Genomic DNA, 144179 nt, shown 5'->3' on the forward strand with positions numbered 1-144179 from the left:
ACGAATTTATGAACACACTTCTGAACACAGTCTTCTAAGTTTAGAATTTGACTTAGTTTGTGAAAGGCTATTAAACAGGGGTTATTCTGAAGCTTCTCTCAGAAAAAATCGTGCAAAATTTGATTCTGCTCAGAAGCATCATGTTAGTAAGACATCTTATATTAATGTTACTCATAAGGAGATTGATAAGGATGATAGGATATTTTTTGTCACAAAATTTTCTTTGTTTTCGGATATTCTGTTTGACATTGTTAATTTTTTGTGGCCTTTAGTTTGTAATAATGAAGAGATTGGGCATCTTTTTCCTAAACATGTCTCTTTTTCATATGGTAGATATCCTAATTTAAAGGAAATATTGAAACCTAGATATCTCTTGAGTGATATAATAATGTCAAATTCTGAAAAACAAGTAGGCATGTTTCAATGTGGAAAATGCAAGATATGTAAGAGGGTTAAGAACCTATCAGGTAGTGTTATAAATGGGGTTAAATATTATGCTGAAAACAAATTCAACTGCAGCTCTTGTGGTGTAGTTTACATTATTGGTTGTGACTGTGTAGTGCCCAAATATTATATAGGTCAGACAAAACGACAACTGAAAAAACGTATATTAGAACATATTGGTGATGTACGTAATCTTAGAACTAGTAGTCCAATATTTGAACATTTTCAAGTTGTCCATAAAGGGTCTGTGGATTCACTATTTTTTAGTGCCTTGGCAAAACCTAATGCTTCTTTTGGAGGTAACTATCTAAAAAGTTTATTGAATCTAGAAAGCAGATTTATCTTAAAATATGGTACATTGAAACCTTGAGGTTTGAACTTAGAGATAAATTTAAATATTTAAAAGTTATTTCAACAGTAACTTATTGTTGTTTAGTTCACAGAGATCTCAAAAATTGTGTATGTCTATTTAATTATGTGATTTGTCCTAATTTCCTTCAATTGTATTTAATTGTGTTTAATTGATTGTTGGTAGCACCAGTGTGTATATATACTGCACCTGGAGGTATGTATTTTATTCCTTTGAAGGCTGTTGGGCCGAGGTACCGGAATAAATTTTATCCTGCATCCTGCTTTATTTGGTTTGTTCTTATTCCTGCTTGCTGCTGTTGGTTGCAGTTTTGTTTCTTTGCTTTGATAATTATGAAAACTGGAGCATGAATAACTAGGCTTAAAAAGGTTCTTTGACCATTAGCTAAGTAACTTCTTATGATCCTATGAGTTTTTTTTTTCTTATAGTGAGTTACAACTACAGGAAATTGCTTTCCACAGAAAGCAGTGAAACAAAAACATGTTGAAGTCCAGAAATAAATATAATAACCAAAATCAGTTGTGGTGGAAGATAGGCAAATGTAGGACACTGATTAGCAATGAGCTTCTCTTTAATTAAAATACACTTTAATGGGCAGATAAGTTGGGCTAAGACATGCTTTTGTGATTGAATTCTACTTGTCTGTATGACATGTGCATCTACAGGAAATATATTCAATGCCATGTTATTTAATTTTGAGGTCATGGACATTTTCCTGACGTGATTTTGCCAGTCTGTTTCTATCCTGTATACAGATGCTGCATTAATCTTTTAACTGGATTTCCCCTCAGAGCTCAACTATGTTTTAGGCAGTCTGGAAGCACAAGCACCCTACATGACAAGCTTATGGTCACAAATTTGAAAATGACAGTAGCTGGGAGCAGATTAAACTGCTTGAATGAGACTGAAATAAGACAAAATTAAATTGCCGTCAGTGGTGAGATTCCTAGACATTGTGCATACTGCATAGGGGCAGTACTCATGGAGTAGCCATTAAAACAATATACTTACCCATCTATAAATATAGCAACATTATAATTTAAATTCATAACTATATTAATACATTATCTATATTTACAGTGAAAAAAGAACTCCTTTAAGATAAAATGGCAAATGCATTTTCTATAAGTAGCAAAGGAAGCTCGCAGGTAATTCTCACCTCTGTACTGTTAGGGAATCAGTGGTACACTACATTACAAATCACATGACATACAGATCTAGAAAGATATTCAGCTATAGCTTTGAAACACCCACATTTAAGACACTACTATACTAGGCATTGAGAGAAACCACCATTATATCATATCCTCATGAAGAAGTAGATGAGCACAATGAAAAACAGTCACTCCATGGGCCCAAATAACATCCCAGTAAGTTGTACTAGTGCTGAAAAAATTCTCTTCTAATAAAGGGTTTTTTCATAAGCTATGGCCGAAAAACTGCACTGGCAGGTATATGCCCTGTTCCCCATTGTAATGTGACCCTGGAGTGAGAATATAAAGTTGGGGAGGTGTGTGTGGGGGGGCACAGCCCTCCACATTTTGCAACCAGTTTTTACTGATGTTGTATATTTTGATGCATTTTTAATGGATACACATGTATATAATAGTACATAAACTGCAATTATGTGAGGGGCTATGCCACCCCCCCACCAACAATATATTCTCACTCCAGGGTCGCACTACAGTGGGGAACAGGGCATATACCTGCCAGTGCTGTTTTTCAGTCAAATGAGTTTTCGGTCATATGAGTTTTCAGTCAAATGAACTTTCGGTCATTTGGTCTCAGTCAAATGGGCTTCGTTCATATGAACTTTTGGTCATATGTAGTGAACCCATATATATATATATATATATATATATATATATATATATATATATATATATATATATACACACGCACACACACACACGCACACACACACACACACACAAACATACGTGCATATGCATATACATACAACACATACACATATATAAGCAAAAGCTTACATAATCTGTATAGCAATTAATCAATTAATCAGTGCAAAACAAATTGCATGTGTGAGAAACAACTAGCACACTTTCATATACTCATGCTACAAACAGAGAACTGAAGAAAAAATAATTTGAGCTGGAAAAATATCCAGAATGAGTAATAGATCCAACTCAAACCACATGAAAAGTCTGAAAACTGGTGAACTGATGAATAGATTAATACTATTATAAATGATTCTGAGAATAGAAAGCAATATAAAATGTAAGCATTCCATAGCAGTAAATAGTTACACAAAACATGAGGCCTACTTATTTTGTGCTTAACATCTACACAATACATGAGCAGAAGTCAGTAATTCATTACAGACTAGCAGTCTATCAAAACAAACAACATACTCACTGTATTCACCATGTATTTGATATGAACATTTCCATTGAGGTGTTCTGAAGATATCATCTTCTGCATAGATGGTTTATTTATCAAATGTACCCCTCCCCCAAAAAAATAAATAAATAAATCAGTCCTGGTGCAGTACTGTAAAACATGATCATTATCAGTAACACATGTTTCGAGGCATAAACTGAGAACACTCCTTTTCCAAAACTCACAAAGGCTAAAATGCAAGCTGGACTGTCTCAAAGCACAAAAAGTATACAAAGAAAGCATTATTAAAAACTAAGTATTAAAAAAATAACTAAACTTACCTCCAGCCATTCCGAAGTGTCTGACTTCTAATCTGAGACAAAATTCTGTAGACAGTGGAAAACCCTCTTCACTCATCCACTCACAACTTTTGCACTATTACCTTTGACGCTCATATTAAATCTCTTACAGGTAAACCATTTATAGGGAAATCTGTCAGGCATATGGAACAATCCTCTAGCCGCTGCCTCAATGAGGACATTCTCACTTCATTTCATACCTGCTGTGTGAATCCCTTTATTACTGAACAGTTTGTTTTAACTGAAGCTACAAGACATTAATGCATTGTAACACGCAGCCAAGAATGATGAAACCATGATTATAGTAAATCTCTTGAAAATTGCCTTATTGTGGAATTCTCTACACCATACCATTTGTGCTGGATAGTGTTTTTTTCATTCCATCATACCATTATTTTAAATTTCAGTAAATGTGTGTCTAATTATTAAATGTTAGTCAACATGTAGATAATGACATAAATTACAGGAATTGCAAATTTTGTCTAAAGAATTAAATGAAAAATGGCAAATTAATTTTACAGTGGCCCTTAATCAGTTGAAGCAGTAAATTCATCTATTAATTTGCAAACTGTTAAGCGTCTTTCATGCAGGCCAATCAATTATTGCTGTCTTTGATTGGCAGATGGCCTAATCAATAGCAACAAGAGTATAACTATTCAGCTGTAGTAAGTAACGCACTGTGTAACAAAGCATTAATACAAATGCCGTTATTGACATGACTGGTCTGCATTATAGAATCACCCACAAAGTTGAAATAAATTCATTCCCAACAAAAAAGGTAAATGTCAGTCAGTGGCATATCCAGGTTTCATTCCTTGTTGGGGTACAGCAACTTGATGGCAGGTGATACCATGCATGCTAACCTGCTCATATCATTTAGAAAGCCTAATATTTGATTGATATTTACCATGCTAATCTAAAAAGACATGTATATGTCAGTTTGCAGTCTAATCAGTTAGTCTCCTTTGTAGTACACTTGGCTACTTTACACTGGCTCTGTGAATCTAAGTCAGAGGTTCATATCTGAGCCAAGGTCTTGGAGGTGAAGAATTCAGGTGAAAAAGGAAAGGGGAGACAGTGAATGACAAACACAACCTGGCTGACTGTATATATGTAAGAAGTCTGTTCTGCTACAGTTCAGACACACAGAGGAAGCTAGCTGTTGCAACAAGGCAGCATGAAGGGATGTGGAAAAGCCCCCAACAAGCATCAGTTTTCAGTGATGTAGTCGGGGATTGCATACACAGCCTATGTAGGATTCTATTGCTTGGACTGGGAATGTCCCATTTCCCCAAGCCATCACAAGATAGCTCACAGGCTAAGGGCAATCACAACGCCTTCTTCAGCTATGCCCACAACCTTAAAGGTAATACAAGGCAGTGTGCTGAAATGGTGGTATATGGAACCAGCTTCACAAATCAGGTTGCCAGACCAAATCAGAATGGTAAATTCAGCTCAAACTTCACCCCCCCCCATGCCCAGTTCCCACCAGATGAAATCCCCTCGAGTGTGCTTCCCACAACTGTAAGCAAAGGCCAGATGCTAGCAGTACTCATTAAAGCTAACACCATCACCTTTGTGAATCCCAACAACATCCCCAGTTGACTCTTTAACAGCCTAAAATACAACATGTGAGGACCACATGAGCCAGCCTTAAACTACACCCTTGGAAAAGGTTATATTGCAAGTGAATGGAGGACTGCAACAGTCAGTCTCCACCACGAGGTCAGACCATCACCTGACCCAGGGAACTAATTACCCATAGTTTAACAAGCCTAATATGCAAAGTCATAACATTAATTATCATGGAAATGATAAACAAGGACATTGACAACCTTCATACAGTGGACCCATCGCAATTTCACTTTGTTAAGGGAAGGTTCATAGGTTCATAGGTTCATACTAGGCTATCTGCCCTGGGGCATTTATAAGCCTAGCCTGATTGTGTTTGGCTTATGCCACCCCTTGATTTGAGTATACTGTGCCCTTTTTAAAGTTTAGTTTACTGTGCCTCTGTCTAATAGTGACACAGAAGTAATCCCCGGGACAAACCTACGATCCCCCATCCACTCATCAAGATTCTTCTTGAAGAGACTCAGTGAGGTGCTCTGCCTAACATGAATTGGAATTCTATTCCAGAGCGAAGGGAGCCTCTGGGTTATGAATCTGTCCCTCCAGCATGTTCTATTTATTTCTGTGCTGAGGTTAAAGTCCCTCGAGCGTGTGGCTCTAAGGGATTTAGGTTTACTGAGGTGGAGCATGTCCATTAATTCTGGGTTGGACATAGCTTCATATGTCAGGCATAGATCGCCTCGAAGTAGGCGGTATGCAACTGAGTAGAGCTGGAGTTTTTTTTAACCGAGCAGCATATGGCATCTGTTTGAGTCCCTTGATCCTCCTGGTGAGGTACTTTTGGGGTCTTTTTATTTGCTGCAGGTGTCAGGTAAGGTACATCCCAAAGGGGGCATTGTATTCTATGATGGGCCTGATGAGGGATGAATAAAGGGGCACGATTACCTCTCTTGATCTAGATGTGAATCCTTTCATGATGAGGTGGGCAATGTAGAAGGTCTTTCTAACCACTTTAGCAATGTGGTTATCAACTTGGGTCCCCAGATCCCTAATTACTTTCTCTGTACTTAATGGGTTACCACCTATGTGGTAATTTGTGGGCACATTGTTTTTGCCAAAGGGTATGACTATACACTTTTTGGCATTTAGCTTTAGACCATGGCTTTGGCACCAGTTATCCGTCTCTGCGAGACCTTTTTGAAGGATGTTTGTGTCAGCTGGGGAGTCAATTATGGCGCCCAGTTTGCAGTCATCTGCGAACTTGGTGAGCCATAGTCTTCCCACATTGGCCTGTAACTCAGAAAAGTAAATACCGAACAAGAGAGGTCCCAAGACAGAACCTTGTGGGACGCCACTTGTGACCGGTTTCGAGTCTGACATGGCCCCAGCAACTCTGAATCTGTGGGTTCTGTCTTTGGGCCAGTTTGTGACTCATCTTGTGACATAGGGGCTTATATTTAGGCTGGATAGCTTATCTATGATGCCTGAGTGGGGTATTGTGTCAAATGCCTTTGCGAGGTCGAGATAGGCTGTGTGGACTACCTTCCCTTCATCTATGGCCTTGGTGACTGTTTCGAAGAAGTTGACCAGGTTCAAAAGGCAGGATCTGCCCTTGACGAAGCCAAATTGGGTAGGATCTAGTGTCTGTAGGTCCCCAATGTCTTTGTTTATGAGTTCCATGATGATCCTCTCGATAGCATTGCAGACTAGGCTAGTCAGGCTTATGGGGCGATAGTTTCCAGGGTCTGCAGAGGCACCACCTTTGTGTAGTGGGCCCACTGTTGCTGTACACCATTCTTTGGGCACATATCCTGTAGTGAGGCTGAGATTGTACAGCAGTTTTACTTGAGGGATTAGTTCTTCTTGGAGTTCATGTAGGACACAACCTGGGATGCCATCTGGTCCCATGGAAGCAGTGTTTTTTGCTTTGGAGAGGGCAGCCTTCACCTGAGCATCAGAGATGTTTGGGAGGCTGCACTCTGCTGGGATAGATACTTGCTCTTTTGGGGGGGAGGGGGTGGAGAAGTTTGCACTGAACCTGTCTGCCAGGATATTGGCGATGTCTGTGGGTTCAGTGTATTTTTTGTCATTTAGAATCAACTCAGAACAAGTCTTGGAGTTGCATCCCAGGTTCCTAACATAACTGAAAAAAGCCTTATGATTGTCTTTAATGTCTTGTGCAATTTTTCTCTCGAAGCTGGCCTTGGATGATTTTATGAGGGATCGTAATTTTTTGCTAGTACTGATCAGAGATGCCTTCCCTTTTAGGGATTTTGCTCTATCATGTAGTAGCTTCCTCCTTCTGTCGTACAGCTTATTTATGGCTGGGGTCCACCAGGCTGGATGCCTGCCTTTGGATGATTGGGTCTTAATATTGTTTGGGGTAGCATGATCCATGCATTCCTGGAGATGTCCATATAATGCGTTTATATAGGATTCTGCAGTTTGGGCCGTAGTTTCCACTGGCTCTGGGGCCTTGAAGGATTCCACTTCGGTTTTGAGAAGTGTAAAGTTCGCTTTTGAGAAGCTTTTCAATGTGGTTTTCTGGGCTGGGGGTGGGGTCGGGATGTGGATATCCGATGAAATTAATTTATGGTCTGATCTTACCAATGAGGGATATACTTCTGGTATGGAGCATAGAGTCCCCATGTTGGTAATTATCAGGTCTAGTATGTTTTTCCCTCTTGTGGGAGTGGTGACTAGTTGTTCCATAGCATTTGAGTTTATAAATTCCAGGAACCTTTGGGCTAAGGTGCTGGGGCTTGAGTAATGCTCCCAGTCTATGTTTGGGTAGTTGAAGTCGCCCAATATAATGGTGTTCGGAGGGATCTTCATGTTCTCCAATGTTTTCAGGAAAGCCGAGTGGGATTCCTGACTTTGAGAGGGTGGTCTGTAGGATGCTATAAACTGAAAAGCAGTCTTGCCCACTGTCAGTTGCACATGGATGGTCTCCGATAATTTGTGCAATGCAACTAACCTGGAGGTGTGGATATCCTTGATAAATATGGAAACTCCCCCTCCTTTTGTGGTTCGGTCCGGGTTTTGGGGTCGAAAAGCATGATATGAGGTATAACCTGGTAGTGCTGGGGTACTCTCTGGAGCCTTGAACCAGGTTTCTGTCACTGCACAGATATCAATGTTCTCCATACTGAGGAGAGCTTCAAGTGCATGCATCTTGAGGTTAAGACTTCTGGCATTTAGCAGCATTACCCTTAGTTTCTTGTTCCTTGTGCTGTCTATGGAGGTGGGTTTGACTTTTGAGCCTTGCCTAAAAAAGGCACTATGGGGGTGGCAAGAGCCTTTGCCAATATCCGAAAGCCCAGGGGTGACAGGTGCAAGCTGTCCCTAGCGAAGCAGCGTGGCTTGTCGAGCATGTCATCCCAGGCTGACAGACACTGGATCCCCTTTGAATGACACCAAAATTTTAGCCAATTGTTAAAATTGATCATTTTGTCTTTATACTGTGGCATCATTCTAGGTGAGGGTAAGATGCTGCTCAAGGTCAGGGTCATACCAGCCTGGGCTACATGATCAGAGAGCTCCTCTATGTCTCTTCATGTAGTCGAGGGAGGTACGTCTCAGGTCATTCACGCCAGCATGTACAATGACTAAGTCATATTTGTATTTGCTTTGGCGTGACCTGAGTGCTTGGGCTCTAGGATCTGCCAAATAACACAACAGGCAGCTCACTGTGACCTTCTCTTTATTCAGCCTGGTGAGAGGGACGTCAGTGTATCTGACAATAGAGTCACCTATTACAAGAGTATCAGGTGTGTTTTTCAGCCTTAAGGGCTGTGACTGCTTGGCACACTGACTTTGTGTGCTATGTGTTGTACGTGTTTTGTTTTGGGGTAGCGTTTGCTTGGATGTCTGCTTTGGAGGTCTCTGTTGCTTATGTAGATTTATATTTAGAGCCTCCAAGTATGTTTTTGTGTTTTTATGTGTTTGGTTTGCTGTTGTGGTGGGACTATGTGATACTGGAATTGGGTTGTGTGAGGTTACCTTCTCCTCCTGACTGGTTACATCAGTTTTGAGATGAGAGAGCTCAGCCTCCAGTTTGGCAATATGGTTGCATCTCTCACATATATTCGAACCTGTTTGGAGGAGGAGAGGGTTGTCCGTGTACATGAGACAGTTGTAACATTGCCTCAAAATTCCCAGATTCACCAGCTGGACTCGAGAGGAAACCACTGACTGACCTTTGGACATGCTAGAGTAATATAGGGAACTGAATTAAAATGGACCGATAGGGGACAAGGTAATCGTAGAGAGTATAAGAGTAAGTAGTGCTTATGGTTTACTAGTGCTAATTTGTAAAATTACTTATTTGGACCAGTGAGGGCCTTAGAATGAGAATATGGCGTTTACTTTTTCCCTTAGAACTGCTCTATCTCTCAAAGTGAAGAGCAGACTTTGTGGAGCCAGGAATAGTTTAAATCCAATTAGGCGGCGCTGCCCGATGTTGCGCTATGTGCAAAAACGTGCAAAAACGCGCAAAAGAGGGTTTTAAAAGAGGGAGATCAAGGAGTTAGGAATTGACCCAAAATAGCCAATAAAACTACAGTTTCAAGGCAGTAACCTCTCCCACAGGGGCAGGCAGGCTGCTCAATGTTTATCACTGCCACTGATGAACACAGAGACTTCCCTTTAGCCCAAGCAAACAATGGCCTCCAAGAAACTTACAAGCAGTTCAGAACAGCAAATCTGTAACTGAACTTTTTTAAATCTCAGAAAAGTGGGGAAAAAAGCAAGATTTTTTTAGTTTTTTTGTTTTTTTAAGGAAAGCAGAGGTTCACAGATATCAACAAGTTAGAACAGTGCAGTAAATGACCCCACACTTGAGTGCTAGGCCAGAGACAGATAAAATGCAAGTTTTAAGAAAAAAAAAAACGATTTTAAAAATAAGTGCAGGCAGGAAATTCAATAATCAGCTCTAGGTTGTGTTCTAAATACAGTTACCAACACAGAAATCAAGTTTTACAAGCCAGAAAATGCTCAAAAGTAGGCGGCAATGCAGAAAAACTTAACAAATAATCTGAAGCAAAATACTTAAAATCTCAAAAGTGACTCCTTTCTTCTCTCAGAGTTTTCTCCTCTTGGTGGGTGCTTCACCAACAGCCAACAAGTCTGAAAAGACGCCAAAACCACGAGGCAATCGGGTTTTAAGAGAGGGAGATCAGGGAGTTAGGAATTGACCCAAAATGGCCAATAAAACTACAGTTTCAATGCAGTAACCACTCCCACAGGGGCAGGCAGGCTGCTCAATGTTTATCACTGCCACTGATGAACACAGAGACTTCCCTTTAGCCCAAGCAAACAATGGCCTCCAAGAAACTTACAAACAGTTCAGAACAGCAAATCTGTAACTGAACTTTTTTAAATCTCAGAAAAGTGGGAAAAAAGCAAGATTTTTTTAGTTTTTTTGTTTTTTTAAGGAAAGCAGAGGTTCACAGATATCAACAAGTTAGAACAGTGCAGTAAATGACCCCACACTTAAGTGCTAGGCCAGAGACAGATAAAATGCAAGTTTTAAGAAAAAAAAAATGATTTTAAAAATAAGTGCAGGCAGGAAATTCAATAATCAGCTCTAGGTTGTGTTCTAAATACAGTTACCAACACAGAAATCAAGTTTTACAAGCCAGAAAATGCTCAAATGTAGGCGGCAATGCAGAAAAACTTAACAAATAATCTGAAGCAAAATACTTAAAATCTCAAAAGTGGCTCCTTTCTTCTCTCAGCCTTTTCTCCTCTTGATGGGTGCTTCACCAACAGCCAAGTCTGAAAAGATGCCAAAACCACGAGGCAATCGGGTTTTAAGAGAGGGAGATCAAGGAGTTAGGAATTGACCCAAAATGGCCAATAAAACTACAGTTTCAATGCAGTAACCACTCCCACAGGGGCAGGCAGGCTGCTCAATGTTTATCACTGCCACTGATGAACACAGAGACTTCCCTTTAGCCCAAGCAAACAATGGCCTCCAAGAAACTTACAAACAGTTCAGAACAGCAAATCTGTAACTGAACCTTTTTTAAATCTCAGAAAAGTGGGAAAAAAAGCAAGATTTTTTTGCTTTTTTGTTTTTTTTTTTAAGGAAAGCAGAGGTTCACAGGTATCAGCAAGTTAGAACAGTGCAGTAAATGACCCCACACTTGAGTGCTAGGCCAGAGACAGATAAAATGCAAGTTTTAAGAAATAAAACGATCTTAAAAATAAGTGCAGGCAAGAAATTCAATAATCAGCTCTAGGTTGTGTTCTAAATACAGTTACCAACACAGAAATCAAGTTTAACAAGCCAGAAAATGCTCAAAAGTAGGCGGCAATGCATAAAAACGTAACAAATAATCTGAAGCAAAATACTTAAAATCTCAAAAGTGGCTCCTTTCTTCTCTCGGCGTTTTCTCCTCTTGGTGGGTGCTTCACCAACAGCCACAAGTCTGCTTACTTAACCTGACAGGTTTCTTTGAAAGGGTCACCAAGGCAGTTGACACAAGTGAAACATTGCATACTGTGTATCTTGACCTGACCAAGGCATTCAGTACAATACCTCACTCAAGCATTGTTGACAAGCTTTCTTGGCTAGACATAATTCCTTACATAACTCAGTGAATTGATAGCTGGCTCACAGACGAGACCCAAAAAATCAGGACAGGTGAGAGTATCTCTACCAAGAGACTGGTCACCAGGGGAGTACCCCGAGGGTTCTCTACTGGGTTTGCTCCTGTTTGGCATCAACTTCTCAGAAGAGAAGGCTAACAATCAAGGCATCTGTCTCACCAGCTTTGCAGATGAGTGTAAACTGAGAAATCACAGACAAATGACTGGTGCCAAAGTCATGGACTAGAACTCATGCAAATAAATGCATCATAATACCCTTTTGGAATCTGTCAGCCCAGATGAATTACTTCATCAATAAAACACCCCTAATAGTCACACCAGTACTAAGGCATGTGGGAACATACTCAGACAGTTATGTGTTTGGTGAAAGGCCAGAGTGCTAAGATAATTAGGAAAATCATTGTATGTCATCAAATTTATATGTAAGGGTGTGCCATACATATTCAAGAAGTTATAGTTCCACTCTTTTCAGCCCTTATCATGGCCATCATGGAGAACAATGCCCACTTATACATGTATCTGAGCAGACATTTGCAACCATTGGAATGCCCACAAATGTTTCTCACCAGGAGAGTTTAGAACATGAATACTCTTTCCTACACTGATTGCCTAAAGGCTCTGTCACTGTATTCAGTCCCCTGCAGACTGCTGATAGGGAATGTTTGCCTGACTTACAGGGCTTCTTCAGACTCATCCTTGAAGGATCTGTTGCACATGGCAAAACAGACAGCACCAAGGCACTAAATCCAGGAATCAGAATTTCACTTGTAACATAAACAGAACAAGCTGGAAAGATGGATATGTGTCCCAAGGGATCCTCGCCCTATAGAATAGGCTTCTCATCCATGTAAAACTGACCCTTTTGAAATGAAATCTTGACAATTGGATGGGAAATCATAAATTTATCCCCCATTCTAGCCAGCATGTTCCTTATGGACAGAGATTGTAAATAAGAAAAGTATTATCCTATCACCCACCCCACAAATCCTCAGTTAACTCCATACTAACATGCCCCCCCAGTATAGATGCTCATGACATTTGGGACCAATTGTTTAGGGGTGAGTAGCTAGGCTTGTAAGGGTCCTAGTGGTTGTTAACCTAGTAACAACCTATGAACCTCAGTAACTTGATAGAAAGTAAATTGACTTACAATTACAACCCAGGAATTTCAGGTGAGTGGTTATATCTCCTCTAAATGTTCTGACACGAGCCTCCACTGAAAAGGGGTTATGTAACCCTGTCAGAGTATCCCAGTTATCACGACAATAAATAAATGAATAAATAAACCTGGTTAGTTCAATCTGAAACACTATCTTCCAAAGTGACTTTAGAAAACAATGCACACGGATACGTTTTTCAATCTACTTTCGCAAGCCCTGCTCTTGCCATTTTAAGCGTCCTTTCTAATTCTTAGGTTTTGCTTTTCCCCATTTTCTCTCCTGCTTTGCTGTCATGTTGCTTATATCCTTCACTTATTCTTATGCCCTTCTCTGCATGTTCCTTCCACAGCATCTTCTTCATATCACATTAACTGATGGAGGGTTACTCGGGCTTACTTTTGCCATGTCATACTTTTTGAAGCAATGGGTTGCATATCTGCATCTGACTACATTTAACAAACAGAATACCAGGTAAACTGGTTTTGCTGTACTGACAACAGTGACAAACAGTTCACTGGCAAGTATCCCTCAAATTGTACTTCGGCCTCCAAAAAAACCCTTGTTAAAAATATATTCCTGAGGTTTGTTGAAGTTCATTTTTACCATTACTACCATGCAATGTGAAGAGATGCTATGTACTGTGAGGGGTGTAATGTAAGTTTACTGAATACTGGACTATCAGAATTGTATGTGACTGCGGTGGTGGTGCAAAGGTAGCGTTGTTGCCTCACAGCAAAAGGTTCTCCTATTCGATTCTCGGCTGGAGTGCGGGAAGTGTCTTTTGTGTGGGGTCTGCGTGTTCTCCCCACAGTTGGGTGGCATTTGAAAGACATGCGTAAATGGCATGCTTTCATTGAAGATTGGACATCGAGCTGGCACCTCGGCATTCATGAAAATCTACTGCCAATCATTAGCAGACTGGAGTTCCGCTGTCGCGACCCCTAACCTGGAAAAGCCGAAAGACAAACAACAAGAATTGTATCATAAGACATTAAATATTGTAACTCAAATACAGACAGGATAACAAGTAGTAAAACTGGTAAAACCTAAAAACACCCACATTAATATTAGTAAAACTGGTAAAAACTAAAAACACCCAAGCTAATATCTGCATCTATATGTACATGTTCATAGGTACTTACTAAGCTAATGACCCTCAAGGATTTTCAGAAGCCTAGCCATGTATTTTCAATTTGTTTTAGTCCTGCTATTTTTAACATGATTAACTGTATTTATTCATGATTGTATTATGAGTATAAATACCGAAAAGCAGGCAGACATTTACATGTTACTCCAGTCCATGAGGGAAAAGGGTTCCAATCCACAAGTTGAACTTATTGTTTCCCACCCACTCATCTAGATTACGCATGAAGAAACTTACTTCTCTGGATTTGTCTTCCTGTCCATGTAAAGCGAAGTATTTTCTGTGAGACCTATCTAACCTTCTATCATGTGCTATTTAATTGGGCAATTCCAGAGAAGTGGTACTTTCTCACAGAGCTGTCTAACTTTCTCTCATGTTCTATTTAATTTTCAGAAGGGACTGGGAGTTTCTTTCACTAATGTACTTGTCGATGGGTAGTATGTCTGAAAGGAACAGGGCAATACAGACTGTCAGCAAGGCACAGATTGTCCCTCAATAGCCTGTAAAAAAACAAAAAAAGAGGGACAGTGCTTTGAAACTATCAGCTTTTAAGATTAAGGCCCTTGATTTTCTTGGGGATAGTGTGTTGTGGTAGTTCAAGTTATGTCAAGTTTGGAAAGATACATACCAAAGGGGGCACTACACTAATGACCAGTTCGATGAGTGAAAAATATAGTGCTTGCTACAAATGTCGTAAAGAGCTTATACCCTGCCTGCATGAGCCCTACAGTGCTTAGGTTTGACCACCAATGCAACATTGGCTTTTAAAAGCCGGTACTGCATTAAAGAGATCAAGATCTGCTGATGGTTGACAAGTGTCTATGTTACAACATTGAAGCTTTAGTTAATCGAATAACTAAAACTTGATCTTGTAATATCAACAGCTAAAAATGTCGAATGTCCGATTCAACCAAGGGAAACACTTCCCTTGGCCACATCAAAAAAAAAAAAAAAAACTTTACATCCGAAATCAAAGGGAGGGCTTCACCCCCACACCCTCCAATTTGAGGGGCTGTGCCACCTACACCCCCCACCTATATACACCAACTCCGAGATCGCTCCAAATTGGAAAATGGGCATACTCCACATAACAGCCAAAGGAAGTGTTTACCTGGGTTAAATCGGCTGTTCAACATTTTACGTTTTTGATATTACAAGATTGAGCTTTACTTATTCGATTAAGTACAGCTTCAATCCTGTAATATAGACCCGCTGACCCCACCAACACTTTGCATCCATGGACTTTGCCCATCTCACCCCGCCCTAGCTATGGTACTGTACAGAAACTTGTGCCTTTGAGGAGAGCAGTTGAGGAACAACAGGTGATGAGGTTTGAAGTGCCTTAGACAGGAAATAGGATGCATAAGGTGGGACAGATGAAGAAATGAGGACATCCGAGTAGAAAGTAAAACAGCTCCAGTTCCAAAGGTAAGAAAGATTATAGAAAAGGAGATGGTGATTTGTTGAAGTAGATTTGGGAGACGCAAAAAGAAGATAATGGGAAATGAGGATGTCCAGCAAAGAGATGGATAGATGAATTGTGAATGAAGTACTTTGACAGCAGGACAGTGGCAATCAGCTGAGAGAAAGATGGCAACAGTTGACATGACACCTTTAGTTCAAGATGAAAACGGGTTTTGATGAAGAAAATGCCACTACATTTGTTTAATGATAAAAAATGTAAAACAAATGCAAACATTTTATCAATGAGATTTGATCATAAAACAAATACACAAAAAAAATGATTTGCAATTATAGGAATCTTTTAAAAATACAGATGTGCATGTTAAGTAATTGTTCCAGTCTTCAAAATAAGGGTTAATATACTCTCAGTAAACACTGTTTTCTGCAGAGGAGCGTGTAATATCAAACTTGGAAATCAGACTGCTAAGAGGTCCTCTAGCAGAAATTTTGCTTTATAATGATAGATAGTTTCATATTTTGCAAGATGTTGCTTGGTAGTAAAAATAAAGTATATTTGGTGTTTGGCAAATTGGTCACAGTACAATGATCTGGAAAGCTACAAAATATGAAGGTTTCCAGTATGAAGCAGTGTCACTTTGTTGAAATGTTTAATGACAACTTACTCTGGGTGTACTGATTACATTTCAGTAGTGTTTATATATCCTACAGTGATGACAGATCTAAGGATTTGCACTTTCATCTTACAGTGCTGGCTCAGGTAAAACAAACTGCCCAGCCTGCAATGTACATAATTACACATGAGGATTTAATTGTGAAGCTGCCTATTTAAAGCTCTTGTGGCACAAATTAGTACAGAATATCTGCATTCAGCTTTAGAAGACCTACTCACAAGAGAGCTTCAGGTAAGGACTTCTCCATCAATAACTGAATCTGTTTCCATTAATCAAGCAGTAGCAGCTAAACTGAAATGCATTTTAAACAATCCTGTTTTAGCAAATTAAACATTTTCAATCTTTTATTGGTGGGATAATATTCAGCAGAGAAACTGGTCTGCATATGGTTATTCAAAAGTCCTGGTCAGCAGACTAAGTAAGAATAAGTCTGTAGAAATAAAATTTGTCACAGTTATGAAAATTGTGCTCATTTGTGCACTTTAATGTAAGTTATAGGCTACATTATTACATATACGTCACATTGTTTTCCCTCCCCTAACTAAATTAGCTAAGCAGACAGACGCATGGATTCATACACAGTGTGTGACATATAAAGAGCTACACAGAAGCACATAGTTTTTTTGCAGATATCTATTATATAGACATAGACAGATATGTACAGAGTGAGATATACACACACACAAACAACTGCCTCACATTTTTTTTGGTGCCAGAATGGCTGTATTATGTTATATACATTATGAAGCTAATGCAACAATAGCGCAATAAAACAAGTGTATATTCACTATTAATTAAAACTACATAAAGATAAAAAAATCTATGTATTGTTTACAAATATGCACATGGATTTTACTCCATACTTAAACATACACACACACAGACACACACACACACACACACACACATATATAGATATATAGCTATATATGGCTCTATGTTTCTTGATTGAAATTTCACTATCTCAAACAAGAAACATCAAGACCCATTAAAGTGAAACTACACTACACTGAAAGTGTACTTTCGCAAAAGCTGGTTCTCCGAACCGGAAAAAAACAAAAAAAAAACCCTACTTTAAACAGTATTTTGCAGGGGGAGTAAGCCCCCCTGCACCCCCCAGACCCCTTCTTAAATATACTAACTCCAAGATTGCACTACAGTGGGAAAAAGGATATATTTCCTTATCCCCACAGTAATGTGCTTCGGAGAACCAGCTTTAACGAAAGTGCACTTTAGATTTAGAGCACTTTTGCTTAAATGGGTTCGATCTCCTGGTTGTCGAGAAGGTGCGTTTTTGACCATTAGAAGTAGACCCATATATATATATATATATATATATATATATATATATATATATATAAATATATGTGAGTGTGTGTGTATTTATATATATTACTGTGGGACTATAAAGTGTGACACATTTATTATCATGTGCTGTGAGATTTAGAGATGACATTTCATAAGAAATAGAGCCAAAAATTACAAAATCAGGCTGCCTAATCTTATTTATCCTTTGTTGACTGTGTTACTCCCACTTGGCTATTAGCATCTTTTCTACTAGGTGAATTTTGATTGGGACATTAGGGAACTTCTAATCTTTTTTATAAGTGAGATGGGATTTTTTGCATCCACCTAAGCTACTACCAACCTGGTTTAATGTCTCATCTGAAAGACAGCACACTCAGGAGTGCAGCACCCCAAGGTGCAGTGTCAGAAACACCTGGTGTGGAAATAGAATGCACAGCCATCTGCATCAAAGGCAGGTGCACTACCTGCCACTGACACTGCAGAGTCATTATATCAATTATATACTTTGATACATTTCATGTATCACAAAGTAGACCCCAGCATATTCTTTTCATCCTTTTTATACCATTTTTGGACAATTTCATTCTAGTCTAGTTCTGAGGTGATTTTTTTTTAACTTCTTTGTTTAATAAGTTACGTTTTAACATTATTTTAGTATAAAGTGTGAGTTATGGTTAAAACATGCCAGTATAATTGTTCAGTCATATTTTTAGTTAGTACAATGGTATTGAGTTTAGTTTAATTGGATCAGATTCATTTTGATGGGCATGCCATTTTCTGACTCTCTGGCTTTGATCCTATTTTTGCTATTTCTAGTTTGTTTCTGACTAGTTGTAGTTCATTTTTAAAATCTAACATCAGGTGTGTGTTCCATGGATTTAAATTAGGTGTGGTTAATTGTTTCAGGAGATTTTGTGTTGATGTTTTACTGCTATGAGTGCATGCATTTTTAAAATGCTATCACATCTGTGATTGGGTTTCAAAGAAGGGTTTCCAATTGGCTAGATATTTTATGATGTATATAAGATGTGGCTAAAAGTACAGATGATGTGTGCAGGAGCAACATATAAACTCTGTAAATCTTGTCCCAGGAAAATGTTTTTATCGCATTACACAGTGATCTATGTATGTAATATAAAGTACTCTCTAAACTACAAATATGTAATGAATGAATCCATGTGCAGCCAATGGGGTTTTAGCTTCTCCAAAACATAGTTAATTAACAGTTACATCAGAATAAAAATAGTTAATGAAATAAGTATTCCCTTCTTTTAAGCTGTGTATAAGTTATCATATACAGTAATATGTGAAATATTAGCATGTATTTAAGGGAGACCACACTAGTATTGGCTGTCATATAACTATCTATACAGTTAGTCAACATTATCAGTGTTAATATCAGTGTCTCACCCTCTTTACTTGTCAAGCTATATGTACGTATGTTGCATGTGTGTGTGTATATACATATATATATATATATATATATATATATATATATATATATATATATATACCACATAGGATAGTATGCCAAAGTAAGATTCACACACACTGCTTTGCTAACAAGCTAAGGCAGTCTTTTCAAAAGAAGAATTTTAGTATCCAGCTAAAATTAAGTTTCTATGTGAATAGAACATGCCTATACCCCTCAGGTTGGTGGACTGTTCAGATGTTACTTCCATGTTAATATAATCAACTCAGAGATTATTGCACTTTATGTAGAGGGACAGCTCCACCATTGCAGTGATCTATGAAAGAACAGTTGTTTATGAACTTTCCATAAAAGTAGATGTCCTATCAATCACTGTTCTTGCAAAGTTAACTCAGTCATCTATTACACCTGCAATCAGTTCTTCATTAAAATTTTGGACTTGGAAGACCGTTCTGTTGATGACACTGACATATGACAAGAGGGTTTCTGGCTTGCATGATGCTATGGTAGTTCCTCTTAGGATTAATCCTTCCTTTAGGTCTAAGGCAGTTAATAACTTATCTATCTTCCATCCTTCTCCTCTCTCAACTCAAAATAAGGGTGAAAGGATTCTTCATTCTTCTTTGAATTTACATATATAACTCAGGTTTAACCTTGACAAGAGTAAAGGAGTTAGAAAATCTGAGCAACTTTTTATTTCTTTTCATGATAACAAGCTTGGTTTGACTGTCTCCAAGAAAACCTTTTTTTTGGATATCTGAGGTAATTTCCTTTTGTTATTCTTATTATGGGAAACAGCTTAATTTCTTTATTAGAGCTCATTCTCCTAGGATAGTAGCCTCCTCTGGAATGTTCTTCAAGGTCTTAGATATCAAGTCCATTGTAAAAACTGCCACTTCATCTTTTTACCTCCCTTTTTCTAAACATTATACGTTGGATGCATTTTCTAAGGCTAGAGCAGGTTGGGCCAGGTCCATTCTTCAAGGCATATTGGACTGCTGCTCAGTTCCTTCTTCCTCTGCCCCCTCTCTTCAGTAACTTTAGTACTCTCCATCAACTGCAATGGTAACCTTTGAAGGACATGGTACAGTTTTGTAAGAACTTACCATAACAATGAATGCCCAACTGATCACTGTTGCAGTACTTTGTCACTCCCTTCTTCCCTTTTTTAATCTGACTAAGGGGTGCATCTTTTCATTTCTTCTTTTCTTTTTTTTACTCAAACAAGTTTTATTATTTTTCAGGAATAACAAAAATTATTATGATTACATTTATCTGAGTGAATAAATAAAATAGCATTCTATATACAATATTTACAATTGGCCTAAATAAGAAAGGAACATCAGTCAGTGGAAATATTGCAGTTACACAATTCAAGTGGTTCTTTAACTTATTATTCTCTTATAGAAGAGACTGGGACCATATTTAATGTCTCGATAAGAGAGAGAAGTTTGTTCCAGGGGTTGTTAGTCCATGTTTTAGGAGAGATTCTCAGTTCCTTGACTTTTATTTCCATAAGTGCTGTTTCTTTCATTAAGTTCAAGAAATCTTTAATGGTGGGTTCAGAGGAGGATTTCCATTTTCTTGTGATGCACTTTCTAGCTACTGCTAGTATAGTCCATAGGAGATAAAGATCACTTTTGTTCATTTCTGTTATTTCATTAACATTTAAAAGGTTTGGTGACTTTGTTAGTGCAAATGAGTCTGTATAAATAGCTTGGAGAAATGTATTTATCTCTTCCCAAATATTTTTAGTTATTCCAATGATATAGGATATATGACCAATCTGCATCGCAACTTAGTGAACAGCTCCAACAAGTAACATTGTTGGTTGAATTGATTTTAGCTATCTTATTTGTGTATAAAAAGCTCTATGCAGAAATTTCCATGTAAAGATCTTCCAAATGTGTAAATTTGATGTTAATTTAATGGAGTATAATAGATTAGTTTTACTTTCAATTGATAAATGTATCGAATGCCCTTCTGTTATGAAGTTACAATAATTTTGATTGGGTTTGGAAAAGCAAAAAGGCATGTTGGTCACACACAGCAGGCAACTTTAATCCAAAAATAGTAAGCGCTTTCAAGGAATCCTTCCGCTTCATCAGACTAACAGTGACTGCAAGGAACATCACATTTAAAAAGATTCACTATATCAAAATAACTAATGAACAGTTATGCTAGTAATTAGAGCCCTATTAACACTAAAAAGGCCATCGTTACAATACCTAATATAAAATATAAAATAACTACATTTATATCAAGTAGGCGGACTTATATAACATTTAAATACATTATATGCCAGATGCTTTTTAAATAAAAACAAAAACAATAGCATCAATATAAAAATGTATATAAAATATTAATGTAAAATCAATCAGTTAAATCACAGTACAAACATTTATAAAATGACTTTCAATGCTTAACTACTAGCTTTAAGAAAGGGTTTAAGGGATTCTTTATTGTTAAGGCCTGGTGGCCTATCAGCTTGAAATTTCAGTATCCATTCCTGTTCTGAGGCTTCAGTATTATTGCTCAGATTACCCCCCCCCTTATTAACAGGGACCACCTCAAGCACTAAAAACTTGAACCTATGAGTAAGTCCCTCTTTATGTACATGTACAGCTAACGCATTGCTCTCTTTCACATTCTTAATGTCACGCATATGCTCTAGGATCCTGTCTTTTAAATGTTGGTTAGTCTTACCTATATAAAAGGCAAAACACTGTACACAATAGCTAAAATAGACCACATTCTTGGTATAACAATCAGCATAAAAATTAGCTTCTATTGTAATCCCCTTCTGAGGGTGTATAAATTGTCTCCCAACATGTATACTAGAGCATGCTGTGCACCTTCTACATGTATAGGTGCCAAGTCTGTCTGACTGAATATATTTATGGGTGCTTACAGCTATATAACAAAATTGTCTGTTAAGAGATCTATTATTCTTGAAAGTAAAAGATGGTTGCTCTCCCACTAGTCCATTTAATTCATTTATACTAGAAAGAATGTCCCAGTTATTCTTAACAATGTCACACACCACATGTATATTGCTTGCATAACTCAGCGGCAATTGTAGTACTTCACTATCTGACTCACCTCTCTCCATAGTACCATTAGCCCTAGCACTACAAGATCCTATCCCTTCACTACATTCCTTGTTATAGTACAGTTTACACCTACCATCCCTTTCTCTCCAGGCTACATCAGTTTGTCTATCTATCTCATTCTCTCTATATCCTTTTTCCATAAACTCATGTTTAAGGGACAAAAGTGCTCTATGTAGTGTATAATCATCATTATATAAATGCATACAGCGAAAAAAATTGACCTTTCAAAACATTCAATTTAGTATGCCTTGGATGCGTACTGCCATTGTGTAAGACATTATTTTTCCTAACAGTTTTTCTAAAAAGTGTAGTCAAATCCAGACTGGGGCAACTCTAGTAATCTCCACATCAAGAAAGTCAATCACTCTATCAGAGTATTTGTAGGTAAAGTTCAGAAATGGAGTGATACTATTAATATATACCAGAAACTCATTAAGGCGTTCCTCGGTATCGTGCCATAACAAAAAAATATCATCCACGATTCGTTTACACCATACAATAGATTCAGCAAATGCATTATTAGCCAAAACATAGGTAGTTTCCCATTGCACAAGAGATAGGTTGGCATAGCTATTGGCACAGGCAATACCAATAGCTACACCAACCTTCTGTATAAAGTGTTCATCACCAAACATAAAAACATTGTTCTCTAAAATAGTTTCTAACAATGCACAAATTAATCTAACCTTACTTGCTTGAACATTCCTTGCATGTAGTAGCTCTCTAATATTCTCTATGCATCAGGCATTGTGAATCACTGTAAATAAGGACTCCATGTCTAAAGTTACCAACCAACAGGGATTCTCTAATATTTCCAAGTATGTCCCTAAATCATTAAGGAAATCCTTAGAATCCTTCAGGACAGTAGTACATTCACAAAGCACACGATGTAAATTCCTTTCAACGTATATCGAAAGAGGCTCAGTAGCCCACCCCTTGCTAGACACAGTAGGATGCATAGGGGCTAACAAGGTTCCTGTGAACCTTGGGTAGGCTGTGCATTATAGGAACCATTGGAAATTCTACAGTGAAATATTCAAAGAGTGGCTATTGAATCATTCCTGTCACAAATAAATCAAACAGTAAAAACTGTATCTTGTCAATAACTGCCTTAAGAGCAGCATTAGATATCTAACAATATGTATTTGTATCATTAAGAAGGTCATTCATATTGTGTACATACATCTCCTTATCTAATATGATAATACCTCCCCCTTTGTCAGCAGGGTGTACCTCAGTACATGTCAGACATTTCAGTTCAATCAATGCTTGCTGTTCAGATGGTGGCAAATTACAAAATGCATTATTGTCACTGCTGGTAAACCTCTCCCTGAATTGCTTCTCACATAGTTCTATAAACAAATCAATTACAGAATTACTGGAACAAACATGCTCGTTTTTTTAAAAATACATTGCTCATTAGTGGTCCCTTGAAATAAACTTTTTGGAAGAAGTCTTACCTTGAAGACTATAAGTTCTTTGATAGAATTCACTATGTCACAAAACTTAGGCTCCTATTCAACAGAGTTAACTGGGAATCAGTCAGAGCATGAGAAGAAATATTAATCATAGACCTGTCTAGTCTTCTTCCAGGTCCTGCCCTGCTCGTCGACGCTATGTGGGTGTCTTGTTTTCCCATTCACAACTTGACTCTTGTATTTCCCTCGTATTGGGAATGGGCTGTGTAGTAAAAAATCCCCTTGTGCTTTATGAGTAGCATCTACTTAAGCTTGTCCAACATTCTCACTGCTAGTAGAATGCGTATCACGTATAGCAGCCGTATGTTTTGATTGGGTTTGCCTTAATAAATAATTAGGATTTTATATAGTTTGGATATTGAATTTATACAATTATAATTATTATAAATTACTTCTTGCATGTAATTTATGAATTTAGGCTTAGTTTTGAGGGATGAATTATTAATTATTCTGCATAAATCTTGAGCATAAGATAGCATGCTTTGAATTATTAGCCAGTCTATAATTGATATGTCATATGTATTTATTATTTGTTGACTGTCTAGTACTTTCTGATCCTTTATACAGTGCTGCCAGCGAGTACATTTTTTTGTTTCCCAATTAGTAAGAATACTCGTGTTTTATTAAAGAAATTTTTGTAGAGCTAACGGGCATTAACAGCTCAAGCCATAGTTTTATTTCTATGTCGGTATTAAATGACATTTCTAAATAAATTGTAAATATACTTTGTATAGTTTAGATTAGTGGGTTTTATTGTATTGTATTGGAAATTAATACATAGTATATGCCAACGTTTATTATTTTGTTCATTTAGTAGTAGATTTTTTGCTATTTTATTTTCATTTAAAAAGATAATAATATGCATCATCTTCATTTCTTCTTTACTTGATGGTCATATACATATGTATTTAATTACCTCTGCTTCTCTTCCTTTTGTTCTCTTCAGGCAAGTAAGTTTTTTGGTCTTTGCATGCATAAATCCCTTATATATTTCCCACCATTGGGCTTAGAACATATGTCAGATGCAAGACTCATGAAATGGCTCAGGCTTCAGTATAGTGGCTGGACATTCAGCTACCCTTGGCATGATACTCCTCATGTGAGGAATATTGCGAAAGTGATTTTAGAAGGACATCAAAGACAGTTACTTCCAAACATTATCATACAGTTCACCATGTTTCAAATTGAAAATATGTTTTGTGTACAAATGGAAGTCAGCAAGAAGTCAAAGAGATTGTTTTCTATAAGCAGAGCCTAAAAAATGAGACTTAGTAAATTTCCCTTTTATGTACCGACCATCCACTTAACATGATAAGTCAAATATTAGGGAAAGTCATAGAAGACGTAGAGCTAATGAGTTCAAGATTGGTAAAGACAGACATAAATTTTCTTGTTTTTAAGATATATTTTATTTAAAGAACAGTACAGATGTAGACTTTAATCTCAACACCATTCCTGCCACAGGACAGATGTAGGACCTTGGATGAGAAGGCAATTTATCTACTACTCAGAGATTTTGAATTTATTTGGACTGAGAGATCTCATCATCAATACAAAACTGTCATACACAGTGGTCATGATGTTGCAGAAGAGGTTTAGATCTCTATACAGAGTATTTCTGTTTTGCTGTTTAACTTGCTGATTTGCAGTAAATACATCAACAATGGGTTGGAGGATGCTTTGCATGCCAGCCACAGATCACCTCTTACCAGCATAGGATATCAAGTATAATAACAGGGCTTTAGACCAGTCCATGTAGGACATGTTTAGGCCTTGTTTCCTTGTAAGTGCATGTAGGACATGTTTAAGCCTTGTTTCGTTGTAGTATGGTATCTCTGTGTGTATTCCAGTTCTTGCATGTGTCTGGGCAGATACATGCCTAAGGGCCATTATTTTCAATGATTGGCTTAGTGAGGGCTGATTAAAGCCCTTTGTTTCTTGCTGGTCTCGATAACACAAATGACCTCTAGTTATGATTACTGCAATTGCCACTCCTAACCCCACCGAGGAACATGCTCTGCATACAGAGCTTATTTTTATTGGCTGTCTTCATCTGTGTCATTTTCAGGATCCATCCTTCCTATCCAGATAAACAGTGAAGTATAAGATCATATCTTTCCCATGAGCATTTGCAGAATTAGAGATGCCAGTTACCCAGTCATAACAAATGGCTTCGAATCCCAAAAGAAGTATAAGAATCACACCTAGACAACGGCACTGTCATTATCACTTATATCAAGGCTGTATATTCCTCAAGTGATCATGTAATACTGATGCCAAGATTACCAAATAGTGTTACTTCAGGAAAATGTATGCTCTCGTTTCTAAGTTTCATATGGAGTATGTAAAATAACTGAATGGCAATATCTTCTTGGGCAGAATAAGGCAGACTGAATTCTGAGTTCATTAATACTGAACACTGCTGGAGTATTAACTCTGATGTTAGTATGCTCCAGGGTTATGGAGCTATTATATTAAACTGTGAGACTGATCAGCCTTGGTGTTGCGTGTCTAAAGGCTTGAATGTATGCAGGTGCAACACCCTTAAATATATATGTACTTTTCTTGTGTTGTCCATGATATAGCCTTTCTCCCAGGGACCCTGCTGGCAAAATGGCTGTGTGCCCAGCTGGACTTTCCTGGTCAACAAATACAGTAAATAAATAAATGCTGATACTCTACTCCCCTACTCTTCTGATGTAAATGAGTGCATTCATTTTGTATCTGGCATCCTAAATTGTTCTGGTAAGCAAAAATAAAAATGAAAAAAAAAAAAAAAATATATATATATATATATATATAGAGAGAGAGAGAGAGAGAGAGATGCCACTCATTCATTCTAGGTTTTACAGCTTTCATCTTTGGTTAAGTCTGAGCCTTCTGCCAAGGAGTTGACTGATGACCTACAGTTATTCTTCCCAGGTATGTCAGCCACCCCATATCTTCATCATATCATGTCACACTGAAGCTTTTGTAATTAGTATCAACCATGTTCTTTTATACACCTTCATTTTCTCTTACGACAAATTACTGACCAAGCAGTTAAGTGTCTATATTTTAACACTGCCAGAAAAGGACACAATCTTCATGGAACCTTCCATACTATATTTCTTAAAACATTTGCCTTTTTTCTGGTCAGCTGTATCTTCCTCATTTATCTTCCTTCTTTACAGAGACACACACACTCAAAGAACTTCTCCCTTTTTCCCTTCTGAGGGTTTCCAACTTTCAGGGACCTGACATTTTCTGGCTCATCATCAGACTTCAATTTTGACATGCATTCTAGAAACTACATTGATCAAAATGAAGCCAAACCATACCATTCTGCATGATTTCAGCAAGGGACATAGTTGGATGTTTTTTGTATGGTTACTCAGCTTTTAACAAAATCAGATATGACTCCTTAACAGATGCTCTGTTTTTTGACAAGTTAGCAATAAACTCTCTGTACCACTCATTGCAAATTCTTCAACTTAAGGAACTGCCTTTTGGGAAGGGACACTTTCTTGGTTTGTTCATTCATTCCTTCATTCTATAAGTTGGTAGCTGCACCGTACCAAAGACTTTTTTCAGCAACAAGTGTGTGTGTGTGTGTGTGTGTGTGTGTGTGTGTGTGTGTGTGTGTGTGTGTGTGTGTGTGTGTGTGTGTGTGTGTGTGTGTGTGTCTGTGTGTGTATATAGGTTCCCTCCTAAAGATTGTGCATGTGTTTGGAAGATGACTACTTATGATTGACTAAGCAGCTGGTCAGCTGGTTTCCATGATCATATAATTCCTAGAATAGGGCATTTGCTCTTACTCTATATGTTTGTACAATCTTAGAGTTAGTATAAATAATTAGAAGGGTTTGTGGAGGGTGCAGGAAGACTTGCCCCCTGCAAAACATGTTTTTTATTTCATTAAGCTTTGTATGCACTGAAGTACTGATTCTTGGCACATATGTAGTTGCTTGTCAATGTAGGGATTTTCAACATAGCATCAATGTTTTGCATGTCGGCATTGGGTGTATTCAGGTTTTCTTACTAAATTCATACATGTATACATTTCTGTGCATGTTTGCATGTATACACACGGGTCTACCTGATAACATCAACGTGCTAAAATACCGACAACGAAATCACTAACACCACAAAACCAAAAGTTCAGAAGCACAAAACGTCACATACCTGACACTCAACAAACAAAACAAATCCCCTGTCCAAAAAGCACACACACAACACAACACAAGCACACCAAAAACCTTACAAACCTATACTGAACCTTACATACACAACTATCGATGTACAAACCTTAACCCAAATCCTAATCCTAAGGTCCATCACTATCACACACTCACCTAACCCACGCCCTAACCCTACCTCACTTAACCCGCCCCTATCCCTAACGTTTGTCACTATCGCACACTCACCTGACCCGCACCCTAACCCTAACTCAATTAACCTGCCCCTAACCCTACAGACCGTCGCTATCGCACACTTACCTTACCGGCACCCTAAACCTGACGTCTGTCACTACCGCATACTTACCCACTAGCGCTCATTTGACATGTCGGTGTTCTCATCGTCGGGATTTTCAACTGTCGGTCATCTTCATTGTCGATCTTCCGGTATCGGTCTTCTCATCGTCTGCGTTTCAAGCTTTCAGCGTTATCAGGTAGACCCATACACACACATAGGCACACACAATACTATTGCATTTGGAAGCCGTGAATATAAATTTACCTGATATAGGGACAGAATGCAGAAAGCTTCCTATAGTGAGATATATTAGTTTCAGAAAGGTTTAGTAAAGAACAGCACATTGAATAGATATGGGAAAATGGAATCAAGTCTCAGACATCAGAGTTAATACTCCAGCAGTGTTCAGTATTAATGAACTCAGAATTCAGTCTGCCTTATTCTGCCCAAGAAGATATTGCCATTCAGTTATTTTACATACTCCATATGAAACTTAGAAATGAGAGCATACATTTTCCTGAAGTAACACTATTTGGTAATCTTGGCATCAGTATTACATGATCACTTGAGGAATATACAGCCTTGATATAAGTGATAATGACAGTGCCATTGTCTAGGTGTGATTCTTATACTTCTTTTGGGATTTGAAGCCATTTGTTATGACTGGGTAACTGGCATCTCTAATTCTGCAAATGCTCATGGGAAAGATATGATCTTATACTTCACTGTTTATCTGGATAGGAAGGATGGATCCTGAAAATGACACAGATGAAGACAGCCAATAAAAATAAGCTGTGTATGCAGAGCATGTTCCTTGGTGGGGTTAGGAGTGGCGATTGCAGTAATCATAACTGGAGGTCATTTGTGTTATCGAGACCAGCAAGAAACAAAGGGCTTTAATCAGCCCTCACTAAGCCAATCATTGAAAATAATGGCCCTTAGGCATGTATCTGCCCAGACACATGCAAGAACTGGAATACACACAGAGATACCATACTACAAGGAAACAAGGCCTAAACATGTCCTACATGCACTTACAAGGAAACAAGGCCTAAACATGTCCTACATGCACTTACAAGGAAACAAGGCCTAAACATGTCCTACATGGACTGGTCTAAAGCCCTGTTATTATACTTGATATCCTATGCTGGTAAGAGGTGATCTGTGGCTGGCATGCAAAGAATCCTCCAACCCATTGTTGATGTATATAAAACAGAAACCTGGAGTGAAATCAGAAATAAGAAGCAAAAGTTAGCTTACAATGACTTGTATGTATATATGTGATGGTGGTGAAGGAAATTCACCCTGTGCCTTGACTCCTTAATACATTAAATACTCAATCTTCAGTGTGTGAGTGGAGCTATGGTGGGGGCAGCCTCTCTGAAAATAAAAGCTGTACTTTTTTTATTATTTTACTATTTTACTTATAATTTCAGTGATCTCAACATTCATTTTTTCTTGCCTAGTAGAAATTTAGATTTTAGATTTTTTGTCCAGTTCATTAGTATTTGGTGTTTTGTGTTTCAGGGCTAATATGCAGCATATGGATTAAGGAATGCTAGTAAAATCAGTAGAAGTGTAACTGACTAGCCATATAGGAGTATATTTAAAGTCTGCTTTTATGGCAAATATTCTAGATTATGCTTTTTCAGTTCTGATGTTCATTAGTGCTCTGCTTTGAGCACAGCTTTGTTCTCACTGTACATAAATGACATTTACTTGGGCATACTTGGACTCTGTGCTCTGCAGATGGCCTTGTATTAACAGATCAGTTCTAATGTTCTTGTTTAAACAACTCTAGAAAGAACTTGCAATAAATTTTCGAACCTGAATTGTGTTAAACAACTCTAGAAAGAACTTCCAATAAATTTTCGAACCTGAATTGTGTTAAACAACTCTAGAAAGAACTTCCAATAAATTTTCAAACCTGAATTGTGTTAAACAACAATCTATTAACACTAAAAAGGCTAAACATTTTCTGATTTGATAGTTTTAAAAATAAATTAACTTGCTGTGCTGGCTTTTAAATTATCGATATATTTCAGTGTCACTCTTGCTGTGCTGGCTAACTTCAAATGCTTGAGGATATGTTTTGACCCTTATGATATCAGTCAGTTACAACAACTGTATTTAACAGCAGGGCCGTGGCTCAATAAAAAAGAGCTCACAAGACAACTTAGTTACTTACTATATGTTGAGGCAAAGCTTGGCATAGGCAAATTCATCCTCATCCAAAAATCTGAACATGCCTTGACACTACTGGTATGTTTTCAAACTAGCAACTCACACTTGGGATGTGTCTTAAAATCTGTAGGTTTATATTCCCGTTCAGTAAAAGGGAGTACATGTTCTTCCCTTTTGATCTAGATTTATATTTTTGCTAGTGAGACCAACATGTTTGGCTCCCTTCTGCTGCTGCCTTCTTTTAACAAGAAAATTAACCTTCAAGCACTGAGTGCTTCTCCATATGTCTGCTTGGCAATGCAACCATTATGCTGACCAGAACTAAATACTTGACAAAAGCTAATAAAATCACCTTTTCAAAAATTGGTTCTACCTTTTGTAATTCACTTTGTGTATTTAAAACTTGAAAGACGTCTCCTCCTTTAAAGAGAAACTCTTTCCTATCAGAAATCTCATGCTGTCTGCACTTGATCCAGGGCAAAGGTTATGATTTTTCCTTCTGAGTTCACTTTCAGATCAATTAACATCTTACTGATGTCATTGAAGAATGAATAACTGTCTCTTTCTGTGTTGTTAAAAAAAGTTAAAGAAGGTAATTAGGAAGATTCTATTTCTAGCATAAACTCTAAATGTTCCAATCAGCTAGATAACAAAGAAAAAAAGCATCACATGACTTGAACCATCATCTTTAGTTACTCTGAGTTCTAGGATTCACTCTGTCTTAATGAGTATGCATTCATAATTACACAGACAAGACATTATTGTCTTAAAATGCAATAATGAGTTATATAGTTACAGGCATCCTGTACTTAATCCCAACTATTTTTGATTATCCTATAGTTTTACTGCATTGCTTAGGAACTGGCCTACCACATACTGCATTGGTCCTTAGAAAAGTGAGAATACAGGTGCAAAGAATTAAAAAATGAGTTCTATTATATGTAATTAAGAGGAAATTGGCTATAACTTCATCTAGATGAAATAACCACTGAAAACTTCAATTGAGCAATATAAAAGAAACAATGTATTTTTTCAGGTGGGGCAAGCAATACTGTACCCTCACCCCCACACACAGTCTTGCTTACATATCCACAAATACACAAATGGGAAGAAAATCTTTAGTGATTTCCATTGAAAACAGCAACGAAGTTTCAGATCAGATTAAATCAGGGAAGTGAGCTTGATGATGTTAAACCTCATCTAGCTTACACCTTACTAACTTTATTGTTATTTGTGTCAAAAAGTAATTACTAGAAAATGGAATTCAAAATATATTACCAATGTAAAGGATGTTCTGGATATGTTCTGGATATTGTAAAGGAGATAAAAGAATTGCAGTTTGGATTTTAAAAAAAAAAAGGAAGATGCAAATGTCAGAAATAAATGCAATCTGTGGGAACAATAAAAACAGAGTAATATAGAGGAGTAAGAATGATGTTTACGTCAAGGGAGGATTTGAGCAATTTATGTGAAGAAAAAGTGAATTAAAATTGTTAAAAAGAAAATGTATTCTATATAACATTTACAATAGAATATGATATTATGATTAGTTTTCATTTTGATTAATATATGCACACCCATATTGCATTTTAAAAATAATTTTAAGTACTGGCTTTTCTAAGACATGCAGCCCTCTCTAACATAATATATGCAAGTATCTGCAATGCACGGGCAGGTATAGCAGCTCTTTGCGAAAAGTTGTAACACCGAGCTTCAGAATTTGCTGTCATTTTATATGGTTTGTGGTTTAGTTTTTGAAATGTGAGAATTGTACTTTTATGTCTCATGCTATTGATAGAGAGCTCACATAAAGATATGATATCAAAAATCCAAAATATCTGTGGACACTGATGTTGGAGTAATGGAGGAGTGGATCTAACTATTTTGATCCAGCAGTTGATTAACAGGATGGATCGACTAGAGCAGTCAACAAGGTCACAATTTACTATTTATTCTACGCCAGGTGTGTCTACTGATGTCAACATGATTCTGGATGGTTCTTCTGACGGTAATGTTGTACCAAGCACTTTGCAGCAGTTTAATGGAGCAACGATATCTACCACTGGCAATAGTAACATGGGAGGACAACCATTTTTGCCAGGTGTAACTACACCATCTCTTTGTCCTGATCAAGTACAATATGAGGTAAACAATACAAATAGAGCTACACTTTTAACTAATAGCACTGGTTCTAATGTGCCTTTGTTAGTAGACTGGTTGAAAAATGATGACTCATTATTCAACAGGGGAAGAAATGTCAATATGTGTCTTCAAGACAAGTTGAATGAATTAGATTGTAACTTACTAAAAATTAAGAAACTGCAAATGGATAATATGTTTTTCAACGAATGTCTGAAACAAAGAACCATGCCAAAAGGGCTTTGTTTGTGGTGCTACACTACTGGGTTGGTTGCAGGGTCGGATTTTCATTTGGAATTAATTGAACTGTTCGATAAATTTGGTTTCAAATATATGCAAAAGGTTATCATCAACAATAACAAAATAATTGAAAGTTTGAACAAAGAAGTGACAGTACTGGATAGAGCAATTATACAAAACCCAGCATTTTCCAGTAATAGGTTTGAATAGTGTAGGATTTTTCGTACAATAGACAAACAAATGTCACTAATAAAAGCAAAAAAATTGAAGAAATTGGTTAGGGACGAGAAAGACTACACTAGTCAAATTGCATACCCTCGTCCCCCTCCATCGCAGGAGTGGCAGTTTAATTGAGATAGGTATGTTCAGAGTAATGGTAACAACAATAATGATGAAACCAATAATTCGGGCTTGTCCAAGGAGGATTTTTAGATGAGGAAGAACATCCAGCTCTGAGACGCTCGGAGCGGATTATGAATCAACAGCGGAACCAACATTACCAGAACAGGGGTCAGCCACAGGATTACCAAACAGGGAGAGGAAGAGGTTAGAACCGAGGGATGAACAAGAATTGATGGAGGGGGAAAAAGAGATACCGATAGGTGATACAAATTGTTAGATATTATGAATATAAGGCTGAAATTAATTCTGCTGTAAATATGCTGAAATAAAAAGCTTGCTTAAATGCAGAAACAGTGTTTAGTAATATGTGATCAGCAACCATACTAAATGACTGTGGCTTAAAAAAATAAGGAACTTGCTTATGAGTGTATTACACACACATCAAGAAAACTGACTTCTTACAGACATGACAAGAATGTAATCTGCTTTCACTGGACAACAGGACATGTTTTTCTAATCCACAAGGCGTTTCCTTGAAGACAGTTTACTTATCAGCATTTGCACAAGAACAGATGTGTCAGCATTTGCGTCATCAAGGCAGTATCTTTCCAAAACCAAGAGGGTGTGTGTTTAACTAAAAAATATATAAAGTCTGTATTAAATCTAGTTATGTTAGGGGTATGGTAGGGACACATTTTGTCCTGAGGTAAATGTTATATCTCTCACATCATCTGTACTATATGAGAAGTAAAGTGGAACATTTTCTGAAGCTGTAACAGAAGTACATGTGGTTTATTATAAAAGTTATTGGTTACTGCTCTTAAAGTTGATGCTGCAAAGTATATTCTCTCATCAGTGTATATTCTGCAAGTTTCTGTATGCAACAGACTGTGAATGCAACTATAACCAGACTTTGATTCCAGCCAGCAAGACTGAGTGTCTTAAGAACACTTCAAATCCCACAGCAAGCAAGCAGTAAGAAGCACCATGTAATTTTTCACAAATCATGGCGGTAGATACCTCCTCCCACCTCTAAAACTATGCTACAATTCCGAGAATGACTTTAAGGTGTATCATTTCTCAGAAATAAAATTAAATGAGACAATGTGTGACATTTTTGCAAAAGGCTTTACTTTTGTTCCTCGTCATTCACTTAACTTGGTTCACACATTAATGGACTTAAAACAGTATACTAGGAAACTTAATTTAAATGTTATGTTCAACAAAGATGAATCAGTCAAAGATCCTTTTAAGATCTCGAGTACGTATAATCCACCACTGCACCCCACCCTAATTGTTTATGAGAGAATTTGTGAACTTGACTTGCGTGATCTATATAAAAATACCAATAGGGATGTTAGAAATTTTAACGCATATGCTAATTTAAATTTGAATGAAAACTTTGAACTCAAGTTTCTTCTCCATAACAAAGGTATAAGAATTATGAAACCAGATAAGGGTGGGGGAACAGTCATCATGAATGTAGTAGATCATAACAACAAAATGTTTGAAATTTTGAATTCAGAAACATACACTATGAGTTCCCTGAATGAAATGAATGGGACCTATAACAGAATCAAAGGCTTCATTCAGGATATGTTTATTGATGGTTTAATATCTATCATAGAGCTGCATTATCTCTCAATGGAATATCCTGTTACTCCTAGTATTTTTGGAGTTCCAAAAATACATAAGGACATGCATCAACCACCAATGAGACCAATTGTTGATGCAAGGGGCTCTATTACATATCCTTTAGCGAAATATTTAGATAAGGAGTTAAGTAAATATGTATGGGAGGAAACTAGTGTTTGTATAGACTCTTGGGATATTTTAAGAAAAATCAATGGTATCAGATATAAGAAAGATTATTTGTTAGTCACTATAGATGTAGTCAATTTTTAGAGCATTATACCACATGATATAGGATTACAGTGGTTTTGTGAATATTTACATTCAAAAGGTACAGGACAGAACAGAATCAATTTATTTGAGCAGATGTTAGATACAATTTTAAGAAACAATTTTATTTTTTGCAAAGGAGAGTATTTTCTTCAAAAGGAAGGTGTAGCAATGGGCTCCACATGTGGGGGCCTACATGCTAATATTGTTATGTTGGTGTGGGAGAAGCAATATCTTAAATCCTCTATTTCGAATATTGTAAGACATATATGCGTTATTTGGATGACATGTTTATACTGTGGGAAGGGCCGAGAGACATTTTGGATAACTTTCTTGCATTTATAAATCAAACTACCAGTTTCCTGAGATTCATGTACACAGTCAATAACACTAGTATAGCATACTTGGATGTCCATTTAGTAAAAGATGAAGCTGAGAGTAGATTTCTTGCAAGAATATTTCGAAAAGAAACTTATTCAAATAGTTTTTTACATTTCAGCAGTTGTCATCCCTTTAAACAAAAACAGGCGGTATTGAAAGGGCAATTTGTCCCCGCCACCCAGATGACGACACTTTGGGACAACTATGTTGAGAAATGCAACTTACTGAAATGTATGTTTCTCAAAAGGGGTTATCCTAGCAGTTTAATTGACCAGATTATGCAGGAAGTTAATAATAAAAGAAAATCTGGGCACGTTACCCCTATTTTAAATGATAGAAGTCAGAATGTTGAACATCAGATAAATAACATACACCAAGCAATGCTTGGTGGGGATAGAAACATGACTGAAACCCACATGAACACAATCACAGTTACATCATCAGTGAATGGGAAGAGCTATGAAAATAGTTTCCTGACCACTTATAATAATGACGTACAGAATATTAAAAATATTCTAACAAAAAATTGGGAAATTATTAGGAGTGATAAAGAGACGGGAGACATTCTAGGTGAAGCCCCTATCTGTGTGTATAAGAAAGGTCAGTGTCTCAAAAATTTGCTTGAAAGAGGACAGGGTGAGTATTCTCAAGGATATATGCATAAATGTGGAAGATGTAAATTCTGTCCGAACATCATGGAAACTAATAATTGCGTGGCAATTAATGAAATTAAAATCTGGTTAAGAGGTAGGTTTTCATAGTCAACCGAGAGGGTTGCTTATTGCGCTATTAGTAATTTTTGCCTGTGTTTTTACATGGGCAAAACTGAGCGCAAATTTAAAAATAGAATAGGTGAAATATACATGACTCATGGGAAGGGAATGTCTTAGCAAAACATGTTATGGCTTGCCCAGACCATGTTTTTAAATTTATTATACTGGATGCTGTTACACTAAGTGCAAGAGGTGGAGCATGGTCTTACCAGCTTGACAAAATGGAATTAGATGGCAGCTTAGATTGAATGCCATGTATTGGCCAGGGCTGAATGACAATTTGTCTGTTAGTAGTCTTTTAAAAATCAAAGCCCTGAATAGACATTAAAGCACATCCTTACAGCCATTTAAGTACAACATTATCTATCTATTTATTTATTTATTTATTTATTGTGTGAATGGCTATTTAGTAACACACATATACATTCATACATTTTAGCTATTTTTATATTTATCTGAATATGTTGAGCCTTCCTTGTGATATTATACTCTGACATATAGGTCATTTCTCCTGTTGAATTGTGTCTTTACTATAATTATACTTTTTCTTTTCTCATCTGATATGCTAGATTGTACTCTTATATAAATCACATATGTCTGTATATATGGAGCTTTTCTCCCCGGGCCTCCGCTGAAAATGGGCATATACCCAGTTGAACTTTCCCGGTCAACAAATGTAAAATAAATAAATAAAATAAATAAATAAATATATACATCTATTTACTTATATTTCATTGCTATGGTATTATAAATTTATATTATATTGATATTTTATGACCATAAATTTATGAAGTATTTCAAAAGGTTTCAACATGTCCATAATGTTGTTGAAATAATAGTCTTTTAGTGTATTATGGCTTTAAATGTGTGTGCCTCGATTGCTCTAGGATATGATGTCACTCCAACTTCCTTTTCCTTTCCTTTTCTTTTAAATTTGGTTACTTAGGGTGACCATAATAGTAGATGCTTGAATAAATCACTGTTCCAGCCTAAGCTGTATAGGATACAACCTGTCACATGATTTAAAATTCATGTTTGACATAAACTTATAAAAGACTAATAATTCAAACATAGCAAATTACATATATATATATATATATATATATATATATATATATAGAGAGAGAGAGAGAGAGAGAGAGATTTATTCCATATTAAAACTGCACCTCCCTTATCTGCATTTTTATTGCAATATCTTGATTCTCACTTAAATTTCATAATGCTTCCTGTTCAATATCAGTAACATTTTTAAATTTTTAAAATAGGATGGCATCATATAAAGCACTGATTTCCTCCTCCCATGCTTTCTCAAAGGCTATAATAACAGGATGACCAACAGATGTAAAAACTTCTAGGCTTCTTCAAAGTATTCATACTGTCCTTATCAGAAATAATAAATGCAGCTTTAAATTCCTTATGAGTATCCACAAATCTGTTAAACTATCAGTTAATTTGCCATATTTAGCAGTTATATGTCATACCCTTGATAAGATTATCATTTTCTGCAGAACATTAAAGAGTTTAAGATACTGTGCACCACAGTCAAGTTAATAGAGACCTGCTGTTGTGTGCCATGGTCAGGTTAACGGTTAACTGTTCTTGATGTAACAATAACTGCAGGTTGTGAGTCCTGATAGATTCCTTTTCTGTACCTTTCATTTGAGTTTTGTCTGTCTTTTCTCCCACACTGTAGTTTTGATTGAAATGGTTGTGGGAACTGCAAAGCACTTTATTGCACTGGAAAATCCTCCTGATTTTAGAAATTAACTTCACAGTCAGAAGGCTTCTGTTTAGGAACAGAAGATTTCAAAGTGAACTGTTATGGTGAAGCAGTAGATGTGGAAAGTTTTGCTAAATCATGTTGCTTATCTGCCTTCTATTTGCCTTGTACAGAGCCCACAATAAATTCAAGTGTGGTACAGGAATCTTACAATACATCATTATTTGACTTCTCATTTACTATCAGTGTAACACTAACATGTTTCTGGGATCTAAACTGAGTTGCATTTATATTATTTTGATATTGAAAAATATGACCATTATAAAAATCAGTAATGCCGTGTTGTAATTTGTGTTTCATGGTAGCTATAAGATGTGATTCAAAGCTTTTCATTTATTCTAAAGTGGTATCAAACACACATTTAATTCTCATATAATGGAGATATGGGAATTTCCATAGTCAAAGTATTTGCTTCCATAATTAGTACACTTTAGCTTGGCTCAAAGTAAGCGTTCATCAATTTGATATTGTTAATACTTAGTTTCAAATTAAATTTTTGCCATTGTTGTAGAATGTTAGGGTCCTTGTTACAATCTAGACATTTTAAGATATGCTTGCCTCTTGGTACTACCCCCATTTTAATATAGGCATCGAAAATGAGTAGCTGACACAAAAGGTTTTAATACTTATATAGTTTACTTTCCAATATACAAAGAGATCAAATCAATCCATCATTCTGCTACATCTGGTCTGAGGCCTTTTTCTTCATTATACAATGGATTATTTTGAACTTCTAGTATATTATTTAGCTGGTGCTGAGTATTAGAATTTTGAAATATCATCTCATATGATTTTAAAGAGGCACCACTCACTCCTTCATATTCTCCATCCATATCTGTGTTACTTGATCCCAAAAAACAAAAGCAGAAGGTACCTCAAACATGGTAAATTCTGGCCCAGAGTTGAAAATAAGATGTGAAGGAAACAAACAAACAAAAAACAAAAATGTGCATGTCAATGGTACTGTTTGAAAATGTGAGGACAGACTGCATGACAATTCATTAAGACAACAAACACTGGTAAACCTTAACACAATCAGCTTGGGTCACCTAGATGACTTGTCCAAAAACTATAGGTTTCCAGGCACTGCCACGCCACATGACAATGCCCTAATTCATAGGAGACTTCACTGTGAGGCATACTGTCGTACAAGAATGAGCAAGGATAGAGTGTAACTTAGCTAAGAGACAGAATTTGTTATGTCACTAAGGCACTCAAGTCCTTTTAAACAAGTATCCTGAAGACCTGCATCATACCTCAATACAACATGTTAAGAAGAAAAATACATTTAAATGACTGAAGTACTGAAAGACTGATCTGCAATACACTGAGCAGAGCACATTTAAAACACAGATTTTATTAGAGTGAATAAGGCACAGACTGTCATCATCTGTTCCAGTAACCCTACCATTCCAGCCATACTTAACTGGAGTACTGGGCGTGATACAGTTAGGGTTGTTCTAAGGATGGGTATAGGGTTGGGGTTACAGTAGGGGCAAGGTGATACCTGCTAACTTTAACCCTGCAGTGAATATGTTCTTTATTTTATTTGCAATCAACTGCCTTGTTAATGAACCTATAAGACATTTTATATATATAGATGGGCAAGTTTTTTCCCCTTACATGGGGCTTGGTGATCAATTTCATGTCCTGATACATCAACCAATAAAAAGCAGGAGAATGGGAGTTGCCACCCTGCAGGACCCATAGTAACACTCTTTCCAGTGATTAGAAGGATTGTGATTCACTGCAACTGGATTGCTATTAAGTGAGTTGACTACATGCATGTCAATGTCTTAGAATAGTTAATATATACTGAAACACAACATAGTGGTTCTTAGTAAGCAGAAAAGTACAGGTTACTCAAATATTATGTCTGTATATATATATATATATATATTGGTATAAACCAAGTCTACAGCTGAATCTATACGTGTAAGTGATGGCATATATAGTGGGGTTAACAGTGACATAAAAATCAAATATAAATGTAGGGATATTTCTTGCAATACAATAAGTTACAGGACAATGCCCCTCAGTTCTGCACTAGATTCACTTGTTACAAACTACTAGTAAACCTTAAGGAAAACCAATGCCATGCTTTTTGCCTCAGCCAGGAAATTACCCTCTCTCTTCTCCATCCTATTCTCTTAACAGATCATAATGGGAATACGTAATGTCACTGAACAGTAGTACTAGGCCTAACACTTGACCTTACCCTATCCATTTCCACACATACAGATTTTGTAACTAATGTAGTCCTTGTTCAGTTAAACCTATGTTACAAGAGCACTCACATCCTTTTACCTACTGCTTGCAGGTCAAATTGCTAAATATATTTTAATAACTAGAATACAGCCTTTTTCTTTTTTCTCATTATTCACTCAGTCCACAATACTCATAGAATGCAGACCGCTATGAACAAAACCTGCAGGTTCACTCTATTAGTGAATAGGTTTGGCTTGTAGGTTGTTACATGCATTTCATTGCATCAGCCTGTCCGGCTATATTACATCTGCTTATCATTGTACATGTAAATTTCATTAAGGGCATGAGGTGTAATGAATGTCCAGAATATATAAGGAATGTACAAGAATTACATAAGACACAAAAAAGAACAAAAAACACATTTCTCCATAATATGTTTGCATTGTTAATTTATCTTTTTCAGGCTTTTAAGGAGAATATCTGCTACCATGAAATCCAGTGTCATCTTGTTTGCTTTACTTCTTATCGTCTGTGTTTGTGATGTTATGGCGAAGAATTCTGACCAACCTAGCAAATATGGAGTTGCTGGTGATGCCTTAGGTATGTAAGACTTTTGTACACTACCTTTGAGCTGTCTATATATGCACAAAACTAGGAAATATCTGCTTCCCTTCACTTTTGCAAATTCATCTTTTAATGTCATTTCTTTTAAAAAGTATACTTTTAAAGTTTCCTTACTCTTCTGGTTATGTGCTTACATTTTGCCCCTGCTTTCCATAAACAGTGCACCAAGGTACGTGCTAAGAGGCTGACTCACTTTTGTCAGATCGCTCAATCTGTCTTGATCAAAACTGTGCACATACTAACCAGTACCGTTTCCTCCTTATTTGCTGACATCACCTCCCTCACCACTTTCTTGGCAGTTCTTAGATACACTGGATTCTTAGAGTAGATACCTAGTCCACTGTCTGGCTGCTGTTTGATTGCGCTCATGGTATCAGTGAGTTTTCTAAGCATATACAGCTCATTGGTGACGTATTAATACAGAATGGATAATGTACAATGCTCCATGCATACTGCACCAAGTATGAACACTGAAACTAGGCTGCACTACTGACTGGCTAGTTTTCAAATCACCAGATCTGCAAAGTTTAGAGAAACATACACAAATCCCAGGATGAGTTGCAGAGTAATTTCTCCTGCCAAATGAATACCATGGGAGTGAAAGAATGATATAAGTTTATGCACATAGAAATGCTGTCTTCTTTTTTCAAATACTGTACAACTCAAAGATAAATGCTACTCCCAGATTATTATCTTTTTATAAACCTTATCCGAGCTTCAGAGCTACTTCTTTGTATTCCTAGCCTTCCACAACTGAGTCTTACTAGACAGTTGTCATTACCTCCAAATCTGACTAGAAAACGTACCCAGCATTCATCTTGCTATATCCTATGTAAGCCAGACATTTAACCCAGTCTTTATAATCAGCCATATCTAGAACCACTTATAATATTGACACAATTTAAAATAAAAAGCAAACATAGCCTTGCGAGCAGCACATTTCTATACTCATCGCCCTGTAATTCTTTCAAAATATATTATTTTACATCTCTGTAATGGGATTTATCTCCACTTATACTGTCTAAAGTGATGTATAACCAGTTAATACTATATTAATCAACATAGTTATAAAACCTATCTGAAGCATATGTTTATTTGTCTTTTGGCTTTTTCCCGGTAAGAGGTCGCCACAGCAGAACTCCGGTCCGCTAATGATTGGCAATAGATTTTTTTACAAAACGCCGAGGTGCCAACTCGATGCCCAACCTTCAACAAAGGCACGCCCATTTATGCATGCATGTCTTTTGAATGCTACCCAACTGTAGGGCGGACATGCAGACTCCACACAGAAGGCACTCCCAAGCCAAGCCGAGAATCGAACGGGAGAACCTCTTGCTGTGAAGTAACAATGCTACCGCTGTACCACCATGGAATACCCAAAACCTATCTGAAGCATATAAACTTCCATAAAAGACACACACACACACACACACACACACACACACACACACACACACACACACACACACACACACACACACACACATACACATACAAAAATGATTTGCAATCAGCCCAAAATTAGAAGGTATCAGTTATTATTTTTATTTATCCTTTTGTTGATCAGGCTAGACCCAACTGGCTAGTAGCCTCTTTCAGGGAGTAGACCCAAGATGGTATTTATACTATTAGGGCAAATTTGGCCAAGGCATCAGGGAACTTCCCCTACTCATCACTGTTGCCATCATGACCCATTTTGCAGGAGAATTTCCTGTTTCCATTCCAGGCATAGAGGGGTCATGGAGAAAAAGGGAGGCTGATGGAGAGAGAAAGAGATGATGGACAGGTGAGAGAAGGGGGGATAAAGCAAATTTTGAGACTAGAGAATGTGTGCAGAGATTCTAAACAGAGGTTTCAAATAAATCTGTTTGATGGAGATGAGTCAGCAAATGATGGATGTATATAATTACAGCCCTCCAGTCAGGCATAGTGAAGCAGAATGAGCCAGGAAATGTTTCCTGGGGAGACATTATGGAAAACATACAAAAGGATGATACAGAGACAATCCTGAAGAATAGTGCTGAGATGGAAAAGAAAACATATGCAGAGGAAGTAAAAGAAGGCAGTAGGGGAGTAGCAGAAAAAAGGCAGAAGAAAATGGAAACAGATGTATGTGGTTAGGATTCAAAGTAAAGAAGAGAATGAAATGGACAGATATAAAATGACAGACAATAATAATAGCGCCTTTGGGTGTAAAAACACATGAGATAAGAGCATTTATTCTTATTAAGAAAGAGACATTTTCCAACATTATATTTCAGACTTTTTCATTGGAACATTTTTTGGAGAATATGAAAAAAGAAAGATTGTACTGCATGGACTGTTTATGTGATAAAACGCATTTAACAGGGAAACATGAAAGAAAATGTGTGTATAATTTAGAACATAGGTATAAAAAGAGACTTTGAAGGACATTTGAAAATGTCACGTAAAGAAGTACTGTACAGTGCAAATGTTTATGACAAAAGGGGTTCATTGCCTGGTGGCTGGGATTGCAATATTGTGTTAAAAATAGAAAGAGAAAGTGTTATACATATACCAAGCATGATAAATGCAGAAGGGAAGAGAGGTATAAAATACAGGGGACAACCCATAACAATTTTTTGTGGAAAAGGACATTTGATAAACAACTTTGACAAAAGAAAATGCTATATTTGTGGGGAAATGGAACATGATGCAAAAATGCAAACTTAAATGTTATAAATGTAACTAAAATGGACATTTACGTATGGATTGCAAAAATGAAAATAAGTGGAAGGAAAAGGAAAAAGAGAGAAGAAAATAAACACAGGAAAAAATTTGAAGTATTAGAAGAAAAATTAAATGAGAAAAATAATAAAGAGGACATAGAAAAAGGTTCTAAAATAAGCAATGAAGAAGATGGTGGGAGGTTGGTATAATGAGGTGCAGGGTTTGATTCTCACATGGAGTAATTAGCTACACATAAAATAGCTCACAAGGTCAGTTAGACTAGTACTAATCTAGGAACCTATGAACAAACTGGGAAGTAGTAAAAAAATAATTGTTAAAAGGTAAAAAAAAAACAGAAAAACAAAATTTAAATGAATGAGCACAATAGAAACAAAGAAAGGAAATGGTTGAAAAAGAATATACACATCTAATGACTGGTTGGTACAAGGGTTATGGTATCTGACTCAGATACAAGACACAGTGTTTGATTCTCGCCTTTGGGAAGGAAATTAGCTAGGCTGAGAATGGCCTATTAAGAAAGCTAGCCTAGTAATTAGCTATGAACTTATGAAACCATGAATATAAGGAAAAGGGAAAAATTAAAAAAAAATAGTGTTTCCTGCAAATGGAAATACTATTAAGCATACAGTAAAAAGAATAAGGATTTTGAAATTGTGTAATAAATGTGATGTAGATGTAATTATATTAGAATATACAATATTTTTAACAAATGAACAAAAATAACCAACAGAAATACAATGGGAAGGAAAGAATCTAGAATTTGAGAAATGAAAGATGTTCTGAAATAGCCATATTCTGTAGAAATATGGTAAACAAATATAACTTTATTAAAAATTGGAAAATTAACCATTGTAGATTTAAAATGTAAAGAACATGTTTATAGAATCATAACAGTATATGCTTATACTAATTGTAAAAAGGGAAAGCTTATTTCATCAGATTTTGGACTATGAAGTGATAACTACAAATATTATAATAACAGGAAACTTTAACTGTGATTTAAAAGGCAAGCATAAAAATAAAGGAATGATGTGAGGAAAAATGGTAGAAGTTATAAAATGTGGCAAGTTAAAACTTTGGGATAAAAGTTCATGGACTAAAAAGGTGCATGTATACAACTGAAATAGAAGGATAGGTAGTTGAAACAGGATTTTCTGATCATCTTGCAATATGGCTAGAGATAAAGGAAATCAAGAAATATATAAAAATAGGCAAATAAATAAAAAGGATAAATGAGAAAGCAAGGAATGAAGAAGGAAAGAGATTAGTAATATGGTTAATTGAAAAATCATAATACTATGAGAAAATTTTATAAAAATTGTTCTGAATGGTAGATATTTAAGGAATAACATAAAACATGTTTTTATGGTGGCTGTGATGCCCATGCCCTGGCTCAGCAATCAAGGAGCCTCAATTCTTACCAATAACCCCAGAGAGGACATCTCATATATGAGGAAAGGATAACAGATACACACAGTAAAGTGCAACTACCCTTAAGAGCACACAGAGATCACATTCAGTCTGGGGCTGGTCACTCCCTTGCTCCCCAGGTCACCAAAAAGACTCCCCACTGGCAGAGCTTTATGGTCCAGATCTCAGCCTAGCTGGGCAAACTAAAATCTCTGGCACCCTCTCTGTCCAACCAGTGCTTCGTGTCCCTGCCCAAGTAGCTGACACACACACACTTTGAGATAAGAGTTTACACAACCACGCATACACTTCTGGGGAAGGCTGGCACAGGTTCTCCAGCTGTGCCCCCTTTTACCCAGACTATACTGTAGTAATTATTGCCACCACCCAGCTAATATTTACCTGCTACTCAAAGGCCCATAAAAGGGTGTCCAGTTATTACTGTGCAATATTATTATCCAATTGGTAGTATAGCCCAGGGCTAAAGCTATAGGAGTGGCTTTGTATAATTTTACAAAATGCATACAAGTACTCTAAAGAGCTTAAATTATCTATACACAAACCAGCCACAGTTGAAAGGTTTTAAAATATTTAATAATAAATAATTAAAACCACAAGATAATACTTTCTACTACATAGTGCTAGACAAGAAATCAAAGATCACACATAAATACTTAAAATAATTGTACAGTTCTGACATCACAGAAAAACACAGTCTAATATTTCTAGCTTCTAACTATCTACAACAAAACATACTTCTAAAATAATGTACTTACATAGAGAATAAGGCAGTGCTGAGTTGGATGTTCAGACAAAAATGCTTAATCTTTGGTTCTCATTGTTTAAATTGAAACTGCAGTTCTGATAAAACATTACATCCTCTTTTACACTTTCTTGGTGTTCCCAGTCGACAGAAACTGCATTTACATTCTTTTACACTTAGAGCAATAAAAGACATTCCATATGTAAATTTTGGTCATTAACTTTAGCATTAAAACATTTGGCAGGAAGTCTTCATCTAGCTGGACTGGAGTCGACTTATAAACATCAAAGGCACTCATGAAATAATTTTAATTTCAAAGGACAAACAAGAAATGCTTGACTTAGCTTTCTTTACAGCAGAGGGCAATGTTGCCACATTGTTTTAAGTTCAACATTTCGCAGTATTTACAAATGACAGAATTATGTACCAAATTCTATTTGACTAGGCTGGCAGCCTTCACCCATCTCTACCAGTCTTCACAGTGGCAATATGATGTGAGAAAGTAGAGAAATAAAAATATAAATGAACTTTGTAATGCATTAGAAGATTTAGAACATAATGCACATTGGCAAAGACAAAGAATTATATCAAAAAAAAAAAAAAGAAAAAATACAAGAATTGTTATATAACCAAAGATATTTTTACAAGGAAAAAGAGAAGTAGTGGCAAATTACTTAAGCAGACCAGTAAAGGAAGATGGTAGAGTAATGAGAGAAATAAAAATATAAAAGGAGAAATAGAAGGAATTCAGGAAAAGATTATGAATAATGTAGTGCAATATGTACAAGAAATGTTTAATGAAAAAATAAGTTAATTAAAAATGTGCACAGTAAAAAAAGTTAAGAGAAAAAAGAATGAAGAGTTGGAAAATGAGATTTTCTCAAGTGAGGTAGATAAAGTATTAGGACAAGTAAATATAGATTTGGCTGCAGGACCAGATTGAATAGGGTATGAAATATATTAAAATTTAAGGGATTAGCAAAAAAAATCTTTATTAAAGATTTTGAATGAATGGTTAAATGAAGGCTTTATGTATAAAGATTTATGTAGTGGAATACTTAAATTCATTTGGAAGACAGAAGATAGAAGATAATTAAAAAACATGGAGATTGACAGTATTTTATAATAAGATCTTTATGAAAATAATACCAATAGAGATTTGAAACTACAATGGAAAATATTATGGATGATAGCATATATAGTACAGAGACTAAGGGGTGTCAAGAATTATTAATGATAAAGAAACTGTTGATGGTATTATGATTAGAACAGAAGGGAAAATCAAGATAAGAGATATAAATAAAGCATTTGATATAATTGGAGATGAAATATTATGGGTAATAATGAAAGAATACAATATAACTGAGAAGGTTAGGAAATGATGTATGTCAGCATATAGTAATAATAAAGTTAAATACTTATAAATGGCTGGTTAAGACAAGAGGTATATATAAAGAATGTTGTAATACAGGGCTTCTTTGCATTAGTTATAAATATGGTAGTATGTGAAATAAATCACAAAATGAGGTAGGTGGGGTATACAACACCTGAAGGATTAAGACTTCCAATTCTGTTAAGCAGATGACATTATAATAATTGCAAAAACAAAATTTGAATAAAAGATATAATAAATTGCACAAATGAATATCTAGAGGTGATAGGGTTGGCTATAAATAAACAGAAAATGATAAGTTTATGTGATGTGGTAAAGACAAGAGGTATATATTTTACAATGAATGAAATGTCTATGTTAGGTATAAATATGGGAATAAAGATATAAGTAGTTTATCTACTATGTTTGTCTTGGATTTAGGTTGTGTATACTCCTAGAATTCAATGAGGGAAAAACAACAGAAGAAATAACAAAAACCTGTCTTTTCTGAAGAACATATAAATTATCATTCAGAAAAGTGTATTTGATAAATTCAGTACTGACTAGAAAAGTAACATACTTAGTAAGTATATTTATGTTGCCAACAGTATTTGAAAAAGGAATTAATGCAGATGATTTTTCACTTATATTGGGTTCTAGATTAAACTCAGTAAAAAGAAGAGTTTTGTATGTAAAGAAAAGAGGAGGAGGTTTAGGGTTAATTAACCCAGTAGTATTTGCTGTTTCGTTAAATTTCTGTTAAAGTGGATAAATGAAATACATGAGACATCAGTAGTAAAACTGTACAAATATAAGTGTTATAATTTTGGGGTATGGTAGAGAAAATAATAAAATATAACAAGTGTGTGAATGAAGAAATAAAATGTTACCAAGAAAAATATTTTTGTTGAAAATAAAAATTGATACTACAGATAAAGATATATAAGTATGGTAGATGAATATAATGCTAAAACATTACTATGTAGAACTATGGGAAAATCTAACAAATAAAACAATTATAGCTATAAAATAAGTAGTAAAAGGTATAATCAGAAAGCAGAATGTCAAGATTTTTGTGGAGACTGGTAACAGATAAATTAACAGTAAAAGGAAATATGTCATATGAAAAGAAAAGTAATATAATCCCCTGGATTCTGCATGCCTTGCATGGCATGCAGGATTAGTGCAGGAGCCCTAGCAGGCAATATGTCTGCCATACGATCCAGGAACAGCCTGCAGGGGCATGCACTACCGCTCCTGCACTACTCCTGCATGGACTAAGCCCCTGTAAGCAAATCACTTCATTTGCAGGAAAAATCCATGCAAATGAGGTGATATTGCAATCCAGGAAGCTTGAAACCGGCCATGCGGGACTAGTGCAATCTATAGAAATGTACTTGGTTAGTAACAGAGTACATTTCTGCAAATTCCAAAATGGAGCTGTGACAGCTCCAAATAAAGGCTGCATATCAGTAAGGAAGCATGCCAATGGCCAAGTATAAGGCCATTGGCATTGCAAACAGCCTAAAAAATAAAAAAATCAGCATTTTTGTTTTAGCCAATCTCAGCCGTTTAAGCGAAGGGCAGAGATGCACAAACGGGATCAGGGGAAAATAATAAAATAAACCTAAAATAAGCAACCTAAGTAAAATCACTATTCTGCCATGAAAGTCAATGGCAGAAGACAACATGGCCAGTGAGCAGTGGTTACTAAGGGGGAGGCTCAGTGTGAGACATGTAACTATGCATGCTAGTCAGGTCCCAACAGTGTAAGAGCAGGAATAGCTTGGTGCAAGCCTAGGCATTAGCTGACATCATAGGTGTGTGTGTCAGGCATACTGTAAGCGGATTAGAGCCCTGTGGCTCGTGTTTGATCCTAGCTTAGCACAGCTAAGATAGGGGATGTGTCTGAATCTGCCTAGCACACTTTACATTGCCTAAGCGGGTGTGCGTGCTGCGCACTGGGTTTTAAAGGAATAAAAAAAAAGTTAAACCAGAGAATAGCAGCACTGTGCACATTTGAGCACTCTGTTTACGCAGTGCACCCCCGGGCTTAAACAGGAAGACAATGTAAAGGGAAAGCAGCAGTAGGAAGGTAATCAAGGAGAACTAGCATAGATGGCAGGTGAAACGTATTAGAATCAGCCAATTACACAAACAGCAGAACAGCCCAGCTCAGAACACTATTATAAACCATGCAAAGACCTTCCCTTCTAGTTTTCCACCACACTCTACACCACCAGTGTATACAAGCAGGGACATTTTAACAAATAAAACTACAAAATGATAAGAGCTGCAATAGCTATCATACAACTTGTGGAAGAGGCTGAGGGTGGTGATGATGTGAATGCTCTCGACCATCCCACAGTGAAGAGATGGAGAAGAGTGTACAGACCCAGGGTAACATACCAGGGGCTACATGAGCTGGAGACAGTGGAGCGCTATAGGGTGGACAGGAACTTTCTACAGCAAATTGTTGAGCTGTGCTGGCCACACCTGACAGTAACCTAACAGAGGGGAACCCATCCCAGTGGATACCAAGGAATGTCTATGCCTAAGAATACTAGTGACAGGTACCTTCCAAAGGCCAACTGGGGATATGATGGGGATCTCAAAGGCATCAGCATCCTGGGTACTACACCAGTTCCTGGATGCCATGTCAGCACATGTCGGTGAGCACGTATATTTCCCCAACACCCATGAGGCGCTGGCCAGCAATATGCAACTGTTCCACCAAATAGCAGAATACCCTGGGGTAGTGGGTGCTATAGACTGCACGCACGTATGCATCAAAGCACAACCCAGTGAGCAAGGTAGGGTCTACATCAACCGCAAGGACTTCCCCTCCATCAACTGCCAGGTCGTGTGTGATGCCCAGGGCATAATACTGAATGTGTGTGCTGGCTGCCCTGGAAGCTATCACAGTTCCCACATCTGGCAGCTGATGCAGCTGTACCAGAGATTGGCCAATGGGGACATCCCTCACAGACACCTTATGGGGGTTTGCTGGATATGCACTGGAGCCATGGCTGATGACACCCATCACAAACGCACACACACCCAAACAAGAACACTATAATGAGGCACACACACTGACCAAAATTATAGTAGAGCATGTATTTGGGATGCTCAAGTCATGGTTCAGGTGCCTGGACACATTCGGTGGAGCCTTGCAGTACTCACCAACTACATGTACCCAAATTGTCATCATATGTGCCATGCTACAATATGATTCTGCGGAAACAGCTGCAGCAGGAACAGCACAGGGCAGGGCCACACAGCCCCCCACCATTGCCATGGCCTGCACAGGCACAGAGTGACTTGGAGGAGGAACAACCTGACCCTGCCCAGTAGGCAGAAGGAGGCGTGTCCAGTATGCCCTGGCCTTGGCAAAGAGGCAACGCATAGCACATACACTGATACAGGAGGGACCCAGGGAATAACACCTCTATGACTCTCAAATACAGTGAAAGGGATGCCAAATATGACTCTACCTGTGCTCAACCATGTGTACTATGTGCACCCAACATAGGCAGCCTTGCAGCACCACCTCAATACTGGGATACCTACAAGGTAAGTGACTCATAAATGCCAGTCAGGGGGGTTCACATAACCAACAACAGTCACAGCCAGCAGGACAGGTGTAGACAAACATGAACAAAGGCTGTGCTATGGCCTCTGAATGATGACTATGGGTAACCCCCCCAGGCCTACACAGACAGACCACAGCAGGTCAGGCAGTGGGACATTACTTCTGAAGGGTAGGAAGTCAGAAACTAATATGTAGGTAAATCAAAGCTAAGATCTGTAGTACACTGGTATGCCTCTAGTCAGCATGATAGGTTAGAATACAAAATGAAATGGAGTACCTGACATACCAGTACAGTCCTAGTAAATGTGTGCAAGTGTCAGGTGCCTCCCATCCTATGTAGTAATGTAATAACAGACAGGTGTGCACCCCCAATCCTGTATAGAAATGTAGAAATATGCAGGTGTGCCCCCCATCCAATGTAGAAATGTAGTAACCAGTCAGGTGTGCCCCCACAAATCCTGTGCAGGAATGCAGAAACAGTCAGGTGTGCTCCCCCCAACCCTACTTAATTATGCAGTAACAGTCTCATGTGTCCCACCCAATGTGATGTACACACGTCGTAACAGTCAGGTGTGCCCCCACAACCCTATGTAGAAATGTAATAACATGTACATGTAGGTCCAATACCAGTGGAGCACAGCTACACAGAGGTGGCCAAGGTAGCAGGATAGGTTGTAGCATCTGCACAATATGCAGGTATGTGTGTGCGTTATGTTGGTGTGTGTCCCATATCATGTGAGAGTGGTCAGTATGTATGCATGTTGATGTAAGCCTGGTGGCTATTGCCCACTACCACTGATGCCAGGGACAAGTCCTCACAACTTCAATGCCATATACAGTACCCATCATTATAACACAAGGTAGCAGTAAGCCAATGCAAATGTATGTTGGTAATATGTGTCACCATCTAAAAGACTGACATGGCATGGCTGTTGGTCAAATATACAAGCAGTACACAGGGGAAACTACCCCAGACATACAGTATATATTGTGTCACTGTGAAATGGACACACCCTTGGAAAAGTGCATACAGGTATGAATCATATTATTTGGTCCTGTAGTGGGGGTACTGGTGATATAATAACAACCAAAAAATAAAAAAGAAAATCCAAATATAACGACCAAACGAAAGATCCAACACTGTTTTATTGGTAGTCTCTCTAGCGCCTCGGCTCACGCCTCCAAGGAGAATGACTTCAAAACACATTTCATGAATATTTATATCATCTTAAAACAATCAATTAAACAATCAATTAAACAATTAAACAATAAATCATTAATTTATAAAAAAACTTTCCAATTACATTCCACATTTATACCACTAGGTGTCATTGTTCCATATTTCAATATAAAAACAGTCTCTTTATATAAAAGTTTTTGCTTAATCACTTCACTACTATTATCCACTATTATATGTTCTAAAATTGTTGCTAACAAACCATCTGGTTGACTATTATGATAGTCTTTAAAGTGCATTGCTAAGGGACTTTCCACTTTTTTGTTCTTTATATCCCTTATGTGTTCCTGGAGTCTAACTTTGAAAGCTCGTTTACTTTCTCCTATGTAAAACAATCCACATGGACATTTTAGTGCATACACAACTGCTTCTGTATTGCACGAAAACTTTCCACAAGGTTTAAAATATTTACCATTTATACACTCAAATGTTTTACTTATATACTGGCAAGAAATGCATTTACCACACTGGTATGTGCCCATTAATCCTAACTCCAATTTTAAATTAACATTAGGTCTAAAGTATCTAGCATGTACCAACATATCTTTGAGGTTTCTACCTCTCTTATAGGAAAATATAACATTTTTCGGAATTATTTCTAACAAGTCTTTATATTTAGATAAGAAAGGCCAATACAATTCTACTGCCTTTTTAACTTGTTCTGCTATTAGATCATACATCAAAACCATATACATTTTTTGACCTAAATATTTATTTCCTTCTTTCCCTTTTCTCTTTTTAACCCCCTGTGTACATGCTCTTTCATCTATTGCTCTTTTTAAAGACAATTCCACTTCTTTTTTATCAAAGCCTCTGCTAATAAATAACTGAAAAGTTTTTTTTAACTCTATCTCTAACTCATAACTATTATTGCACAGTCTCATTACTCTTGTACATTCCCCATATGGTAAAGATTTGATAAGATGTGAAGGATGGTAACTATGCCCATCTAAAACATGTAAACTATCTTTAAATTTCCTATATATTTTAGTGGCAATTTTGCCATTGTCTCTACCTTCCAAAGTTAAATCCAAGAAATTCACTTTATTACCTAACTGAAAACCATCAAACTTTAAACCAAACTGATTTTCTTGCAGATTCTTCTTAAAATTACATACTTCTTGTCTACCTCCCTTACATACAAAGATCAAGTCATCAATGTAACGGTAATACTTGATCACATATTTCTTAAAAAATTCCATCTGATACAAGAACTCTAATTCAAAAGAGTTCATTAATACATTCGCATACAAAGGGGCAAAACCTGCCCCCATTGCTGTGCCTTTTAGCTGATGAAACAATTATCCATCAAAATAAAAGTACTTGTTCTTGAGGCAAAATTCCATTAATTCTATAATATAAAAGGACTGTGGACTATCTCCTAATATTTTTTCTAGCATTCTTAACCCATATTCATGTCTAATACTTGTGTATAAGCTTTTTACATCTGCTGTTAACCAATGCATGTCTTGTGTCCATACAATTAAAGACATTTTTTCTAAAAATTCAAAACTATCTTTAATATAAGATGTTTGTTTAATAACATATGGATACAAAAAACTATGAAGAAAAATGCCCATGTTGTGTAAAAAATAATTACACGCTGATACAATGGAACGTCCCGGAGGAAAAGGGGCATTTTTATGCACTTTTGGTAAGCAGTAAAATAAAGCTATCTCACAATTCTGTGTCTTAAACTTCTTCATTATATCATCCTTTGTAAAATATCCTAACCGAAATCACTTTTGTAGTATATCATCAAACTGTTTTACTGCTTTTTCATACATTTTGATATCACATTTACTATAGGTTTCACTATCATTGAGATGTTCTAAACACATTCTAACATACTGAGTATAATGCATTAATACCACTTTGTTACCCTTATCCGCTGGTTTTATTATTAATTCCTGATTATTAACTAAAGTTTGTAAAGCCTGCCATTCCAGTTTACTCAAATTATATACAATATTATGTTTGTTAACTTCAAAAGTATTATATATTGATTCTATAGCAAAATCAATCATTACTGCAAAATTTCTACTGTCCTCATGTGTAAATGGTGGAACAAAGTCACTTTTAATCTTTACTCTAGATGTATCCAATTTACTATATGCATTATTATCAACTGTAGCATCATTTTCAGATAAACAAGAATGAAAACTATCATCAGAATCATCAGTGGACGATGATAATATTACATTACTATCTTCATTACTAAATATACAATTATTTTTATCATGAAAAAAGACAGTCAAATGTAACTTATGTATAAAGTGATATACATCGCTTTTCAAAACATGTAAACGGGGCAATACAGTTGGAATGTATTTCAAACCCCGATTAAGAACTGAGAAAGTTGCATCATCCAAACTAATGCCACATAAATTAATAACATATGTAGTGTCCACCTTATATTTATCAGTTACTATCTGCGAGCTTACATTAATTTCTTCTGGTTCATTTATACCTTTGCGCTGCTGTATGTGCAGCGGCATATGGTCTCTGTCCATTTTCCAGTTCTTCGTCGTTTTCTCTAAATCTCTCTCCTTCACTGAAGCCAGTGCGTTTCGCTCTATGAAAGGACTGTTGAAATGAATGGGAATTTTGTGCTGCTGGAAGTATAGGGAAATCTCCACCTTCTCCTGGTTCACTTTCCCACTCCGTGGAGACATCTGAATGTGCATGCGATCCGCCATTACGTTGTTGCCTCTCCTGTTCCGCAAATCGTATGCCTTGATGTCATTTCCTATTGTTGATTGGTCGGGAAAACGGTGATTCTCCAGCGTAATCTTTGATATCACGATTCAATTTGTATTTCTTAACATTAAGCAATTCCTTCTCCAGTTCTATTAACTTATTCTGTATGTCTTTAAGGCATTGCTCCATAGGAACTGTGCCTATAGCCCCAGATAGTGTTTCACAAGTATTAGTAATATCAGTTTTAAGTTTAGCCTGTTTAACTTTATCACGTTCAACCAAGATGCTTACCCATTCAATAGAGCACCGATGGGCAGCTGTTACCCATCTTTTATGAAACACTTTGTCTTTCTCATCTTGCAAATCAAATGGTGTTGTAGGATTTTTAAAGGCTCGTAAGCCTCTTGGTGTAATGTCAAGTTCTAAGTATCTTTGCAAACTTAAACAGTTAAGGTATACCGCTAATTCTTTAGCCATCAATTTATCCAGTTTCTCAAATGTTTCTTTCATATCTGCAGGTAAAGAATTACCAACTCGTTGTCCAATATATGAAAAAGGATTATCCATTCTTCTCTGTTGTTCTTTCTGTAGCAATTTCTGCCAAAAAGTGACTTGTTCTTCTTGTGTTGCACGAACATTTACTCGCTCACCCACTGATGTAGTAAATTGCTCCATAGTAGTTTGACTCATATCCAACGAGTCTTGCCTAAAAATTCTAGGCACATTTAGTGAAGGATCACTAGACATAAAATATAATAACAACCAAAAAATAAAAAAGAAAATCCAAATATAATGACCAAACGAAAGATCCAACACTGTTTTATTGGTAGTCTCTCTAGCGCCTCGGCTCACGCCTCCAAGGAGAATGACTTCAAAACACATTTCATGAATATTTATATCATCTTAAAACAATCAATTAAACAATCAATTAAACAATTAAACAATAAATCATTAATTTATAAAAAAACTTTCCAATTACATTCCACATTTATACCACTAGGTGTCATTGTTCCATATTTCAATATAAAAACAGTCTCTTTATATAAAAATTTTTGTTTGATAACTTCACTACTATTATCCACTATTATATGTTCTAAAATTGTTGCTAACAAACCATCTGGTTGACTATTATGGTGGTCTTTAAAGTGCATTGCTAAGGGACTTTCTATTTTTTTATGTTTTATATCCCTTATATGTTCCTGAAGTCTAACTTTGAAAGCTCGTTTACTTTCTCCTATGTAAAACCGTCCACATGGACATTTTAATGCATACACCACTGCTTCTGTATTGCATGAAAACTTTCCACAGGGTTTAAAATATTTGCCATTTATACATTCAAATGTTTTACTTGTATATTGGCAAGAAATGCATTTACCACACTGATATGTGCCCCTTAGTCCTATCTCCAATTTTAAATTGACATTAGGTCTAAAATATCTAGCATGTACCAGCATGTCTTTGAGGTTTCTACCTCTCTTATAAGAAAATATAACATTTTTCGGAATTATTTCTAACAAGTCTTTATATTTAAATAAAAAAGGCCAATATAATTGTACTGCCTTTTTAACTTGTTCTGCTATTAAATCATACATCAGAACCATATACATTTTATCTGGCCACTTTAAATCTTGTTTTGATCTAAATATTTATTTCCTTCTTTTCTTTTCTCTTTCTAACCCCTGTGTACATGCTCTTTCATCTCTTGCTCTTTTTAAAGACAATTCCACTTCTTTTTTATCATAGCCTCTGCTAATAAATAACTGAGAAGTTTTTTTTTAACTCTATCTCCACTTCATTAGTGTTATTGCACAATCTCATCACCCTTGTAAACTCTCCATATGGTAAAGATTTCATAAGATGTGAAGGATGGTAAATATGTCCATCCAAAAAATGTAAACTATCTTCAAATTTCCGATATATTTTAGTGGCAATTTTGCCATTCTCTTTAACTTCCAAAGTTAAATCCAAGAAATTCACTTTTTTGCCTAACTGAAAACCATCAAATTTTAAACCAAACTGATTTTCTTGCAAATTCTTCTTAAAACTATATACTTCCTGTCTTCCTCCCTTACACACAAAAATCAAGTCATCAATATAACGGAAATACTTTATCACATATTTTTTAAAAAATTCCATCTGGTATAAGAACTCTAGTTCAAAAGAGTTCATCAATACATTTGCATACATCGGGGCAAAACCTGCCCCCATTGCTGTACCCTTTAACTGATGGAACAACTGACCATCAAAATAAAAATAATTATTTTTGAGACAAAATTCCATTAATTCTATAATATAAAACGACTGTGGACTATCTCCTAACATTTTTCCAATGCTCTTAAACCATATTCATGTCTAATACTTGTATATAAGCTTTTCACATCTGCTGTTAGCCAATACATATCCTGTGTCCATACAATTGAAGATATTTTTTCTAAAAATTCAAAGCTATCTTTAGTATAAGATGTTTGTTTAATAACATATGGGTATAAAAAACTATGAAGAAAAATGCCCATATTATGTAAAAAATAATTGCACGCTGACACAATGGGATGTCCCGGGGAATAATGAGCATTTTTGTGCACTTTCGGTAAACAATAAAATAAAGCTATTTCACAATTCTGTGTCTTAAACTTCTTCATTATATCATCCTTTGTAAAATATCCTAACCGAAATCACTTTTGTAGTATATCATCAAACTGTTTTAGTACTTTTTCATACATTTTGATATCACATTTACTATAGGTTTCACTATCATTTAGATGTTCTAAACACATTCGAACATACTGGGTATAATGCATTAGTACCACTTTATTACCTTTATCTGCTGGTTTTATTATTACTTCCTGATTGTTAATTAAGGTTTGTAAAGCCTGCCATTCCAGCTTACTCAAATTATACACAATATTATGTTTATTAGCTTCAAAATTATTATATATTGACTCTATAGCAAAGTCAATCATTGCTGCAAAATTTCTAATACCCTCATGTAAAAATGGTGGAACAAAATGACTTTTAACCTTTACTTTAGATGTATCTAATCTACTATATGCATTATTATCAACTGTTACATCTTTTTCAGACAAACAAGAATGGAAACTATCATCAGAATCATCAGAGGAAGATGAAAACATTTCATTACTATCTTCATTAATAAATATACTATTATTTTTATTATGAAAAAAGAAGTTAAATGTAACTTACGTATAAAGCGATATACATCGCTTTTCAAGACATATAATCGGGGCAATACAGTTGGAATATATTTCAAACCGCGATTAAGAACTGAAATAGTTGCATCATCTAAACTAATGCCACATAAATTAATCACATATGTAGTGTCCACATTATACTTATCAACTTCTTTCTGCAAGGTTACATTAGTTTCTTCTTGTTCGTTTATACCGTTGCGCTGCTGTACATGTAGTGGCATATTGTCTCTGTCCATTATCAACTTCATCGTCGTTCTCTCTAAATCTCTCTCCTTCACCAAACCCAGTTCGTTTCCCTCTGCGAAAGGACTGTTGAAATGAGTGTGAATTTTGTGCTGCTGGAATTGTAGGAAAATCTCCACCTTCTCCTGGTTTGCTTTTCCATTCCGTAGAGACATCTGAACACGCATTAGAACTGCCATTCCGTTTTTGCCTCTCTTGTTCCACAAATCGCACGCCTTGACGTCGTTTCCTGTTGTTGATTGGTCGAGAAAAAGCTGAATCTCCAGCATAATCTTTGATATCACGATTCAATTTATATTTCTTAACATTGAGCAATTCATTCTCTAGTTCTATTAATTTGCTCTGTATGTCTTTAAGGCATTGCTCCATGTGAACTGAGCCTATAGCCCCAGATAGTGTTTCACAAGTATTAGTGATATCAGTTTTTAATTTAACCTGTTTGACCTTGTCACGTTCAACCAAGATGCTTACCCATTCAATAGAGCATCGATGGGCAGCTGTAACCCATCTTTTATTAAACACTTTATCTGTCTCATCTTGCAAATCAAATGGTGTTGTAGGATTTTTAAAGGCTCGTAAGCGTCTTAGTGTAATGTCAAGTTCTAGGTATCTTTGCAAGCTTAAACAGTTCAGATATACCGCTAATTCTTTAGCCATCAATTTATCAAGTTTTTCAAATGTTTCTTTCATATCTGCAGGTAAAGAATTACCTACTCATTGTCCAATATACGAGAAAGGATTATCCATTCTTCTTTGTTGTTCTTTCTGTAGGAATTTTTGCCAAAAAGCAACTTGTTCTTCTTGTGTTGCACGAACATTTCCTCGCTCACCCACTGATGTAGTAAATTGCTCCATAGTAGTTTGACTCATTTCCAACGAGTCTTGCCTAAAAATTCTAGGCACATTAAGTGAAGGATCACTAGACATAAAATATGATAACAACCAAAAAATAAAAAAATAAAATCCAAATACAACGACCAAACGAAAGATCCAACACTAGTTTATTGGTAATCTCTCTAGCGCCTCGGCTCACGCCTTCAAGGAGAATGATTTCAAAAACATTTCTTAAGTATTTATATCATCCTAAAACAATCAATTAAACAATTAAACAATTAATCATTAATTTACAAAAAAACTTTCCAATTACATTCCACGTTTATACCACTAGGTGTCATTGTTCCATATTTCAATATAAAACAGTCTCTTTATATAAAAGTCTTTGCTTAATCACTTCATCATTATTATCTACAGTTATATGTTCTAAAATTGTTGCTAACAAACCTTCTGGTTCACTATTATGATGGTCTTTAAAATGCATTGCAAGGGGACTTTCTATTTTTTTGTTCTTTATATCCCTTATATGTTCTTGGAGTCTAACTTTGAAAGCACGTTTACTTTCTCCTATATAGAATAGTCCACATGGACATTTTAATGCATACACCACTGCTTCTGTATTACATGAGAACTTTCCACTTGATTTAAAGCATTTACCATTTATACACTCAAATGTTTTACTTATATACTGGCAAGAAATGCATTTTCCACACTGGTAAGTTCCCATTGATTTCATTTCTATTTTTAAATTAACATTAGGCCTGAAATATCTAGCATGTACCAATATATCTTTAAGGTTTCTACCTCTTTATAGGAAAATATAACATTTTTCGGAAATACTTCTAACAAGTCGTTATATTTAAATAAAGAAGACCAATATAATTGTATTGCCTGTTTAACTTGTTCTGCTATTAAATCATACATCAGAACCATATACATTTTATCTGGCCACTTTAAATCTTGTTTTCGATCTAAATATTTACTTCCTTCTTTTCTTTTCTCTTTCTAACCCCCTCCATACATACTTTGTCTTCTCTTGCTCTTTTTAAAGACAATTCCACTTCTTTTACATCATAGCCTCTGCTAATAAATAACTGAGAAGTTTTTTTTTAACTCTATCTCCACTTCATTAGTGTTATTGCACAATCTCATCACCCTTGTAAACTCTCCATATGGTAAAGATTTCATAAGATGTGAAGGATGGTAAATATGTCCATCCAAAAAATGTAAACTATCTTCAAATTTCCGATATATTTTAGTGGCAATTTTGCCATTCTCTTTACCTTCCAAAGTTAAATCCAAGAAATTCACTTTTTTGCCTAACTGAAAACCATCAAATTTTAAACCAAACTGATTTTCTTGCAAATTCTTCTTAAAACTATATACTTCCTGTCTTCCTCCCTTACACACAAAAATCAAGTCATCAATATAACGGAAATACTTTATCACATATTTTTTAAAAAATTCCATCTGGTATAAGAACTCTAGTTCAAAAGAGTTCATCAATACATTCGCATACATTGGGGCAAAACCTGCCCCCATTGCTGTACCCTTTAACTGATGGAACAACTGACCATCAAAATAAAAATAATTATTTTTGAGACAAAATTCCATTAATTCTATAATATAAAACGACTGTGGACTATCTCCTAACATTTTTTCCAATGCTCTTAAACCATATTCATGTCTAATACTTGTATATAAGCTTTTCACATCTGCTGTTAGCCAATACATATCCTGTGTCCATACAATTGAAGATATTTTTTCTAAAAATTCAAAGCTATCTTTAATATAAGATGTTTGTTTAATAACATATGGGTATAGAAAACTATGAAGAAAAATGCCCATATTATGTAAAAAATAATTGCACGCTGACACAATGGGATGTCCCGGGGAATAATGAGCATTTTTGTGCACTTTCGGTAAACAATAAAATAAAGCTATTTCACAATTCTGTGTCTTAAACTTCTTAGTTATATCATCCTTTGTAAAGTATCCTAACCGAAATCCCTTTTGTAGTATATCATCAAACTGTTTTACTGCTTTTTCATACATTTTGATATCACATTTGCTGTAAGTTTCACTATCATTTAGATGTTCTAAACACATTCGAACATACTGGGTATAATGCATTAGTACCACTTTATTACCTTTATCTGCTGGTTTTATTATTAATTCCTGATTGTTAATTAAGGTTTGTAAAGCCTGCCATTCCAGCTTACTCAAATTATACACAATATTATGTTTATTAGCTTCAAAATTATTATATATTGACTCTATAGCAAAGTCAATCATTGCTGCAAAATTTCTAATACCCTCATGTAAAAATGGTGGAACAAAATGACTTTTAACCTTTACTTTAGATGTATCTAATCTACTATATGCATTATTATCAACTGTTACATCTTTTTCAGACAAACAAGAATGGAAACTATCATCAGAATCATCAGAGGAAGATGAAAACATTTCATTACTATCTTCATTAATAAATATACTATTATTTTTATTATGAAAAAAGAAGTTAAATGTAACTTACGTATAAAGCGATATACATCGCTTTTCAAGACATATAATCGGGGCAATACAGTTGGAATATATTTCAAACCGCGATTAAGAACTGAAATAGTTGCATCATCTAAACTAATGCCACATAAATTAATCACATATGTAGTGTCCACATTATACTTATCAACTTCTTTCTGCAAAGTTACATTAGTTTCTTCTTGTTCGTTTATACCTTTGCGCTGCTGTATATGTAGCGGCATATTGTCTCTGTCCATTATCAACTTCATCGTTGTTCTCTCTAAATCTCTCTCCTTCACCAAACCCAGTTCGTTTCCCTCTACGAAAGGACTGTTGAAATGAGTGTGAATTTTGTGCTGCTGGAAGTGTAGGAAAATCTCCACCTTCTCCTGGTTTGCTTTTCCATTCCGTAGAGACATCTGAACACGCATTAGAACTGCCATTCCATTTTTGCCTCTCTTGTTCCACAAATCGCATGCCTTGATGTCGTTTCCTGTTGTTGATTGGTCGAGAAAAAGCTGAATCTCCAGCATAATCTTTGATATCACGATTCAATTTATATTTCTTAACATTGAGCAATTCTTTCTCTAGTTCTATTAATTTACTCTGTATGTCTTTAAGGCATTGTTCCATGTGAACTGAGCCTATAGCCCCAGATAGTGTTTCACAAGTATTAGTGATATCAGTTTTTAATTTAACCTGTTTGACCTTGTCACGTTCAACCAAGATGCTTACCCATTCAATAGAGCATCGATGGGCAGCTGTTACCCATCTTTTATGAAACACTTTATCTGTCTCATCTTGCAAATCAAATGGTGTTGTAGGATTTTTAAAGGCTCGTAAGCCTCTTGGTGTAATGTCAAGTTCTAGGTATCTTTGCAAGCTTAAACAGTTCAGATATACCGCTAATTCTTTAGCCATCAATTTATCAAGTTTTTTGAACCTTTCTTTCATATCTGCAGGTAAAGAATTACCTACTCGTTGTCCAATATACGAAAAAGGATTATCCATTCTTCTTTGTTGTTCTTTCTGTAGGAATTTTTGCCAAAAAGCAACTTGTTCTTCTTGTGTTGCACAAACATTTCCTCACTCACCCACTGATGTAGTAAATTGCTCCCTAGTAGTTTGACTCATTTCCAACGAGTCTTGCCTAAAAATTCTAGGCACATTAAGAGAAGGATCACTAGACATAAAATATGATAACAACCAAAAAATAAAAAAATAAAATCCAAATACAACGAACAAACGAAAGATCCAACACTAGTTTATTGGTAATCTCTCTAGCGCATCGGCTCACGCCTTCAAGGAGAATGATTTCAAAAACATTTCTTAAGTATTTATATCATCCTAAAACAATCAATTAAACAATTAAACAATTAATCATTAATTTACAAAAAAACTTTCCAATTACATTCCACGTTTATACCACTAGGTGTCATTGTTCCATATTTCAATATAAAACAGTCTCTTTATATAAAAGTCTTTGCTTAATCACTTCATCATTATTATCTACAGTTATATGTTCTAAAATTGTTGCTAACAAACCTTCTGGTTCACTATTATGATGGTCTTTAAAATGCATTGCAAGGGGACTTTCTATTTTTTTGTTCTTTATATCCCTTATATGTTCTTGGAGTCTAACTTTGAAAGCACGTTTACTTTCTCCTATATAGAATAGTCCACATGGACATTTTAATGCATACACCACTGCTTCTGTATTACATGAGAACTTTCCATTTGATTTAAAGCATTTACCATTTATACGCTCAAATGTTTTACTTATATACTGGCAAGAAATGCATTTTCCACACTGGTAAGTTCCCATTGATTTCATTTCTATTTTTAAATTAACATTAGGCCTGAAATATCTAGCATGTACCAATATATCTTTAAGGTTTCTACCTCTTTTATAGGAAAATATAACATTTTTCGGAAATATTTCTAACAAGTCCTTATATTTAAATAAAGAAGACCAATATAATTGTATTGCCTGTTTAACTTGTTCTGCTATTAAATCATACATCAGAACCATATACATTTTATCTGGCCACTTTAAATCTTGTTTTCGATCTAAATATTTACTTCCTTCTTTTCTTTTTCTCTTTCTAACCCCCTCCGTACATACTTTGTCTTCTCTTGCTCTTTTTAAAGACAATTCCACTTCTTTTACATCATAGCCTCTGCTAATAAATAAATGAGAAGTTTTTTTTTAACTCTATCTCCACTTCATTAGTGTTATTGCACAATCTCATCACCCTTGTAAACTCTCCATATGGTAAAGATTTCATAAGATGTGAAGGATGGTAACTATGTCCATCCAAAAAATGTAAACTATCTTCAAATTTCCGATATATTTTAGTGGCAATTTTGCCATTCTCTTTACCTTCCAAAGTTAAATCCAAGAAATTCACTTTTTTGCCTAACTGAAAACCATCAAATTATAAACCAAACTGATTTTCTTGCAATTCTTCTTAAAACTATATACTTCCTGTCTTCCTCACTTACACACAAAAATCAAGTCATCAATATAACGGAAATACTTTATCACATATTTTTTTAAAAATTCCATCTGGTATAAGAACTCTAGATCAAAAGAGTTCATCATTACATTCGCATACATCGGGGCAAAACCTGCCCCCATTGCTGTACCCTTTAACTGATAGAACAACTGACCATCAAAATAAAAATAATTATTTTTGAGACAAAATTCCATTAATTCTATAATATAAAAGGACTGTGGACTATCTCCTAACATTTTTTCAATGCTCTTAAACCATATTCATGTCTAATACTTGTATATAAGCTTTTCACATCTGCTGTTAGCCAATACATATCCTGTGTCCATACAATTAAAGACATTTTTTCTAAAAATTCAAAACTATCTTTAATATAAGATGTTTGTTTAATAACATATGGATACAAAAAACTATGAAGAAAAATGCCCATGTTGTGTAAAAAATAATTGCACGCTGACACAATGGGACGTCCCGGAGGATAATGAGCATTTTGTGCACTTTTGGTAAACAATAAAATAAAGCTATTTCACAATTCTGTGTCTTAAACTTCTTCATTATATCATCCTTTGTAAAATATCCTAACCGAAATCACTTTTGTAGTATATCATCAAACTGTTTTACTACTTTTTCATACATTTTGATATCACATTTGCTGTAAGTTTCACTATCATTTAGATGTTCTAAACACATTCTAACATACTGGGTATAATGCATTAGTACCACTTTATTACCTTTATCTGCTGGTTTTATTATTAATTCCTGATTGTTAATTAAGGTTTGTAAAGCCTGCCATTCCAGCTTACTCAAATTATACACAATATTATGTTTATTAGCTTCAAAATTATTATATATTGACTCTATAGCAAAGTCAATCATTGCTGCAAAATTTCTAATACCCTCATGTGTAAATGGTGGAACAAAATGACTTTTAACCTTTACTTTAGATGTATCTAATCTACTATATGCATTATTATCAACTGTTACATCTTTTTCAGACAAACAAGAATGGAAACTATCATCAGAATCATCAGAGGAAGATGAAAACATTTCATTACTATCTTCATTAATAAATATACTATTATTTTTATTATGAAAAAAAGAAGTTAAATGTAACTTACGTATAAAGCGATATACATCGCTTTTCAAGACATATAATCAGGGCAATAAAGTTGGAATATATTTCAAACCGCGATTAAGAACTGAAATAGTTGCATCATCTAAACTAATGCCACATAAATTAATCACATATGTAGTGTCCACATTATACTTATCAACTTCTTTCTGCAAAGTTACATTAGTTTCTTCTTGTTCATTTATACCTTTGCGCTGCTGTATATGTAGCAGCATATTGTCTCTGTCCATTATCAACTTCATCGTTGTTCTCTCTAAATCTCTCTCCTTCACTGAACCCAGTTCGTTTCCCTCTACGAAAGGACTGTTGGAAGGAACGTGAGTTTTGTGCTGCGGGAAGCGTAGGGAAATCTCCACCTTCACCTGGTTCACTATCCCATTCCGTAGAGACATCAGAGTATCCACGAGAACCGCCATTACTTTGTTGCTTCTCTTCTTCCGCAAATCGCACACCTTGACGTCATTTCCTGTTGTTGATTGGTCGGAAAAGCTGAATCTCCAGCATAATCTTTGATATCATGATTCAATTTATATTTCTTAACATTGAGCAATTCTTTCTCTAATTCTATTTATTTTTCTCTGTATGTCTTTAAGGCATTGCTCCATGCGAACTTAGCCTATAGCCCCAGATAGTGTTTCACAAGTATTAGTGATATCAATTTTTAATTTAACCTGTTTGACCTTGTCACGTTCAACCAAGATGCTTACCCATTCAATAGAGCATTGATGGGCAGCTGTTACCCATCTTTTATGAAACACTTTATCTGTCTCATCTTGCAAATCAAATGGTGTTGTAGGATTTTTAAAGGCTCGTAAGCCTCTTGGTGTAATGTCAAGTTCTAGGTATCTTTGCAAGCTTAAAGAGTTCAGATATACCGCTAATTCTTTAGCCATCAATTTACCAAGTTTTTCGAACATTTCTTTCATATCTGCAGATAAAGAATTACCTACTCGTTGTCCAATATACGAAAAAGGATTATCCATTCTTCTTTGTTGTTCTTTCTGTAGGAATTTTTGCCAAAAAGCAACTTGTTCTTCTTGTGTTGCATGAACATTTCCTGGCTCACCCACTGATGTAGTAAATTGCTCCATAGTAGTTTGACTCATTTCCAATGAGTCTTGCCTAAAAATTCTAGGCACATTAAGTGAAGGATCACTAGACATAAAATATGATAACAACCAAAAAATAAAAAATAAAATCCAAATACAACGACCAAACGAAAGATCCAACACTGATTTATTGGTACGCTCTCTAGCGCCTCGGCTTACGCCTTCCAGGAGAATGATTTCAAAACAAATTTCTTGAATATTTATATCATCCTAAAACAATTAGTTAAACAATTAAACAATAAATCATCAATTTATAAAAACTTTCCAATTGCAATCAACATTTATACCCCTAGGTGTCATTGTTTCATACTTCAATATAAAAACAGTCTCTTTATATAAAAGTTTTTGTTTAGTTATTTCATCATTATTACCCACTACTAAATGTTCTAAAACTGTTGCTAATAGACCCTCCGGTTCACTATTATGATGATCTTTAAAATGCATTGCAAGGGGACTCTCTATTTTTTTATTTCTTATATCCCTTATATGTTAAGTCTGACTTTAAAGGCACATTTACTTTCTCCTATATAAAACAATCCACATGGACATTTTAATGCATACACTATTACTTCTGTATCACATGAAAACCTTCCTTTTGATTTAAAAATTTTTTCATTTATGTATTCAAACGTTCGACTTACATATCGACAAGAAATACATTTTCCACACTGATAAGTTCCCATTGATTTCATTTCCATATTCAAATTAATATTAGGTCTAAGATATCTGGCATGTACCAGCATTTCCTTGAGGTTTCTACCTCTTTTATAAGAAAATGTGATATTTCTTGGAAATATTTCCAGTAAGTCCTTATGTTTAAATAAAGAAGGCCAATATAGTTGTACTGCCTGTTTAACTTGTTCTGTTATTAAATCATACATCAGGACCATATACATTTTATCTGGTCCCTTTAGATCTTGCTTTTGATTTAAATATCTATTTCCTTCTTTCCCTTTTCTCTTTTTAACCCCCTGTGTACATGCTCTTTCATCTATTGCTCTTTTTAAAGACAATTCCACTTCTTTTTTATCAAAGCCTCTGCTAATAAATAACTGAAAAGTTTTTTAACTCTATCTCTAACTCATAACTATTATTGCACAGTCTCATTACTCTTGTACATTCCCCATATGGTAAAGATTTGATAAGATGTAAAGGATGATGACTACGTCCATCCAAAAAATGTAAATTATCTTCAAATCTTCGATATATTTTAGTGGCAATTTTGCCATTGTCCCTACCTTCTAAAGTTAAATCCAAGAAATTCACTTTATTGCCTAACTGAAAACCATCAAACTTTAAACCAAACTGATTTTCTTGCAAATTATTCTTAAAATTACATACTTCCTGTCTTCCTCCCTTACATACAAAGATCAAATCATCAATGTAACGGTAGTACTTAATCACATATTTCTTAAAAATTCCATCTGGTATAAGAACTCTAGTTCAAAAGAGTTCATTAATACATTCATACAAAGGGCAAAACCTGCCCCATTGCTGTGCCTTTAACTGATGAAACAACTGACCATCAAAATAAAATAATTATTTTTGAGACAAAATTCCATTAATTCTATAATATAAAAGGACTGTGGACTATCTCCTAACATTTTTCTAGCATTCTTAAACCATATTCATGTCTAATACTTGTATATAAGCTTTTTACATCTGCTGTTAACCAATGCATATCCTGTGTCCATACAATTGAAGATATTTTTTCTAAAAATTCAAAACTATCTTTAATATAAGATGTTTGTTTAATAGCATATGGATATAAAAAATTATGAATAAAAATGCCCATATTATGTAAAAAATAATTGCACGCTGAAACAATGGAACGTCCTGGAGGATAATGAGCATTTTATGCACTTTTGGTAAGCAGTAAAATAAAGCTATCTCACAATTCTGTGTCTTAAACTTCTTCATTATATCATCCTTTGTAAAATATCCTAACCGAAATCACTTTTGTAGTATATCATCAAACTGTTTTACTGCTTTTTCATACATTTTGATATCACATTTACTATAGGTTTCACTATCATTGAGATGTTCTAAACACATTCTAACATACTGAGTATAATGCATTAATACCACTTTGTTACCCTTATCCGCTGGTTTTATTATTAATTCCTGATTATTAACTAAAGTTTGTAAAGCCTGCCATTCCAGTTTACTCAAATTATATACAATATTATGTTTGTTAACTTCAAAAGTATTATATATTGATTCTATAGCAAAATCAATCATTACTGCAAAATTTCTACTGTCCTCATGTGTAAATGGTGGAACAAAGTCACTTTTAATCTTTACTCTAGATGTATCCAATTTACTATATGCATTATTATCAACTGTAGCATCATTTTCAGATAAACAAGAATGAAAACTATCATCAGAATCATCAGTGGACGATGATAATATTACATTACTATCTTCATTACTAAATATACAATTATTTTTATCATGAAAAAAGACAGTCAAATGTAACTTATGTATAAAGTGATATACATCGCTTTTCAAAACATGTAAACGGGGCAAAACAGTTGGAATGTATTTCAAACCCCGATTAAGAACTGAAAAAGTTGCATCATCCAAACTAATGCCACATAGATTAATAACATATGTAGTGTCCACATTATATTTATCAGTTACTATCTGCAAAGCTTACATTAATTTCTTCTGGTTCATTTATACCTTTGCGCTGCTGTATGTAGCGGCATATGGTCTCTGTCCATTTTCCAGTTCTTCGTCGTTTTCTCTAAATCTCTCTCCTTCACTGAAGCCAGTGCGTTTCGCTCTATGAAAGGACTGTTGAAATGAATGGGAATTTTGTGCTGCTGGAAGTATAGGGAAATCTCCACCTTCTCCTGGTTCACTTTCCCACTCCGTGGAGACATCTGAATGTGCATGCGATCCGCCATTACGTTGTTGCCTCTCCTGTTCCGCAAATCGTATGCCTTGATGTCATTTCCTATTGTTGATTGGTCGGGAAAACGGTGATTCTCCAGCGTAATCTTTGATATCACGATTCAATTTGTATTTCTTAACATTAAGCAATTCCTTCTCCAGTTCTATTAACTTATTCTGTATGTCTTTAAGGCATTGCTCCATATGAACTGCGCCTATAGCCCCAGATAGTGTTTCACAAGTATTAGTAATATCAGTTTTAAGTTTAGCCTGTTTAACTTTATCACGTTCAACCAAGATGCTTACCCATTCAATAGAGCACCGATGGGCAGCTGTTACCCATCTTTTATGAAACACTTTGTCTTTCTCATCTTGCAAATCAAATGGTGTTGTAGGATTTTTAAAGGCTCGTAAGCCTCTTGGTGTAATGTCAAGTTCTAAGTATCTTTGCAAACTTAAACAGTTAAGGTATACCACTAATTCTTTAGCCATCAATTTATCCAGTTTCTCAAATGTTTCTTTCATATCTGGAGGTAAAGAATTACCAACTCGTTGTCCGATATATGAAAAAGGATTATCCATTCTTCTCTGTTGTTCTTTCTGTAGGAATTTCTGCCAAAAAGTAACTTGTTCTTCTTGTGTTGCACGAACATTTACTCGCTCACCCACTGATGTAGTAAATTGCTCCATAGTAGTTTGACTCATATCCAACGAGTCTTGCCTAAAAATTCTAGGCACATTTAGTGAAGGATCACTAGACATAAAATATAATAACAACCAAAAAATAAAAAAGAAAATCCAAATATAACGACCAAACGAAAGATCCAACACTGTTTTATTGGTAGTCTCTCTAGCGCCTCGGCTCACGCCTTCAAGGAGAATGACTTCAAAACAAATTTCATGAATATTTATATCATCTTAAAACAATCAATTAAACAATTAAACAATAAATCATTAATTTATAAAAAAACTTTCCAATTACATTCCACATTTATACCACTAGGTGTCATTGTTCCATATTTCAATATAAAAACAGTCTCTTTATATAAAAGTTTTTGCTTAATCACTTCACTACTATTATCCACTATTATATGTTCTAAAATTGTTGCTAACAAACCATCTGGTTGACTATTATGATAGTCTTTAAAGTGCATTGCTAAGGGACTTTCCACTTTTTTGTTCTTTATATCCCTTATGTGTTCCTGGAGACTAACTTTGAAAGCTCGTTTACTTTCTCCTATGTAAAACAATCCACATGGACATTTTAGTGCATACACAACTGCTTCTGTATTGCATGAAAACTTTCCACAAGGTTTAAAATATTTACCATTTATACACTCAAATGTTTTACTTATATACTGGCAAGAAATGCATTTACCACACTGGTATGTGCCCATTAATCCTAACTCCAATTTTAAATTAACATTAGGTCTAAAGTATCTAGCATGTACCAACATATCTTTGAGGTTTCTACCTCTCTTATAGGAAAATATAACAATTTTCGGAATTATTTCTAACAAGTCTTTATATTTAGATAAGAAAGGCCAATACAATTCTACTGCCTTTTTAACTTGTTCTGCTATTAGATCATACATCAAAACCATATACATTTTTTGACCTAAATATTTATTTCCTTCTTTCCCTTTTCTCTTTTTAACCCCCTGTGTACATGCTCTTTCATCTCTTGCTCTTTTTAAAGACAATTCCACTTCTTTTTTATCATAGCCTCTGCTAATAAATAACTGAAAAGTTTTTTTTAACTCTATCTCTAACTCATAACTATTATTGCACAGTCTCATTACTCTTGTAAATTCCCCATATGGTAAAGATTTGATAAGATGTGAAGGATGGTAACTATGCCCATCTAAAAAATGTAAACTATCTTCAACTTTCCTATATATGATGTCTGCCCTAACACTTACAGATCACAAAGTAGGTAGAACTGATGTATTGGGAAACAGCTGATGTACCTGCACATGCAAACATATCTGGAATGCCCAATGCATATGTGTGTGTCAGATGCATGTAGTGTCCATAGCACACATGCACCCAGCTCATGCAAACACCACCCAGGGACACCTCTGTGGTCATATCCCTGCTGTGGGGAATGGGTACAGTAAGACCCCACCTGCATATGGCAATAGTGGAAGACTGCAGCATGCAGTGCAGGTGTGTTCCTAGCTGTAGGTAGCACCCTGCCAGCATCCACACCACCTGAGCAAGTCTGTTTGGAGGTAATAGCATGAACACCTATCACACCTACCCTGTCACCTCAGGGGAATATACTGTATAGTGGTCTGGGACTGTAGTACTGGCAGAAGTCAATGACTTGCCACATCTGGCATGCAGCAGCACCTAATGCCCCACAGGCATCTGTGAGGCATTGCCACAGCAAGATAAGCCCATACTGTCATGCTTATGGGTGTACAAGTATGGGATACTCTGCCAGTACTGTACCAAGGTGCTGAACCAAATACACAAAAGCAGCACCAAGTGTCTGCAGCTCCCCCTCCAGAATGGCATAACTTTTTATGAATACGTAGGTGTCTGCCCACAATACTGGACACAGCCACAGTCACCCTTTTGCCCCAAGACATCACTGTGAGCATGAATTTCCACCTGACAGTACATGAGGACAGAAAACATCACTGTGTATAACAGTACACATCTGAATATCTCTGCTAACAGCAGTACCATGCAGCTGAAGCAGCATAGACACAATCACCTACAGTACACACTATCCCCTGCACAGTTTGTCCACATATTGCCAAATGATTGACGGATACCCTGCAGAAACAGTATACTACCTGTAGGTTTACAACACAAAGGTCTGCACTGCAGTACAAACTACCTGGACATGATCAACACATTCAATACAGATGGGCATACTGGGCATGCTTACACACTTAGAAAAATGTAGGCAATGTCAGTCAACAACATACAGAAAGGTCATACTGGGCATGCTCACACACTTAAACAAATGAAAGCCATGTCTGCAAACACCAGTGGACCAGACATATCAGGCAGTCGCAGATGTTAGTGCAGACACTCCTCAGTATGCACCACTCATGCTTTGCACACACAGTGAATAGGAATACAGACATGTATCTAAGGACGAACACTATAATAAGCCAAAGGTAGACATACATAGATGTGTGGAAGAGGGTGACTGTGACAAGGAGCCATCCAGGCCTGTGCCACACAGCACACAGCCAAAGGGCCACAACCACATGAGGTTCAGATGTCACTCACTGTAGATACTAGCCACCGTTATCTGTCAGCATTACAGACTATGTGGTGCAAGTGCTAGCTGTGCAACATGACTGTACAAAGAAGTCGTCATCTAGCAGCTGTATACACGTACCTGTGAAATATGACCCTGTGTGTGCCCACATGTGGTGTGTCAACCTCTAGATGAATGGGTTATGACCCATGCACACACACTGCCCTCCCCATAGCCCTACTATGACAAGCCTGCTGAGGTCATCCGCTGTGAAATACACCTTTGGGGAAGTGCAGCCCAGTAATCTCTGTGGCACATCCTATAACTGTGTACTGCTGTAGTGTGATAAACTTGTTAGGCAGGAGTTCCAATTGCAGACATGGCATCTGTTTGTGTGTGTGTGTGTGTGTGTGTGTGTGTGTGTGTGTGTGTGTGTGTGTGTGTGTGTGTGTGAGAGTGTGTCTGTCTATGTAGAGAGCAATGCTTTTTAGGGTAGTCACACTCCCTACAATTCAAATGCTCAACTTTGGCAAGACTGCTGATGTCATCCACCTAGAAATACACCTCTGGGAAGGTTGTAGTCCAGTAATCTCTGTAGTGCATCCAATAACTGCATACTGCTGTAGTGTGATAACATAGTTAGGTAGGAGTTCTAATCCTACACTTGGCTTTGTGTGTGTGTGTGTGTGTGTGTGTGTGTGTGTGTGTGTGTGTGTGTGTGTGTGTGTGTGTGTCTATGTAGAGAGCAATGCTTTTTAGGATAGTCAAACTCCCTACAATTCAAATGCTCTACTTTGGCAAGACTGCTGATGTCATCCACCTAGAAATACACCTCTGGGAAGGTTGTAGCCCAGTAATCTCTGTAGCGTGTCCCATAACTGCGTAATGCTGTAGTGTGATAACATAGGTAGGAGTTCTAATCCCAGACTTGGCTTTGTGTGTGTGTGTGTGTGTGTGTGTGTGTGTGTGTGTGTGTGTGTGTGTGTGTGTGTGTGTGTGTCTGTGTGTTTGTCTCTGTCTGTCTGTGTAGAGAGCAATGCTTATTAGGATAGTCACACTGCCTACAATTCAAATGCTCTACTTTGGCTAGACTGCTGATGTCATCCACCTATAAATATACCTCTGAGAAGGTTACAACCCAACCCAGTAATCTCCGTAGTGCATCCCATAACTGTGTACTGCTGTAGTGTGATAACATAGTTAGGTAGGAGTTCTAATCCCAAACCTGGCAATTGTGTGTGTGTGTGTGTGTGTGTGTGTGTGTGTGTGTGTGTGTGTGTGTGTGTATGTGTAGAGAGAGAGAGCAATGCATTAGTACAATTCAAATGCCCTACTTTGGCAATCCTGCTGATGTCATTCACTGTGAAATACACCTTTGGAGAAGGGGCATCCCAGCAATCCCTATGCTGTGTACTATAACAGCATCTTGCTGGAGTGTGATATAGAACTCTGGTAGGGGTTCTATCCCCACACGTGGCAATTGTGGATGTTTTGTGTGTGATTCTATGTCTGTGTAGGGAGCAATGCATTTCAGGCTAGTCACACACAGTACAATTCAAATGCCCTACTTTGGCAGTCCTGTTGATATCATTCACTGTGAAATAAATCTGTGGAGAAGGGGCACTCCAGCAATCCCTGTATTGCATCCTATAACAGCGTCATGCTGTAGTGTGATATAGAACTCTGGTGGGGGTTCTATTCCCACACATGGCAGTTGTGGATGTTTTGTGTGTGTTTCTATATCTGTGTAGGAAGCAATGCATTTTAGGTTAGTCACACTCAGTACAATTCAAATGCCCAACTATGGCAATCCTGCTGATGTCATTCACTGTGAAATACACCTGTGGGGAAGGAGTACCCCAGTAATCTCCATGGCATGTCCCATAGCGGCATAGTGCTGTAGTGTAATATAATAGGTAGAGGTTCTAATCTCAGATATGACATGTGTGTGTGTGTGTGTGTGTGTGTGTGTGTGTGTGTGTGTGTGTGTCTCTGTGTTTGTCATTTTTATCCTGTGTGGCAGTGGTTGTGATTGTGTAACAACTGGACTCAATGTGGAGCGGGTTTTGCAAACTTCTTATATGGTGAGCCAAGTATATATCACAATGTCCACCGTGCAAAGATAACAGATGTGACATAGGCAAGAGGCTGGGGTGCAAAGCCATACCCCTAGATGTGACATCAATGCCAGCCGAACAATGTTAGCAAACCTTTAATTATGCAGGGAACACTCTCAACCCATGTCTCACACACACACACACACACACACACACACACACACACACACACACACACACACACACACACACACACACACACACTTGCCTAGGCAACAGCCGCTATGTTAGTAGTACCCTGCTTATTGCCCACTGATAGTAACCATGGTGTGATCACAATGGGCTACAGAGGGCATGGCACCCTGTCCATCAGTCCAATATGAATGTACATGCTGACAGTGCACCAGCCCCATGTGCTCCACTGGACATCTGCAACACCTGTGGTGCCATCAAATGTGACCCACAAGGGACATACCATGCCTGAAACATGAGCCCTGTATGGACAGATGCCATTGACACCAGGGAATACCAGTATCATGCTATCAATGTAGGTGCAGGATCAACCTGCTGTCCAGTAACAGTTCCTGCCACATGAGGCCAGGACTGGCACATCTGATGATAACAATCTTTGTACACAACATGGGCCAGACAACCCTGGTACAGTTCTACATGTCACTGTACATGCATGTAGGAGGTGTGCACATCCCAGACACTGTCCATATCATGGACTAAGGAACATAACCATGCCAGGCAATGCACAGCGTTGCCCACATGCAATAGTCACCCAGGTGACCAGATGATGAATGCAATACCCACCTGTGTGGACAATTCCAGACACTACACCCCTGAGCCACAATGCAGACCATTGTCATGTGACCTGATGCCAAGGTATACCCATCACCTTGCCTTGTATAGCCATCTGGCACTGTCAACGACAACACACCCGTGAAGCAGTGCATCCATGCATGTCAGTACTGGCACCCCTGTCTGTGTGTGTGTGTGGTGTATGATGCGTATGACCACATTCACACTCACTACAACCCCCATTGGCATGCTGAAGCATACTGTCTGATGTCAGATGCCTCCCACTTACCCTTTGCACATATAACGTCCATATGACCCCTGTGGTGCATGTGATACCTGCACAGTACTGTGTTGTGGGAATCCCACTAGTGATGAGATGTATTTGTGGCCCTGCCAAATGTGACAATGCATGCGTCCCTGTAAGAGTGTGGCTGTGTTGACGCTGACACCTGTTCATGTGGAAAAACATGTCTCCTACACCTACCACACAGCTACCATATCCCTGTTGCAGATGTCACTCACCATCACATATACGTTCTGTGGGCTCTCCAACATGTAACCTATGTGATGCATCCAGTAACTGCATGGACATGTGATAGCACTACATAGTCATCAGGAGTTTGATACCCTGTACTGGTAGTTGTGTGACACGAACATGCTTATGTTTTACTCTCCCACCCCTCCTTGCCTTTTCTGTGCCTCTGTCTGCCTCTCTCACTCCCTCTCTGGTAGATATGGAGATGTACACCAGCTTTGCTTAGGCAGCAGCATGTGTATTTTAGGTGATGCTCAGGATCAGCTGATGATCTCTGCATGAATTGCAGCCCTCATCTAGCTGATTGCCTGTGAAACGGCTGTGGTAACATTCCCATAGCCAATTTCATGTAAACTCACACCAATATCTAGGAACATCATGCTGGTGTTAGGACTTTCATCCACTATGAGCAGGAACTCAATCTGTTGTTTGGCAAACAGCATCTTAGATGGATTGGGGTCACACAGGAGGGTGAAGTACCTGACCTGACTACAGACTGTAAGTGCTGCTAGACTGCATTTGGAGTATTGTTGGTTTAACAGGGTGTGTGTGTGGTGCCCACAGAGCACCTATCTGTGAACTGCAGAGGGTATTGTGAGGATTGCAGACTGTAGATGGTGACAGCCATGAGAGTTACTGACTTCATATCCCTCATAGGACATATGGTGCAACAAACCCTGTTACAACAGTAAATGTATGAGGTTATCACAGCAACATGTCAATACTGGCCCTGTGTATGTGCCTCCAGCCAAAACCCTGTCAACCTTTGTGCATATGTCATGTAGTAAGGGGTGCATATGTACTGTACACCATAACTGGTGACATCATATCTGATAAGCCAGTGAGATATCATACTGCTACACATGTAATGTATAGTAGGGGTTATATATGGTGTCATAACCTGTACATTATGTGGTTGTGTGTAGAGTACTGAAGTCTGTGTACTTATGGTGATTGTCGACAATGTGTCTATTGTTAATATGTACCTTGGCCTGTGTACAGACTGTGGTAGATGTCATTGTGCTTGGTCCTGTTCTATCTGATGTTACATGCTGCTCCACTGTATCGTACCCTAGGGCCATGCACACACATGTTCCGTACCCCAGACAGGCATCAGACCACACTGTGTGGTGGCCCAGTATATGTAGGGTTAGAGTGTGAGTAACACATAAGAGGTTGGTGTTGAACAGATAATCCATATACTTTAATAATATGCTAGTATGCCATATGTAGCTGTGGCTGTGTTCACATTTGTTGTGGTTATGCACTTTCACACAGGTGTATGTTACTCTGTGCTGTGGCATGCCTGCAGAGTCTGCTATGTATGCAGGTACATGTGCATTCCCCTATAGGAAATGTAGGCCAATGCTGAGCCCGTCTGCCTGTAGCCTGCACAGTGCTTTGTTATATGCCGAACAGCTTAGTGTACTTACCCAGTGAGATGTAATGTCCAGATACTTGCCAGATGTGCTGCTGCCGGGCCACCATAACAGTCATGTATGTCAGACAGAGCAGTGGGATGCTGTACATATTTATGTCAATATCTGGTGGGTGGTATGTGGCCATGGCACATCTGTACCAGTGGTTATTATGTGGCAGGACAGACAGGGATGTGTGAATGCATAACCTATGGGGGCATATGTATACCAGTAGTTACATGTTATAACCATCTACATGGCTGTTAACATCCACATTGTCAGGATTGGTCCACACATGTCTTGCAGTAAGGGGTTATGTGTATACCTCTGGACTGTCCAGGGTGTGTCAGACTGTCCACATATATTGGCCATTATCTCTGCTGTAGTCCAGTCAGTAGCCAATGGCACACATGTTAAAAGCAGATGTGAACTCCCATACACACCATGCCTGTGAAGACAATCCCTATTACAGTAGCAATACTCTACAAATATACCTGCTATACATACTTGACATCCCCTTGCACTATGAAGTTGGGACTACAGGGGCTGAGTTAGTGCTACACTCCATGTTCAGGACATATGGTGATGATATATCTACATATACTTATCCAGATATCTATATACACATACACATAAACATATTGACATACATAGATGGATACGTATATGTACATAGATATACAAATAAACACCCAGATATATACATATGCAGAGCAATATATATCTAGACATATACAGATAGAGATACATATGCACATATGCGTATGGATATCTACATATATATTGACAGTAGTTGGTATATCAGAATAGATATGTATGCACATAAAGTTATTTATATCTACAGATATACTAACATAACTAAGCATACCTGTACACATAGGGTGTGCATACATATATAGCTATATATAAATATATCTATATATACATATATCTATCTATCTATATATATATATATATATGTATATATATATATATATATATATATATATATATATATATATATATATATATATATGTATATATGTGTGTACATGGGAGTGCTACATAATCCAGAAAGCCCAAGGTCATGAAGACCATCAGGGGTGAGCTGCCTTAAGATATATGGATGTACATTACTATACAATCCACCTTGGTTAAATGCAGGCCTACTGCCATCTGCCATCTGCCATACAGACTGTTCTGTTTGTCAGTCTGCTTGTGATCATGTCAGTTGTGCCTTGTTATGTAACAGTTACATCCCATTGTGTCACATGAGGTCTTCACCACCTATGGATTGTCTGCAAAGTGTAGATAGAGGCTGCTGAACTATACATCTGCATTACATCCTGTTGATTGTTTGGTATCCTGTGGCCCAGTCTGTCATTAGTATTGTACTACTTGAAGGTGTTGGCCTGGACAGCAACATTTGTTACCTTTTCCAGACTACTGTATTCGTATAGCTATTTCACAGCTGCATTACTCTGTTTATATGGCTGTCCATGTCTAAACAGCTATACGACATGGCATATACAACTGTAATAGTACACAAGTAAAGCTTTCCCATTTATGCAGACCTGTGTGTGGTGTTATATCCGTTGATTTCTCTGTGGGTATATGTTGCAGGCAATGACTGTCATTTGTATGGGTGGCTCATACAGTCTCAAGGTGGTAACTGTAGTAATAGTGGCTGTTCCATATTGTGTGCACGTACTACATATGTATCTTACTATACATATCTCTGTGTGTGTATGTGTAGCTGCATATATATGTAAATATATATATATATATATATATATATATATATATATATATATATATATATATATAATATATCTATTATATATAAAATATATCTATATATATATATATATATATATATATATATATATATAATATATCTATCTATATATATATATATATATATATATATATATATATATATATATAAAATATATCTATATATAGATATATATATATATATATATATATATATATATATATATATATATATGTATATCTGTATCTGCATCTATGTGTCTGTGTGTATGTACCCTAAGGATGCCCATGTCGTGTCTGGTTCTGGTTATGGGATCTGCAACACTTGGTAGTGTACTGCAAGGGAGATGAGTTTGGCTGTGGGGGGTATACCTATTCATATCAGACATATATTGTTTGGGGCCTTTCAACCCCATTAATGGTGCATGTGGACATATATGTTTTTGTTATTTCCCCATTGTTATCTACAGATGTATGTCCGTATATACCTATATATGTTGTTGTTGTTGTGTCTTTTGGCCTTTCCCGGTTATGGGTTGCCACAGCGGAACTCCGGTCCGCTAATGATTGGCAGTTGATTTTTACGTGCTGAGTTGCCAGCCCTAAAGCACAACCGTCAACGAAGGTACACCCATTCATGCACGTCTCCATGCAGAAGACGCTCTAGCTGAGAGTCGAACCGGACAGCGACTTACTGTGAGGCGACAGTGCTACCACAGCACCACCACCGCGGATCGTATATACCTATATATATATATATATATATATATATATATATATATATATATATAGATATATGGATGATCTAGGACTGTTGAATGAAAGTTCAACTGTCCAAATCCACTATCACTAAACACACTTTAGCAAAAGTTCTTTCACTAAAAAAGTGCTTTAATTAAAGTGTATTAAACAAAAAAAAAAAAATTAACGTTTTTGCAGGGGGGCAAGCCTATTCCCCCCACACACACCCTACTTTAATATTCTCACTCTGAGATCACACTACAGTGGGGAAAAGAGAAGCTTCCATTATCCGTACCATAGTACGACCTCCGCAACAGGCATACTTATGCAAAAGTGCTTTTTCGGTGAAAAGCACTTTTGCGTAAGTATGCCTGACCATTAGTGATTCGGTGATATTTTCATTCAGGGATCAGTACGGATCCCACAGACATATATATATAGATATAGATATAGATATATATATATATATATATATATATATATATATATATATATATATATATATATATATAAATCTGCTTACATATATATATATATATATGAAACTATGTCTACATATATATATATATATATATATATATATATATCTCTGCTGACATATATATATAACTTGGTGCATACATTTAAACATATAAATGTAGACATACATATCTATAGATGTATGCATTTGCATGTATATATGTTTATACATATATATATATATATATATATATATATATATATATATATGTGTATATATATATATATATATATATATATATATATATATATATATATATATATATATTCGATTCTCGTCTTGGCTTGGGAGTGCCTTCTGTGTGGAGTCTGCATGTCATCCCCACGGTTGGGTAGCGTTCGAAAGACATGCGTGCGTAAATGGGCATGCCTTCGTTGAAGGTTGGGTGTCGAGCTGGCACCTCAATGTTTCATAAAAAAATCTACTGCCAATCGTTAGTGGACCGGAGTTCCGTTGAATGACTGGGCTGGATGATATGTTTGTGAATACATCAGGGTTATGTGTATCTTCCATGGGTTATTGGTAAATCACTTTGGCTGTGGTTTGTAGGGTCCTTGGTTTGAGGCTTGCAGAGGCTGTTTATTTTGTTGCTGGGCAGAACAAGGGCCATTGGATACAGAGTGATTAAGGTACTTTTGAGCAGTTGTAAGCGGATTTGCGTGGGTTTGCATGGAGGTAAGCACTGCTAACTTCCGGTTACAGTTTGTTATACTCATTTAGCTTGTAAATTACTTAACCAGTGTAGGCATTGCTTTCCTCCGTGCAAACATGCTTAATCCCACTTACTGTTGCTTAAAAGTGCTTACTCCAGCTTACCCCTGCGCTAATTTCTTTAAAAAAAAGAAAAAGGGGTTGATAGGAAAGTAGTGAAAAAGGGGCACAAAGAGGGAAAGACAGTAAGGAAACTAGCCAGGGATGTGCAGGAAGGGTGTAGGGAACGTCCATAGCTGCCCAATTTTTCTACAGCAATAGCTGTGCATATACACTGAATTTGGAAGTAGATTTGGACACTCAAACCCCTGGGAGTGGGTAAAGACAACAATTATAAGTTGTGATGCGAATTAGACTGGATTACGTGTGTCCAGTGGACCCGTGTGCAAAATGGACAGCTATGTATGGGGCGCGATTTTTTTGTGGGAACAGATTGCCCTTTTTTTCAGGTGAAAGTGGGATGTTGGGAGGGGTAGTATGTATATTTGAGGAGGTAGGTTAACAGACAAGACAAACAAGATGCATACAGGGGCAGTATATGACACATGTGGTTTTAAACACCTTGATGAGGAGGTGTGTTGGGAAATCGGAAGCCCATGAGCCCCCAGTGGAAACAGTGGGACCGAGGTCCCCGCCCATGGGCAGTCACCACTGCACCTTCACAGCCCCGATGGTGGCTGTGCTGTGGGCTGAGTTGCAGAGCCAGACTGATGCTCTGGTTGTGACACACGGCCCTCGAGCTTGCGTAGATCACCAAGCTGTTGGTTGAGCTCTCTACGCACCACGACCTGGACCTGATAACAGCTGACAGGTACCTGTCCACGCCCGTTCCCGGGGGGGTGAGTCCCATCCCCTGAGGCAGTTCCACCTGAAGGTGGTGCAGGACCAACGGACAGGGAGGTCTAGAGTTTGGGCCCCAGACATGCTAGTGCCTGGTGCCATGGCCAGCTCAGGTGGAACAGGTGGGTCTGCTGGGACCGGCCTTCCCAAACGTGCTATAGTGTTTAGATTTCATGATCATATGTGGGTTATTAATAGTCAATACATTCCAGGGTTAGGTATAACAGCATGCATAGATATTGCCATTAACCCAGACACCACATATGGAACAGTTGCATAGCAAACAGAACACATGCATATATGGGACCACAGTGGTAATAAGAACAGCATGCAGGTACATTGATGGCACCATGTCACCTATGTTGGAATAATTCAATATAGCACATACATGGGAACAGTTAACATATTTATGAAACAATTGGACATTATCAGAACATAGGTATCATTACATACCAGTTGGGGTGGGTATGTTGATTATTGTTAGAGATATGGTTGGGGGAGAGAAAGATGTCAATTAACAACTAGTATATTCCTGTATTCCACAATACTTTCCTAGTCAGTGCTGTTATCTGTACCTTACAAATCTTACTACACTACCCCATAGCCTTAGTTTGGACAGTGATATGGCTGTCATCATCGTTAAACACGAGCTTGTTTTACCTGCAGTATACACCTCTTACCTGGTATACCTGTGGAGGGAATGTTTGTTAACACTAACTGTTTCCACACATACTCCCAGATTCCAGGTTGATGTTGTGCACATAGCTATCCAGCTCTTTCTGTACAGACTCTGGCCATGTGTTAACCACATTTGAAAAAGGAAGCCGGCAAGATGATAAACCTCAGCAGATGCACCAATTCCAGACACAGTGATGCTGATAAACTGCAAGTTAAAATTTTATTTTAAGCTCAGCAATAATAGGTTTTTCGTCAGTGTCCCACACCAACTTCATCAGAAAAGCAAACAACACATTCCAGCTTACACCTTAATAAAAAGCTCATAAATCACATGACTGCTTAGCAATTAAGCCAATACATTCACAACGCCTGCTCAAACCCTTCCTTGAGGACACAACCTTACTGAACAAGCAGTAAAAGGAATATTCATACTTTTGTAAGCCATGCTGAAATAGATAGAAAATAGATGAAGAAATTAAAATGGATGCAATCTACAAAAATAAATGCAATAAAATTACCTAACCAAACTTCTTAATTTTAAAATACAAGAAATGGATAACATTCCATTTAAGCCTGGATAATGATAAGCTTCTAGTTTTAGCTGCCAAATTAATTCCTTTTGTTCTAAAAGTAACATATCTGGACCCCCCCCCCCATTGGAAGGAACTACCTGATCAATGACTGAAAAAGTGAATTCATGACCTGGGTATTCCTTAACATGCCTGGCAAGCGCATTCTCCCTCTTCTCTTTTTTTATGGCATAAATGTGTTCATAAAGGTGTTCGTGAAGTTTCCTGTCAGCTTTTCTGACATAAAACATAGGGCATGAAGAGCACCTAGCCAAATATACCACATGTGAACTGGCACAGTTAAATCTACCCCTGATGGGATATTTGGTCTCCCCAATACTAAAAAAGATCCCTGCTTTAATAAACCTACAGTATTTACACATATTGCATTTGTACATCCCCCTAACCGAGGCATGGTTCGATTTCATCTGTAGAATACTCTTCAGATTCAACCCCCTCCTAAACACCAGCTTGGGTGTAATCTCAAAACGTGAGTTACCTTGCATGTCTAATCGTAAAATACTCCAATTTTTCTTTATGATGGAGGAAATGTCCCCTGCATCAACACTGAAAGTTGTAATAAAACTGCAAAGGTAATACTCATGGGCTTGTATATGGGATGGCTCGGGGTTCTGGGGTGCTACATTATTGCCCAGAATTGGTACATAGAACCCATTCTTCCTCTTAACACAAACTTTCTTGACCAATTCTGATATAAGATGGTCCGGTATCCCCTGCTCAAAAAAAGGCCATGAATAAACTCACATTCTTCAAGGAAGTTGCTGAACTTAGACACCATCCTCGCCACACTCACCAACTGCCCCTTTACTATCAACCTCTTCTGATGGAAGGGGTGACTGCTCTCAAAATGTAAATAACTGTTAGAAAAAGTTACTTTACGATGAATTTTGGTAGTAAAACAGCCTAGAGGGATATCCTTAAATAACTCCACATCTAAGTAAGAGATCCTCTCCTTAGAAAAATTGAATGTAAATTTCAAAAAACTGGTGGAGGTATTAAAACTATCTAACAGTGTCTCAGCCACTTCCCTCTCCCTTTGTACGATGATAAAAATATCATCCAAGAATCTAGTGTAAAGCAGGGTTTTCTCCTGAATGATAGGATTAGGGAAAACAAACTCTCATTCTCAGTAACTCATCACCAAATTGACAATGCTGGCCCCACAAGGAGACCCCATAGGGACCCCTATTAATTGGTGGAACCAACGATTGTTAAAGGAGAAAAAATTACAGGTCAGAATGATGTCCAATAACTCCCACACCATCAGAATGTCCCCAGCAGGTGCCTGTTTAATGGTCATGATAGCTTCAATCCATTCTAAGATTCTAGTCTTATTCATGCAAAAAGTATTTTGGCTATTATGAGGCCTCTTTATTGATATATACATGACTTTTTAATTTTATGTTCAGCTTATGTACATAATTATTTCCCAAAGGATTTTAAGCACAATGGAAAATATATTAATAGGTTTACAATTTATAATTTATGCATGATTTTTATATATTTTACATATTCATGTATTTTATTTTTATGTAATGGATTATTTATGGATTATTAGGAATGGAGAATGTTTATAACCACATTGACGTTTTTTAAAATTACTTATGAATGTAATTGAGGTAGTGCAATTGATTTAAATATGTATGTTATATTGTACAAACTTGGTAGTATGTTTTTAAATTGTTACACTATTTTGGTGCCAAAAAAGTATAAATTAACTTCTGGTGATAGCATAATTGATTCTGATGAAGTCCACATTCAGGGTGGATGAAAGAGCTTGATCCGTACTTCATGTTGATCCGTTAGTTTGTTTGGTGTTGTTATTGTACATTAAACAGGTCGTATTATAGCTTACAGAGTGCGTGTCTTCCTTCAGGCACCTTTATAGTGTTTATCACATTTTCGACAGTTATTATGTTCCGTGAAGTTAAACTTTTTATTCAAAAAACTTTGAATTTGGAGCTAGCTTCTCCTGAGGCCTTGGGTGAACTGGAGGCACCAGTAAAACAACCAGCCTGTTTATTAGAAGCCGTGCCATTGGCTTCAAACCTCCCCTTAGAAACAGAATGAAAAACAGTACCTGGCTTGTTGTTCACAGTTTTGGACTGTAAATCCGGTGCACTCGCCTGTATAATCTCCACATCTTTACCGAAATACACCCCTCCATTGGTGTTAGGATGCTCTGGACAAGCGTTAGAACCAGAAAACTGATTTTTGTCTGGTAAAGAAACCACACAATGCTCAATGGTGGAAGCAGTTTGTTCTGAATGAACAACGGCTTCAATAATTACGTCATTACGTCTCCAACCTTGACACTCATTGGTTACATCCACAGTAACCAAATGACTGCCAGAAACATTATCAAGACTCTCAGAGCTTTCCTTTACATCAGGGCCAAGCTCTAAAGAGCGACTGGAAGTCATTTTTGATGAAAAAAGTTCCATAAAATGGGCGAACTTACTTCTGAGGTCAGCAACATCTTTCTTAAGTTCTAAAATCTCCACAGACTGCCCGAAACCAACATCCACAGGTAAACCTATGGAATCCAATTAATCCATATGCCCAACGCCACCAAATAACACCAGAAACCAAAATAGCAGTGAACTGGTGAAAAAACAAACTAAAACCAATAAAATCACCAGCAGGACTTATAGACCACAAATTTATTCATAAGTTGAAATATTAAATAGGGATATATTGGAAGATTTATTATTTCCTCAGTATGAGGAGTTGTATTTCAAGGTTCTTGGTAGGGTTGATAAAAAGTGTAACATACAGTATCAGAAAAAGAAAAGGAAGTTCAATAGAGATGTTCAACAGTATAAATCTAAAACAGTATACCCTAAACACAGACTTTTTATTGATAGACAGAGTGAGGGATTTGGATTGGGTAGGTATAATTACCAAGAAGGTGACATTTATTTTGAAGTCCCTGAGAATGGGACCCCTTTTGAGCAACCATTTAATGAGGAATTCCATGCAGAGGAGGATTTTCCCACTCTAAGACACTCGAAAAGAATAGCAAACAGACAACAAGGAGCCCACTATTATTACAATTCTGACTACCCTGCCCACAGAGGTCATTACTACAAAGGGAGAGGCAGGGGCAGGTATTAGATGGAATTTCTCCCCATTCTAACACCATTTTTACCTCTAAATGATTTAATATTTATAATTATACTGACAGGGTAATCTCTGAAGAATATTTTTCACTTTTTCTAACGGGTTCAAGTTTGTTCCTGCTAGAGTACCTGATATAGCAGAAGTCCTGCTTGATATTCATATGTATACAAGGAAAGTTAATTTTTGGCTGTTGTTTTCTGGTAAAAATATAGATAAAGTTGGGCAGAGAACCACGGCCTTAAGAAAAAAGAGTGTATTCATCCCCCCTTTGCATCCCTTGGTGGCTAGTTTTAAAAATGTGGTTAAACAATATATATATATACCAACTTTGGGCTAATAATAAGAAATTATTTTACAATTTGAATTCCAAAGAGAAGAAATTACTTAATTCCCTGAAGTATGATAAAAGTATTTGTATAATGACCCCAGATAAGGGAGGGAGGTTGTGATTTTTGAAAGTGAAGACTTTGAAACCTTATTCAAGCTATTTTGTTTCAGGAAGAAAGTTACTTACAGGTATCAAAAAACCAGATTAACATTTCTTATCAGCAAATTGATGGCTTTTTGAAAGAATACTTGTTGGAACAAAGGATTAGTCAAGAGACTTATACTGGGCACCTTGGGAAAAGTATTTAATAAAAAAGAATGTTTGGCATCCCCAAGATCCACAAAGATGTTTTGTCATTCCCCTTTAGGCCTATTGTGGCAGCAGGGGATCTAAGACACATAATTTGGCTGTGTTTGTGGACCAGATGGTTAAGCATGTGGTTGAGGGTATGCCACATCTTAAGGATTCGTGGGATTTCTTGTGGCAGATTAAGACAGACTTATTGGATTCTGATCTGTTTTTTCTGATGATAGATGTACAAGATTTATTTTCTTGTATTCCTAGGGAGAAAGGTTTAGATTATTTTGAAAAAAATGTTGTTTGACCATTCCAAATTATCGCCAGAGCATGTGCAGCTTGTTTGTGAGATTATGGCCTTGATATTGGATAATAAAAATTTTTTTTGAAGGACAATACTTTCAACAAATAAAGGGAGTTGCTATGGGGGCAGCTTGTGCCCCCTGTTATGCAAATATTGGTTTATTAGGGTGAGAGAAGGAATTTGTTTTTGAAAGCAGGTTCTATTCGGATATTCTATTTTACAGCAGGTACCTGGATGATATTTTTATTTTATGGAAGGGTACCAAAGAAAATATTGCTGTTTTTACTGAATATCTGAATAGTACTACTCATTATTTAAAATTTATGTATGAGCATAATGAGAAGGAGAGCCATTATTTGGATACTACTATTATTAAGGACCTAGGTTTCTTTAGATCTAAAGTATATAGGAAGAAAACTTTTTGCAATTCCTACCTCCATTTCCAAAGTCATCACCCACTCTACCAGAAAAAAGGTATTGTTAAGGGACAGGCTATTAGGATTTCTAGGATGACTTCTCATCTTGAGGACGTCATTCAGGAATTCAATGGCCTTAAGAGTATGTTTTTGGAGAGGGCGTACCATTTGGAATTTGTTGACAATATTTTACAAGATATTTTGAGAGAGTGGGGTTTGAAATATAAGCCTCTGTTAGGTAAAGGACCTTCTGAAATAACAACAAAAAATATTGAAAAAGTAGAATGTTTTAATAACAACTTTATGCAGGCCTGTGTTGTACAATATAGTTCTCACTATAATGAAATAATGAATATTCTTCACAAGAATTGGAATATTTTAAGGGTGACCATAGTATTTTGCAAGCAGTGGGTGAAACACTTATTTTTTGTACTAAAGTAGGTCACAATTTAAAGTTCACCTTAGAGGGTAACATGAACAACAGTGGTTTGAAATTAAATTAATTCACCAAAGTTTGTGGTTGTTGTGCACAATGTAAATTTATATTGTCAGTTGTTAGTTTAAAACTTGACAATTTTAATAAGGACACAGTGTTTTTTAAAAAAGGTAATTGTCATGCTAGTAAAATAATGCATTTGGCTAAATGTAATATTTGCCCAGGGTTTTATGTTGGGAAAACTGAGAGGGCTCTCAAGTCCAGGATATATGAGCATTCATATGATATCAAGAATTTAAAAGAAACTAATGCTCTATTTAGGCATAGTAAATCATGTGCTAATTTTTCTGGGTTTAAGTTTGGTATCCTGGACATGATTGATATAAACCCTAGAGGTGGCAATTGTAGAAACACTTTAAACAAGAGGGAATTGATGTGGCAACTTCGTTTAGCAGCAAACCTGTGTCCTGGACTGAATGATTTTATATCTATTCTACCTGCTTTAAAAGAAAAAGCAGAAAGGGTTTGAAAAAGTGTTTACAATCAGCCCTGCTTTTATTTAGTTTTAATTGTACATTTTATGGTAATAATTTATTCAAAATTAGTTACATTGATTGGTGTGAATCCAGCCTATCCTGTGCAATTGTAATGTATTTAAATCATATGGCTGCATTTCTAACTGTTCTGATGAAGTCAATGTTACTTGATGAAAGTGCTCAACTTATGAATAAATTTGTGGTCTATAAGTCCTGCTGGTGATTTTATTGGTTTTAGTTTATGTTTTTTCGTCAGTTCACCGCTATTTTGGTTTTTACTTTCATGTAAGCTCTATGCCACTTTCCCTACATGGAAAGTTAATCCGTGTAGGCTTTATTGAATTCCTCATCTTATGTACACTGCTGATACTTACACAAAACATCATATACATATTGATGGTACTTAATCATGCCCTCATGTATATTGTACATTGCTGATACTTAGTGAAATCCTCATATACATTGCAGATAGTTTCCCAAATCCTCATATACATTGCTATACTCACACAAATCTTCATAAAACACTCCTGACATAAACACGTTTTTATATACCATGTTAATATTTACCCATATCCTCATGGAGACTGCTACACATACCCAAATCTTCATATACAATCCTGATACTTACCAAAATCCTTATAAACACTGTTGATTCTTAGTCATATCCATATATACTTTGTTGGTACTTATGTAAGTCTGTGTATACCTTGCTGATACCAAAGTCCTCTTATAAACTGATAATGCTATTTTTATCAGCAGATAGGGCATATGAGGAATACTTCCTTACTTTGCCAAATTGGCAAACTGCACATTTTATAATACAATGTTTCTCATTGTTAACAGAGCTTGATAAATACATATCGTGTCATTCAGCCATCAACAAATTTAGACTATCTAATGCTGCCGTGAAGCAGCAAATGTACATTTCCTAAAACAGACCACCTGAAGTTTCACTGCTTAGTACTTCAAGGTGTTCAGAACATTCATCATAATTTTTCATAGTGAAAAAAATGGAGTAACAACTCGTATCAAAACAAAAAACATATTTATTTGCTCTAATACCAATAAGAGCTTCAAATACCGATGTCAAGAACAGAATGACAGGCCTTGGAAAAATGAAGTTGAAGCAGATATCAGCAGATAGTATAAGCCTTCAACGACATTCCAGAAAAAGGATATTATATTAGTCAGGCATGATCATGTCTTACACCCATGATATCAGCTGTTTAATAGTAACATTTATATAAAAACTTTTAAAAGACATTTTCTTTGTTTTATATTAATCTAATATGATAAAATTTTTATATATAGGCAGCTCATCAATTACCCTCCATACATTTGAAACACAAATTTATGTCAGTAGTTGCTTTTAAAGAATTTTTATTACAGGAGTTAGCATTATTAGTCCTTTTAATTTAAATACAACAAATATTTTCACCCCAGTGAGCAGCAGTTTTTTTATCTTACTTAATGAATGCTGTATTATACCGACTGAAATTTAAGAGGGATCTTGTTTAAGGAATGCACTGACTATATCAAATCTATGCTAATGAAATTTTCCACTGATGTGCTAAGCAAATACTTTCACCCTTGAACTGTTTCTTTTACTGATTTGCCCAACTTGTCTACATCACAAGGTATTTGTAATTATCATAACCTAGTCTTCTGCTTTATTGGTTTGCTGCTTGAGCTGTTTGTTGCATCAACCATCCATTTTATCTATGAGGATGCAGGTCAGACATGTATACTCAATGTAATGTCAAAGCAGTAGGTCAAACTCGTATATAAACAGAAGATGGTGCATGCAATGTCTATGACCCAAGCCCTCTATATATTGTTTCAGAACTTGGATAATTATTTCCTGAAGTTTTCTTTTCTGTTAGTATTTCATCCTCTGTTATTTTAACTACTGGATTATTCCCTCGATACATTATTCTACTTTGCAGACAATTAAATTTTGAAGATTTCCTTACCATATTCAAATGTATGAATTTTCTTAAAGGTAATTTTTTGTTGTTTGTTGTTCATTTTTTGTTGCGTGACTAAGCCTGCAACACACCTCATTCTGAGAGCATTGCCTCTTATCCAGCTGTTTCATAAATGATCACCACTGTTTTTTCATAGCTCAAAAGTGAGGGACATAGCCCCCATCAAGTTTGCATTGTCAGACATTAAAAGCCCATCTTCAAACAAAAGACTTCATAATACAAGACACATCCTGTTCTCCATCTGTCAATTATTAATCATACTCTCTGTTTTTCTCATGAATTGTGGACTGTGTACCATATAATTAATACTGTCTAGCTCTAGGGTTACTGTTTTTGTCATAGTTTTTACTGGTAAGTAGCAAAGTCAGTACATTACAAATGCCTAGGTATCATACTAGTCCAACATGTCCCCCCCCCCCCAGCTTACTCCAGGGGAAAACATACTGATATCTTATAATTTTTCCTCTAAGGCAACCACTACACCATCTCTGTTACTCTGCTGAGAACCTAGTCTACCTTGATTGTATTATTATATAGACAATATTTATTGTGTCATATTATATGCAATGAGAATTCAAATGCTTATTTGGGTAACAAATTTACATCTTGTGCAATGAAATTAAGACTTTTTCTTGTTGGTGATGTCACTCTACATCTGATTACTTTATGTGCTTATGTGATGCTTTCTGGCAGTTTAATTTTTTTCTACCACATCAGCAGACAGCATAAAGCCAATCTTTGTTCTCTCCTTGTCATTTTTACTTACCTAATTTCCAGAACATTGTTGTGTGCCACGCTTAACAAATACAATGAGGGTATTTTCACTGAACAGCATTTTGGGGATTTTTTTTCATCACAGTTTTTTGAAACTATGTTGACTTGTATGGTGTGAGCTGGCTATGCAGTGCAGTGCAATTCTTCATTTTTCTTCATTGTACTTCAGCTGTGGAATTGACATTATATCCATGTATATGCATGCATACGTATCAATCTAGATAACTATAGATATCTAGATAGACAGGTACACGCACACACATACACACACACACACACACACACACACACACACACACACACACACACACACTCAATTTAGTAGTACAGAAATATAAAGCAACACAAATCACTGAAGCACTCCAGTCAAATTTCAAGTCCTCAAGTCTTCATCCTAATGTCTGCTAACTTTACAGAAACAAATATTTTCAAAAATTAGTAATAGATGCTCAAAATCATGACCAATATTTTTTTCAGTGTAAAATATATGTCTTGTCAAATGTATATAAAACTTTTTCTTAATGCATTGTATAAAAGTTCATGAACAAATTACATCCGATCATAGGGAATGCTTTGGAAGCTATATTTCTGACCTCCTATAAGGGTTCATTATATATCATCATCCTTATAGTCAACCCCCCTTTTACTATTTTCTTCCTGGGTTTGGTGTGTTAAATCAAGTGTCCCACCTCTAGCATTTCATTTCTACTCTATTAACTCCTTTGACAGTCATAGTTGACTGCCACACATCTTACTTCATGCAGTCCATCTATCGATTTCTTTGCTTGATGTCCTTGTTTCCATTTCCCTTCTTCCTGTCTCTCCCAATCATCTTCACCAAATCATTATCTGCTTTCCTGCTCATGTGCCCAAACCTCCATAATCTGTTCGCTTACCTTCTCTGCAACTGTAGCTACTTTAGATTCTACACTGATGTCCTCATTTCTTTCTGTGTCCTACAGTGCTCATCCTATTACCCATCTTGAGCACTTCATCTCCGTCATATGTATCTTCACTTCCTGCTCTACCTTTACTGGCCAGGTTTCTGTACCTTACCGAAGTTCTGGCCATATCACTACTTTATACATCTTACTTTTTAGCTTCTTTAGCATTCTTCTGTCACTTACTATTCCTGACTCTCTGTACCAGCTTGCTGCAGCCCATCCCATTCTAACTTTGACCTCCTCATTCTGAGTTCCCTTCTTTTCAACTACCTCTTCTAGATACCAAAAGCTCTTATTCTGTTCTAGTATTTTCCCTTCTATTTCAATATACATCTCTTCCTGATTTCGCCTATCTGCTGCCATGGCAACTGTCTCAACTGTACTCATTTAAAATCCATGTGACTACAGTTTTACATTCCGTTTGTCAATCCTTTGATTATGTTTCTGGTCACAGTCTGCTAGTAATGCCACATGTCCTGCGTAAAGCAGCTTTTTGATCTGTCACTACAACCTGTTTACAATGTTATCCATCACAAGTGTGAAAAGCAGTGGACTCAGAATTGAACACTGATGTATACCCATTTACATTGGGTACCCCTCTCGGAGTCTGAAATCTGCTCCTGCTTGAGTCACTGGGGCCTTATACATAGTCTACATTAATTCTAGTAATGTTTCATGTACTTCAAACTATCCCAGGGCTGCCCAAATCAGCTTCCTTGAAACATTGTCATATGCTTTTTCCAAGTCTAGAAAATGCTACTTGAACGCTCTTCTCATCTGCAAATTCTTATCTAACATACTGCAAACACGAGGCGAGTGGTCCTGCATCCTGATCTTAATCTGAACTTCTCATCTTCCAACTTACTTTCTACTGCTATGTGTACATTCATGCTGTCCAACACTTTCATGAATTTTGACAGTAGTCTGATACCTCTATACTGTCCAGAGTTGTGTGAATGTCCCCTTTATTCTTTTGCACTGGCACAAGAATGTGTATTTTCCAGTCATCTGAGATAAACCTTTCTATTAGTAGTTTCAGGACCCATTTCACCCCTAAATCCAGCATCCAACTTGACAATATCATTTGTGACATCATCCAAGCCTGCAGCTATCCCTGACTTCATTTTCATTGTGTGCTCTTCTTCCACACTCGTAGGCTGTGTAAAGCTTCTGTGGGGTTTTGTGCAAATCAGAAGTGCTGGATGCACTCTGTACTCTTTGCATTTGAAGTGCTGGATGCACTCTGTACTCTTTGCATTTGAAGTGCTGGATGCACTCTGTACTCTTTGCATTTGAAGTGCTGGATGCACTCTGTACTCTTTGCATTTGAAGTGCTGGATGCACTCTGTACTCTTTGCATTTGAAGTGCTGGATGCACTCTGTACTCTTTGCATTTGAAGTGCTGGATGCACTCTGTACTCTTTGCATTTGAAGTGCTGGATGCACTCTGTACTCTTTGCATTTGAAGTGCTGGATGCACTCTGTACTCTTTGCATTTGAAGTGCTGGATGCACTCTGTACTCTTTGCATTTGAAGTGCTGGATGCACTCTGTACTCTTGCATTTGAAGTGCTGGATGCACTCTGTACTCTTTGCATTTGAAGTGCTGGATGCACTCTGTACTCTTTGCATTTGAAGTGCTGGATGCACTCTGTACTCTTTGCATTTGAAGTGCTGGATGCACTCTGTACTCTTTGCATTTGAAGTGCTGGATGCACTCTGTACTCTTTGCATTTGAAGTGCTGGATGCACTCTGTACTCTTGCATTTGAAGTGCTGGATGCACTCTGTACTCTTTGCATTTGAAGTGCTGGATGCACTCTGTACTCTTTGCATTTGAAGTGCTGGATGCACTCTGTACTCTTTGCATTTGAAGTGCTGGATGCACTCTGTACTCTTGCATTTGAAGTGCTGGATGCACTCTGTACTCTTTGCATTTGAAGTGCTGGATGCACTCTGTACTCTTTGCATTTGAAGTGCTGGATGCACTCTGTACTCTTTGCATTTGAAGTGCTGGATGCACTCTGTACTCTTGCATTTGAAGTGCTGGATGCACTCTGTACTCTTGCATTTGAAGTGCTGGATGCACTCTGCACTCTTTGCATTTGAAGTGCTGGATGCACTCTGCACTCTTTGCATTTGAAGTGCTGGATGCACTCTGCACTCTTTGCATTTGAAGTGCTGGATGCACTCTGTACTCTTTGCATTTGAAGTGCTGGATGCACTCTGTACTCTTTGCATTTGAAGTGCTGGATGCACTCTGTACTCTTTGCATTTGCTTTTGCTTTCCTTTAGCCTGCTGAGCAGGTTGTTCTTAGCATCCCTTATTAATGGCGTGTGATGACTATCTTCTTCATCCTTCTGTGTTCAGATTGTAACCTGACAGATATTCTTTGTGCCACCTGCTGAGTCACTTTCCCAGAAGCTGGTAACACTGGTATCCCTCTGATGCTTTGTGTTTTGTAGTGCTATCTTATTTTTTGGTAGCCAACCAATATTCCTTCTTAGCCTGGTCCATCTTTTCTATCAACCATTTCTTCCTCCATTCTTTTGATAATTCCTAGAATTCTGCATTCCCCCACCAGCTTTCTGTATGCACCTTATTTACATACCTGTCTTGGCCATGTATCTGTTCTCCAGTTTCATACATGTTGCTTTAAAGCACTGCCATTCCTTCTGAGGTGCTAGAGTCTCAAGTATTTCCTGGAACTCTTGACCATTCACTCCAGCCAGCTATCATACCTTTCAGTTAGCGTCAGTTGACCTCAGAGCCTTTTCTGACCACTGCTTGCAGGTGGTTGTGGCTATCAGTGGTTTATACTCTGGGCCAAATGTTTCACTGGGAAATACTTTGCAATCTCTGATCCTAACCAAATGTCCTTTTCTTACTAGGAAGGACAGCAAAAGGAATTCATTGAGAACAGCTAAAGCATACATATAACTTATTAACCGAAATTATCACCATTGTCAAAAATTTAGTATTCACTGTTTAATTTAATGCATGTGTTTCCTATTATATGCTACAGATCATATGAAACAAGATTGCTATTTTGCAAATGATATGCATATTTTATATATATATATATATATATATATATATATATATATATATATATATAAAATGTTGATAGAGTGACATTTATTTTCTATAGTCAGTTGTCATGCTTATATTAAATAGTCTTATGATATGTTATTTTTTTCTTGATTTCTGGAGTTAGGTTGTAACACTTGTCTAGTTTACACACTATGGGTGTGGGGTGAGCCTGACCATCTCATGACCTAGAATGAAGGAGTTAAAAAAGGCCTCTGTACTCATGTGACAGAGACAACAAAAGAAATAAAAAAGGCCTGAGCTTCTGCGATGTTAGTACTTTCATCAAAGCAGACATACAAAATTATTTTATGGGTTTTTTTTAATTAATTGTGTGCCCCTATTTCAGCTCTACATGAAACATTCTTTTTCATGGCACTCTAAAAGGAGATTATGAAACAAAAAAACACTGCAGGCCGAACAGAATAATATTCTGAGTTTTTATGGGTAAAGTTAGCTGAGCAACCTGCTACTGTTGCAGCCCCATCTAAAGTCATCAGTTATTGGTTAAAAATTTGCTTTCATGCTAGACTCATTAAGTATGTGATATAACAGTCTGCATGGAGTGTATCTTATATTTTGGGTTTGCTCTGTGGCAGGGAAAGTGTGTACTTACCAAATTATACCTTCCTACAAGGAGAAGGAGGTAGTAATATGTATTATACCATGATCCTTATACTAATGGAAAAGGTCCGGTTAAATGGGTTTAACATGGCGAGACAACTAAAAAAATAAGCGGAGATCTCCGTTGCTTATTTTAAACCCATTGAGAAAGCAAGATCTCCTATGTTAAATGAGTTTAACATTGTCCGTTGCTTATTTTAAAACTGTCTCGCTATGTTAAACTCATTTAACATAGCGAGACAAAAAAGCGGAGATCTTGCTTTCTCGAAGGGCAGTAAACAGGCATTATACTATGCCATTATTTAAGAAAAGTAACAGTTTCTTTTCTTAAATAATGTCTATAATAGCAATAAGTGTGGGTAATGCTAAATTATACCATGAATACTAATGGAAAAGGTGAAAGCAAGATCTCCCTGATGTACTGCGCGGGTGCAGTACATCAGAAGATGCCAGACATCTTATGCCATTATTTAAGAAAAGTAACAGTTTCTTTTCTTAAATAATGTCAATAACCCACTTCTGGGTGTGGGTAATGCTAAATTACCCACGGTTGGCTGTTTTTTGTTTGCTCCCGCCTCGGGACCAAACCCAAACCAGGTTATTGCTATAGTAATATCTTAAACACAGGAGAGTTTATTAACAATTGTGGGGGTGAATGGGGTCCAGTAATTATCAGATATAGTTTGGGGAAGAGAATCTGCTGAACGTTGACGTGGGCCACACAGTAATGGCTGAATTGCACAGGTCAAACTACTGTAATGTCACCGAGCAATATCATACAGGGAAAAAGCTGTTCTATATTACTACTCCATCCTAACAAATGAAGTGTCTAAACCATATGGGCCATTTAATGGGGACAGCATTGTATATTCCAAATAGCCATCATGTTACAATATGCCATCCTACAAACGAAGTTATACTTTGGATATACTTTCTAGCAAGCAGGATGATTTAGAGGTTGTAGTAATCACAAAATGGTTCTATACAAACAGCATGTACGACCCACAATCCACACATTTCATCAGTCAGCGTGTGCTTATATGCCATACATGTTAGTAAACAATCAAAGCTTGAAAAGTATAGCTAGCTACAAATAAAGTGCTGCACAGTCAGGCCATGCCTGCTGATGGCACTGATATCCATGGTTAGGGTATGGAGTTAGGGTGTGTTGGGTATACTGTCAAGTATACCTCTGTGGGACACGGGTTCCTTTGCTGAGTAACCATTTGAAATTTTGGGACATGCTACACCTCAGTCCCAAAATGTGGAGAATGAATAGCTAAAAGACATACAAGTCTAAGATGCCATTTTCAGAATATTAACTTTTCTGTGAGTTATGGAGCTATCAGAGTTTGTATATATAAGTTTAGTGGTATGGGGGCTTGCACCCAATGAACATCAAAGGAGAAGAGCTATTTTCGAAATTCGCTCTACTCCTGTGTTTTTTTTTTTTTTTTTGCTTGTCAGCACTCAGCATTTTGAATCAGTAGGTAGCTACTTTGCTGATGAATGTAATGTTATTTAGCTTGTAGTTCCAAAGGACATCTCTGCATTTTACTATACGCACAAAGTGTTGGACTTTCCAGTTTTGCCATCCTACTGTTAGGATGCCAGACTGAGTCAGCTGTCTCATTAAACATGCAGAACAGTGTGTAATGGTATGATTAGAGTATATTGTATTGCAAAATAGTTATGCTACATGTGAGGATCATGCTGTGGAAGCTGGATATACCTTCCTAAAAATGAAGAACTCCAAGTTGATGTAGGTATTATGCTCAATCAGGAGAAGCTCAAATTGTAAAATTTAGGTGGAATAAGAATAGAAAAAGATGTGACTAAACAGTAAAGGAATGCAGGTCATCTGTCAACAGACATTGTTGTTACTCAGTTAGTAGTAATTAAATCACAAAAAAACACAAACCTCAGACTATGTAAATGCTCAAAAGCAAACTTTATTGCAACAAAGTAAAATGCAGCAAAGTTCTCAGGTTAGGAAAAACCGTTCCTCAGTGCTTCAAAGTATCCTGGCAGCTTTCCATTTTATAAGCTTCATACAGTCATGTGACATAGCCCAAGTCTGATTTAAAGCAACGGTATTACAATTCAGCATGTTAAAACCTTAAAATAATTATTAATAATAAATACATTGAACCATATCATGAGATCAAAAATATTCATAACTACATAAACAAATTATTAAAATATAGAAATATGTATGTGTATATATATATATATATATATATATATATATATATATATATATATATTCAAAATACCACGGACTTGGTTTACTGCAGTGCTGGTCCTGTTTTATAGTGTTCAGTCAGTAGTAACTCAGTTTGTTTTTGGCTACAAATGTCATTCATCAGACTTCTACATTTGTTTGATGTGCTATCCCATAAAGCAGCTAGAATATTTTGCAGATGCATGTATGTATCAGTTCACAACTCTACTTCCAGTTACTCAACTTAGGTCATGCTGCAAAAGTGAAATAGATAAACTAATGCAATCTATGCCTTATATAATGTGCATTCTTTGTGCAAGTCACTAGTTTTCTAAAACTAAAACTGATTAGCTTAACTGTTCATATGTTTGGTTCATTTGTCATGCATCAAAAATACTGTAGCACATTAATTGTGCCTTCTCAATTAGTTGTTTTGTTTTGTAATGAGTACCAAAATATCACTTCTGCAGTGACATTTCATTTAAAAAAAGTGATATATCTTTTTCTGTAGTTTTAAATGGTCGCCCTAAAGGAGAATTGGTTTGCAACGATGTTACACGTGGACGTGCTACCGCTTCATGCTCTGAAGGTGAGAAATTCAACACTATCGGTTTATATTCAGAGAAAACATACAGTTTTGTTTCTTGTGCAGCACTAGTACTTGGGCTAATAATATAGATGAAGAAAAAGAAGAAAAATCTAAAACAAGACACTTGCTTTGACTTTTTCTGCAGTTAAAAGCACTGCATTCTTACTTTCTCCTAAAATTGTTTCTAAAGAAAGGCAAGCAACAGGTTGCATAAAAGTGAACAGTCCCAATCTAAATAAGAAATAAGTCACTAAAAATTTGATTTGGCTATTGCATAAATATCACCTCTACCAGTGACTGAAAATGTCACTTAAATGTCAGGCAAACAATGTGTAAATTTAGCTTCCTGAATATTTTTTATTCTAATTCATTATGTACAGTATAGCATGGGATGAGAATAAACACTTTAAAATTATGTATTACATCTATAGATAATAGTTTACAATAGCCAGTCGAACATAGAAATTCAATTAATTTTTCAGTGCATGGTAAGCTATCTCGCATAGACTAGCTGCTGAGACAGAGAAGCCAAGACAAAGAAAACAAATTTCAAAGGATGCTGGAGCTTTTTAAATGAACTTGAAGGGAGAGGATGGGAGATGGTGAGGTGCAAGAAAAAGCAAGCACTAATAGGAAGTAAAGTGTTATAAGAAATAACACAGAACATGCAATTCAGTGTGTTAGAAACAATAGTACCGCAAAGTTACTCTAAGTAGCATCTGCGTTTCATCCTCAATGATCAGAAAACGTCTTACAGCACCCCAATTAAAAGCAAGCTTGAGATAACTGTATCTTTGGAAATGGGGTGTAGTGGCTATCAATAATTACTATTTCCAGGATCAGTCTTCATCTTCACCGAGTCTTATAGTCATACATTTCATGTATATAACTGATAAATGAATCCTAAAGTTTGGATTATATATCATGTAACATTATCTGCCATTATTTAACAGTCACCTGTGTTGTACTGATTATCAAAGGGGAAAAAAACATTGCAAAGAGTTTTATTTGTATTTTAAATGAAGTACAAATGTTTCATTTCAGAGGTAATCAAGAAGCACCATCTGACTTGATTCATTCAGAATCACACAGACTGCAACAGGAAAATAAGAAAAATCAAACTCAGGAGTGCAGAATGAAACTTTCTTAGGCCTAGAGCATAAACTCTTGGAGCTAAGCAGTTAAATATGTTGATCTTATCTATGTGCCTATAAACAGACAAAGCAAAGAGCTCAACTATAATGAGAACCATGAAAGAAATCCTTCCATTAACTTAATTTAAAAATAATGGCTTTGAACCAGTTATAACCATGTTTCATTTTAGCTGCAGTTGTAACAGACCTTTATCAGAGCATAAGCATTTAATAATGTTTTGAAATAAATCATCAAAAATATAATAGGAAAATGAAATGATTAGCATGAGATGCTAAGGTTTCAAATGTTTTCACATTTCATTCTTAAGTATGGAGATATATATTCTGCCTCTAACTCTCTCCAACCCTTCAGATTTTCTCTGTCACCTGCCTGAACTTACTAAATACCTAAAGGTCCAGGATTGGGCAGCCTTCCCAATATCTTATTGCTTAAGTTTAGATACAAGGGATACTGCTCAGCTATTACCACATACTTGAACTATTGCATTCAGTTTTATTCCCTAATTCCTTATGTTCTCCTCCAAATTATACAATGACCCTCCCCATTAATATTCCAAAACGTGCATGCTGATTGGTCAGTGTGCCTGTTGTAAATCCAATTTATACTAATGGAAAAAGGTCCAGTCGCCCGGACTTTTTCCATTAGTATAAGTCTACTTTTTTTTTTGTGTTAGGCAGCAACGGAGAAGGAAGAGCTCCGTTGCTATAATGTCGCTATGTTAAATGAGTTTAACATAGTGAGATATCTTAAAAAAAGCAATGGAGATCTTCCTATCTCAGTTTCTTTTTTTAACGCTGTCTTGCTATGTTAAACTCATTTAACATAGTGAGACAGCTTTAAAATAGGGAATGGAGATCTTCTTTTCTCCGTTGCTTTTTTTAAAGATATCTCGCTATGTTAAACTCATTTAACATAGCGAGACAACTTTAAAAAAGCAACGGAGATCTTCCTTTATCCGTTGCTTCCTCTACACCCAGCTCTGATGTACTGTGTAAGGATATGCATGCGCAGTACATCAGAACTGCCCCAGGATACCGGACAGCTGCAGAAGGGCAGCACGGAAGAATTATACAATGCCATTATTAAGTACGTTTTTTTTTCTTAAATAATGTCATTGTATAATATCAATAACCCACTTCTGGATGTGGGTAATGTTGGATTTACCCACGGTTGTTTTTGTTTGGTCACTTGGGCTTCGCCCTCGTGACCAAACTACACCAACCGTGGGTAAATCCAGCATTACTCACACCCAGGCGTGGCTTATTGCTTAAATATATCATTGTCTTTGCCACAGCCTTAATCCCACATCTCCCTTACCACCTTCCACACACTTCAGATTCTTTCATATCATGCCACAAAAATATGGGATAACTGGGATTCTCATTAATTTTACTTCCTTTGAAAACAAACTTCTTGAAAGAACATTTTCATTATTCTGGTAGAGAATTTAACTCAAACTGTTTCCAGTTCACAGAATTTCCTTCTTATAGCACATGTTTTACCTCTTCTTAGTGCTAGCTTCTTTTTACACCTCACTATCTCTCATCCTCTCTGCAAGCTCATTTAAAAAGCTCCAGCATCCTTTGAAATTCTATTTTTCTTTTTCTAGGCTTCTCTCTCTCAGCAGCTAGTCTATGTGAAATAGGTTATTGTGCACTTAGAAAGTAATTGTACAGGAAACACTGTGTATTACAGACTGATATTTATAACCAGAGTCTGTGGAGATTAATCATTTATTTATTTAGTTTCATTACTTTAGTTAAATTTATAATGAGCATTTGAACTTTTCTCCCTGGGCTTCCAAAGATAATAAGCCTTAATTTAGGTGACATCCCCTGTAATTAACACATACATAAATAAAATAAATAACCATGTAGCTAATCTATGTCATTTGCATCTCTTCCAATAATTACTTGCCAGTATATTTTAGTCACCCTTTTCCTCATGAAGTCCCTCATTTGTAATCAAGTTTGTGTCAAATTGTTTCTTTGCTTTAGATTTTTATTTTTTTTTCTTCTCAGAACAGATAAAGATTTTATCCAGAGAGACAATATTAAGTTATTAATAATTTCTTAATATACAGTCATACCTTTCCTAATAGAATTTGCACGCAAAATTATAACTCTACTTATCTATTCCCTAGTCAACAACCTGCCATTCTTTCAGGATGGGAAACTGGCACAATCTTAAAATAAAACTACATTTTCAAGTGACCACATTAACTGAGCACAACACTTCTACTCCTGCCCCTTAACTGGTTGTCATTACCCAATGAACTAACCCATACTCAACTGGGGATTGCTGCAAAATCCACTATACCCCACAAAGATGCCCTGCCACCAGCCAATTATTAAACTGATACGTACTCCAAAGAGAACTGAACTTTCATTTCGTATTCATTCAAAAATCTAAAATGCATAATATTGAATGTCTACACTGAGTACAGTGCTAAATTCTGGGACTTAATTCCAAAAGGAAATAAAAAATGATCCCTCTACAATTTAAAATCTCACTGAAAACCTACCTATTGACTTACCCTGTTACTATATCCCCTTCATATGCAATCAAACCAGACACATATTTAAAAAATTATTTATGCTTTTACTATAACAGTCTCCTGGTTACAAGTCACAAATGAATTTTAATTGTTTAGATACTATTTGCATATAATTCATTTGCTTCCTATGTATTTAAATTAAAATGCAAATATGTATAACCACTTTAAAATAATTCTGAATGTATTGTGTGTGTGCGAGCTCAACATGCTATGTGAGCTAAATAGTGTACATACTATGGCAATTACTTGTTGAATTATAGCAGTGTTGAATTGTATAATTTTACATCTAACTCATGCCGAGTTTTGCTATGCAAAATTAATTTATTTATTAATTTTAATTTTGCTAACCAGGCAGATGGGTTGGTCACAACACCCTTTTATGTCATGACCTGGGCCCATTAAAGAAACAGATGATTTTACAAGCATAAAGGAAACAAAGACAAAATAAATGTTAACAATGAAAGAGCAAAGCTTAATGAAAGAGCAGCGAAGGAGTTTTAGAGCAATAATATTATATATGCAATAAAGAGAAAGATTATTACATATGGTAAATATATTCAGACCATTTTAATGAACCCTTTTCTTTAAAAACGATTGTGCAGCATTCTTCAGTAGGGAATCTGCTTTTGAACAGATTGCTAGCAATGTTTGTCTTGTTTCAGCTGGGAATTGATTCCAGATGGCAGGTTCAAGCTTAAAGAATGTGCTGTTGATCACTGGAAATCATGGTAACTACTACTAAGTCAGTTTAGGATTAGTATTTGCTCTTGGTGAGAGAAGGAGCACAGGGTCATTGATACCTGACTGTCTGACCGAGCAGGTTGAATGCTACTTTTCTGACCAGTCTTGTGCTAAGCTGCAGAATCCACTAACCAGTCCATCTAACAGGAGAAGGCTACAATAAGACTAAAGAACACTGCACCATATGGGACAAGGCTGCTGATCACCAAATGGCCTGTGACCAAGTTCTCAGAAAGCAGTTTGGGATTAGTGCTACTGTTCAGCTTCTGGTGATAAAAGAAGCAAAGAGACATTGATCCCTAGCTGTAGTAAGACCAGCATTAGTAAAAGCCAGGAGTACAAAATAGGCAAATTCTGTCTTTTCACTAAGTATTGGTAGATTAGCTGCCATCTAAGCTAGCTTCAGAATGTCATCATATATACTTCATCCATCAGCCTCAAGGGTTTACTATTGCAGTCTTTCTCCATCTCCCAAGTACTATGCACACCCTAGTCCTCTACCCTTTCACAACATGTCTCAGCAGACTGCATTCTCCCCAACTATGGCCAGTATGATTGCAATAGGTATTTTAAGGCAATGGGGTGACTGCCATATGTCTAATGAATACTCACTGCTGCTATTGATTGATAATGGAACATTTTATTTATTTATTTATTAACATTTGTTAACCGGGGAAGTTCACTGGGTCAGTAATCCATTTTCAGTGGAGGCCCAGGGAGAAAAGCTCCACAATTAAACAGTAAGATATAGACAGATGACAAACAATTTTCAAGTATCAAATTAAACAATGTTACAAGATTTAAAAAAATAAACAATATATAGACAATATTAAACTAAGCAGTATGCAATCAGATCTTTCTATAAACTTTGATAAACATTTGGTAGTGTAGTACAATCATTTTGAGTTGTTACTTTAGGCATTGCAAGAAAAAAAACATGGCAGTTCTTGCATCATTTCCATCAATTGCACCGACTAATATGTGATGCCAGTGCACTGGCTCAGTAATCAAGGAGCCTCAATCATCACCATTAGCACCAGTGAGGGGTGTCCACATTGGGAGGATAACAAGTACACATACAGTAAAGTACAATTTCCCTTAAGAGCACGCAGAGATCAGAGTCAGTCTGGGGCTGGTTTCTCCCTTTCTCTTCAGATCCCCAATAAGACTCTCTACTGGCACAGCTATAGGGTTCAGATCTCAGCCGAGTAGTCAAGCCAAAACCTCCAGTACCCTTTCTGTCCAACCAGTGCTTTATGTCCCTGCCCAAGTAGCTGACACACACACTTTGAGATTTGGTTTATATACAAACACACAGACACTCCTGGGGAAGGCTGGCACAGGTTCTTCAGCTATGCCCTCTCCTGCCCAGGCTATAAGGTAGTAATCACTGCCACCAACTACTCTTATCGGCTACTAATAAGGCCCTTTCCAAATGGTGACCATTTCCACTGTGTAAAGTTATTATTATCCAATTAGTAAGTGTGACGAATAGCAAGGTTATTGGAGTGGCTTTGCATCTTAACATGTGAAAGATGTAAATGTTTTAGAAACATAGAGGCAAACTTGTCACATCAGTCCACTGCTGGTAAGCATCACATCTCTAGAACACCACATCACTCACATCATGACTGGGCCACATCACTCACATCATGACTGGGCCAATAACTTACACGGAGGCTGAAAACAAGAATTGCCAAAACCTCCTAGAACAATCCCAGCCTCCAACACACAAGGCAGCACCTACTTCTTTGTCAAGCACACATACTGCAATTCCACACAGCTCTCCCAAGAGTCATCAGGTAAGCCCATAAGGCTCACTGATTCTACTTCCAAAAAGGAAATGTTTTAGTCATAAGTTAGGCGTGTAGAGTTCACAGTAATCAGACTAGAAAATAACAGGGTAATTGTAAGCAGCTTATCCAGAGCTAAGGACATTTAAGCCAGGCATGTATGTCTCCAATCTAGTGGTGGCCTATGTAGGAGTAAATGACCTGAGATGCTCCACCCAGCAGACATGCAGAAAGGTATTGTGGAACTCACTATGCATGTGTTAGGGTCAGGAACAACACTGTTGTTGAGTAGTATCTTGCCTTCGCTAAGACTAATGCCCATATACAGACAGTAGATAATTGGATTTAAATCACTACATAATTGGTGTCATTTTAAGGGGATTTGCTATGGGTCAGTCTGGAATGAGATGGCAGATAAGATTTCCTGTTCTGCCAGGGATGGCTTGATAGTAAATATGGAACCATCACTCTCACAAGACTTATTTGCAAAACCATGGAATGCATTATAGAAGAACTCATTTATGCAGACATAGACTACTGTTCTAATCTAGATCCCAGTCAGTTTGATTTTTTGAAGGACAGGTCCTGTCTTCTGAAGCTAGTAAGCTTCAATGGGAGGTTACAGAGACTGTGCACCATAGTCAAGTTTTGTACACTGCTAATCTTGACATGGCTAAGGCTTATGATACAATTTCCTGTACTGAAATTATTGTAAAACAAGATAAAAATGTAATCCTTGAAGTTATCTGCTGGATTGCCAACTGGCTATCCAACAGATCCCAGGCTGTGAAAACTGCTGGTACTCTCTCATATTGTAAAATGGTAATGAGTAGGGCTCCAAAGAGATCAGTGCTAGGCCTTCTCCTCTTTGACATTTATTTTGCAGACATCCCAGCCAATATCTCAAAAGTGTGGTTAACCAAATTTGCTGATGACTGCAGGCTATGTGATGGTATCTGTTCGTCCACTGATACTAAACAGCTCCGTCAGTGACTGGAATATGCACATATCTGGTACAATAAAAATGGTTTCAAGTTAAATGTAAAACACTGCAGTCTAGTAGCATTCAGTAAAAAAAAAAATGTTCCTACATCATATATTAAAAATGGCACTCCTCTTCAGATACAGATGCTCATAACAGACCCAGATTCTTATGGGAACAATTCTGTTTCATTCAGTCATCATGTTTCCACCACAGTTCAGAAATCCTTCTACCTGGCCTAGTTAATTACTGAGAGAATATCTTCTGGTGCCATCAAAGTCATCCTACCCATGTATTCTTCCCTTATCAGACCCATCACTGAAAACATTTCCCCCTTTGGTATGAACAAATCAAAGCATATAATTCAAATGGAAAACCACCAAAGATTTCTAACCAAGAACATTAAAGGCCTTAAATCCCATGGCTATCTGAAAAGAGTAGTATGACTGTCCTTATACTCAGTAGGCTACCATCTGCTCCAAGTTGACCTGTGTCCAGCTTTTCAAGCCTTGAAAAACCCAAGCCTATTTGGCCTTCTATGTTTTCACAAAACCAGTGCCTCTACAAACTCCTGCACTTGGGACCTAAACATACAAGAAAACATAAACAAGACTTAATGGAGGGACAGATTCCTAACAATGCGCATTCCCAGCCTATGGAATAAGTTGCCACAACAGGTCAGACAAAGTACTACTTAGGCCTTCTTTAATGCTGGTCATGATGACTGGATGGGTAGACACAAACTTACGCAAGAGTTATCATGTAAGGCCTTATAATGATTAGCAATATTAAGTAATTTACAAGGTTGGCAAGAACTTTTAAGCATGTTACGCAATGATCCATATGGCCAGACATTCTATGGTCCCTGTGATTACTTATCTAGTATAACTGTATGTTCCTATGAAACTCTAATGTCTGTCATTAGTGACTGAGTGTAATCATCAGGCATTGCTAGAAAAAAATGAAAAGTTTTATGAGGGACAAAACAAAAATATAGGAGCTATGCTGTACATGCTACTAGAAATGTAATTTTTATGTTGTAGCAAATGTATCCCTATGTAGGAACTAGTGACATAGAAAATAAGTTGGCCAAAGGGAAACAATGACTAGTGCTTAGAAAATTTTATCTTCCCCATGCATTAATAAAAATGCGAGCCATAATAAAATGTAGAAATAACAGTAAGGCTCTTCTCAAATTTTATTACTAAACAGTATTTTCTTATATTCATATGTTTTTGCAATTATATTTTTACATGCATCCACCACTGCAGTCATGTCTCATTTAACTCATATAGTGACACCACAAATAGCTGTATCCTATGAGGAAACACTAGACAAATAATGGCACAAAAGTAGATTTCCATACCTTTCTCCTTTTTTACACACTCACACAGGGACAATGTTTTTGTTGTATCTTTCGGCTTTTCCTGGTTAGGGTCAGCGGAACCCGTCCGCGCTAATGATTGGCAGTAGATTTTACGCATCGCTGGCCTTGCCAGCACACCCTTCAAAACCTTGTATGCTCCATTCACCATGTCATGTCACAGACAGAAGACTCTTTAGCTGACAGAATCAACAGACAATGGTCTTTACTGTGAATAGCAACACCACCGCCACACCACACCTCCATTTGTAAAGTGGCTAAATCACTTACTGCACAATTTTGGGATGTGGGTAGAAAATGGATTACTTGGACAAAATCCACACGAATGCAAGTGCATGCAGACTCTACTCAGAAGACACACTAGCCAAAAATGAACAGGAAGTCCTCTTGCTATAAGGTGACACTGTTACTCGCTACACAACTGTGCTGCTCTTTTATTATATACATCATTTAAAACCTGAAATTTTAAGGCGTATTTATGTATTTAAGGATGTTTTAACTATTCAACATAAGCAAGATCTGAGTATATGTTTTGACTATTTGTTTTTTATTAGATGACAGAAGGTTTAAATAGTGTTCTTCTGAACAGTAAACTAGTCCCAAAAAGTCCTATATTTAGAAGAGATGGAACGTTTTAACTGTATTTTATAACTTTTTTTATTCTTAGTATTGCCTAGTCTTGTAATTCTGTTTGATGTTTGGATATATTTTGAAAAGTATGCTCATTTTATATGTTTTATTATTATTAGAATGCCTTAGTTAAAGCTGCCATATTACCAGGTATTACTTCTTGCTCTTTCAGCTAAGCTGCATGCATATGTGTTCATATAAGCCTGATTACAAACACCATATATTGTATTATTTATTTATTTGCCATTTGTTAACTGGGTTAGTCTGGCTGGGCAGGAGCCCTTTTTCAGCAGAGACCTGAGGAGAAAACCTCTATTACAGCAAAGACTTTTTACAAACAATTTACACATATAATCAAATCAGCCTTTCAACATAACAATTAAGAAAAGTAATGTAATAGCATTGACTTTATAAAACTGAGAAAGTATTTACATAATATAAGTAGCAATTAAACACACAATCAAGAAGAGGTAAATACTGCAAGAATAGATTACACACATTTTTTTCCTTCTTTTTTGAACATAGAAATATAGTATTGCATTTCTTACAATCACATGGTAAATGCTGAAAATGAATAAATTGGAAAGGGAAATTACTAACATAAGCCTATGTTTAGTGAGGTGTACAGGTGTTAGAGTGAGAGATCCAGGCACCAGAGTGAATGGAGGAGGAGGGTTATGGAATGGAAGAGGGAGGTATAGGGCGAAGATTGGAGTATAGTGGAAGGGAAAGGTCACAGAGCTGGAGAGTCTGAAGATACGGATAGGAATAGGAATCAGTGAAAGATTAGTAGCAGAAGGGGGGAACAGAGTGGGGAAGGATTGGGGAAAGGGGGAGTAAGGCAGTAGAATCAGGGTTCAAGTAGGGCCTTTACAGTGGCAGTTCCAGGAGTTAAGCAGATATTCCTTTATAGAGAGTTTGAAGTATGCTGGATTTTGGATAGTTCTGATGTGGAAAGGGAGCTGGTTCCAAAAGGAGCTAACAGAGTGGCTATATATCATTTTTCCTATAGCTTTATTAACTTTGGAGATTTGAAGGAGGTGTTGGTCTGAGCTATGAAGTTCTCAGTTAGGGACATAAGGAGAGATGATGGTTGCTACAGTTGGACAGGCTGTGGGTTAATGGAGAATAGTATGAGTAAGAAGGAGTTGAGGTAGAAAGAGTTGATTACAAAGTTCTAACCTGTGGAGATTTTTTAAGGAAAGGCAGTGAAGTGAGTGATAGGGAAGGTTAGCAGCAAGTCTTGTGATTTTGTTGTAGGTAAGTTCAAGTCTGGTTGACAAATTTTTTTGGAGGTTAGTGAAAATTGGGGTGGCATATAATAGGGTAGGCAGCAGGTAGGCTTCAGCTAGGGACAATTTAAATTTTTGTGTTAGGAATTTTTTTTATTTCTGTATAGTAATCCAAGTTTTTGGTGGGTCTTCTTGATGCAGTTATAGATGTGGGTGTCCAATTTAAGTTTGTCATCTATAAAAACACCAAGATGTTTAGTGTGAGATTCAACCTTAACAGTAGTGTTGTTTAGAGAAGAGACTGAAAAGGAGGTTTTGAGGTGTTGGAGGGACCTGGGGAGGAAGAGAAGTAGTTTTGTTTTGTTGGGGTTAAGAAGCAGTTGGTTAGTAGAGAGCCATCTTTCAACAGAGTGGTGGGTGTCTTGAGTGAGAGAGAGTAGGTGGGGTAGACTGTCAGAGGTTATGATGATGGTAGAGTCGATACATATGGTATGAGTGTGGAGAGGGAGCATGATTGGTATAGATTATTAGTGAAGATGTTAAATAATAGTGGGCCAAGGATGGAGCCTTGGGGCAAATCAGTTTGAACAGGGAGGAAAGGAGAGGTTGCAGAAAGCCATTTGACTGATTGTGTTCTGTTTGATAGGTATGAAGTGAACCAGGCTATAGTAGAGATATAGAGATTAAAGTGGGAGAGCTTGGAGAGAAGGAGTTTATGAGACACAATGTTAAATGCTTTTAAAAGGTCGAGGAAGAGACATGACACTAATTTATTAGTATTAAGAGATGTAGTGATAGAGCTGGTGAAGGACAAAAGTGCTGTGGTTGTGCTATGATGTGGTTGGAAACCATGTTGTGTTGGAGAGAAGAGATTCTCCTGAATGAGATACGAGATGAGCTGCTTGTGTATGCACTTTTCCAGAATCTTAGACAGGGGGGACAGAATCGCGATAGGCCTGAAATTGGAGGGGTCAGTGGAATTACCTCCTTTAATATTTGGAAAAAGTCGTATATTATACCATTACCTAGAGACAACATTTTCTTGAAGTGACCTATTAATGAGGATGGAGACAGGATAGGCCATATAAGGGGGAGCGTGTTTGAGGTATAGACAAGGCAGGTTATCAGCAGAAGGGGAGCAGGGTTTTAGTTTGTAGAGTAGAGATCTGATGATGGAGGTAGGGACAGACTTGATTGGGAAAGCAGTTTTGTGGGTGGGGGGGAGTCAAGGCCAGTATCCTTGTTTGGTTTAATTAGGTTTTGTATAGAGTTAATGAAGAAGGAGTTCAGCCGAGAGGCAGTTTCAAGTGGAGAGCTGTTAGTGGATGGGTTGGGAGGAGATGGGTTCCCTGGGTGTAAGAGCTTGTTGATGGTACTCAAGAATTGTTTGGGGTTTGAGTAGGGGCTTCTTTGTGGGTCTAGGTAGAAAGATTTCTTTGTCAAGGGTGACATTATTTGTGGAGTTCCATAGTTCCTTATAATTTTGGAGAGTAGAAGGGGTTTTGAGTTTTTTCTGGAGCTTCCAAGCATTGTCTGTCTTTTTCATGAGGGAGAGAGCTTCTTTGCTTAACCATGGAGCAGTGTTGGTTTTAACCCTGGTCTTTCTGATAGGGGCCAGAGTGTTGAGGGTGCTAAGGAAGAAGCTGTTGAATTGAAGAAAATCTTCTTCAACAGAGAGGTTGAGAAGGAAAGACCAATTTATAGAGGAGAGGGTTTGTTAAATATATCAGGGTTGAAGTTACGTAGATTATGACAGTCTTTATATTTATGAGGTTTAGGAGGTTGAGCTAGATGACATTGTATAGAGAATGGGTGATGGTCACTAATAGCATCAGGTCGTGTGGAGGCATTGTGATAGTGATTGGGGTGAGAGGTAAGTATCCAGTCGGGGTGGAGCTAGTGTTGCTATGTTGATCACATCGAGTAGTAGAGGTGATGAGTTGGGAGAAACCATATAGATTAATGGCCTCATTGGGACAGGTTGAGGTAAAAGTATTCCAGTCGATGTTAATATCCCCAAGAATAATTGTTTTGTACTAGATGGTTTGAGAGATCCAAGCAAGGAAGTGTTCTAGTATAGGGATGTTATTACCATGGGATATATATTGCAGCAATGGCGATCTTTTTATAATTGTTTAAGTTAAAGTTGACTATGAGAATCTCAGCTGGGTGAAAGCTGAGGGGGGGGAGTAAAGTAGGGGGTGGACTGAGAAATTTTCAGAATAAAGAATGGCTACCCCACTGCCTTTTTTAGTTGTATTACAATATCACAATAATACTTTAAATAGTATTTGATTGTTACTGTTAAGTAAAATATAAGGATGGGCAGCAAACTGACTGAGGTAGAGGAAAACCTGGCATTTGTGATGCTGATGAACCAGCTTGGTAAACCTTAGCTTAGAGGACAGAGATTAGTATTATATGCTAAAAAGAAGAAATGAAGGTAGGGAAATTCCTCACCAAAGGAGCATTGTGTGCCTGAAGGACGGTATGGATGTGGACACTGAAGCACATCATGTATAGAGGATGCTGAGTGTATTACACTATGAACCTCAGTAAAAATGTATATTCTAACACCACCATGATGGCAAAGAGGGATAAAGCACTGAGTACAACTCAGCTGACCTGAGTTCAATTAATGGCTTGGGCAATGGATGGAGCAGCAGGAAGTGATGGGTGTTTCCATCCCTGGAAGGGTGGACAGTCCCAGTGGTATCTACTAGTGATAATCCTTGGTGGAGATTGGGGATGTGACTAGTGAAGGTGTAGCCTAAAAGGAGAATCTGGGTGAGGAAATGTCTGCCCTGCAATGAAGATGGTGCAAAATGCAGCATTTGTCCATTAAATGCCCCACATCTTTGCCATCACCATGATATCTTCTAGGGAGGTAGGGAAGGAAGAACTTGGTAGGTAATATAAAAACCTCCTCTGGCTTAAAGCTGGACAGTATTACCCTCTAAGAAGCCCTTAGGCTCCTTAGTGGCATGGGCTATGAATCCAGGCATTGGTCCAGGGGTGACTGGAGTGCCATTAGACCCAGCAAAGGATGTGGGACAATAGGACAGCTGCAGTAGTATACAAAACATACTTACCCCACTGCTGGGAGACACACACATGCCTCCTGTGACATACCTCCATTTTAGCATGCCACTTATGGTCTGCTGGAAAACAAGAATGGAGGAACCCAGTACACTGTCAGCATGGCTGATAGAGCAAAAGGCATAAATACTGTAAACCCCTAGATCTGACTAACCTCTGTGTCTCATTCTCAAAGCAAGGCAGTGTGCTGTAGCTACAACTTGTTATAACAATGACTGCAGTGGTCTCCACAATTGTTATGCAAGCAGCATCAGTCAGAGTCCTGAAAAACATTTGTCAGGCATACACCTCATACAAGGGACCATCATTATAGCACAGTAGGTGCAATACAAAATCCATGTGGAAGAACAAGAAAATCTTGCTCTCCCTCAGATAGCAGGTAGGGGCCATGCTGTTCCCAGCACATGAGAAATTCATATCAGCATACATGTTTCACCCAAGTAGGAAAAGGGTAACCTGGTGTGCATGGACTTAAGTTTGGACATCCCTCACTTCATCACAGAAATGAGGTATATCCATAGTGCAGAGTCACAACACTATGAGCAACACAGGCTCCATTACCTCAGCATAGTGGGACCATATGTCCCTGACCCGAGCGTGGTAGCACAAGTCACTGTGGAAGGCACATCACCTTTGGGTACCAGTTTAATGACAGCATCACTAAGCTTCCTCATTAGCATGATAGCCATACTAAATGGGCCTTACTACAATGAAACAAACCATCAATGCCATTTTGTGCCAGAGCACTTTAAGTTGCCCACTACATTACAGAATACAATTCTGGACAATGAGAGAGGCAGACTGAATGAAGGCAAGACACCTGGTAACTCCAATCAATAGTCCTATACTGTACTTAACAGCTTCATGACAATAAGGATGTAGTCAAAGTGGTGCACATAGATGCAAATCACAGCACAATGGCATGATGCTCATGTATAGTTGTATGGGGAGACATTGTTGGGTATGTTCACCATGGGAATGATGTGTCACACAGGAAATGATCGCCCTTATTTATTGGGTGATCCATGTTTTGCAGAGTGTTACATGAGTTCAATACACTTCTTTGTGAAAGCATAGCTTAATAATAACATGCCTTGCATTGCAGTTTGTACAAAACATTGAAGACAGGATAATATCAATACAAGTACAGTTAAATAGCCAACAGATAGCAAATGGGGCAATGCAAATACATGCATGACCTCCACAGTATACCTGCATAAACACTGACCAAACTGTAAACTCAGAGGTATAGGTCTTGCCATGGACCACAAAAAGAGGAAACATCTGGCAAAGTTCCTCACCCTAGAGACTGAGGTCTTTGTGATTGTCACTTGTACAAATGTCATGTGCATCCTAGGCAAAGATGATATGGACAAGTTTTATCAGAAGTGAGTGAGGCAGTGAGTGGTGCAGAATATCAGTGCTGTGTGCAGCCATAATAGGTATCTTTAACAAGTGCAGTGGAAGATATCTCAAATGATACTGTATGCAAAGAATAAGCCATGGATCACTGCCCAGGACACACTCTGCAGAGATCATCAACCACCAACACACACGTCACTCACAAAGGTGGAAAGGACACTTCTGCCCCTGCCTGGTAGAAGGTGCAGACCCTTATACCCAGTGGTGGCTTAGATGTGTGAAATAGCTATGGTGATGAACTAGCACTCATCTGTAGGAGATGCACCAGGTTAGTACGACAACCATTACATATCCATATTGCACAATGCACCACACGTGGTAGGGCCTTTTCAGCAAGAACCTTTTGCATATACATCCTCCATGTGCCTCAGAGCTACAAATGCACACCTTGGACAAGGTATATATGCATCAATATGCTATTGACATAGTGTCATCTGCTAGTATGACTGACATGGGTTTTCATGGATTTCTCATATGTTTGAGTACAGGCAGTCCCCAGGTTACGGACATCCAACATGCGGAAAATCCATAGATATGAACGGGTTGCCACAATGTCAGAAATAACCTGAAAAAATTAAAATAGTTAAAACTTTCCCAGATGTGTGTGTGTGTGTGTGTGTGTGTGTGTGTGTGTGTGTGTGTGTGTGTGTGTGTGTGAAAAAGAGTGAGAGAGATGTGTGAGTAAATGCATGTATAAATGAGGAAGTGACTGTGTGTGAGAGATCAGACGTTTATGAGAGTGATGTGTGAGTGAATGTATGTATGAATGAGGAAGAGACTGTGTGTGAGAGTGAAGAGTGAAAGCAAGCGAGCTATCCTCTGGCAGCAGTTAACAAGTGGGTGGTTACATAAAAGGAGGGGTTTAGTGATGGAATAGGTAAAGTAGGGTCAAGAGTGTGTGTGTGTCATACTCCTAAACTTCTTAGAGAACAAATTCTGCACAAAGCCATAAATAAAAGTGGGACTAATGCCCTAAAATAGGGACAAGTTTAATAAATATTGCTCTTACAAACTTAGAAAATTGATAGAATAACAGGTTTTGCATTAGCATGAATTTCCTGAAGGGTATGAATTCTGAAACTCAAATGTCTGTCATCATACTTCTCAACCACTTAGAGCAAGAGATCTGGAAAAAAACATAAATAAAAGTGGGACAAAGGCCCAAAAATAGGGACAATTTTTAAATATTGCTCTTACAAACTTAGAAAGTAGATAGAAAATAATGACAGACATTTGAGTTCCAGACTTTGTATCTGTCTGAAAACTCATGCTAATGCAAAACCTGCTATTCTAACTGCAATATGTAATGATTTACCACTAATTTGCCAGAAGATCAGTCCAAAAATAGGAGGCCAAAAGCTGGACATTTTGTGAAAATCTATACAGTTGAGCGGTATGTCTGTCATTATTTTCTAACTTCAGTCTTTAATGATTTGCCACTACTTTTGCTAAACAGCCACAATTTTTTGAAAAATGGACCAAAAATATGAGGTAAAAATCTGGACATTCTCTAAAAATTGGTACAGTTGAGAGGTATGTTGTATGTGTGTGTGTGTGAAAAAATCTAGCACTCAGACCAAACTACTCGCAGGTACGGCTAGTGCCAAGGCCCCAAAAAACAAGACAAAAGTAAGAAATAGGGCCAGCACCAATGGATGTTGCCAAATATAAATTTATTAAATAAACATATGCAAGCAACTAGGGGTGTCAAACACCCCAAGTAAAGTACAAAAGTGCTCTGTAAAAAGCAAGCAAACCAGTACTGGCTGTACTGGCCTTCTTCACTGCATAAACCAAAATGAAAAAAAGAAATCACATCAAAGCAGCAGTATATATAGCATATTAAAGACATATTAATCAAATCATTATGTACTTAATGGATTCCTATTAAGAATGTATTTAAAGATGTTCATTCAAACCAGAGCTGAAAAGACCACCCAATTTGATTATCCATTTTCTTTCTTTATTATTTAGAATTGTGTACCAACCACTTTTGAGGGACCTGTCCCCTGTAACTTTGTCAATGATCGTAAAATAAAAAGAAGCAGAGGGTGCTTAAGTGTATGTTTGTAAAGTGCACTTGAAAGTTTGTGATTCCTTATGTCACCCGTGTTCCGAAATCTTGATGCGTAATGGTCTAGACATCTGACCCACATAAAAAGCTGAACAAGGACAAGAGACCAGATACACCAACCAATCCGAATCACAATTGGCCAGAAACGTTATGTCAAAAACTCTATCAGTATTGGGACTAGTAAATTCCTTGATTCTGAAAACTCTAGCACAATATGTGCAATGACCACATGGATAAGTGCCACATAATTTATCACCCATTAGTGCATGTTGTGTATGTCCAGCTGGGACCTGGGAAGTATGTTTATAATGACTGAAAAGTGAGCCTAAATCGATTTAATATGCTATATATACTGCTGCTTTGATGTGATTTCTTTTTTCATTTTGGTTTATGCACTGAAGAAGGCTAATACAGCCGAAACCGGTTTGCTTGCTTTTTACAGAGCACTTTTGTGCTTTACTTGGGGTGTATGACACCTCTAGTTGCTTGGATATGTTTATTTAATAAATACAGAAATCCTTACTTGTAAACAATCATTTAATCCAATAACACACACATTATTATTATAAAAAATGTAACATGCTTTCTGAATATGTATGTGTAAGTTGTTATTAAACATTTCAAAATATTTTAAGTGTTATGGGAGTTTCTTTCTAGTAAAACATTGTAAGTTATACATATTGAAGACATTTTTTCCAGTCAGTTAAGTAAAGCAAATTATCATAATGCTTCATAAAAATGCAACATGTACGGTTGAGTGTATAATTTGTGAAGTAATTAACTCATGCTCAGAACTGAATGTTAATCAGATTAAACAAACATGAGAGATTCCTCTTCATAGAAGGGCACACATTCCTAAAGCCGGTGATACTATCTTGCTGACCAGTATAACGCCTGAATTAATAATTTATACAGTTTATTGCTGATTGTACTGATTTATGTAAAAATTCTAATGGTATACCAGTAAAAAAGTTATTCAAATAAACTTCTCTAATTTCTTGTTAGGTTCAATAATATTTGAATGCAGATGCTCTGATGGATGTGAGGATCAGAAGCAGATGAACGACAACACTTGTTCCTGCAAGTGCGGCAAGGCTACTGCTTCCTGCTGTAAGATAGTTGCAGGAAAATAACATTAATGGTCAATAAATGCATTTTTCTACTAAAGAAGTTAAATATGTCTTTAATTAAGAATTGTTAGGAGTGCTCAGTGCATTACTTTTGCAAATGTATCACACTGTTAATCCATTTGCTTTTGCCAGCAATTAGGAAATGTTCAATATCATATCAAACACAGACTTGTTTCCTTAATCAAAAAGTTGTAGTATAATAATTTTATAGCAAATGAAAAGTAAACAAAACATTTCTTTTGATTAGAATGCCTTCAGCTAACATCATTTTTTTTCCGAAAGATAAATACAATAACATTAAGTTGTTCAAATGGCTACTTTTCAAAATGTTGTAATGCCCCATGAAAGCTTACACCAAAACAGTAGGGATCAATAAAATTGCCACTTTCAGCTTTGTTGACTGCCAGCTTAATGTTTCCTTTGATGTGTGAATATATTTTACAGAAATGGACAGATAAAGCAATGCAATATATAAGTACTTGTGTTTCTTTTGTTACATATTAGTCTGTATGTTTGATGATTGTAATAACAAAGATCTAAACTTTATTTGTAGTAAAATCCAAAATGACAGGATTTTTGAAATATAACACAGATTATCAAACTCCATAGTTGAACAGTTTTATCCTCAGCTGTCTACTAGTACTTAAGTAATCCAATGATATCAATGTAAAGAATTTGTTAGTTGCCTGTGATGTTGACTTAAGGAAATTATGCTTATCCATGAAACTTGAAGCCTGGCAACAGGTCTGTAGCATGCATTGACTAAATCACAGGACTGTCACATTCCTGTCTTATCCTGCTGGCTTCCTTATACAATGTTCTTTAATCTAGTTCATAAGTTAAGATATTCACTTTATTTACCTCTTATCTAGAAAGACTGTACAAAGCTTCCCCATGTAGTTATCCTCAAGCATTATTGCTGGTGGGGATTATGAACTGTGTTTAAGGGCTACATCATTACTTCATGAGTTTTATTTCAAATTTAGTAATTTGCTTATCTCAGAAGCAAATAAATCTGTTTAGTTTTCTAATGTAAAACACTTTAGTAAGCAGATTGTTCCCCTAGTTACATCTTTATTGTGTGCATTTTATATATATATATATGACTATATGAATTTCATAAATTGTGCTGTATTTTATTCGCACAAAAACTCATGCAAACCATATTTCTCAAATCTCTAATCACAAGAAACCTGGACAGAACCAAAAATATTGGGGACACAAAAGCCCAAAGTAAGGGATGGGTTTTAAATATTGCACTTACCTCAGAAAGTTGATAGAATAATATTTTTTTTATTATTGTACATTTTCTGAAGGTTATGTAGTCTGAATATCAGATGAGTGTCATTATTTAGTGACTTCAAACCTCAATGATGTGCAAAAAGACAACATATTTTATGAGGAACAGACCAAACATATTAGGCAAAAATCTGGACAGTTAAGAGGTATGGCACAGAATAATGTCATGGCTAGAAGTTCCACCAGAATAACCCTGGTGTGGCATACACTATTAAGTTTAAAAATAAAAGCATAACTTTTGTCATACAGGAACAACACACTGAAAGTGTCCATATAATTATGTTTATACACATGTGCAACTTCTGTCCACCTATATATCTATATATAGAGACATGAATTCTCCCTCTATCAGAATCTCACAAATAACTTGCTTGCATGATAAATTAAAAGAATATTGTTTGAGACCACTGTTCGTTGTCTTCAGGGGTTTCTCCTTTCTGCAGTGCTGTGCAGCCATGAAGCTGGAATACACATGTATATGGTATGCATCTTTCCTCCCCCCAGATGGGAGGACAAGATGATTTGCCTTGCCCCATGTAGATTTGATTTCCTACTAGCGATGTCTTAGTGGGTAGATTTTTTGTGGTTTTGGATTGGAAACCTGCTACTCAAAAGACCATAGGGGGAATTCAATAAAGCCTACATGGAGTGATTTTCCGTGTAGGCATAGTGGCACAGCTCTTACATGGAAGTAAGCATCCATAAAATCTAGTAAAAAGAGCTGAGGGGCATGCACGTGCATGTGAACACAGAAGTGACCGTGGCATGCAAATCACCTCATGAGCAGGTGAAGTGCATGCAAATGAGGTTGTTTTGCAATCCAGGAACCAGATGGTATTCATGCAGATCTCATGTTGGTGTTAGAAGAGAAAATTTCCATGCACAAGAAAGTAAAAAATGAACAGGGGCTATAAAAGCCCATTTAAAAGGTCAGAAATGTCATAGTAGGTGCAGATATGTTCAGAATTATACCCTGTGTGTCCAAAAAATAATGCAAAGTAATATAATGTAATTTTTTTTTAATACCCATATTACATTTGTGAGGCGAGCAGCAGTGCGGAAACATGCTGTAATGCAAAAACAAAATATTAAAAAGTGTAAAATATAAAAATAAGACATATGTGAGAATAATGCATTATAGAGCCCTGCATGGAGTATGTACAATGGTAGATTTCAGTGGTTGCTAAGGAAGCAGGGTAGTGAAGTATCTAGGTTGTGTGCATGGATCTGTATGCAAATGAGCTGACGTTACTGAATAGCAAAAATGGGCCACTGTGTCAACAGATAAAATTCATGTAGCCACAGATCCATTTCCGTGTCCACAGAAGAGCTAGCTGACATCAAAAGAGGGTGTGTCACAAAATGTTTAAGTGGATTGGATGTCAGTGGCACCCATTTCCATGGCGTGCAGCTCTGCTAAGCAGGGGAAGCGTGTCCAGTGCTGCTACGATTTGTTTAGATACACGGCACATGTTTTAGCTGGTTTAAGCTATGCTGAGAGGGCCCAAACATGGGGCTGTGTCAAGATTGCTGAGCAGTGTATACACCAGCGCTGAGGGTTTGTGCTTAGCAGGGAAAACATTTACAAAAAAAAAAAAGGAAATAGCCTTGGAAAACCAGTCATATATAAATTACTGATAAGACCTGTTCTACTGACACTGGGCCATTCAAACCCCTCACTGTGATATATCTGACAGGTGGAATGCATCATAGTTAGCTAATCACACAGGCTGCATCTGCAGCACACCATTATAAAGTATGCATACACCAAATAATCTGATTTTTTTCTCCCATACTCTGCACCATTGAGTACAGACTATGGAATTTTAACTGAAAGAATGCTAGGGTTTGCTGATGCTCTGCTACATCTGTATGTGCTAGAGACTGAGGTCAGTGCTGCTGACAATAGGCTTAGACTGAGAAGGAGAAGAGTGGTCGGGACCAGGATAACCTTCCGGGAGCTACTTGAGCTGAAGATTGTAGAGCATTACGGGGTGGAGAGGGACAAACTACAAGAACTCAACAAGCTTTGCCGCCCTCTACTCAGTCCCAGAGTCAACAGAGAGGAACCCATCCCAGTGGAAACAAATTTATGCGTAGCCCTTAGACTGCTTGCTACAGGTACTTTTCAAAGATGAACGGGGACATGATGGGGGTGTCACAGTCATCTGCATCCAGGGTACTCCACCAGTTCCTGGCTCTGATGCCAGTGAGTACATTTATTTACCCCGCACCCCTGATGAGAGGGCCAACAGTATGCATCTCTTCTGCCATGTAGCACACTACCCTGACTACTGGGTGCCACAGACTGCACTCATGTACACATCAAAGCACCGTCCGGTGAGGAGAGTAGACTCTACATCAACCGCAAGGGGTATCACTCCATCAACTGCCAGATTGTGTGCAATGCCCAGGGCATTATCATGCATGTGTGTGTTGGTAGCCCTGGCAGCTATCACGACTCTATGAGGTACTCATCACAGCTGACCAGATGTTTGAAAGGGGGGATATCCCATACGGCCATCTAGTGGAGGATACTGTCTATGTACTGGAACCATGGATGATGACACATATCAGAAATACACACACACCTACCACAGAATGCCATAATGAGACACATGCACAAACAAGGAACAACATAGAGCATGTGTTTGGGCTGCTCAAGTCATGGTTCCAGTGCCTCAATATATCTGGTGGAGTCCTGCAGTACTGTCCATCCACATGTGCACAGATGTTCATAGTATGTGGCATGCTACACAGTATGATCCTGTGGAAACAGCTGTGGCAGGATCATCACAGGGAAGGGACACACAGCCTCCCACCAGTACCAAGGTCCCCACAGCCACACCCACAGGGAGATTCAGAGGAGGAACCCCCTGAGGCTGTCCCTGTAGGCAGATGTAGGCATGCCCAGTATGCTGTGGCCTTGGCAAAGAGGCAACGCATAGCACATGCACTGACAACCTAGGGTCCTAGGGAGTGACACCTTACTCCAACTCACATACATAGTAAAAAGGATGCCAGCCACACCACACAATCTGTACCTTATCATGTATTGGCTGTGTACTGCATGCATCAGATAGAGTCAGCCCTGAAACATGGGTATCTCAACTGCTGCATTCACAAGGTAAGTCACTCTCCTTAACAACAAATATATGGGACACTAGACTATGGTAGCATATGTATGGACCTGCTGCATGTATGCCAGGGAATAGTGTGGGCTACTGGGCTACTTGCAGAGAACTAACATCTATGTGGGACAACAGGAACTCTGTTCATTACTGGCCACAAAGCAACAAAACCCACTGCAGTATGTGAGGGAAATGACAAACAGTGGGGTCACAGGACAGATGCACGACTGTCAATGCTAGAGTACCCTATCCCCAACATAGCAGTGTTCCCATACAGTATGTTTGCAAGAATATAACAGCAGACCACAGAATCCCAGGGCTGTTCAGAACAACCTGGCTACATGTTCTATTTCCACAATATGCAGAGGTCAAAGTGTATGTGTCTGCTGTTGAAAGTGTGAGGAATTAAACCTCATTGTCTGGTGGCTAGTGTGGCTCAGTGGGCTAACTACATTAGCATGGTGGATGGTGCTCATGGTTCAAAGCTGGCTGCACCTACAACTTTTGCATGTGAAGTACTCTAATAGTAGGAATCCCACAGACTGTCAATATGTCACAATCTGTTACTGCAAGAAAGCTGGACAAAGCTAGAGACAATGGAGGGACAGGGACCCCCACCTACAGACATTATACATGCTTTGAGTAACCTAGAAGGTGGCTAGTAAAACAGCAGGTTGTAACAAGTCAGCGTAGCAGCAGGATGTACAGGCCATCACATAAATGTGTCAGTATTTACAACAATTCAGTGGGCACCATTTAGTAGTGTATTACCAGAAAAGCACAACTATCTGAGGAGTAGAGTGGACATATGGAGCGGAATGCTGGACATACTGCAAAACATGTACAGTCAGAGGTGTGAAGACTGTAACCCTGTGTGCAGTGTTAGATCATGTACCCCAGTCAAAGCATACCTACAATTACTTAGAGCAGGAAATATGGACAAAGCCATGAAAAGGAGGGGGGTGAAGGTTCACATATAAGAAGGATTAACTAGTGGCCAGGTAAATGTGGAAATTGAAGAGAATAACAGGTCATGCAGTACCAGGGGTTATCTGGTGTGTATGGAGTCAGTAACTCAAGTGTTTGTCATCCGTTCCTAATGTCAGTCTGTAATGATTTGCCACTGATGTACCAGAAAATCACAATGCTATGAAAAGCATACCAGACATATGATGCAAAACCCTGTACAGTCTATTACAAGCTGTACAGTCACTAGGTATGAGCCATATATTACATTCAGCACACAGCCGGGGAATCCCTTGTACATAATATCAGGGAGGTGCTGGACTGTTGAATCAGGTGCAGCAGTCAATTGGCTGTACACACAAAATCCTGGACTGCAGTACAGGTAGGTCTGGCCTGGAGTCACCTTGTAAGTACTAACAGTCACACTGGGCATGCTTCTACACTTAGCTAATTTCACCCCATGTCTAATGCCTCATTTGCCTATAGAACTGAGATGTGAAAAAATGTCTGTGCATACAGACAGCTATGTATACATATCTGTCTCTCTTTATCCCCAGACATGATTGCACTTATCTATCAGTACGTGGCACACATATGTGTGTGTATATATATATATATATGTATATATACTAGATATAGATATAGACAGATATATATAGATATATAGAGATAACATATATATAATATATATATATATATATATATATATATATATATATATATATATATATATGGTTTTCCCTATCAAAAACTGAACATAAGCCTGAAAAAAATCATCCTGAAAACCAAAGCCTGAAATTTCAAAAAAAATCAAAATCCGAAAAAAAATCAAAATCCTGAAAACACAAAATGGACATGCTGACGTCATTGTGGCTTTGCTATTGTTAGCCCTGTGGTGTTAGGTCATGTGTTGGGTTCAGGTGGAGTGTTAGTTTTAGTTTTTATAGGGGGTCAGCGGCGTTTAGAGTTAGGCGGGGGTTTAGGCGTTAGATGTATGCAAAATATACAAAAATTAGGGGGTTAGATTGAGTTAGGTTGAGTTAGAGGTTAGGAGGTCAGGTGAGTGGTGACATAGTGACAGACAGTAGGGGTTAGGGTTAGGGTCAGGGTCAGTTGAGTAGATATTAGTGTCTTTATAGTGACATATTAGCATTATTTGTGTTTTCAGGATTTTTGAGTTTCGGAGTTTTGAATTTCAGGCTTTGGTTTTCAGGATTTGATTTTTTTTCTTTATAGTGTTTCAGGCTTCTGATAGGGAACTATTTGTGTTTTCAGGATTTTTTGAGTTTTTTAGATTTTGCTTTTTGGTTCTTTGTTGGTTTGATTTTTTTTTTTTAGTATAGTAGGCTTCATCAGGCTCAACTATATATATATATATATATATATATATATATATATATATATACATATATATATATATATATATATATATATATATATATATATATATATATATATATAGATATATAGCTACATAAAGGTGTAGATTGATGTATACTCTCCATATATGTGTATATGTATATAACACAGTTACATAACAAACACACACACAGCTACATCTAAGATGACATTCCTGTGATATATATATATAAATATATATAGATATATGCACATATGTATGTGTGTGTGTGTGTGTTTGTGTGTGTGTGTGTGGGGATGCATGAATGTCCACATCTACACACAGAATGCTAGGGTTAAACTGCACCAACAACTGTTGCAAGCAGAGTTCCTTTAGTGAATAAAGGACAGTGTAAATTATAGAAGCTTGTAATATGTTCCAGACTTTAATGCACTGTTTTTTTTTTATCTAGCAATTTGTATTTGCTTTCATCTGCTTTATCTTACGTTTTTAGCAATAACTTGGAAAATGTTATCTACCATTATTAGGAGACGTGCAATATGAAATCTGAAGTCCAGTCTGCAAGTATTCACTTATCATTGGAAGCTATCTTGAAACAGAAAGTTGGGGACCATGAATAAAAATACACTCAGGAGTAATTAAAATAGACAAGATCCTCCAACAACCAAATAAATGTCCATGTATTACTACTCCTCTTCAGTTTTGCAGGCTACCAATTGATTTTAAATCAATAATTCACTACCTTGCCACCATCCGTAAGGATCATAACTCCTGGGAATTCCTGTGCTGTATATAACATCTCTAAGCTATGGAATAGCCACTCTGTCTTAATGAGACAGATGTCACAGCTAACAAGTTTTATAGTTTCACTTGCCTCATACTACTAAAATAGTCAGTTGTGTCATTGCTTACACTCTCCATGCCAGTTTATCCTGCAGGAGTATACTGCTAATAACCTCCACTCATTACAGAAAGCTTTCATATATCCTCTATTACTTTTATTTATAATTTCTCAAATGGATATTTAACAACCCTATTTTCACTTCTCTAATCTACCTCTCATAAATGTTATACAACTACTGTTTTGTACAGATTTAATACTATTTAATGTTTCAGTTTCCTTCCATGACTAGATACTGCTACCATAAATTTATTTTCTTAACGATTTGTAGGGTAGTTTATTTCTTTAGTATTTACTACAGGAAATATTACCTTAGCTGTATTACCTTGTCTGCTATTGTGTACAAGTATAAGTATAAGCATAATCATTTGTATATTGTGTCTGTGAAGCTTTTCTCCCTGGGCCTTCACTGAAAAGGGATACTTTATCCAGTCAAACTTTCCTGATCAAGAAATGCAAATAATCTTATCATATACAAGCTACTGGGCCATGTTGCCTTATTTATTCTATGATACACCCTGACTTCACGTTCATTGGTTCATTGTAGATTACACACTGACAAGGTGTAACTTTAAATTTTCTTAGAGTTTGTTATCTCTAGTTGCTTTCTGGTCCTGCATAATAAGTTTTTATTCATTTCAGTTATTTGCAGAGCAAAGTAAGTACTGAACAGTAGCGATCACAGCACAGTGCCCTGAAGAGCACTACTGATCGCCTTCATGTCTGCCGCCACCACCATAACTTGTGTTTTATCCCTCACCCAATTTGTTCTCCACCTAACTATGACTCGGTCAGTTTTGAGCTCATTCTCTAATATATTAACATGTGGCATGGTGTCAAAAGCCTTAACCAGGTGAAGGTACGCTGCACAGACAGCATGTCTACTGTTCTAAGCTTGAGTTACTCTCTCTTTCAAAGAAGTTGACCACATTCATTCATGTTGTGAGCTGCTGAGAATATTTACAACTCTCTGAAGATGGATATAACATTAAGGCTTTCCAGATGGATGTTGCTACTTTAAAACAAGTTATGTTTCTTAGAAGCATTAAGTCAGTTTTAATTAATCAAGTGCTTAATTCTACTAAAAGGTTAAGTAATTTGATACTTTGACAATCCAGACTGTTGTTTTATGCTATTTATTTTAATTTGAGATTTGTTGACCAGGAAAGTCCGACGGGTCAGGAACCCATTTTCAGCAGAAGCCCAGGAAGAAAAGTTCCACATAGTATAAAAACATTTTACAAAAGAGAAAAACATTATACAACAGTGAAAACATTTTACAACATGAAAAACATTTTACAAAAAATATACAGTGATCATTAACATTTCTATGGAGGTGTTTACATATTACGGGTTGGTATGTTGACATAAAGGCAGTTTACAATTCTTACAGCAATAAGTATTACCATCAAGACGTATAGGGATAAAGGTTAAATACAGTTGGTTTATGTAGTTATAATTGTTCTAGATAGGATAATAGAGTGCAGCTATAATGGAAGTTTGTACTGTTAAGAAGGGTGTCTACATGGGTTTTTAGGTAGATGGCAGGTAGATCTTTGGAATAATGAGATAAAGAAACAGTAAAGGTTTTAGCTGAAGTACAATTAGTACAACTAGCAGATCATTTGTAAAAGAGATGCTGGGAGGCTGGGGGGGGGGTTAGGTCGATTGGAACAGGGGCTGCTAAGCTGATTTAGAACAGGGGCAGATGTTTGTATTCTGCAGGTGTTTTGTTTTCAGCGTGAGTTTGAAACTCTTGTGGTCTGTAATTGTCCTGATGTTGCTTGGCAGGGCTTTCCAGAGTTTTGCTATAGTGTAGGAGTGTAGGCACTGACCAGTTTTTTGTTAGGTCTGTGTTAGGTTACTGGTTGCTTGTCTTCACACTGGAGATTTCTGGTGGGTATATAGGTTTGGAGGAGTGAGCTGAGTGCTGGGCAGTTATCAGGTTGCTATATAAACTTTGTGTGCTATATTTAGTCATAGGTGGTCTAGAAGGAGTGGGAGTTTGAGACAACTGAGGGTACTGAGGGCAATGCAGTGGTGTGTGTTGTGGGGTGCATTTATAGCAAATTTTGCAATTTTATTGTAGTAGGATTCTAGTTTATTTTTAAGGTAGTTTGAATGATTGTCAGTATGGGAGCACCGCAAATAAGACAGAGTAGCAGATAAGTAGTTCTGGGGGTTGAGTTTATGAAGTTATTGTGTCAGTATAGCATTCCTAGTTTGTAGTGGGTTTTTTGATTGCATTGTGAATATGTAGATCAAAGGAGAGCTTATTGTCTATGGCTACTCCTAGCAGTTTGGCTTGGTTAACAACTTCTAGTTGAATATTGTTTAAAGAATTGATGTTGAAATCAGCTGAGAGGTTATTGGGCGGGAAAAGGAGACATTATGTTTTATTAGGGTTCATCAGGAGTTGTGCCTTATTTAGCCAGGTCTCTATGGTTGCAAAGGTAGTTTGGTTAGATGCTGAAGGTGTTTTATGTTGTTGGAGGAGGAGGAGATGATGGTAGAATCATCACCATATTGTATTAGGGAGCTTTAGTTAGAGGTGGTGTGAAGGTTGTTAACAAAGATGTTAAAGAATAGTGGTCCAAGAGTGGACCCCTGTGGAACTCCAGTGCTATTTGGTAGATGAGGGTTCTCCTCATTTTACGCATTGTTGCCTGTCTGTTAGTTCTGGGTGTGAAATGGTGTTGAAGGCCTTGGATAGAACAGTAAATATTACGGATGTTAGTAGTCCAGCATTCCTGGCTTTGTTGACTGTATTGGTGAAGGAGACATATGCAGTAGTCATGTTGGGTGGGGGTAAGTAATTTATTTTGCAGAGTATGATTAAGTAGTTGTTTATGTATAAATTTTTTCTAATAGTGTGGATAGGGGAGATAGTATAGTGATGGGGCGATAGTTTGAAATGTCATAGGATTTACGGCCTTTGTGTAGGTTATAATGTATTTTTTTTCCAAAGGGTGGGGATGTAGGATTCTGTGATGGACTGGTTTATCAGTATACTGACTGGATAAGCTATGGCATCAGTGGTGGGCTTTAAGTACTCTGGTGGGAGATTGTCAGCAGAGAGGGAACAAGGTTTTAGTTTGAATAGTAACCTACATATTTGGTGGGTGGGCAATAGGTTGCAGAGTAAGGAGAGGAGGATGTTGGTGAGTTATGGTAGTATCCTGAAGCAGAATGGAAGATGTAGAAGGGGGTTCTGTAATATTTTGGGGGGTGGGGTTTTGACTGTGGTGAGAGTTTAAAGGCTGCTTGGAGAGGCTGAGTATGCTGCCAATGAAATGTGTGTTGAAAACTTTGGCTATTTGGGATGGTGTTTATTGGTGGCAGAGGGAGGGCTTACTGTGGTTCTGTGGTTAAGGAGTTGAGAGATGGTATGCCAACATTTTTCGGGTTATTTTCATTGGAGGTTAGCTGATGGGAGAAATATTGTTTTTTTGTCATTGTTAACCATTTTCTTTGCCTGGTTGTGTAGCTGTCTGTTCTTTTGGTAGTTTGATTCACTTTTGGTTTGTTGCCATTTTTGCCAGACTTTTGTCTTTTGTTACTAATAGGTTTTGATGTCCTTGGTTAGCCAGAGACCATGATTTGTTTTTATTCTTTTAGTGCAGAGGGGGATCTATGATGTTAAGGGTATCTAGGAATATTTTGTTGAAGTGGCTAACAGCATCATCTAATGGTAGGGATTTTAGTGAGGACAAGTTCATAGATTTTAGTATTGAATTAATTTGTTGTTGGTTGAAGTTAGACAAATTATGTGAGGTTTTATGAATGCAGTTTTTGTTGGTATGTGCTATGATTCTGCTAGTATAGGTGGGTAGGTGGTCACTTAAATTATTTGGTATGTTTCTGGAGTTGGTGTATTTATGGGGTCTGAAACTAGGATCCAGTGTAGTGCAGTTCCTTGTTCTTTATTTTCTGAAATTCTAGTTGAGGCAGAGATAAGTTGGGTAAAACTATATATGTTTATGCAGTTGGTGGGGTGGTCAGCGTTTAGACTTTGCCAATTTATGTGGTATCTCCTAGGATGATTACTTCATTGGTAATGTTTAGGGAGATCCAGGAGAGGAACTCTTTTAATATGGGGATGTTGTTCCCTGGAGGTGTATACAGTACTGCAATGCATAGTTGTTTGGTAGTGATGATTTTTAAAGTGGCTAATAGAATTTCAGCAGTACAGAAGGAAGGGATGGGTTTAAGATATAGGAGTAGGGTAAGAGTATTAGGATAGATTAATGCTACACCTCCCCCCTTTTGTGAGTTTGGTCTGCTCTAATAATGTTGTAGCCTGGTGGGATGAGGGGAGTAGTTCAGTATTTTTAATATGTGACTTCAGCCTTGTTTCAGCGAGAGATAATATATCAGGGAAGTTCTGAGTTAGCCATGCATGAAGTTCTGTAATTTTGTTGCAGATGCTAAGTAGGTTAAGAGTGGTTAAGAGTAGATATTAGGGGAAGACATTTTAGAAGAGGTGGGGTTAGTGGAATGGCCAGGGCTGGGATGGATATCTCCACAGTGGGCTAAGTATGAGTATATTTACTTGTGGTGGTTAAGGAGGGTTGTTTTAATTAAATGTTTTAATTGTGTAGTAAATGGATGTGTTGGTTTAGGTGGGTCTTGTTTTAGTTTGATGAATAATTCTATGCTGGAATTGTATGGTGAGGGTGATAAATTGGAGAAGGATTTTATTTTTGTTTCTTAGGAAGTATTAGATGTGGAGGACTTTACTGGTATGAGAAGGTCATGCGGGTTTAATGATGTGGTGTATATAAGAAGGGGTGAGAGTTAGTGAGATGAGAGGTAGTGTGGAGACACTATGAAAAGACATGCTAGTGAGATCAAAAGATGGAAGGGAATGTAATGAGTGAGTGATGTGGAGGCTAGGAGGGTGGGTTTGTGGAGTCACATGGTATGGGATGTGCTGCTTGATTGGTAATGAGTGTAGGAAATAGGTGGAGTAAATGGGATGTTGTGGCTGGGTAGTGGTAGTGCATGTTGATTGGGTGTAACAGATGTTGTGGGAGGGGTTAGGTGTGATATAAATGTAACTGAAGTGGGGGTGGGTGGGAATGGGGGTAGGGTAGAATAGCAGAATAAGCCTGAGCTGAGTGAAGGGTGAACGGAGCAGGCAGAACCAAGGCTGAGAGATACCGCTAAGGCATAAACAATGAGTAAGCCCAATATTTTCTATAAAAAAGACTGTTTCCCTGCCAAATATCTAGGGGGAAAGACTGTTTCCCTTGCCAAATATCTAGGGTAATGAATCAATTTATACTGCAAGCAGGACAGTAAGTAGCAAACAGTTCCATGATGGTACTAGAAAAACTAAATAAAAATTATATTTGATTGAGGAAGAAAAATGAAGGAAAAAGTGAAAGCAGACAGTTGTTTGTGGGGGTAAAAAAAACCCTCTATTGTTAAGGTCTTTATTTTTGTACATTGTCAACCTACTCCTGATTGGGTGTCATATTAAGAGAAAAAGACAGGGGACCCAGGGAAAACCAACCCAGCAAGGTGTGCGCATCTAAGCTACAAACTAAGAATGCTCGATTCTCAACTTTGGTTACTTTAATAGATGTACTTTTTCTTGAAATTATTCAAGCTGAGGTTTTTTATTTAGAATGGAGCTTCATAGGATTGTTTTTCAAGAGTTCTTTTTTAGGTTGAATGGAGGTGTCGCAATGATTCAGGGACACCCATAGTTGTTTAGAAGGGCTCTAATAAGCTGGAGAGAGTGGAGAAAATATCAGAGAATAAGGACGTACAAGTACATTAATAGTTAACACTTTCTAAAGCAAAGTATATATCAGAACACTTCAGTTATATCACTAGTAGATATGTACTATCCTTTTCACAGGTCTAACTTAGCAATGTAGTAATTATCACAGTAATAACACAGTTTGCAGTTACAATGTCTGAGAGTAGCAACAGTTGCAATGGTTATGACCAATCAATTGTAACCATTAGTAAGATGTGTGGTTCAGCACTAAACAGTGAAAACACTACATCACATCTTTAAAAGACATCTACAAGTTAAAATCCATAATCCTAACCTAGTTATTAAGCACCCCTTGTATTACCGTGTCTGTTATAAAGGATTAGCTGTTAGAGCAGCAATTCTGCATGTACACATTCTCTTTTTGGTGACTGGAGTGACCAATTAAGTACAAGCCATCAAATGCATATCAGCTGAGCTACAATATACCTATATTCTGCTCTGCACTTATACTCTTTTACAGCTTGGTAACCACTAGGTATTCACATACTATACATGTCCCTATAGTGGCTGAGCTTCACTCTACATTTGGTAACAGCCGGTTGGTGACTCAAAGAATTTGTGTACACTATTATCCATGGATTATTTAAACATAGAACAATGTTTTGCAACTTATTGGCTAGCACACCTCGCTTGAGGGGAGTGGGATAGTTTCTCTGGGGTAGTATTTATTCATTACAATCTCCTAGTATAAACAGAAAGTAATCAGTTGGAGTCAGAATCACTTAAACTTTGAGATGCATCTAAGTGTAAGGCAAAGTGTTTCTCTGACATATGAAAATTGGAAACATGCTAGTCTTTATATAAACACAGTCCCTTTTGCATTATCCATTCTATCCATGCATCCTCTACCCCTTTTTCCCATTTTTACACATGGAGTTGGTGTGTCACTTCAACAATGACAATCACTCATGCCAAAATTTACACCGCCAGGTGGCTAGCCCTGCTGTGGTAGTTCATCCATGCTACTCTCTTATTGTTAGGTTTAAATAGCCCAAGATTGCTAGATGCATTTAAATCATATTTCATATCTGTTTCTGCAGCTGGGTTGATGTTTGTAGCTTTGGATTCTAGGTGGTCTGTTGTGTTTCCGAGGTTAATGTGGGTTACAGGTCCTATGTTTAAGTACTTAGGGCGAAGTACTGTAATGTTGTTTATGGCTTAGGATAGTTATAAGAAGTGATAACTGGTTTAGATTTTATGTCATCTGAGAGAATATTTTTTTTTTGTTTTGGGATAATGATGATGTATTGATTTTATTGACTGATATTCTCCTATCAGGTTCACTACCACCTTAGGAATGAACAGTCGTAAGTTACAACAGATTCTTAATAAACATTTGAATATTTTTACCACTGATGATTTTTCCCCACAGTGGTATCCATTCATTGTTTGTCTTCTTACAGCAGAGGCAAGAATATATCGGAATATTTTTCTAAGTATAAGAAATTTCTCCTTTTTCACGTAATAAAGACTACCTTATCTCCAAAGGCAACAAAGGGATGTTGCCTTAATAGATAAGGCAATAAAGTAATGTTATGCATATGGCAACTACTCCTCAGGTAAAAAGATTTGTAAAATAAAATGTTATATCTGCCAACATGCCCTGCACATATGCATTTTATTAATTGCAATAGTGATTGTATGTGTGGCTTATTTTATGTTTGTCAGACTTCTCTACTGTGTAAGCTAAGAATATCTGTGCATCTTAGTGATATAACGTTTCATCAATCTAGTGCTGTGTTTAGACACCATTGCAAATATAAGGGTTCACATTTGTTTTTTGTTTACATGGATTGATATGCTAACCGGTGCTAATGTTATGAATACTCAGAATCACCATTATTAGATAAGCTTGAAAGAAAGGAATTTTGAATTAAATAGCCTTGAAAGACCAGGACTAAATGAATAATTCTGATTGTATTTGAAATATGTTAGATATATGTTTTGGAGATATCAGAAGGTCCATGGACTCTGCCAGATATATATATATATATATATATATATATATATATATATATATATATATATATATATATATACATATGGATCTACTACTATTCACTGAAAACACAAATCACCGAAACACATTTCACCGAAAGCTGTAGATGGCCTTTACCCCACTGTAGTGCGACCCTGGGGTTAGTATATATAGTACGCCCCCCACATATTTTATGTATATATTATTGTCAGAGAACAGTAATATATTGCAATTACATGTATCCACATATATAATTCAAAATATTTAAAATATGTGGTGGTGGTGCCCCCCTCACCCCTCCTTACTATATATACTAACTCCAGGGTCGCACTACAGTGGGGAAAAGGCCATCTGCAACTTTCAGTGGAATGTGTTTTGGTGAATTGTGTTTTCGGTGAAAAGTGCTCGTTCAAATGTGTTTCAGTGAAATGTGCTTTCGGTGAATGGTAGTAGATTCATATATATGTGTGTGTGTTTATATATTTTTTGATGTCTTATATAAAATAATCTACAGTATATATTTCAGTTTTAAACTGTTTGAATATGTTACTAGAATTGATATCTGTTGCTTTCTTGGGATTACATTAGAATGAATTGTACAAATTTTTTCAGCTGTTAGTATACGTTTCAGTGTTTTATTCAATATATCACATGTCTTTTTGGCTTTACTTATTAGACTTTTTTTCAGTTGATGGCTATTTCATTGAAAAACCTCTTTTCAATTGAAACCAGTCTGGAGGCCACTTATTAAAACCATATTTTTCTGTTATTAGAAACAAACAAATAAAACTAAAATGATCTATAAAATCATTTTTGTCCAGCTCCATTGTTTTTTCCCCCCATATGTAACTGCATTGCCTTTTCTGTCAGTAATATATGTGTAGTTATCCTATAGCAGCATTTGTGTTAACCATTTAACATTTTTTACACCTGTATTAAAAGGACCAATTGATATTGCCTGACAAACAAATTGTAAAACTGCACGAGCTGTATACACATCAAAATGGGCCATAGCCAGTAACAACAGATTAGCAATAACGTGTGTTAAAAAATGAACAAACTTTAATAAGTACATGGAATGTAAACTCCCAGCATATTAATATGTACTAAGAACAAGATCTGAAAGCTATACTACAATGATAAGGCACAACAAAGTACGAAAATAATACATCTAGCCATCAAAATGTCAGGTAGGATAGTTCTCACAAATCCATCTCTATGGAGTTGCTCATTGTTACCTCACTATTACTTCCTGAAACACCCCTCATCCCCAGGTGGAAACCATCAGCATATTGAGGGATTTCAGCAAAAACTCCCTGCAACAGCAGGGTGTTGGTGTTTTTTCTGCGTTTGTTTGCACTGAGAATGCTGTCCATTTCTGGCTTCTTGCATTCTCTATTTGTGTTAATGCTTCTTTCCTACTGGCTTACCCTGATTTGTACTAGCTGTAAGCTGTTATACAGGATCTGTATGGGAAAATAAAATAAAATTCAGGAGGTTAACCACTAAAAGCTATAGTTCTATTGCTATGCCTCTCCTTTGGTTTGTTATCCTTGGTTGAAATCTGCTGAGTTACGATTGTCGTCTTTGCATGTTCTGACATGACAACTTATTTTGGACATTCCACTAGCTGGCTACAAAAGCCCTCACTGATACTGATAACTGTAATGTCAGATCTCTAATACTATAATGATTGTTACCATTCCACTCATAAAATAAGTTGAGACAAAATTCTTATGTACAAAGTAAGCTATACCTTATAACCTTACTAGCTAATTGGCAGAGTCTATGGACCTTCTGACATCTACAAAACATATATCTAAAGTTGGAAAGCCATTGTGATAATCAACACAGTGAGAAACTGCAACCCACATCTCAAGTCCATGCCTGTGAGTCCAATTATGATCCATATGTGTATGTATTTTTATATATGATGCAGAGACCAGTCACCAGTGGAGTTCCCAAGGGTTCTGTGCTGGGACCTCTCCTATTTGTCATCTACTTTTCTGAAGTAAAATCCAATACCAAAAGGCTCTGGCTGTCAAAGTTTGCAGATGATCTTAAGCTAAGAACAGTCACTGAATCCCCAAATAACTTATTCATCCTATAAGAGGGTTTGTCCCAAATAAATAGCTGGTGCCAAAATCATGGACTGAAACTAAATGCCAAAAATGCGTTTTTGTATCCTTTGTAAAGTTATCTCCTCATGGAACTACCGCATTGACAATACACCCTTAGGAGATGACCCAGTTGTTTGGGATTTGGAAACTGAAGTGGACAGTAACCTACCTTGTGTCCACTGTTTTAAGAAAGTCCTTCTATGTCACACAGCTTATAAATAAAGAGATTATGTTTTGATCTAGTGGTGTCATTGTCCCCGATACGCAGCACTCATTAGGCCTATCATTGAATATAATATCCCCTTTTGCATGTTTCTGCCCAGCCACATGCAACAACTGGAATATTTATTTATTTATTTATTTTACATTTGTTGACCGGGCTAGTCTAACTGGATACATGTCCATTTTCAGTAGAGGCCCGGGGAGAAAAGCTCCGAGAGGGTAGTTATGACAAAAAAATCAGGAGATAAGAATACAAAGTATTACATTCAAAGTCACATGAGCAATTAAAAGGGTTATACAGATGATAAAAATAGGTAAAACATTCTTAGGTTGTTGGAGTATCCTAAACTGCAAATGAAGACCATTGAATTATGGATTGGATGGATATTAGGTAGTAGTGGGCTGTTGGCTATTAATCAGGATTAGAACATGGGCATAACCAATCAGATTTTAGTAGATCTTTGAGTTGTTTTTTGAATTGGTTGAGTGAGGTCTCGTGTCTTAGGTTGTTTGGGAGGGCATTCCAGGATTTTCCAATGGAATTAGCATAGAGTGCTTCACCTCCTGAGTTGTTAGATTTAATAGTTTGAATTTGTAGGCTATTGGAAGATCTAAGGGATGTAAGGTTAGAGTAGGGAATGAATATTTTGGTCATTGCGGGGGTTTTGTCAGGATGGTGGATTGTTTTGAATGCCTCAATGAGTTGATTGAGTTTGAGAATGTTAGGTAGTTCTAACCAATGTAATGTTCTGAGATTGTTACAGTGGTGTGTATGCGATAGGGCATTCCTGTTATAAATCTAGCTATGTGGTTATAGGTTGTAGATAGTTTGTTGAGTTCTCTTTTATTAAGGAAGGAGAATATCGGGGAGGCATAGAGGAGTGTGGAAAGGAGGTGAGTCCGGGCAATGGTTAATTTAGTGTGTGGGGTTAGGAAGTTCTTAATTCTATACATGGACCCGAGTTTCTTGTTTACCGACTTAATGGTCAGGTTGATATGAGTATCAAATTTAAGCTTGTGGTCTATGGTCACACCAAGTAGTTTGGTGTGGGAGACAGGGTCAATTATGGTCCCATTATTGGATATCACGTGAAAGTTGGGGTGGTTGGTGCTAGGAGATTGATTTCCTTGAGGGGTGGAAGTAGTGGGGAAAAACAGAAGTAATTTGGTTTTGGATGGGTTAAGTAAGAGTTTTAGTTCCAAGAACCATTTCAACTAGGGAAAAACAGTTTTGGGTGGCAACTTGGAGTTTGTCGAGGGAGCTGTCGGAGCAGATCAGGGTGGAGTCGTCTGCATATTGTATACAGGTGGCTTTAGGAATGATAGAGTGCAGATCGTTAATAAATAAGAAGAAAAGAAGAGGACCAAGAATAGATCCTTATGGAACACCGATATTTGTGGGGAGTAGGTCGGATAAGCTATTTTCCCAAAGGACAGCCTGATTTCTATGAGAAAGGTAGTCATTAAACCAGTCTATGGTAGTTTTGCTAAGGTAGTATGCCTCCAGTGTGTGAATCAACTGTTGGTGATTAACCATGTCGAAGGCTTTGGATAGGTCGAGGAAGAGCGCAGAGGATATTAATTTATTGTTTCGATTGTGGTTAACTGAGTCAACAAAGGAAAGGAGAGCAGTAGTTGTGCTATGATGGAAAGCGTGCTGGGTGTGAGACAGGAGATTGTTTCGAGTAAGATGGGTAATGAGCTGCTTGTGAATGCAGCGTTCCATGATTTTGGCTAGAGGAGATAGTATAGCTATGGGTCTGTAGTTTGATGTGTCAGTGGAAGATCCACCTTTATGTAGAGGGATGATGTGAAAGATTTTCCAAATAGAGGGAATAGAAGCTTCTGAAATGGTCCGGTTAACCAAGATAGAAACAGGGTAGGCTATGGCATCAGATGCAATTTGTAGGTAGTTGGCTGGGAGTAAGTCAGCCGCTAAGGTGGTTGGTTTGAGTTTATTTAGGAGGGTTCTAATATAGGAGGTAGGTATGGGTTGGTGGTTGAAGGCGGGTTGAGTTTGGACTTTGGTTGAGGGTGTAGCCAAGGGAGAAGTAGTAAGTTGGTTGGCGAGGGACTGAATGGTTTCTGTGAAAAATGAATTAAAGGTGTTGGCTATTTCTCTAGAATCTTTACCAATGAGTTTTTCAGGGGTAGGGGTGGTGGGTTTGCCTGGATGAAGGAGGTGATTAAAACTGGCCCAGAATTTCTTGGGATTATTCTGGTGTTTATTTTGGAGGTGACAGAAACTCAACTAAAGCAGCCGTATTGTCTGACAAAAAACAGTATTACTAAGTTGGAGAAACTTGATGCAATCTAGTGGGGTTTTAGTGGCTCTCCATTTGTGCCAGGCCTTGTCTCGATGTTTAATTTTGGCTTTAGTGTCCTTTGTTAGCCAGGGTGCGATGCGTACCTTAGTTTTAGTGAGACGCTTAGGAGCATGCGAGTCGAGTATTTTTAGGAAAGTGTTATTAAAGTATAACACACTCTCATCTATGGGTAAGGTTTTTAGGATGGACCAATTACATGCCTTAAGATCTGCAATGAAATGGTCCGGGACAAAATTCTTACTGTTCCTGACTAGTCTGGTTTGTGGATGATTTGATGTTGGACACTTGTGCTTTATAATAAAGGTAATCAGGTGGTCACTAAGGTCGTTGGGAAGGGTCCCCGTAGTATAATTATTTGGAGCCTTGTTTGTAAGTATCCAGTCAAGGATGCTCTCTTTTTGTTGGGCATTACCAATTCTGGTAGGAGATAGAATATTTTGTGAGAAACCATGTAAGTTAATGGGGAGAGGATTTGGGAGTTTGGAATAGAGGGCCCAGTTAATATTGACATCCCCTAGAATAATCGTTTCTTGGGGATAGTTGGTAGCAAGCCAACTGAGGATTAGTTCTAGGTTTTCAATATTTTTGCCTGGTGGTAGATAAGTTACTATGAGATTAATACTTTTTTGGTTGTTTAGGCGAATCTTTAGAGCAATTAGTTCAAGATTGTGGATTTTTGGGGGTTGGAGTGGGTTCATGGTGATGTTCAGGGAGTTCTTGAACATGACAGCTATTCCCCCACCTTTTCTGGTTATTCGATCGCTCCTAAGGATGCTATATCCAGGTGGGATAATTTCTTCATCCTTAGTGCATGGTTTAAGCCATGTTTCCGATAGGCACATGATGTCAGGGGAGTGAGTTGCAAGCAAGGCATGTAAGCTGTGAATCTTATTATTAATACTTCTTAGGTTAAGATGAAGGATAAGGAGGGAGCCCACTAGGTTTCTGGTATCTTTCAGTGTGTTGGGGTCTAAGTCAGAGTTAGGACCTGGGTTGGGGTGGATATCACCATCTATTGTGATAGATTTTTTTAAGTAGTCAAATATTTTTTGGAGTTTGATTAATAATTTTAGGGTATCTTTTGTTGTGGGCACCTTTGGGTGGCTGAGGGTAGGATGATTTATTTTAGGAGTCTGGTTATTAGCATGGTAGTGAGACAGAGGGATGGGTTTGGAGTGGTTATGAGAATGAATGGAGGTTTGACCTTTAGAGAGGAAGACACCTGTTAGGGTTAGGGTTTCATAGCTGGTAGAGAGTTAGGAAACAATAAGGAGTAATAGTATGAAGGGAAGGGTAGTGAAAAACTTTTTGTCCATGGCTTGAAGAGGTTAGTGAGTGTAGCGAGCTGGGGGAGGTTTTCTTGTAGAAACTAGGGTATGTAAAGAGTAGGAAGGTATATGGGGAGTAAGAATTTGGAAGGGTATAGGTTGGAGTTTTAACTAGATAGAGGTTAACAGGTGGGTGGAGATTACCAAAAATGCGTTTTTGTATCCTTTGGAAAGTTACCTCCGCATGGAACTACCGCATTGACAATCCACCCTTAAGAGATGACCCAGTTGTTTGGGATTTGGAAACTAATGTGGACAGTAACCTACCTTGTGTCCACAATAGATGGTGATATCCACCCCAACCCAGGTCCTAACTCTGACTTGGACCCCAACACAACACACAGCTACTTTACTAAAAGGATACAAGGCCTAAACAAATGTCCTATTTGGACTGACTCAAATCCCTGTAACTACTTTGTGACTTATCTGGCATACAAGACGTCCTCCAACCCATTACTGATAGATTTATTGCACATCAGCAAGTCAAATGGCATCAGAAATACTCTGTCTAGGGATATAAACTTCTTCTGTAACATCAACAGAATGTTTTGGAGGGAGAGGAGTATCTTGCAGAGGATACCACTGTTGTGGAACATAACTCCCCATTCACATAAAACAAAGTTATTCCCTGCCCATAGTAAAGCGCATCTTACCTCTATGGGTGGGAATCAGAATATTTACCATAAGACTGCCTCCTATACTACTAATAAACCAAGGTAACTTTATCCCATGCATGGTTTCCATCAAACTATCTAAGGTATGATCTCAGTTATTCGCACTATGTGCAATATATAATTATCATCCATGGGATGGGTAAGGCCAATCTATAACCAAATTAGACATGTTATTCTGAGCACAGAAAGGAAAACTGGCTGGGCATAAAATTGCCCATGAGGGCAGCTAGCCTAATACTTACCTATGAACCGATATGAGTATGTGTGTGTGTGTGTGTGTAAATATATATATATATATATATATATATATATATATATATATATATATATATATATATATATATATATACACACACACACATATATATATATACATATATATATATATATATATATATATATATATATATACATACATATATATATATATATATATATATATATATATATACATATATATATATATATATATATATATATATATATATATACATACACATATATATATATATATATATATATATACATACACACATATATATATATATATATATATATATATATATATGTATCTATATAAATATATATATACATATCTACATATATATATATATATATATATATATATACATATATATATATATATATATATATATATATTTATATTACACACATATTACTGTCTCAAAGAAATGTGTGTGTTCTCTTTGCCTGACAAACTTAAGGGAGTTTACGTAGCTATTATTAAGTCCAGTAAATGTTCCACAATGTGGTACTCCATCCATCTCTTTTGCTTACTGAATTGTGGACCTAAGCAAATGCCTGAAAATTGATAAAGCCTTAATAAACTTAGTATGGGGCACTCCTCAGTTTATTCAACCAGTTGAACTCAGCACGAAAAATAAACAACTACTATTAAACAATTACATACAAGAAACAATGTTGTTGTTTGTCTTTTCGGCTTTTCCTGGTTAGGGGTCACCACAGCGGAACTCCGTTCTGCTAATGATTGGCAGTAGATTCTTTTATGGTGCGAAGTTGCCAGCCCCACGCCCAACCTTTAGCAAAGGCACACCCATTCACGTATGTCTTTTGGAGGCCACTCGACCGCAGGGAGGACATGCAGACTCCAGAGAGAAGGCACTCCAGCCGTGAATCGAACAGGAGAACCTCTTGCTGTGAGGCAACAATGCTACCGCTTTACCACCGCAGCTTCCCTACATACAAGAAACAATATAAGGAAAAATATAAGGAAAATAAATCAATAAATTTACCTTTCCCAATTGACAGACTCTCTAAGACATTTTTCTTAACAGGAAACTTTAATGTTTTAACACACTGCAGTCAGACAAGAATAATATAATAAACAATATAAGGAAAATAAACCAAGGCATTTACATTTCACATCTAGCAGTCTGTTCTATGACAGGGAATGTATCACTGAGTTTTATGTTGAAAATCTTTGAATGTCAATGCTAGTCTCTTCTGTTCCCCCACCCCAGTTCAAAGGTAATTAATTTCTAAAGCCTATGACTGATCTGAAACCATCCAGTGTTTGTTTTTAATTTATTATGAAATTATTTGATAGGAGAAGATTTATTTTGATTTACATTTTATTTCTACCTCTGATTTTCACTGTTGGAAGAAATGAATAGATTTTAGACAGGTAACCTCTAGCTATCTCAAAGGCCTACTCAGCTATAAGTTCACAGAGACTGTAAGCAGTACATTCTAGTACTTATCCTAAACATTCAGTATTGTTTTGTGGTTTATTGCTAAGTATGTGAAGATTTATTTTGAAATATATATATATATATATATATATATATATATATATATATATATATAGATAGATAGATATTATTGTTTTACCTTTGATTTTTTACAGTTATAATGAGGTACAACTGAGAGTTCATGTCACAAAAGAGATCCAGTGTATGACAGGTCAGTGTGGCTATGCTATGAATTACTTTCCCTTGTGCAAGGTTAGCTCAGTGTTTTTAAATTTAATATTTGCATATTGTGAGTGAGTTCCTCACTCAGTTTGACTTAAAATAAAGGCAACACCTGAGAACACTGGAGACTTGTGTTTTTTATGCTAAAAGTTGGATGATTTGCTTACCAGTAATAATAATAAATCAAGACTTACTCAAGAGTTTTGCATTTGTGCAATTGATATATTTTGGCAAACTGTTTTTACATATAATGATGACTGGGCTGATGAGATAAATAATAAGCAAGTAGAAACAAACATGTTTAAGAAAGGAAGTGTCCGCTGGAGTGAAAATATTTGGGTTGAGGAATTGATGGAGGGTTTTTTCTACTTAGGACTTTACTTTCATGGGTCATGATGATATCTGTGAACGTCTGCTGAGAACAGTAGTGCATTTCATTTTGGATAGTCCCAAAATACATCATTATAAATTGCTTTCAAGAGGGTATATGAGTAGGAATGAAGGAGAAAGTGGATGAAGTGAAGCTGGAATATAATCTCTCTGTCAGAATATTAGCTATATTCTTGGGGTCAGAGAAAGAGATATCACTTGAGATACATTTAGTACAGAATTCTAAATTACTTCTAAATTTCATAATATAGCTGAAGAATGTGTTATGGTTGTTATTTGAATTAGCTGAAAACATAAATTTGTAGTTGGCCTTATATTTCCTAATGGTCCATTTGGGAGAGTTTTAAATCCCTTTTGTAATGATGGAGTGGGCATCTTTCATTGATAGCCAGGCATTTGGGAGAGTTTTAAATCCCTTTTGTAATGATGGAGTGGACATCTTTCATTGATAGCCAGGCATTTGGGAGAGTTTTAAATCCCTTTTGTAATGATCTAGTGGACATCTTTCATTGATAACCAGGAGCTGCTTTTACTACATAACATGTTAATGTATTTATTTAGCTTTAAACAGGAACATTGGAAGCCACTGCATCACAGGTACCTCTTGGATAACATACATCAAGACAGTAGTTTGACCAACGGAGGAGGTCAAGGGCATTGGGTAAATGAACATAGGGTCATATGGCTGAGCAAAGCAATTACTAGAAAAATACAAGAAAGGGGGTCCCCAGGAGAGGTATGCCAGGGAATTCCTTGTTGTGGCATCACTGAAAAAGCCTTGCCCGTAGAAGGATGCAGGTAATGATGTGATTTGCCGCATAATGATAAAGTAGAGCACAATGAGGTTGGTGGACTGGATGAATATTTTTTTATTGGACTACATAAATTATAGGGTAATTAACAGACATCCTGAACTCATGTAAATATGACAAATGACAACATTTGATATGACTAGTGCTTTTTTTTAGTCAGGCAGCTGATACTTCTTTAAAATGGGAGTCTTAATTTGCAGTTCTGGGTCTGATGGTGCAAATAACATAAATCCCAAGCTCCACCCTAGAAATAAATTTCTAACTAGTACAACTCTCTTGTCTTTGTCAGAATCAGGTATAAAGTTAGCTTCTCATTTTAACAACATTTTACTTTTTATGGCCCTAAAAAGCAGTCCATTAAAGTGAAAAAAAATGTAGGCCCACTGTGGCCATGAACTGCACCGAACCAAGCATTGCTGAAATGTTGATTCCTCCGCCTGTATCACAATGCTTGGTAGGTAATCATTTAGACCTTAGATAATCTCAGCAGCTTGTAAGTAAATCTGCAGCAGTGGCAACAGATTGTTGAAAAAGCTCCATTGACAGCTTCAACTGATTTATAGATGCTGTCAAAAGACTGATATCTGTCAGTGCTCAAGTACAAGGTATTAATGATTTTGTCACCACCGTTCAATATCACACTAATGCCCATGAATACACTGCCCAGGACCATGCAGCATGTCTTCATGTAGTAGAGCATCAAATATATTTATTACTGGATTTAACCCAAGGATTATATGTACTTGGAGAACCATGAAAACTGCATAAATAACACTGGGATAGTGGAACTACTAGAGGGAATGGAGCAAAAAGACATGCTGTGGTTCCACCAAACATGGCTACTTATAACTATGGGTCTTGACACTTCAAAATGCTAATATTAGAGAGAGCCTATTACTCAGAAACTCACCAAATGCTCCCTCAGGCCAATAATACTGCACTTCTTGTCTAATCAAAAGAAAAAGAATGTTCTATACACAGTTTGGGATAAGAAGGAAATTATTATCTTCTGAGTAATGTCAGATTTGATATTGACTTTTCAAAACTGGTCATGGCCAAAAGAAGTGCTGTTTTTTTTTATCTTGTTCTCTTGTCCTGCCCAAAGGAGAAGGGGATAAGAGCTTTTACAATCTATCCAGCCAGATTGTGAGTGGTATCCCCTATGACCCCTGTGTTTTACAACAAATAGATGCTGTTACTTATATGACAGAAAAATCTGCTGCAGTCCTTCCAAATAATATGGAATGGTCCACTATTCTCTCAAAAAGATACAGAGCTCTGGCTGGACAAGCTGTATCCTCTCCTGACCAAAGAGGTCCAAATCACTTCTAGTACATCTGAAGCTAGCTTCTTCTACAGTTCTCTCATGAACATTTGAGACTGAAATATTAGAGGGGTGCAGTATTCATACACTGTGAATATGGTCTCTTGGGAGATTAAATTAGTTTTCTTAACAGCATTTTCACTATGGCACTTGTTGTACCCAGTTACTTTATTAATGTAAGATATCAGTCTGTTCTGGTTGTATGCAGTACAAATGAACATTTAGTCATGGCTAAAAGAAGTTCTGGTTCCTTCATCTTGTTCTTTTGTGCTGCCTAAAGGAGAAGGGCATAAGGGCTTTTACAATCTATCTTTTTCTCTTGTAAGATTTGATATTATTTAAGGGGTAAAATAAAACATTTCAGATCTTTACTGGAAAGGCTCACCCAGACTCAGCTGCAGTTTGCTGTGAGAGAAAGGTTAGTTTGCTTTTTATTTGTTGTATTTTGTATTACTTTATTGTCTTTTTCTGTTTTGTATTGTGTGATTTGTTTTCTTTACACTGTGTTTTACATCTATTCTGCTTTTAACTGGATATTAAAACTTGAAAAGAGACCACAACCCTGTCTCTTGTGAGTCAGACAGAAATCCCCACCCCCAGTTACTGTTGTATTCTTAAACACCACTGTCTTTCTAGTTGCCTGCCTTTATGTCAATTTGATCATATATCTGATTTCCTCTCAGCTTTTACTGGCTGGTGTGAGTAAGCACAAAATTACCATTTTGTGAAATCACTCCCCTTCAGCTGTTAACATTTTTTGGCCATCCTACTGTATTCCACAGTACCAGAATACAAAAGTGACCACCCCCTTTCAATCTATCTTGCTGTTTTAAAAATAGTGATTCTTCACTAAAACTTTAGACAGGTAAAACTTAAGTTACCTACTTTCACATCTAACTCCTCTAGTGCACACTGCAGTGTTTAAGGTAAACAATCTTTTTCACCTTACCTTTAAGCATCTATTGCAAGATCACCAGTTATTGGACAGTCCACATTCTGCCTCTCAGTAGTCATCCTGAGATTACTGCTTCTGTTTTCTCCTGCTGCGAGAAAGAGTGCAGTTACATTATTTCCTGGAGACTGCTGATCACAAGAAAGCCTAATAACTGCTTTATGGGTGACTTGGAATCCGTACTTATATTCTGATGC

General features: G+C 37.0%; 1 protein-coding gene across 1 annotated transcript; it reads left to right on the forward strand.

Moving 5' to 3' along the window:
* Window positions 1-16271: 16271 nt before the first annotated feature.
* LOC122805806 (resistin-like beta) lies at window positions 16272-116927 on the forward strand. The gene is made up of 4 exons (XM_044076070.1): window positions 16272-16331; window positions 40299-40435; window positions 98176-98253; window positions 116328-116927. Exons 2-4 carry the CDS (start codon window positions 40324-40326, stop codon window positions 116453-116455), a joined length of 318 nt encoding a protein of 105 aa, XP_043932005.1. The 5' UTR covers window positions 16272-16331; window positions 40299-40323; the 3' UTR covers window positions 116456-116927.
* The last annotated feature ends 27252 nt before the right edge of the window (window positions 116928-144179 follow it).

The sequence above is a fragment of the Protopterus annectens genome, chromosome 7.part0 (assembly GCF_019279795.1).
Source record: "Protopterus annectens isolate FY-2018-M chromosome 7.part0, PAN1.0, whole genome shotgun sequence".
Taxonomy (NCBI): Eukaryota; Metazoa; Chordata; order Ceratodontiformes; family Protopteridae; genus Protopterus; species Protopterus annectens.

Coding starts and splice junctions, on each gene's coding strand:
- LOC122805806 (XM_044076070.1), top strand. CDS start 40,324: ATGAAATCCAGTGTCATCTTGTTTGCTTTACTTCTTATCGTCTGTGTT. Junction 40,436..98,175: donor AGTTGCTGGTGATGCCTTAG/GTATGTAAGACT, acceptor CTTTTTCTGTAG/TTTTAAATGGTCGCCCTAAA. Junction 98,254..116,327: donor TACCGCTTCATGCTCTGAAG/GTGAGAAATTCA, acceptor ATTTCTTGTTAG/GTTCAATAATATTTGAATGC.